Consider the following 144,179-nt stretch of genomic DNA (forward strand, 5'->3'; position numbering starts at 1 on the left):
GTGGTCCATTTAGTCCAGCACAGTGTTCTTGTTGGGGTCAACCAGATGCCTGTGCAGGATTTGAGCACAAGAGCAGCTCTCTCCTCCTGTGGTTTCCAGCAACTGGCATTGCTGCCTCCAACTGAGCATTGCCTTTGTGACTAGTAGCCACTGAGCGATCTCACTGTCAGTTTGCATTTCTTAGTGCAGAAAGAATTGATCTGATGTGCAGAGACCTTTCCTATTCTACTTAGTTCAAGAGGTTTCTGGAAGCTTCTCTGTGTGAAAGAAACAAGCAGAAGGTTCATGGTGTTTGGGTTATTCCCAGCAGCGTCGCTAGCCACTCGAGTGCCTGGTGCGGGGGAGTGTCCTGCAGCTAGGGCGGGGCAATCTGCCCATGGGGGCGGGGTGATCCACCCATGGGGGCAGGGCAAGCCTCTCTGAAGCTTGGAGCCTCTCCGACGCCTCACCCTCACTCAGCTGTAGGGCGGCTGAGGGAGAAGCAAGTCCCACCTTGCCGTTTCAGGCAGCACAGAACCTGCAGGCGCCTAAGCCACCATGTCACTCCTAAAAAGTTTCGTGAGCCCATTTTTTAATATATATATAAAAAACAACTCATTTTGTCACACACACCCCAGTGATGACACCCGGGGCTGCCCGCACCCCTCCCCATGCCCCCTTCCTCCGCCACTGATTATTCCTTCAGAGAAGCTGCGTACAGCTGGTTTAAACTGGTTCTCTTATCTCTTTCTGTGAAAGTCATGCTGACTATAAAAGTAAGGCCAGAAGGAGCCCGGGTTTCACACTTTCTCTTTCTCTCTCTCTTCCTTCTGGTGTGGTGTTCTGTATATAGTGTTAAGGTTTAGACTCATTTTAAGTTATTGTAAGTTTAAGTCTGCTGCAACTGGATTTCTTATGGACAGTGCCAATCCTGAATGTATTGGATTCGTGACCATTATGCTCATTTGCCTTCAGTAGCAGCAAAACTCTGATGGATGAAATATTAATTGCCTCTGGTCTATTTGGGGGGAATCCTGCAATGTGTTTGAGTTTTTACCCTGTTAACTGTATGCTGGAGTTCTGCTCTAGATCAATATTGAGTCGAATTGCATGGCACTCATCTCCATGAATTTGTGAGTTCAAGTATCATGAAAGCAGGAGAACAACTTTCCTCTTTCCACATTCTCCATGCCAGGCGTTATTTTATAAACTTCTATCATGTCACTACTTACTTACCTTTTCTCTAAACAAAAAAGCTCCAAACGTTGCAACCTTTATAGAGCAGTTGCTCCATCCCCTGGAACCTTTTGGTGGCTCCTTTCTACACCTTTTCCAACTCAACAATACTCAACAATACAACAACACCACAGTATAGCTGTCATTTGTGAGCCGACTAAAGCATTTTGTTGGCGATAATGTGAAATGAAAGTTCTGCCTGCGGTGTTATATCTACGTTCATTTACACATCCAAATTGTCATTTAATGTTGCAGCCATCAAATGATCAAGACACACATGAGTGAACTGGCCCTTGCCATCATGAGAAGTCAGTGCAACACTGCACAATATTGCAGTGGAAGGAGACAATGTTCTAACAACTTTTAAAGTGTTGCAGTTGTCATGAAGTGTTTTAAGAACCCCCCCCCCCAACTCCACTTTGGTGACAATACTCTGAATGGGCTCCTTACATGTGAGTCTGTTAAAATATTTTTCTACAAATATAATCATTCTTTCCCCCTCTCCCACAGCAAATCGCTGTCAGGCTTTTTTGTCTGTTACATACAGGTACTCTTGATAAATGCAAACAGAAGTAGAAAGCAGCAGAACAGAGGCAAAGCAGACAATGATATGTTAGGTACTATGATTGGCAATTCGTTTACAAAGAGCTTTAAAGTTTCACTTTGTGTAAAACTGTTTTCCCCCCCAAGGAAAAAAGAAATGGTGAAGGTTCCAACAGTAAGTGTTCTCAAAGCAAATCTGCTTTCTTTGGAATCACTTTAGCCTTTAGCAGTTCATATGCAATATATTTCCTTTAACTTCTCTTATCTAGCTTTCCTACAGATGAAGTATCTTTTCCCGAACACTGGAATATACACTATGAGAACATCTCTCCATATAAAGTACCCAAAGTGGTATTCAATTAAATGTTACTCATAGTAGACCCACTGAAACTCTTAGCTGCCAAGTATCCCGTTTTTCATGGGAAACCCCCGGATTTTAATCCATTTCCTGCTGTTCTCCCGAATGGAGAAAAATCCTGGAAATCCCCCGGATTTCCTACCTGCCAGGGAGCCTCCATTTTGGGTGCCGCTCTTCCAATGTGTGGGCACCGGAAATGGGGCAGACTGGCTCCGGAAGTTGATTCTACGCATGCCCGGTGGCCATCTTAGGGGGGGCGCATGGCGGTGGCCATCTTGGTGGTGGCCGCATGGCGGCAGCTGTCACCAAGAAGGCTGCCGCCATGCGGCCACCACCAAGATGGCCGCCAGGCATGCGTAGAAGCGACTTCTGGTGCCGCTCTGCACCACTTCTGGTGCCCACACATGGGAAGAGCGGCCCCGGAAGTTGCTTCTACACAACGTCCGGTGCTGCGCCACTGCTGATCCCGCATTTTTCAGCGGGAGACTTGGCAGGTATGCTGAAACTATTGGGCTACATTAAGTCCATTAATTTTAATGGGTGCTTTTATCTGTCTTGAAGGACAATAGAGTGTGCCTCAGGGGGCGAAATCAAACCACTGGAGAATCACTGTGCCCACTGGGGCTGCAGAGACTGACAACTTGCAACTGCTGCCTCCTGCATTGAATTGCTGCATAGGTGGAGTATTGAGCCAGGAAGGAGAAGAAGTTGGAAAGTGGGGTGTCATAAATAAGGGCTGAAGAAAGAGAGGTAGGCAGGAGAAGGGTAGGGAAAAGAATTATAGGAGGGCAGTGAACAGGAATCCTTGCCCTCATCCACCATCTAGTTAGGTGGACATAGTGTATCTTGATTTCAGTAAGGCTTTTTACAAAGTCCCTCATTATATTCTTGTGGAGAAGCTGGTAAGATGTGGGCTGGATGAGGTAACTGTTATGGGAATTTGCAACTGGTTGACCTGACTGAACTCAAAGTGTGCTCACTAATGGTTCCTCATCATCCTGGAAAAAGGGACAAGTGGAGTTCCTCGGGGTACTGTCCTGGTTCCATTGTTGTTCAACATATTTATAAACAACTTGGATGAAGGAATTGGGGGGGGGGTGCTCATCCAATCTGAAGAAGACACCAAATTGGGAGAGGTAGCTAATGCCACAGAAAGCAGAATTGGGATACAGATAACATTAACAGATTGGTGAACTAACAGAAGGACCAACTACAAATATCTAAGATGGGGGACACCTGGCTTGCCAGTAATACAAGTGAAAAGGATCCAGGGCTTTTAGTAGACCACAAGCTAAAAAATGAGTCAGTGTGATTCAGTAGCAAAAAAATTGCTAATGCTCTTCTAGACTGCATCAACAGAAGTCTAGTTTCCTGATCAAGGGAAGTAATAGTACCACTCTATTCTGCCTTGGTCAGACCACACCTGGAGTCCTGTGTCCTGTTCTGGGTTTTACAATTGAACCAGGCCTTATGAAGAATGGTTAAGGAAGTTGGGTATGTTTAGCCTGCAAAAGAGGAGACTGAGAGGAGATATGATAGCCATCTTCAAATATCTAAATTATTGCTGTCACATAGAAGATGGAGCAAGCTTATTTTCTCCTGCCCTGGGGTGGGGTTGGGGTTGGGGTAGGACTTGAACCAATGGATTCAAGTTACAATAAAAGAAATTCTGACTAAACACCTGAACTTTCTGAGAGTAAGAGCTGTTCAACAGTTGGCTGTAATTCCTCAGGAGCTTGTGGACTTTCCTTCTTTGGAGGTTTTTAAGCAGAGGTTGGATGGCCATCTGCCATGGATGCTTTCTTTGAGAGTCTTGCATTGTAGGGGGTTGGACTAGATGACCCTTGGGATCCCTTCCAACTCTATAATTCTACAGTTCTACGATTCTATGGTATTTAATCAGCCTTTAACTCTTCCATGTAATATCAACATGTCTTTGTTATGGCTGGCATGGTGTGTGAAACTGGAGGACCAGCAAAGAAACCTTGGAAAGATTTGCATCATGCAACGAGGGGTCTAGGAAGGGATCAATTTCTGTTCCACCCACATGCAACACTGTTTCTGTTCCACTGCAGTTTGCCTCCTACCAGAAAAGATACATTATTCTTCTCACTATCTGCTTTAGTCAAATTGCATAGCTTGCATAATTTACCTATTTAATAGCATACTACATTAGGCAAATTCTACCAACACTGAATTTTTGCTGCCTGTTCATGTCAGTGCAAAGGAAATGCAATGCAAATGGGGACAACTAGGGCAGTGTTTCTCAACCAGTGTGCCTCCAGACGTTTTGGGACTACAACTCCCATCATCCCTAGCTAGCAAGACCAGTGGTCAGGAATGATGGGAGTTGTAGTCCCAAAACGTCTGGGGGCACACTGGTTGAGAAACACTGAACTAGGGGACATTACCAAATATGTATCATTTGCAGATGGAAAGAAACAGCAAGAACAAATACTAATCATGTTCACTAGATGGATATCCGTTCTGGACACGGGATGAATAAGCAGACATCAGGGATTTCTGCTTCCATTTCCATTTCCATTACAATGCTCTAACATCCCTTCATGCAAAGAAGGATGATGGATCACTCACACTAAGGGATATGTGAAACAGAACCGCTCCTGAAGGATTCTGCTTCTCTTATGGAAAGACTGATCCATTATAGACAGTTGGGCTGTAGGGTTTATAAAATGCAATTAATAGTACCTTTCTTTCACAGTCACTGCACTAACCAAAGGTTTTGTTTTTCTCCATTGCTGTGATGTCACGCCTTCCAACTCCAGCAGAGAGGAGGAGGGGACTGAAGAGTACAGTCTACGGTACCAAATATTTCTCTCATTGCTGTCCTTAGCTCAGATCTGAACTAGGAAAGGGATGGACTACAAGCAATTTGCAGAGGAAATAATAGTACAAGGCTTCTTACCTCCTTAAGTGCAACTGACCTCTTCTATGCCTTCTCTACTCTTTCAGCCCCAGCCCTTAAAAGCATAATTTAGTTCTTATAAAGTCCTTATATCAGTCCTCTTTTCATTGCTGCTATCCTAGGACAGTGAGGAACAAATCTTTGGTCACCCACTCTGTTGAGTTGCTTCCTGGCACTTTTGCTATGAGCATTGCTATTTCAATGAGCAGAATAGGGGAGGTGAACATGCTTAGCGAAAGATAAACCACTTGGCAAAGTCTGTCCGGACCTGCTTTTTGCCTTCCTCTGGATTTATTTTTCTCCTCCACTTCTGGGACAGACTTGTCTGAATGTCTTCTGTGCCGGAGGGAGCTTGTCTGGAATTGTAAGTATGTTCTCTCTTAACTATGATTGCTGGAAGCTGTTTCTAGAGCGTGGGTAGGGAGAGGAATGCTTCAGTCAGATATACTGGAATACATTTTGAAGGGGGGGGGGGGGAAAGGGGCTGTTTCTCTTTGTATTGCCTCACTTCCTTGTGGGTTTTATCTCCTAGGACCTCTCCGATTCCCCAGTGATGGAGACACTGTGCATATTCTAGGTTTCTGCCTCATGGAAAAGTTAACCAGGTTCATGTTCCCTCCATGGTCACCTTTCTGTCACTGAGCCATGGCATTCAAAACAGATTCCTTTCAAGATTCAAAACAGAAATCCTTTTCTTGGGCTTGCCAATGCACTGGTGCTTGAGACAGATTCTGATAACTGCTGGTTTTTTGTATTTCCAAAGTGAAATTCGCAGAACACACTTACCTAGGAGCAAACTGTATTGAAATTAATGGAACTCACTATTGAGCTGGCCTGCAAAAGTTTTTCATCATAATTTGATCCTCTGCCCCAGCAGGCAACAGAAAGATAACAATAAGAATATTAATAATAATTTTAGACGTTTGGTACAAGAGTACCATATTGCATTATTTTATTCTGATATTATTGTTTGTTGCTGTTTTATTTAACCTGCTTTGGAAAGCTGGCAGAACAATAAGGTTTTAACTCACCTCTGACCATTGGCCATGCTGGCTGAGATCGATGGGAATTAGAGTCCAACAATGTCTGGAGAGATGCAGGTTATCCATCCCTGATTTAAATATGTAACAGGCTTCAAGAAACAAGAATCCTGGGAGTAAGTTCTGCTGAAATAAGGGGGGAGTAGCTTTCAGTAGACTTGTATCAGAAGTGCATGATATGGCACAGTTTTCAATTAAAGAGCAATCCTAAGTGTGTGTGTATGGGAGGGAGATTGTGTCAGGGGTGGAATGGGACATTTTTGTTTCTGGCAAATGTTAGTTTACTGATTTGTTGGGGCACCTGCCCTATCAGCTGTATCCACCGAGAGGCCTGGAATTTATCAACTTCTCCAGCAGCAGGCTGCTGTGGTTGATCGGCCAAATTGTAAGGCCTCTTGGGGAGATGAAGGGGTTGGGATCCAGCAGATTTGAGACTTCCCCCAGTCCAGAGCCAGCCCAAGACATTTTGGTACCTGAGGCAAACCACAAAATGGTGCCTCCCACCCCATAGGGATGAAGGAATGAGTCTACATCAGGAACAGGGGTGTGTGTGTGTGTCAATATCTACATAGGGATCTGCTGTCAAGGGGCATAGGAAGATAGGGGCAGTCGGGGTGGGCCGCCCTGAGCGGCGGGCTCCAAGGGGCGCCATTGCGGGCTCCCGTCACACCCCCAAAACATGTGCCATGCCCCTGGAATGCGTGCCACGCCTCTCCGGGAGGCACGCCTAGCCCCCGGAACACATGCTGTGGCCCTCCGGGAGGCACACCCCGCCCCCGTAATGCGCACCACAGCCCTATGGGAGGCGCGCCCCACCCTCGCCGCCCCCGGTGCCGGAGCATGAAGCTCTGCCACTGCTGTTGCCCCAGTGGATCGGAGGTGGTTGTGTCACCTTGCCCCATAGGTGAGCTGGCAATTTCTTTTTTAACACAATTACTGGTATTTCCAACATACCAATAACAAACAAATAAACTCTAGCTCTGCTGAGCTCGTGACTTCCCTCCATCCTTTCAACTGTTTTTTTTTTTTCAAGTCTTTATATCACACTTTTGATCTTCACCTTCTGACCTTTATATCCTTATAGTCCACTCTATCTCATTGGTCTAGAAAGTTTTCAAGTTTTCCGTTGCAGGATTTATTTCAATCCCGCTAGTGTCTTCACATTTTTACAATAATTATTCATATGTTCAATAAATTTACTCCAGTCTCTTTGAAATTTTTGGTCGTCTTGGTTCCGGATTCTGCCTGTCAGTTTGGCTAGTTCCACATAGCCCATCATCTTCGTCTCCCACTCCTCAATCGTTGGTAGTTCCTGTACTTTCCACCTTTGGGCTAATAATGTTCTTGCCACCGTTGTGGCGTACATAAATAGTCCTTGATCTATCTTTACAATTTCTTCTCCCATCAAACCCAGCAAAAATGCTTCTGGTTTTTTTGGGAAGGTACCCTGAAATGTCTTGTTTAGGGGGCCTACTTGACATACAGTCAGTTGTAGATGCCCATCTGTGATGCTCTCAGCAGGGAAAACAGGGTTTTCCATGGCAGATGGTCGCTCTGCCACCAGAGGGGGACTTTCTATCAGAAGAAAGACACTTCCACCTTGTCCAAAGCAATTTCAGTCAATGGATCTGTAGGTTAGGATCGCTCTATAAACTGTACAAAGCATTTCCTTCAATCAGCTTAAGATGGAAGCAGTTCTAAAGTTGTTGTTGTTAGCCTTCTCCCAGAAATGTATAATCTTACCTTCCAAGTCCCGGACTGCAGAATCCGGGACCGGCAGCCATGTGACACCGGAAGTTGCGTCGACGTAACTTCCGGTGTCACTTTGCCCTTCTATGGGCACCAAAAATGGCCGCCGCCAGCTTCGAAAGGCGCTTGTATGCATGTCAGGAAGTGCGTCGACGCAACTTCCGGTGTCGCTCCGCCCATCTATGGGCACAAAAAATGGCCGCCGCCGACACCAGAAGTCGCGTCTATGCACTTCCGGACATGCGTAGATGCCACTTTTGAAGCCGACGACGGCCATTTTTGGTGCCCATAGAAGGGCAAATCGGAAAGAAAAAAAATGGCCACCAGCAGGAGAAAATAACGGAGAAAAACAGGAGACGAAATGATACGGGGGACCACCAGGAAAAAGTAAGTAAAAACGGGGTTTCCCCGGGGAAAACAGGGTACTTGGCAGCTATGTGTATAATTTGCCCTCTTTAGAAATCAGGTGAGGGGAAGAGTCCTTATGTAACTGAAGCTCTCAGGGTGAATCGCCCAGAGATCTCTGGGTATAGGTAAAGGTAAAGATACCCCTGACCATTAGGTCCAGTCGCGGATGACTCTGGGGTTGCAGTGCTCATCTTGCTCTATCGGCCGAGGGAGCTGGCGTTTGTCCGCAGACAGCTTCTGAGTCATGTGGCCAGCATGAGCAGTGCACGGAAACGCCATTTACCTTCCCACCGGAGTGGTACCTATTTATCTACTTGCACTTGATGTGCTTTTGAACTGCTAAGTTGGCAGGAGCTGGGGACTGAGCAAACAGGAGCTCACCCTGTCGTGGGGATTTGGACTGCCCACCTTCCAATTGGCAAGCCCAAGAGGCTCAGTGATTTAGACCACAGCGCGACCAGCGACCCAGGGACTCAGTTATACAGCTGCAAATAAAACGTTTTAAGTCTGTTTTAAGTGCAACATACAATGTGACATTAGATGGTGATGGTGAGCCTTATGGAAAATTCAATGTATTTTTTTTTAAATGCTTTTAAAGAAGCATTTTCAGAGTGTTTATATGTGTGTAGATTCCACCCTATTCAATGCAGCCAATGGTTAGGGATGATAGGAGTGGTGGTACAAAATGCTGCAAAGCACCAGGTTGTGGAAGGCTGGCCTATAGAAATCTGCCCACAATTCCATTCTTTTCATGCCTCAAAAAAGAAGAAGAAGAAGAAGAAGAAGAAGAAGAAGAAGAAGAAGAAGAAGAAGAAGAAAGCACCATCTAAGAGGAAACTCGCTTTGAGCTGTGCAACCTATTCCTTGTTTTGAAAAGAACCTTGATTTGTAACCTCAGAGACTGGAATTGGGATAACGTTGATACCTTATTTTTTTTTCTGCTTGGCTGCACTTTCCATTTACATTACTCAGATGTCTTCCGTTAACAATGGCATAATGCTATCTGCTTGGGAAATTGCTAAACTGGCACTTGAGTTTCGAAATAATGAAAAGAGACTATGATCAAACACTCGCCGTAATCCTTGCAACGCTAGAGATAACTGTGTTTCTTGGGAGTGCTTGTTGATGAAGGTGTGTGCCTTAAATACAGTGCATTACACTGAAAACAGTCACCCTGCGCTGACATTAAGATGAATTTGAAGAAGGGGGCAGGGCATACACGCTATCCTCATTCCTGCATTCAGCTGAATTTCTGAATATAGCCTGCATGCAGTTGTACACAAAACTGTTTTGTGCTGACATCCAATTGACACATAGAGATTGGGAGGGGGCAAAGCACACAGGAGCCCTCAAGCTCTCTCTCCACATCTTTTCAGTAATACAGTATCTGCAAGAGGCTAGTGTAGTGCAGTGTGGCGTGTGGGTAGAGCCAGTAAACTCAAGGCTGAAATCTTGCTGCAGACACAAACTCGCTAGATGGCCTTAGGGAAATTACTGTCTCTCAAGCCCATCATGACTTAAAGAGCCTGTTCTGGGGAGAAAGGGAGGGGAGAGGGGGGGGAGAAAATTATAAGGAAAGCAAAGGATTTTCAATCCCCAAATATCCCTCATAATGAGAATGGGGAATGGATTAAAGGGAGACGTGGCAGATGTTAGAGGATCCTCAACCTATTGCTTTCCGATTCTCCATTGTTCTGGTGTGGCTGACTGGGCTAGTGCCATAGAGCCGGCCTCCCAAGAACGGCATCACTTACTGGGATGGGATAGGGCCTTGCCCCGACCCTGTTCTGACCCCCACACTGTTTTAGTAAGTGGTAGTGATGCTGCCGCAGGGAGGCCAGATCCTGTCAATTTCACCATTCCCCACATACCCCACCACCCCGGCTTGCCAAACTGTAAATTGAAAAAGTAAGCCTAGCAGGGAGGAAAATCAGCCACAAGGAACCAATGTAGAGGAGACCTGCCACATTTGAGAACATCCTGACTCTTGCCTGCAGATATTACCATGCCTCATCTCCTCCAGTGAGGTGTGACTTGCCAGGTTGTGGTGTTTCAGAACATGTGCAAAAACACACACAGCCCCACACATTGCCTGGCTGTTAACACTTGTGAATTATAGGAAAGATTCTGAATTTACAATTCATATCATTGTTGTTTTAGAAACCATTTTCTTAGGTGTGTTCTCATTTCCCATGTCATTGGGAGGTAGCTCAGGCAAATGATGATGATGATGATGATGATGATGATGATGATATTTGTACCCTGCCCATCTGACTGCCCTCCATTATGTTTTTTATATATAATACACATTAAAGAGCTTCCCTATACAGGGCTACCTTCAGGTGTCTTCTAAAGGTTACTGTATATCGTTACTCATCTCCTTGACATCTGCTGGGAGGGCATTCCACAGGGTGGGCACCACTACCAAGAAGGCCCTCTGCCTGGTTCCCTGTAACTTGACTTCTATCAGAGGGAACCACCAAAGGGCCCTCAGACCAGGACCTCCGTGTCTGGGCTGAACAATGGGGGTAGAGACGCTTGCTCAGGTAAACCTGAAGAAGGCCATTCAGGGCTTTAAAGGTCAGCACCAACACTCTGAATTGTACTCAGAAAGATGGAGAGTTTTACAAGACACTAAGGTCAATTAGTGGAAGTGAGAGCTGGACCATAAAGAAGGCTGATCGCCAAAGAATTGATGCTTTTGAATTATTGTGCTGAAGGAGACTCATGGACTGCAAGAAGTTCAAACCTATCCATTCTGAAGGAAATCAGCCCTGAGTGCTCACTGGAAGGACAGATCCTGAAGCTGAGGCTCCAATACTTTGGCCACCTCATGAGAAGAGAAGACTCCCTGGAAAAGACCCTGATGTTGGGAAAGATTGAGGGCACTAGGAGAAGGGGACAACAGAGGACAAGATGGTTGGACAGTGTTCTCGAGGCTGCGAACGTGAGTTTGACCAAACTGCGGGAGGCAGTGGAGGACAGGAGTGCCTGGCGTGCTCTGGTCCATGGGGTCACGAGGAGTCGGACACGACTAAACGACTAAACAACAACAACAAGGTCCACACTAATTCTTTTTAGCATCACTTTCCAGAACAGCAGAAGCATTGTACAGCTCCATTGTCCTGCTGTCAGTTTTTCTCATTGCTCACGCTATCTAACTGGAGGTGCAGAGTCTGCCGAATATTAAAATATATACGTGCCCTTTTAAAAAGTTGTCATAATATGCCCACAAGCCGCAAGACATCCAGGGAAGCCGATGCCCACAGTGTGTCTGGGTCAAACCCAGCCTGCAGGCAATATAAGACTTGATTTGTGCCTAGACTAAAATAAAAGGTCATTCTTTGTCCCCCGCCCCCGCCTCCACTTCAAGTCACTGATTGGCAATTTTACATGTGAACGACACTTTGGGTTGTATGGCAGGTCCTAATGATGCTTTGGAAAGCCTGCTGCCAGGGAAACACAATGGTCTGAGTTTCCACAAGTGGTGCTTAAAGATGTGTCTTGAATAGCAACAATGGAGCTCCAGGTGCATATGAACAAATGTGCAGAGGTCAGATTGTGTAGCTTGCGTGATAAGCAATAGTGAAGAGATTTACTTTTATAATAGTTTTTGGTTATGGGGAAACAACCAAGCTCATATGGTAATAATACCTGAAGATGGGAAGTGCAGCAGAATGAGGGCACATTTTGAAGGAAGGTTCGTTTTCACTCACTGTTATTTTTATACCAATGCAGCTTGAATTGGTTTCAGTGCAGTCAGCATAGTCTACATATGAATACTGCCTGGTATTATAATCCTCAGTTCACCCATGAAGAGTGTTGCAGGTTGAGGTTGGTGGGGGAGAGAGAACTTCCTATGTGTCTTAAGATGGTGAGATCAATTTTTCTCTATAGTTCCTGTTGAGATGAGGCTTACTTATTTTCTCGTGTGTGTGTGTGTGTGTGTGTGTGTGTGTGTGTACACACACACCCATTTTCAGATCACCAGCTGTATGTTTGTGTCCTCTTGCCTGCTAACAATATTCTCCAGAATAATATATTGACAAATGTCAATTGAAATGAACTTCGAAAGGAGAAAGCTGTTGAGGCGAGACGTGAAAAAGGCAACAGGATACAGAAGGGAAATTTGATTCGAAAGATATGAACCGAGGTGTCCCTGGAGCATTGCTCTCAACATCGCAGGAAGATATTTATTTCCCTGCAGTTTCTAGTGGTAAAGCATGATTGGAACAAGAAAGAAAGAAAGAAAGAAAGAAAGAAAGAAAGAAAGAAAGAAAGAAAGAAAGAAAGAAAGAAAGAAAGAAAGAAAGAAAGGAATTTTCCATTTATTGCACTTTTCTTTCCCCTTAATATCATTATTCTTATTACCACTGATTTATTCATCAACTTCTAAACCACCACCTCAAGGTGATTTACACATTCAGGTAATGAGAAACACAAAAGCAACAAATACATTCAAAACAAAATTGTAATCCATTTTGAGCTTGTACAGTTCTTGAAGCAGTTCAGCGTTCCCTTCGCGTTCCCAGCCCCCCTCCCACCACTGAAAGAAGGGTAAGTGGGGGTAGGTAGGAGAGAGCGCAGCTCATTTTCAGGCAAGGGTGGAGGGACCAGCTGACTTGTCAGGAATCCAGCTGTACTTGACCCAGATCAAAGGGCTGGTATCTGGATCCCCAGCAGGAAATGATGGTGCTTAGCATCCTCGAAAGTGAAAATTCAAGTACTGGGGCAGTTGGCAAATAAAATAATCTGCCAGCTCCCCCTGCCATTGATTACCCTCCATTTCCACAATGGAAGGCAAATGTGTGTCATCTAGTCTGTATGCCAGCTGCACAACATCTAACCTTCTCACCTGAACTGGTTCCTTGGGTCTAGATTCAGGTAGGTAGCCATGTTGGTCTAGATCAGGCATCCCCAAACTGCGGCCCTCCAGATGTTTTGGCCTACAACTCCCATGATCCTTAGCTAAGAGGACCAGTGGTCAGGGATGATGGGAATTGTAGTCCAAAACATCTGGAGGGCCAAAGTTTGGGGATGCCTGGTCTAGATTCAGGTAGGTAGCTGTGTTGGTCTGATGCAATCAAAATATATAAACATAATAATAAAAATTGTCCAGTAGCACCTTAGAGACCAACTAAGTTTGTTCTGGGTATAAGCTGTCACATACTACTTCTTCTATATTGGTTCCTTGGGGTACAGCAAGACCAGTACTGGAAAGTTTATTGTCAGTTAACATTTGGTTTTGCTTTGTATTTATGTACTTCAGTGTAGTGTTTTTTGTTTGTTTGTTTGTTTTTTGGTAATATTGAATTAATCCTGTTTTTGCTGAATTTTTTATTTTTGTTTTGAATTTATTGACATTCTCTGTATTTTGTATATTTAAATTTTCAATGTTCTCTCTTCTGGGTGTTTTGAATTTTTGCTGTAAGCTGCTTTGGGCATAACTCATTGTGGAAAAGTTGCATATGTGGTAGGCTTAATCAATTGGTAAATCAACTTGGGTAAAGCTGGAACCCCCCCCCCAAAAAAAAAATCAGTCCAATTTGGTTCAGGCTTTAGGGTTCAACTGAATTTGATTCATAGCCGAAGGAATATGCTCCTTTTTGCCCTATCCCAGGCAGCTAACTGGGCATCTGCATGTTTCAGTAGCTGCAGTTTGCAAACTGTCCAGCCTGAAGATTGTTGATGGGACAGGGTCCTGTTTGTGGAACGGCCCTGCACCATAGCGGTAGGAAGCTTAACTTCCTTTAGCCCATGAAACGAACAATCCTATCGTCACTCCAAATCTCCACATCACAAATTGCAACTGAATTATCCTTTCTTTCAAGATTAAAAAGCTCATAGGTTCACTCTCCCTCCCCAATTTTTGTCACTTGTGTTTCTCCCATTTCTCATGTTGTACTCCGTAAATATTCAGGTAGGTAGCCGTGTTGGTCTGATGCAGTCGGGGGGGGGGGGAATTGATCTTGTCTCATTACACATGCTAAAGCTATTTTTAGTCATCTGCATACTATCCCTTGCTTTTTCCTGTAGGACTACAGTGGTACCTCGGTTTATGAACACAATTGGTTCCGGAAGTCTTTTCATAAACTGAAGCGTTCATAAACTGAAGCGAACTTTCCCATTAAAAGTTATGGAAAGTGGATTAATCCGTTCCAGACGGGTCCGCGGAGTACTCAACCTGAAGCGTACTTAACCCGAAGCATGGGTGTAATTGGTTCCGGAAGTCTGTTCATAAACTGAAGCATTCATAAACTGAAGCGAACTTTACCATTGAAAGTAATGGAAAGTGAATTAATCCATTCCAGATGGGTCCGCGGTGTTCGTAAACCGAAAATTCGTAAACTGAGGTGTTCATAAACCGAGGTTCCACTGTAATTGCAGTCGTTAACAGTTAACAGTCGTCAACAAGTTTACCATACCCATTGAGTCAATCACCCATCTCCTACTACCCTTCTGGGAAAAACCTCACCCCACCCTCCCACTATATATAAGGGCCTGGTGACTTCTGTTTCAGTGTATCTGAAGAAGTGTGCATGCAAACGAAAGCTTATACCCAGAACAAACTTAGTTGGTGCTACTGGGCTTTTTTTTTTAATCCATGAATATTTGTTAGTCCTTAGGTCTCTCAAGAAAACTAGTTCTCTGATCTGAGCTTATTCAAGAGAAGCAATAATGACCCAAAAGGGCCTGGTGCATTATGTCTGTGGCACATGCAAATTGAATGCTGAAAGGACAAAATCAATGACCAGAACATTCCCCCCCTCTTTTATTTGAAATTTCGTAAAGGCGACTTTCTCACGTATTGAAATCCATATTTTTCAACTTATCACCCAAGTTTGGAGAAGGCTGGTCATAACGTGGCCAAGTACCAGAAGCAGCCACCAAGAAAGTTTTACACAGCTTACTGGATTCGTCTTAGGAATTCCAGATTGTGATACTTTTGAAAGATTTTTAGTTATGGAACTGAGCTTGAGTCACTATGGCAGAATCTTTTGCATGCTAAAATTGGCTTCAAATCCCACTTACAGGAAGCTTTGTTTCATTGGTTCCTATTCAAGACATACCCAAAGTATGTTGATAATGATGGCATTAGAGTCCATTTGCTTTCTTTGCCAATCATTAAGGATTTGTTAAAGTGTGCTAGCTGCTAATGTGCTTTTTTGTGCTGTGTTTTTATTTGTAAATGGAAAAACGCAAATGATTTTACCAGGCTTTGATTAAAAGTTGATGAGACCACATGGAAGGAAGTCATCAAGTGCCGATTTGCATGTATTTATTTACAAGGGAATTTATATCCTAACTTTCTGGTGCCTATGCCTGGTTATATGCCTAGGGAGCAGACCTGAGTGAAGCCTGCAAAACTCAGGTCTGCTCCCCTAAGCCCCCACCCCAAGGCCGCTGTGGATTCTTCACGGCAGTTGGGGAGGAACGGGACAACATGGCAAGGCTCCAAGGGCTACAGAGGTAGGCCACAACCGCTGCTCACCGTGGAAGAGGGGTAAGCAGCCATTATCAAACATTAAAATTCTCTCTCTCTCTCTCTCTGTGTGTGTGTGTGTGTGTAGCAGGGTTGTTGATGGTATTGGTATTGTTTTTCCTATCTTTATTTTTAAAACTTACGATTTATGTGGAAATTGTTTAATTTGGGTGTGCACTGTTTGATGTGTTATATTTATTGTCTATGGCTACTTTTTATGGAATTGTGTGAATTTCTCCATGCTCTAATCTTCCTTTCTTACTATGGAAAGGCAGCATACAAATAAAATGATGAATGAATAAGGACAAATACAGAAACAATGGAAAAGAACTTATCTAGCCAATAAAGCAAACTATACAGGATGGGTTTGCCATATGGCAAAATACTACAAAGACTGTGGGGATGAACAAGTCTTTCAACATCACCCACTGAAGGTTGCCACCCCCCAGTACCACCACCAGGAAGGACCAAAGCCATAATTTGTGCCAAATCCTGCAGTGCTTAAGACAAAAACTATAGTTGATAGTATCGGACACTGCTGAGAGGTCCAGCAGACCCAACAAGGACCGCTTTTTCCTGGCCAGCTTCTGGTATGGATTGTCTACCAGGGCAACCAGAACTGCCTCAGTCCTATGCCCGGGGCTAACATCAGATTAAACTGAGTCTAGATAATCTGTTTTATCCAAGAACCCCTAGAGCTGATGTGCCACGACATGTTTAAAGTCCTTGGCCAGAAAATGACCAAGCATGGTGAGATCCAGAAAGGGTTTCTTCAACAAAGGTTTCACATCATCCTCCTTACTTCTGGATAGCATTACTCCCTTCTCTAATGATGGTTGGGGGTGGTGATTATGGTGATTTTATTTATTACACACACAAACACCCCACTCTTCCTAAGGTCTCAGGGCAGGTTGCAACATTAAAACACAACATTTCAACACATTTTTAATTATTATTTTTCTATGCTTTTTAAAGCAGTTCTTATTTTTACCTGTCAAGAGAAAATATGGAGTATAAATAAATAAATACTACTACTACTACTACTACTACTACTAATAATAATAATAATAATAATGGTGTCTAAGAAATATGGAAGAGTTTCATACTTTCTGTGGCTTTTATATATATACAGTGGTACCTTGGCTTAAGGGGGGCGGGTGGCACTGTGGTCTAAACCACAGAGCCTAGGGCTTGCCAATCAGAAGGTCGGCGGTTCGGATCCCTGCAGCGGGGTGAGCCCGGTCCCTGCTCCTGCCAACCTAGCAGTTCAAAAGCAAGTCAAGGTGCAAGTGGATAAATAGGTAACGCTCCAAGCGGGAAGGTAAACGGCGTTTCCGTGCACTGCTCTGGTTTGCCAGAAGCAGCTTAGTCATGCTGGCCATGGTCCAGCAGACCCAAGAGAGCTGTATGCCGGCTCCCTCGGCCAGTAAAGCGAGATGAGAGTCACAACCCCTAATGGTTGGGGGTCCCTTTACCTTTACATTTACCTTGGTTTACGAACTTAATCCATTCCAGAAGTCCGTTCTTAAACCAAGGTGTGCTTTCCCATAGCAGCGGGGGACTCAATTTACAAATGGAACACGCTCAACAGGAAGCGGAACATGTTCTGCTTCCAAGGCAAAGTTCACAAACCAAAACATCTACTTCTGGATTTGCAGCATTCTTAATCCAAGTTGTTCATAAACTAAGCTGTTCTTAAACCAAGGTACCACTGTATATAAAAGCCAGGGCCGTCTTAAGCGCCCCTGGTGCCGTGGAGCAACGGATCCCTCCGGCGCCCCCCCCCCCCCCGTTTCCCAGCACGAACCGGCGGACCGGCCGGCCAGCGGGCGGGCGCCGTGGTGCCCTGCGCCACCGGGGGTCTACCTAGAGCCGGCCCTGATAAAAGCCAACCCAGACTATTATGCCAGGAATTTAATTTCTCTGATGGTGTGCTGCATACTTAAACCCTTGTTATACTCTTTAAGTCTGCAGTTTTTATGTCCAGAAATTGAAATGCACAGTTAAAAGAAGAAGAAGAAAACACTGTCATTTCGTTAATCTTAGGATTGATGCTCACAGTTGGCTACATTTGTTTCACTGATCTCTCTAAAAGGGTGACTGCTTTCAAAATATTTTTAATAATTTCCAAAGGGCCATAATTCTTTTGGAAGCAGTATGATAAAATAGCTAATGCGATCTATCTGACTTTTTCTTTTGGATGAACACACAGTGTAATAAAATCGGGTTTGGGCTAAGAGGAAATTTAGATGTGACACAGACTTAAGAATTTCATAAATGCCCCTGGCACTAGATATATATATATATTTGACAGAGGAAAACGCTGACAAATATCAGCATCAGTGCTGTATCGATCTGCCAAATGCACTTCATCCACACTCTAAACAATTTTCCTTAAGCATACAAATTAAATGGACTGGAATGGAGAATTAGATTCTCCAGCACAGCTAAAACCTGTAACAGACCTATTTAAAGTTTAGGCATTTTGATGAATTATTCTTTCCTAGGCTTGCTTTCTTTTCCAAATGTAAGGAGCCACTGCAGCTGGAACTGGGAGTACTATAAAGGTCTATAAAGCGTTCCTTTTTTGCCTGAGACTTTGCCTATTAGGCATTCTATTTCTTCACGTGTTGCCCTTTTTTGGAGCTCTCCGCAAGTTGAAGGACAATCCTTGGCAGCAAGGAGCCTCTTCTACTCATTTGGAAACCTGCAGAGTTAAGGTTCTGGGTTAGGCAATCTGCTGCAGAAGTTCACATCCTTCTGGGCAGCCTCCCACGATGTGAAGCAGCTAGCACTAGCAGCTGTGGAAATCCATATTTCATGAAGAAAATGAACGGTTAAATGAGACTAATGCCTGAGCAACTACATTGGTACCTTGGTACTCAAATGCTTTGGTTCCCAAATGCTGGAAACCGGGAAGTAAGTGTTCCGGTTTTCAAACGTTTTTTTCAGAAGCCAAGTGTCTGATGCAGCTGTCGGCTATTGTTTCTGGGGCGCCTGCACCAATCAGAAACTGCGTCTTGATTTTCAAACATTTCAGAAGTGAAACGGACTTCTGGAACGGATTAAGTTTGGCGCTTTTGTTTTTGCTATTATTTATTTTGCGGTTTTGTTTTTTTGAGGCTTTTTCAGTTAATTTGCTTCTGTGACTGTGTGGGACACAGTTCAGCTACTGATTGATTGATTGATTGATTGATTGATTGATTGCGTGACTGCAGAAACGGATAAAAGCCCCCCATCCAAACAATGACTATCATCAGTGCAAGTAAGAAAAGAAATTAATTTTTATTTTTATCATCTACAATACTGTCTTATTTATTTTATAGTGCAGTACATTGATTATTGCTTTCATTTTATGGATCAGTGGTCTCATTAGATAGTAAAATTCATATTAAATTTCTGTTTTAGGGGTTGTTTTTAAAAGTCTGGAATGGATTGATCCGTTTTGCATTACTTTCTATGAAAAAGCATGCCTTGGTTTTGGAACACTTTGGTTTTGGAACAGACTTCCAGAATGGATTAAGTTTGAGAACCAAGGTACCACTGTATGCTCTTTGTGGTCCACCTAACTTTAAGGCATGGCCATATAAATCTGACAGGAACATACACTAGACAACATCAGCACAGACCCTGCAGAAGTAGATTCAAGTCAGAGCAGATGCAAGTGATTTGTCCAAAGTGTCTTGCAAATTGGTGACAGAAGGATTTTGAGGGTTCATATTCATTCCTCTCTGGAAGCCAAACCATAAAGGGCTTCTCACAGTTTGGTGTGCCTCTACTGACCGACACCAAGCAGGCAGATTGATGGTAGTGTCAAAACAGGAACCTTTTGACACTGTTGTGGTCACAGATCACACCCTGAAATGGGCACTTGCTCGTGTTCAGCCAGAGTCTTCCAACACTGTTCTGATCGTCAGCCCATCTACTCCATCCTCCTCAGCTCCACAGAACCTTTTTGAGCTCCGCTAATAGAAGATCATGTTAAAGTTGCTTTAATTGAGAATCCTGAACTTTAGTGGTTGGCTAGATGACCTTTCGGCTCCCTTTACAACTCTAAGATTTCATGATTCTAAGGTGAGCATTCTAAGGGACCCAGGTGGCGCTGTGGGTTAAACCACAGAATCTAGGGCTTGCTGACCAGAAGGTCGGCAGTTTGAATCCCTGCAACGGGGTGAGCTCCCGTTGCTCGGTCCCAGCTCCTGCCCACCTAGCAGTTCGAAAGCACATCAAAGTGCAAAAGTGCAAGTAGATAAACAGGGACCGCTCCGGCGGGAAGGTAAACGGCATTTCCGTGTGCTGCTCTGGTTCGCCAGAAGCAGCTTTGTCATGCTGGCCACATGACCCGGAAGCTGTCTGCGGACAAACGCTGGCTCCCTTGGCCAATAGAGTGAGATGAGCGCCGCAACCCCAGAGTCGGACACGACTGGACCTGATGGTCAGGGGCCCCTTTACCTTTACCTTTACCTTTAAGGTGAGCATAGGAATTCAGTCCAGCTTCAAGGAAACCAGTTGCCACCTGTTGAGTGCCCAGACAAGCCAGCAGTTTCTCTTGGATTGAACAAAGCAGGCTGCCAAGAGCTACCAGGCTGCTGGCCTAACCATCACTACTGTCATTTTGCCCCGCTCTCGCTATAGTTGCACCTGCAAGAGAGAGGACGGCACAAGAGGAGGTGGAGTAGAAGGCGGCAGAGTACCATGCCTTGCCTCCTCACGTCAGAGAAATACAGAAAGCAGAGATGACACAACATACTCTTTGAAAATGAAAATCCATTCCATCTGAGAAAGATGGCTGTTCTAAATATCATAATGCTGGCATTGAAAGGCACTCTGCTCAAGACTACTCAAATGTGTGAATGCAGGCTTTTGAAGTCTATGCAAATAATCAATTTAATTCCCTCTGCCTTGCAATGTTCATTTGCTCATAAAATAGATATTTGTTCAGTGTTAATCCACAGTGATGTTTTCTAAATTTAAAAGCACTCATTCCATTAATATTATAACTGTTTAGGGAAACTAAATGCATTTCCAGTCCCAAAGGATAAGGAAGGTGCCCAGCGCCAGTTGTCAGACAAGAATCCTCCGTACTTCTCATTCTGTTCCTTTCTCTGCTGTTTTTTCCCTCCTTCCCCTTCCCGTCATTATTGTGCATTCATGATGATTTATGCTCCTGGCATTGTGGCATCTATATGCAACCCCACTTTCAATACTGTTTGTGCTTGTAAAGTTCTCGAGAGCGTATGCCACTTTGTTTCCGATCCATGCATGTCCTGTAATTACCACATTAAATCCTGTAACTTCTTACTGTAGGGAAAGGACTTGGGAAAGACCAAGTTAGTCCTGCAGTCCCACATGTGTGGGAAACTGTAAAATAAAAATGGCTGGCTGCATGAATTCAAAAAGCATGTGGGGCTTGACTCACTCCCTAGAAAACTCCATCCCCCAGAAGAGTTTAAAACAGAAATACGTGCATCACTTTGAAAGCACAGGAAATATAGGTTGTTATATTTTTCAATACCCCAGTATTAAGCACTGACAATGTGCTCCCCAGCCTCTACCCCTGTCAGAGTGAATAGACTACAACCTTAAGTAAGTTTAAATGCTTTACTTACAGTAACAAGAGGTGTCACTCATGCATTGTTCAATGTTACAGAAGAAACAACGTAAGGTATTCTTGGCTACAAAATACAGAAGTTGGTCTCAAAACATATCTGCTCAGTTACATGGTTCAAAGAGAAGAGAAGGAGAGAGAAAGCAACAGGAAACAACCCTTACTGCCTCCATCTTTGAAGGTGAGGGTGTGTAACCAAGCCGTGCCTCCTCTAGCAATTTACAGCTCTGGGTCCTTAACCCCTTCATTTACCAACTAACATAGATAAGCATTACTGTATTAGGTTTGTCCACAACATCCACACTTTTGCCACAAATTGTCCATGTTGGGGGGAGGAGTTTGTTAAAGAGGGAAAGAGGGAAGGGGGAGGAACCAGAGTGAGCAACTCCATCATGGGGAAAGGACTGAATTCTTTGTCTCCTACCGTACTGGCCGTATAAATCATAAGTAAGAGCTTTCTTGTTTTCTGCCTGATTCCAGAAATCATCAGGGGGGGGGGGGAGAATTCCCCAAGCCTGACAGGTCATTGGCCTGATTCAGCAGGCTCTTCTTTTGTTCACATCAGGCAGGCACCCAGGTCACCTGCTGGCAATCTTCCCACTCATCAAGATATATTGCATTTAAATTCCTATTTAATATAGAGCAATTATTTCCATATTTTAATCCATAAGCATTAGTTAGCCTATGTATATTTGTGTCCACGTGTGTGTGTGTGTGTGTGTGTGTGTGTGTGTGTGTGTGAGAGAGAGAGAGAGAGAGAGAGAGAGAGAGAGAGAGAGAGAGATGTATACTAGGCACCTACCGTTCAGTGGGCATTCACTAGCAAAATCATATTCAGACGTACTGCATGTGCAGAAATTCTAACTAACAGCAAGGATTTCTTCTTGGAAAGCTGCAAAGAGTTGATTACAAAGAACAGCTAGAGACATTTATGCAGCTTCAAGAATATACTTCATATTTCAAAATGCATACCAAACAGACTCTCTCTGGTGTAATGAATGTGCCGCTCTGTGAACATATTGCGGGGGTTGTGGGGGGGGGGAGATAATAAAATGGCATATGCAAACAAGTTTACTCTTAAGGGTTTTGAAATTATAGTTGTGTAGTTTCTTCTTTGATGAGCCAGCCTCGCCTTACCATGCATGAAAAGGGCTACAGAACAGCACAATTAAAGTGAAACCAAGTTTTTATATTGTCCTTTACTCAGAAAACAATCACCAACTGTCATTTTTACTGCCACATCTACAGGTTGAACATATGTACATGCTGTTATTGTAAAGGATAAAATTATCACAACACTTTTGCCCATGTAGACTGGATTCCCTTGTGCAATAAATCATTGAAATTGGATCATTTTCCTTTCCTTTTTCTAGAACATCTCCTAATAGCAGGTGTGGGTAGGGGAGACTGAAAAGAGAATGGCTTGAGTACTCTTTTTCCCTTTAATGCAACTGACAGAGTCACATTTGCAGAATAAAAGGCACCAACAACAAAACGGATGCATTAAGAGGAAATGGCTTGGCTTTTTTTGCTCCTGATTTCACTGATGTTGATAGGAAATTAGGCTGTCATCCTTTATATCATTACCTGGGAGTAAGTAAGTGAGGCTTACTTGTTTTCGGTTTCCAAACTGTTTAGTTCATTTATTACACTAGTTACTAACTTCTCACAACCAATGGGAAGTCTCAAAGCAATTTTCAGAACAAAGAAGTAAAAGTACAGAAAGCACAATGTAAGGGGAAGAGAATACAGGGATCCTCCTCCCATCATCAAGAGCAGCTCCTCCAATAGCAGCAATGCCAGTGGAGAGGGGGAGGAGTCCAGTGAGGAAGGAGGAAGCGGGATACAGGGCTCTGGCAACACAGAAGAGCCCCTGCTACACGTGAGGGAGGAAGAGAGAGAGGGGGAAAGGGGGGAGAAGGAAAACATGGAGCATAGACCCTTTTTTCCCCCGGTTCCGGAATTACGCAGGAGAAGGAGGGGAAGGAGGTTTGCCGTCCCGAGACTCTTATGCTGGAAGAAGTCGAGGGGCAGTCCATTGCCGGATTCTGCCTCAGACTAAGCAGACATGTTCTACACACCAGTTCCACTGTAAATAGACTGCACTAAATAAAACTGTCTAAAGACAAGAATGTGGAGCGTCATTACTCTAGAGTAGTCGCAACAACTTCCTCTGACACACAATGTATAATAAATACCCATTAAAAGAACAACACCATAGAAATGTATTGCAGTGTTCAACCACCAATAATAATAATAATAATAATAATAATAATAATAATAATAATATAAAATACTATTTCCTCCCCACCCCCCATTCAACACAAGAATGAACACCAGACAATTACGAAATGTCAGGCCACTAGTGCTGTTCAAATGTCCAGGAAAAGAAATGAACCATTTCTTGACACCAATAAAGATAACAACATCATCATCATCACCACCACCACCATCATCATCATATTTGTATATCACCCTTCATCTGAAGATCACAGGGCACATTAGGCATAAAAATACAAAAAAACAAAACAAAAAAATGCAAATCATCATAATAATCTTTTTTTAAAGACAATAACCTCCTCCCACAAACACATTTAAAAGACATAGACTGTTTAATCAGCCAAAGGCCTGGTCATACATGGCACCAGGTAAAATGTCCCCAAGGCGAGCATTCTCTAACCAGGGGGCTACCACAGAGAAGGCCTTTTCTCCAGTGACCCACTCCATTTCCTTGTGAGGTGAGACTATTAGGGACATACCTGTATGTTTGTAAATGTATGGGCGGAGCAGAGGTACAGCAAATATGTGTGCATACATGTTAAATTCCCAAGCAGGGGTGGGGAAAATGATAAAAAAAGGGGGCTGTTTTCAAAGGGAGCAAAAGTTTTAATGAAAACACCATTCATCTCTGCTCTAAGTTAAAACAGAGGAGTTAAATCTCTGCATAAAAAGTGGGAGAGTATTTTATTAAAGGGCAAGTTAGTGGAAGATGACACTTTTACCTATAATTTAAGGAAGTCGGAAATTCCCACAAACAGCTGCCACCATCAGTCTTCTACCCTTCTTTCATATCAGGAGTAAAAATAAAAATACATTCATGTAGGGATGCTTAGGTTTTATGAATGTTCATCCATCTATCTATTAAATTTATACCCTGTGCTACTTCCCAAAGGAGCCTAGGAAAGCAAGCCACAAGTGATAAAGCAATAAAAACTTCTTTACAACACCTTGAAACCAATTCAGATACTGATGCAGGCTGAGAAAGATCTCAAGTTAAAAGTCTTGTTGGTAGAGTAGGGTCTTCAGCGTGTGCCAAAATAAAAACAGAGACAGAGCTCTCCTGAAGGACCATCTCCACCCCCATTGTTCTGCACGGACACTGAGATCCATTTCTGAAGGCCTTCCCTTGTGAGAAGGGAGGTTACAGGGAACCAAGCAGAGGACCTTGTTGGTACTGGTGCCCGCCCTGTGGAACGCCCTCCCACCAGATGTCAAAGAGAAAAACAACTTTTAGAAGTCAACTGAAGGCAACCCTGTTTAGGGAAGCTTTTAATGTTTAACGGACCATTGTATTTTAATATTTTGTTGGAAGCTGCTCAGAGTGGCTGGGGAAATATTATTATTATTATTATTATTATTATTATTATTATTATTATTATTATTATTAAAGGGGAGGGGATTCCAAAGGACAGGTGCCACATCACTAATGCCCCAATTCCCAACTAGTGCGGAACGGACCTCCTGGCAAGATGGCTTCTGCAGGAGCCCTCGCCTTCACCTTCACTAGATCTTTGTCCCAAGCTGTATATGGTTTTTCACATCAAAACCAGCACCTTGAACTTAGTCCAGTACCTCAAGGAAAGCTACCAGATAAGGCTAAGCCATATTTATGGCCATTTTGCCCAAGGCAAGGAGCTATCAGCATTTTTTTGGAATGTGTCTGATAGCTGTTTTTGATTGATTGATTCAGTTTGTACTAGATGCTACCGGTATTTTACTTGAGCTGTGAACAAGTTTGGGTAAATGTTTTACCATCACACCATTATTTCCAGTTTGATACTATTTAGTCTTCAGAGGCTGAAATAAATGAACACATGAAATGGAAATGCAGCTCAGAGTAAACAGCAACCTAAGGTTTACACCCAAGCCGAAGTTTCATTTAATATGCTTTTGCGTAGAAGGTGTAAATTAAAAAAGAACCCATGGTAATTTAATTTGCACCTTGCCAGAGTTCCTTGAAATACAATTCCCATCCACTTCAACTGCACTGGAATAGATAAATGTAAGAGAATATAACTGGGAATTATTCCTACAGGAAGGGAGGAAGCCTTTATAAAGGTAAAGGGTAAAGGGACCCCTGACCATTAGGTCCAGTCGTGACCGACTCTGGGGTTGTGCGCTCATCTCGCATTATTGGCCGAGGGAGCCGGCGTATAGCTTCCAGGTCATGTGGCCAGCATGACAAAGCCGCTTCTGGCAAACCAGAGCAGCACACGGAAACGTCGTTTACCTTCCCACTATAGCGGTTCCTATTTATCTACTTGCATTTTGACGTGCTTTCGAACTGCTAGGTTGGCAGGAGCTGGGACCAAGCAACGGTAGCTCACCCCGTCACAGGGATTCGAACCGCCGACCTTCTGATCAGCAAGCCCTAGGCTTAGTGGTTTAACCACAGCGCCACCTGGGTCCCACCTTGCCAGAGTTCCTTGAAATACAATTTCCATCCACTTAAACTGCACTGGAATAGATAAATGTAAGAGAATATAACTGGGAATTATTCCTATAGGAAGGGAGGAAGCCTTTATATGGAGATATAATTCCCTGAGGAATTCAAAAAGTAAAATAAAAAATAGAGTTGTCCATACATTTTTTTATAATAGTTAATAGAATGTGGGCAGCCATCTTTTTTTCCCCATACAGCTTCACTGGAAACCAAACTACTCCATCCTGTAGCCCTGTTCCCAGTGCTATTATCAATAGATTCTTAAACTAACTTGAAGCCAACTACTGAGTACAGTAGCTTGTAATTTTTTAACATAATTTTTTTGGAGAAAAAAGCCCTCTGACCACTTTGTAAGTGGTGTGATTTTTACAAAAACCCTACAAAGATCACAGAAATTCTCTTCACTAGAGGACAAAGTTCTAGTGAAGGTGAGGTCATGCGCTGCCCTAGTTTCAAGAAACCAAGAATTATTATTTCAATTATCCTGATACCTCTGCTTAAAGACAAGCTCTACTAAGTATGGAACCCTCAATAAACCCCCTGAATAAAAAAATTCCTTCAGTAGCACCTTAAAGACCAACTAAGTTTATATTTTGGTATGAGCTTTCGTGTGCATGCACACTTCTTCAGATACTTCTTCAGCACACGAAGTGCAGGTGCTACTGAAGGAATTTTTTTATTTTGCTTCGACTCAGACCAACACGGCTACCTACCTGTAACTAAACCCCCTGACATATCTTGCTGGCAACTTCCTGTTTCAGAAAATGGAAGAAAAAGTACTCTCTGTGTGCACAGTCTGGTTTGTAGCAGGATTTAACTTGGTGGTATATTGGTTGCCAGTGAGGACAATGTGACACCTATTGCCATGATTTGGGGCAGAGGGAGGATTGGCCATATACAGCGGGGCAAATATTTAGAGGCGGTTCCTCTTCCAATGCTAATAGTGCTGCTACTGAATGTCACATTGGTTCTGTAAGGGGGAGGGCTTGCAGAGAACAGCCCCCCCTCATCCGAAGCAGCTCGTCTCCCAGCAGTCATGAGAGTGAAGGGTCTGATGGAGGGACTCAGGAAACGGAAAGGGAGTGCCAGGGCTCTGGCAACATCCAAGAGCCCCTGCTCCATAGGCAGGGAGAGAGGGAGGCGGAAAGAGAGGACAGGAATCAGTCAGACCGGAGACCCTTCCCCCCGACGCCGGAATTGAGGAGGAGGAGGAAAGGGAAGCGCTTCTCAGTTCCGAGGCTTTTATGTTGGTCTAGAACATGGAGGGGGGCAGTGCAGGAATCTGACTCGAGCGAGTAGACATGAAACCAGCAGTTCGTTACACTGTAAATAATGTGCACTAATAAAAGCTTCTGAAAGACAAGCATGTGGAAGGTCGTTACTCAAGAGTAGTCACAACAACCCTGACAGGTTCATAGGAAGACCTCAGTCATCCACGGCTTACTTGTGGATAAGGAGACCAACCTGGCATGTACCACCAAGACCTGGGTGGGCGAGTAATATGAGCTTAATCTCACTCTCCTCTGCCCACCCAAGTACTTGGTGCAGCACTGTGGCGGACCAAGAGACCATGTATGTGTGTGCATTGTCTCTGTGATCCATGGGACTTCTCTGCCACCAAGAAACTACATCAATTAGGATCTGGACAGGAAGGTCTGCATCTGTTGCTGGGTTAGAGAGAGAGGTTGGGGGTGTTGCAGGCATATTGCCCACTCTGCAGGTTATCACCCTCCCTGCCTGAGCTGGCTGAAGCAGTCCTGAATATGGTACCAAAGACTATTGTTCTCAGTGACTTCAACTGACTTGAGAAGGAGAAACCTCTGGCCCTCCAGATGTTGGTGAAGTACAAGTCCCAACAGACCCAGCAAGCAGGGGAGGTGTAGTTCAGCAACATCTGCAGGGCCAACCACCTCTGCTGTATTTCCTCTGCTTGGCTCCAGCTCTTCCTTCATCTGACTTTCTTAAGCATCTATATCACACATCCTCAGACAAAATCCCACTCTGACCAACGGGGGCTTGAAATCTGCCTTTTAATTTCCAAACAGGGCCTCTCTCCAGCCAATCATTCACTCTCTCTCACACACACCCTCATCAGGTCAAATCTCTGATCCAATGGGATAAGACTGACTGACCAATTAGGTCTCATAAGTTTTCAGCGCACTGTGCCTGTATATAAAAGAAAGAAACCTTGTTCCCAGAACTAACTTTGTTTTGGCACAGTGTCATATATCAGTGAAATGGATTGGTTGATACCCTCCTGCCGATTCTTTGTATCTCCACAGCTCTCAGAAGAAAGTCAAGTTTACGTACAGTTAGACCATTTATATTCAGCTACGTATGTCTGATTCCCGTTACACATGTTAAAATAGACTTTACCTCAGAAACGAAGGTGGTTTCTCCAAAGTGACGTCGCCCCCGGCGTGAACCAAGACACTGATAGAAGGCACTTGACCTCTTTCTCTCCACCATTAATGGCAAGAGGAGTTTCTGTCATATTTCTCCCATTACACGCTTGAATCGTAGGGCTAAAAGGTGAAGAAATGAAATATCTACTTAAAGGGAAAACTGTGAGTCTTGGTTATGTCCATGCCCGCCTGCCTACCTGCCAGACAGGAGGGTGGGTTAAATAGCACCTTGCACATGCCTAAATCAAAGAAAGTAGCTGAGGTAGATAAGAGCCTCTGCTGCAATTGGGGGGGGGAAGGGGGTTAAGAGAAACATTGACTGTGCCTTGGAGTGTGCAGGTGAGGTGCAGAATGAGGGGTGGCACTGCCTTAGGACAGAGATCAGATAGAAAATTCCTGTGTGCCACTTTGAATCCAAACAGTACCAGTTGTCCAGTCCTATTGTATCCAGCCATCTCTTTATAAGTGTTCCTTCTAAGTCAGGGTCCCCAGACTACGGCCCGCGGGCCAGATGCGGCCCAATTGGCCTCCCAATTCGGCCCGCAACGACCCCTGCCGCCCACTGCCGCCGCCCGCTCTTACGGTGTGCAGCCCGGCGGCGCTCTTCTAGGTCGGAAAAAAGCGCCGAAAATCGTTTGTGTGCATGCGTATGGGCCTCTCCCGACCCAGGAGAGGTCATTTCCGGTGCACTTCCGGGTTGGGGGAGGCCCATACGCATGCACATAAACGATTTCCGGCGCTTTTTCCTACCTGGAAGCGCGCCACCATGCCAGTAAGTGTGCGCGCGCATGCGCACGGGCGCGCACTCCCCCGCCCTCCAGCCCGCCACGCAATTGGCACGGCGAGCAGCGGCCCAAAGCCGGGTAAGTCTGGGGACCCCTGTTCTAAGTCCTTATTTGCTGGTTCAGCATGTCTTAGAACATCGGTCAGCAAACTTTTTCAGCAGGAGGCCAGTCCACTGTCTCTCAGACCTTGTGGGGGGGCCTTGTTGGGGGCCGGACTATATTTTGAAGGGGTAAAAATACAAATAACCCAGAGATGCATTTTAAATAACAGCACACATTCTACTCATGTAAAAACACCAGGCAGGCCCCCAAATCTCCCAGAGATGCATTTTAAATAAAAGGACACATTCTACTCATGTGAAAACACACTGATTCCTGGACTGTCCATGGGCCGGATTTAGAAGGTGATTGGGCTGGATCCGGTCCCCGGGCCTTAGTTTGCCTACCCATGTCTTAGAATCTCACTAAATTATCACTGCCTAACTCTAAATGTGATTGTGCAAACAGCAAAAAAGAAAGAAAGAAAGAAAGAAAGAAAGAAAGAAAGAAAGAAAGAAAGAAAGAAAGAAAGAAAGAAAGAAAGAAAGAAAGAAAGAAAGAAAAGGGAAAAAAGAAGAAGCGGAGACAATGTGCTTATAGATTATCAACTCAACCCCCAGCTCTGGGGTTCATTGTGGGTAGAAATATTCACTTACTGATTCAGTCAGCTATCTTGGCACATTTCATTTTCTGAGCATTTACTACTTTGTTACTCACCAGCCCTCTTTGTTTTCATAGCTGCCTCATCATTTCATCTGCCTGTAGCTGCCAAAGATGGTTCCCTTCCAGCCAAATTGCTACCTAGAAGTGGTAAAACTGATTGCTCTTATGATTGTTTTCTGGGCAGAAAACCGAAGAGACTGTGACTAATAGCTTTCCGTGGTAACTTACTCCGTTAATAATAATGTTTCGAATTGATTTCGTATGTTAATCATTTAATAATGTGCTGTGATTTGGGTCGGGTTTTCCCAAGCCATGCCCATGAGCAGCACACGAACATACATGCCGACATGTGCACACACGCAATTACACATTAATTGATCTGTTTCCAGATTATCAGTGAGCTAGTTAAACAGGGTTTTAGTGGGGCTTTTAATGAAACCAGGGCACATTGCATTACACACAGAGTGATTAATGATCTCGCTTCTAAATAGCTTCCACAGCAGCAAAATGCATTAAAAGGGCATTAAGGCTGCGATGGTGAACAAAACTGAAAACAAAACAAAAAAGCTTGAAAGGGAAAACAATGTCTTGCTGAGTTCAGGATGCATAAAGGCCTTTGCACCTCAATCCCATGGGCTTCTATGAAAATAATCAAACACACTAGGATCTGTCACAGGATCTTAAAAAGCAGAGACATCACCTTGCCGACAAAGGTCCGTATAGTTAAAGCTATGGTTTTCCCAGTAGTGATGTATGGAAGTGAGAGCTGGACCATAGAGAAGGCTGATCACCGAAGAATTGATGCTTTTGAATTATGGTGCTGGAGGAGACTCTTGAGAGTCCCATGGACTGCAAGAAGATCAAACCTATCAATTCTTAAGGAAATCAGCCCTGAGTGCTCCCTGGAAGGACAGATCGTGAAGCTGAGGCTCCAATACTTTGGCCACCTCATGAGAAGAGAAGAATCCTTGGAAAAGACCCTGATGTTGGGAAAGATTGAGGGCAGTAGGAGAAGGGGACGACAGAGGACAAGATGGTTGGACAGTGTTCTCGAAGCTACGAACATGAGTTTGACCAAACTACGGGAGGCAGTGCAAGACAGGAGTGCCTGGCGTGCTATGGTCCATGGGGTCACGAAGAGTCGGACACGACTAAACGACTAAACAACAACAACAACAACATCCATTCTGAAGGAAATCAGCCCTGAGTGCTCACTGGAAGGACAGATCGTGAAGCTGAGGCTCCAATACTTTGGTCACTTCATGAGAAGAGAAGACTCCCTGGAAAAGATCCTGATGTTAGGAAAGATGGAGGGCACAAGAGGAAGGGGATGACAGAGGACGAGATGGTTGGACAGTGTTCTTGAAGCTACCAACACGAGTTGTGCAAACAAAATTCCATCCAACCACACTGCAAAGAATGGGAGCGGGGGAATCTGCAAAGAGGTCTTCAGAGCAGTTTCCAGTGTTTGGTGGGGATATCTCTAAGCAATTGTACATAAGATTGCACTGTTAGTGTTCTTCCTTTTATGTTAATTTAGCATATGTAGTAGGGCGGTTCATTAAAAAAAACTTTTTTAAAAAAACAACAACAACAAGCCTGCTCCAAAGGTCTTATCTTACTACACTAGGGATTGTATAGCTATATCTGAAATTTCATGCATATCAGTTAATATCTTGACCCTGCTCCACTGAATTGAAATTTCAGCCTTCATGACATAGGAAAACGGCCAAGTAAACAGCTACTTTCGCGGAGGAAGGTGAATGTATTAACTGGTATGCATGAAATTTCAGATATAGCTATATAATCCCTAGTGTGGTAAGATAAGAGCTTTGGAGCAGGCATTTTTTTATATAAAAAAAGTTGTTGTTTTTATGAGCCGCCCTTATATGTAGAGATATAGTGAGGAGCATGAACATTCAGACATTGGAGTCCTCACACGAAGTCTGACATGCAACAGCCCAGATGATAATTTAGCATCTAAATGAGAACTAGACTTCTGTCGGTGTGTAAAGCTGATCTGAAGCACTGTGGTTGCTCCCTGACCTCCCCAAAATGGTGTTTCTGCATTCTAACTCTATAGAAAAAGGGAAAGGGAATAGCAAATGTAGCCAATAAACAGAAAATATGTAGGGCTCCTGTTCATACCTGCCAAGTTGCCATCAGAGAAATAAGGGACCGGGCCGGAAGTAGCAGACCGGAAGTAGCGCTGTCGCCATTTTGGAACTGGGCGGAGCATGCTCAGAAGTGACTTTTGATGCTGCTTTGCCCAGTTCCAAAATGGCCACCGCGCCAGAAGTCGCACTGCAGCCATTTTGGAACTGGGCAAAGCAGCATCAAAAGTCGCTTCTGAGCATGCTCCGCCCAGTTCCAAAATGGCCGCCGCGCCAGAATAAACCGGGGAAAAACAAAAAAATCTGTTTTTTTCAGCTAGGAACAGCTGGAAAAACGGGGATTTCCTGGGGAAAACGGGAGACTTGGCAGCTATGCTCCTGTTCTGGAGTTATAATATGTGTTTTCTTTCTTTTTCTGTTTTCTTCTTTTAAAAAAAGAGAGAATACAGCTCAAAATGGGTTGCAAAGTAGCTCTGAATGTCCTGAAATGTTGGTGGAACTTGCTTTATTGTCATATCTGGAATGCTGTTTTATGAGGCAACCCTCAGCCACCCATCAGTCATCAAGAGGGATATATAATTTTCGACTGCTTAAAGAAAGAGAGAGAAAGAGATCTACTTTTTTCCAATCTCAAGAGAATGTAAAACATCGAAACATAATTGCTAAGCATGTGACGTTTTAAAGAGATGCACTGTCTGTGTGGGAAAGTGTATGGCTGTAAAGAATTAAAAGATAATAATAAAAACAAAGCCAGCTGAAAAAGCAGCCAGGCAGTCACCTGACAACAGTTGAAATGTAGCATAATTCTGACTACATAATTAGAGGCTGGCTTTCTGAAAAGATAATTCAGAGATCTTTCAGAACCTCCGAGGGCTAGAAGCAAATATTCAAGGCAAGCTGGAACTGGGTGAAGCTAAGAGCTTTATTTCTGCAAGGCTGGAAGGCAACAGGAAGTCCTCTAAAATAAAGGTGGCCAACTTCCTGCTTTTTTGCATGCTGAATCTTGAAACAATGGTTTGCTCAATTGGACAGCGTTACTGCACACTTCCATCCAAGCCTGATCCTCAAGAATCTGAGTACAGCAATATATGGGCTACTTCAATAATACTTACCTGGCAGGGGAGACTCCTTGATTAAGAAGGCGGTTTTCCAATTGCAAGGCTCATCCCTTGCACTGTGGGTGTGCTGGCCCCTGCATAGGGCCGTCTTAAGCGCCCCTGGCGCCGTGGAGCGACGGATCCCTCCGGCGCCCCCCGCCCCGTTTCCCAGCGCGGTGGGCGGGCGCTGCACGGCACGGCAGGCGGGCAGGCACAGCACGGTTGTTGAACCGGCAGACCGGGCGGGCGCAGCTCGTGGCGCCCTCCTGGCAGGCCGGCACCGTGGTGCCCTGCGCCACTGGGGGGTCTACCTAGAGCCGGCCCTGCCCCTGCAATTTCTCCAAATGTGGGAAACTTGATTGCATAATTTGTGGTGAAAACATTCTTCTTTCACCAGACCTTTGGCGGGATTGACATCTAATGCCCTCTTACATGTGTTGTGTAAAGGGGGGGGGGTTATGGGGTTGTCTTAATTTGTTGCTTTTACTATATAAAAATTTAAAAATGTTGCAATTTCATGTTATGAACCATCCTGAGATCTATGGGTATTGGGTAGTATACAAAATTTTAATTAATAATAATACTGTAATAAAATAATAATAATAATAATAATAATAATAATAATAATAATAATAATAATAATAATGTAGTTTCTTTTCAGCTGCATCTAACTCAACTTTCTCCCCTGCAGGTATCATCCATGCTGCCTTCATGGTTGTTCCAACTGATTCAAGTACGTCTAGGTAAGTTCTACAAGGAAGTTGGAAGAATAAAGGTGTGCTGCTTCTAAGGTACCTGTATGCCATAAATAGGACTATAACTTCCACCCAGGCACATTTGGGCCATCTGGGGATGGTTTGGTTTGCCTAGGAAGTTATTGCTTTCCAGCCCCTGGGTCTTCCTTTCAGTGCCCACCTGCCCCCTTCAGCCCCCATTTCCCACTCTCGATTGAGGCTAGGGATGAATGAGAAATGTTGATGTGAACCAATCTAAGTTGCAATTTGCAACAACAACAACAAACGAAATGAAACACCACTATCCTTCGAAAGTCAAACTTCTGCAGAGTTTATGATACAGCATTCCACTCATGAAAGTGTAACAGAAATGTATATTGATGTATTAAAATGCATATAGTAGGGGAAATAGCATACAAAGTGCATTATGCTATGGAAATTTGCTTGCAAAAATGCTAACGTGTTGTTGTTTTTTTAATAAAAGAAAAAAGATGCAAACTGATGCAGAAATGTGATGTGCTCGAAAAATGAGGAACTGAGACAAATTGAAATTGACAGATTCATCCATCCCTAATTGAGAACTATATTTATGAAGACCTCCTGGGGTCTACCAAGACATTGGACAGACATTCTTCCAACAGCACAGCCATCTAAATATTTTCTAAATGTTGACAAGAAACATTTATTGGAGCATTATGTACCTCAGGGGATGGAAGAGACCCCCCATCAAGGAAAACTAAAGACAAATTTGGGTATTCTGAAATCCTTGGGTATTCTGAAAATTTGTGTGCAACATTTAAAAGCTTGACACTACTGGTTGATTCCACCTAAACAAGAATGAAGATTCCACCTAAACAATAGGAATAACTTCCTGACAGTAAGAGCTGTTCGACAGTGGAATTTACTGCCAAGGAGTTTGGTGGACTCTCCTTCTTTGGAGGTCTTTAAGCAGAGGCTTGACAGCCATCTGTCAGGAATGTTTTGATGGTGTTTCCTGCCTGGCAGGGGGTTGGACTGGATGGCCCTTGTGGTCTCTTCCAACTCTATGATTCTATGGTTCTAGTTTAGATGCACTTCTCAATCTTCTCCGCAATAGATAGATGTTTCTACATAACTCTGGTATTTATTTATGCCCACAACTCTTGCTAAACTTTTGAGAGTTAAATTACTAAGCCATCAAGCTTGTTAAGAAGGATGTCATTTCTGAAAAGGCCAGATTTATTGGGAGCTTGGAAGAATACAGCCTCCTGATTTCACTGCAGCTTCTCTCTCTCTCTCTGTTTTATGTTTTAATGATGTTAAGCTTTTGAAAGGTTGCAGAGTTAATAAAGAGCATGAGATTGAATGCCTTGAAAAGAGTCTCGCCAGAGTGGTGCATGCTCTAGTTATCTATCGCTTGGACTACTGCAATGCACTCTATGTGGGGCTACCTTTGAAGGTGACCCGGAAACTACAACTAATCCTTAATGCGGCAGATAGACTGGTGACTGGGAGCGGCCGCCGAGACCACATAACACCGGTCCTGAAAGACCTTCATCGGCTCCCAATGAAATGAATAAATTTGCAGATATTAATATTGCACAGTTTGAAGTGATTGGAAGCATAAGAACTGACTCATTGTCCAGGCCCATAAAAATATTATTCAAATTTTATTCAAACAGTATCTTGTGCTGTCCAGCAGAGGCTGAGCGACTTAGAAATAAAAGATAACTCAAAAAAAATCCAAACTGACTCTCTCCCCCACTCCAGCCTGCTTTAGCCTGCCTCTAGCCCCAGGCTATTGCAGCTCTTAGGGAGCCATTATCTCTTGCCTTTTTCTTTCTGTCATGTTCAGAGGAATTGAAACAGGCAACTCCCTTCAGAATAGAGATTTGTAACTCAATACCTTCAACACATGATCTAAGGTTACAACACTCAGGTGTTAGCTACCAGAGAACAACAATCAGATCGTTTTGCAGTCGTTTTCGGTCATCAACAGCTATCAGTCAGTCAATCACCCATTTCCACCACCCTTCTGAGTGATCCCCCCTCCCCATCCCCACCCCTCCCCACCCCTTCTCTACATAAGTGCCTGGGGACTCCCATTTCACTGTATCTGAAGAAGTGTGCATGCACACGAAAGCTCATACCAAAATAAAAACTTAGTTGGTCTTTAAGGTGCTACTAAAGGAATTTTTTTATTTAACAATCAGATACTTAACCATTAACCCATTAAGGAGCTCAGAGTCCTTTGAAAAACAAAATTGGGAAAACCCCAATGTTAGTAACTCTTCAGCAATACACATTTAGCCGTTTTCTAATTTAGACATTCATTAACATGCATGCAAGGGACACAGGTGGCACTGTGGGTTAAACCACAGAGCCTAGGGCTTGCCGATCAGAAGGTCGGCGGTTCGAATCCCCACAACGGGGTGAGCTCCTGTTGCTTGGTCCCTGCTCCTGCCAACCTAGCAGTTCGAAAGCATGTCAAAGTGCAAGTAGATAAATAGGTATCGCTACAGTGGGAAGGTAAACTGCGTTTCCGTGCACTGCTCTGGTTCGCCAGAAGCGGCTTAGTCATGCTGGTCACATGACCAGCCAATAACACGAGATGAGTGCCACAACCCCAGAGTCGGTCACAACTGGACCTAATGGTCAGGGGTCCCTTTACCTTTAATATGCATACATTTCATTTCAGTTTGAATTAAATTGATTATACTTAACATAAATAATTTCACATAGGCTAAATGCAAAGGCCTGGGGCTTGGGTGCTAATCCATCACTGGCTTTGGGAAAATGTATAGCAGTTTGCATAAGAGACTGCAGCAGCAAAAGGTGCAAAATAAGTCTATAGCACAGGCAATGACAATCCTCTAATTTTGCCTCAGATGCCATGAAAAACTAGACCCAGCTTTTGTCCTATGTATAGAAACAGATCTAGTTTTCACTGAAGTGGGAAACTTCAATCTAGTCTCTATCGCTTCAGGTGGAATGCTCTGCTTTATTCAACACAAAGTGCTTAGCAGACACAGCAGCTTCTAGGGTTGCAGCTGTATTAGAAAACAATAATATCAGTGGAAAACTAGGCTAAAGCCCTGCTACCTGGCAGGCTAGCTGTCTGTGTACAAGAACCCTTTAACAGAGGGGCATTCGGTTGTGCGAGAGGATCGTAAAGAGAGAGAGAGAGAGAGAGAGAGAGAGAGAGAGAGAGAGAGAGAGAGAGAGAGAAGTCAGCTCATCCAACTTGGCTTGTCCAAGTCATGGGACATAGCCAGAGTAGTTCTTTGGATCCTGCTCATGCCTTTGTGCTTCACCACAAAGCACATCTGGTTTTCTTCCACTGGGTATGTTTCACCACCTTTTAAAGATGAGAAAATAAGGAAGAAACTGTTTCCTTTGGGGACAGGCAAATTACCCATGGAAAATCTGATTCATCTTCATTTTCTGTCCTCCGTGGAATACAAGCTTAAGGGAACAGCCAATAATCAACTTGGGAACCATGATGCTTTGAGCTAATCAGTTCATTTTGTTTTCCCATTTAAACATAATTGTGCTCCCTCAACAACAGCTAAGGGGAGAAAATTAATCACTTGACACAGAAAACTACACGGAGTGGCATTAGTTAGAATTGTATTTGTTTCCCTGTGGATCCTGAAGAATAGATGGTGTACATTAGCTATGAAGTACTTGATCAAGGCATGCCGTTTCACGTCTAGATGAAACCTGTTGATGGGCCAAAGGGCTTATTCCTTTGGGAGCTATTGAAAATAGCAAGCAGTTGACACCTCCCTTGATTTGCCCTGCCAGAGTACATTTTTGAAAGTCGGGAATCAAGTGACACATGTATTTGTTTATTTTAAAATGAGAAGGAACACTTCACCATGACCTCAAGCAAGGGGTACTGCTACTACTAACAGGAGGAGAAAAGGTAGAAATTGCTGCTTCCTAATTCCTATTGGTGGTAATCCTGCACGGACTGTTTCTATCTGGCAGCCAACATTATTTGTGGCGGTTGCCAAATTTCTCCCCAGAACAGTGCTATATCCAAGATATTTGCTGGGAAAGAAAATGGCGGCAGCAATTTCACTGCAGCCACACCTTTGGTAGCAGGGAAAAAGCAAAACAAAAAACCCCACAAAGCAACACACACCTCAAGCATAAACATAACCTACGTGAACCTCTAATGAAATCTCGCAGACTTCCACTGACTTCAAGCTGAAAAGGGCTCTTGAACTTGAATGGCCTTGAGTTCTTCTCTGCCTTAATTTAAATCTGAGCTGAATAAAATCCCACTCTTTTCTCAACCTCCCTCATAAACATTTAGTGTGAATTTCTCCTAATATTTTTGTATGCAATTCTCCTTATATGCACATTTTGACAAAGCAATTGTCCTGATACAATACAGTTTTGTCTCATTTTCACTGATATATGCATTTGTAGGCACACTTTACCCAATATATGCATTTTTTGTACACGTTGCTTCTCTGGAGAACTGCAATGCAAAACTTGGATAAGTCTAAACGTTGAATAATGCTTGGGTTTCTAAAAGTGTGCCCTTAAATGTGAACTGAGTATCTCCCTCATCTTTACTTCCAGTTACCAACTAACAGTACCCTACAGTCCTTCTCACCTTGACATCCATAGTAGTCATTGGGAACACTACCTTTTCCAAGGCCAATCGCATTTAGTGCTTTATTACAGAGTACACCAGAAGACAGAGGGAGACCTCCCTCCTTTCTGTCCCTTCTCAGAGTCTCAGCCAGAAAAGTGGGAGGCTGGGTTATTGTTTGTAGGTAATTGGGGAAGGGACTTGTAGAGGTGTGAGAGAGAGGCATCTGAATCAGATCCCATTATGGCTGTGCTCTGTGTTCAGCTAAATCCTGAGGACAGGGCCGGCTCTAGGTATAGTCCCGGTGGCGCAGGGCGCAGGGCCGGCAGGCGGAGCGCTGCGCGGCAAAGCCGCACGGAAGTCGTGCTGCGCTCTGCGAGGGTGGGGGCGCCAGAGTGATTTGTGCGCCTCAGCGCCAGGGCGCCCGACCTGCTCGAGACTGCCCTGCCTGAGGGACTTTGGCCAAGTTGGGTGGTGACAACCCTGGATCACCCCAGGTCACGTAGCTCACAATGGTCTGTAGCTGTCAGGGGGAGGGTGCCAAATGGAAGAATTCCCAACAGAGAGTTTGTTAAGGAGGCAGATCCTAGCAGGATCGAATCCTTCACTCATGAGCTGAGCAGAGGATTCAATCCTGTGGAATGCTCTGCAGGATTTACTCCCAATTCCTTCTCCCCAAGGCCATCTTGTGGCTGGTTTCCAAGGCCCTGTTGCCACAGCAACCACCCAGGCCGACCACCAACCACAGTCAAGGAGAAGTGAGTGAGGAGCCATAGCCAACAGAGAGCCCAGGCTTGACTTTGTCACTGCTGGAGGAAGGCCTGGGTGCTGCAGCAATGGGGCTTTGGGAATGGGCTGCCTGATTGGAAGGTGTTAGTGGGCGGGGAGTTGGGATTCAATCTTGTGAGATGCTCCTTGCACCCAACAAGTCTAATACCTTCTGCTCTTGGTTGGGAGATTAGGCATTGAAAACCCATCCCGCGTTTTCCACTTTGGGGCTAATAAAGTTTTTGCCGCGGTTATGGCATACATAAATAGTCTCTGATCCCCCTTAGCAATCTCATCGCCCATTAGTCCCAATAAGAACGCTCACCCTGTTGCAGGGATTCGAACCGCCGACCTTTTGAGCAGCAAGCCCAAGGCTCAGTGGAGGTATTACCCCTCCCCTAGCACCCCATGACATAGGGAGGGTAACCACATCAAGAACAGGCAACCTCCCACACTGGCGGAGGGCTGGGGGAAGCGCACCGTCCCCGGCACCATCGGGGAGGGGGGTACTATTGCGGCCACCCCTGGACACATGCTGTGCACTCCCCCATCACACTGGGCACCACACCCCCACAAGTGGCACGTCACGCCCCTGCCTGCTCTCCACCCCTGGTGCCGGAGCATGCAGCTTCGCCACTGCCTCCCAGCCATTTGGTCAAGGGTGCCTCAGTGCCGCAGACTTAGCTGGATTGAGCTTCAGTCTATTGGCTCTCAGTCAGTTCATTACTGAGGGGAGAGAACAGTCCAGCACATCTACTGCCAGACCTGCAGATGTAAAGAATAAATAAATTGTTGTGTATTAAAGTAATAGCACAGCCAAGCATGTATTGTAATATAGAGTTTATTGTATTGTATTACAGAGTTTATTTGAATGTACAAGTTCCAGCGGGAACGCCTATCATTTGCTGGTTCAGGGTGCAGGATTTGGATCCTCTGCCGGATTGATTTCCGCGGGAGGGAATCTGTGCCATTGGTTCCTGCCAAAATGTATCTTTTCCCTGCTAGTCCTCTGTTATTATATAAGCCCCAGTTTTCCCCATTCCTGTGTTCTGGCTCTTGCCTGTTCTTTGAAGTAAAGAGATGCTGTACCAGATCCTCGCCTCCAGCTTCTTATCTGCACCGGGCTGAAATCACTGAATACCCACCACACAACATAAATATGTTATTTTAAAAAACCAAAACCAAAATCTTCCCAGATACTTGACACCGGGACCTGTGCCACTGTTCCAAAACAGCAATGTACCATGAAAACACTAATATGTATGAAAATTGCACCATGCCATTTTTGGGTGGGTGGGTGATATATGGCAATGTAAGATTTGCAATTTCTTTTAAATTATAGTAATGACCCCAAGAGTGCAGAACTGGGACCTGTGTGTTTGCTCAGTCTGCTGCCTTAGCACAACTCTTGCTTCTCATAGTTCCTTATCTTTAAAAATGAGCTGGACTAAATGGTGCTTTAGGTTCATCTCGTTTCACTTTTAATTTGTATATTGCCTTTCGATATTACTATACACAAGGCAGTTGACAGCAACAAAATATACAACAAAGAATACAACCTTATAGTACTGTAATCTGATTCCCTGTTTAGGGAAGTTTTTAATGTTTAATGCTGTATTGTGTTTTTAATATTCGATTGGGAGCCGCCCAGAGTGGCTGGGGAAACCCAGCCAGATGGGCGGGGTATAAATATATTATTATTAATATTATTATTATTATTATTATTATTATTATTATTATTATTATTGACAGATCGTGAAGCTGAGGCTCCAATACTTTGGCCACCTCATGAGAAGAGAAGAATCCTTGGAAAAGACCCTGATGTTGGGAAAGATTGAGGGCACAAGGAGAAGGGGACGACAGAGGACGAGATGGTTGGACAGTGTTCTCAAAGCTACCAACATGAGTCTGACCAAACTGAGGGAGGCAGTGGAAGACAGGAGTGCCTGGTGTGCTCTGGTCCATTGGGTCACGAAGAGTCGGACACGACTAAACGACTAAACAACAACATTATTATTATTCAATACAAAAAGTCATAATAAAACATAAGTTCAAATAAAGTAATAAAGTGGTTCCTCGAGTTATAAATGCCTCAGGTTACAAGCGCTTCAGGTTACAAACTTCGCTACCCTGTAAGAGTTACCTCTTGTTGAGAACAGAAATCGTGTGTCGGCGGCGCAGTGGCAGCAAGAGGCCCCATTAGCGAAAGCACGCCTCTAGTTAAGAACAGTTTCAGGTTAAGAACGGAGCTCTTAAGTTCGTAACTAGAGTTACCACTGTATTTCAATACTCCAGTTCTGAGTGCGTGGTCTCTTCTCCATTAGGAAATTATGTGTGTCTACAGACTGTGGGAGTGTTGACATCTGAGGACTGTCCTCTGGAAAGTAAGATGAACATTTCCCACAGTGGGGAAAATGTTCTACATTTTACCTTTGGACTTGTTTGTGTTGGCTGCCTGTCTGAACCTTACACCAACATCAAGATCTTGGTGGCAGAGGCTGAGGAGGGTGGCAGCGATCATTCCACTCAAAAAGGGAAGGGGTTCCCTCCTTGCTTTATCTTTCCTTTGAAATCTTTATGTGTCCTTTATAGCCAAAAGGCTGAGGAAGGAGCGGTGGGCAGGCTACAATTTAACTACCCCTGGAAGCAGACGCAAGCGTCCCTTTTGTTTGTTTGGGCCCGCCACCACGGGAACACCTGGCCAAAGTCTGCTGGTATTGGCCAATTAGCTGGCCCCTGGACGATCCGGCCTGCCATTTGTTGGATCACTTGGTGCAACCTGAGACCTGGTCACAACACTGCCCACCAAGGAAGTTGACCAGATATTCAGTTTTATTAATATTTTAGCTAACTTTAATCCTTAGCTATCATGGCATGTATTCATAGAATCATAGAATTGGAAGAGACCACAAGGGCCATCCAGTCCAACCCCCTGCCAAGCAGGAAACACCATCAAAGCATTCTTGACAGATGTCTGTCAAGCCTCTGCTTGAAGACCTCCAAAGAAGGGGACTCCACCACACTCCTTGGCAGCAAATTCCACTGCCAAACAGCTCTTACTGTCAGGAAGTTCTTCCTAATGTTTAGGTGGAATTCTGGTAGTTTGAATCCACTGCTCCGTGTCCGCTTCTCTGGAGCAGCAGAAAACAACCTTTCTTCCTCCTCTATATGGCATCCTTTAATATATTTCAACATGGCTATCATATCACCCCTTAACATTCTCTTCACCAGGCTAAACATGCCCAGCTCCCTAAGCCGTTCCTCATAAGGCATCGTTTCCAGGCCTTTGACCATTTTGGTTGCTCTCCTCTGGACACGTTCCAGCTTGTCAGTTGTATGACCACATCCTATATGTTTGTATTTTTCTACTTTATCATAAAAAGTTATTTTAGTTGTTGTTGTTGTTGTTTAGTCGTTTAGTCGTGTCCGACTCTTCGTGACCCCATGGACCATAGCACGCCAGGCACTCCTGTCTTCCACTGCCTCCCGCAGTTTGGTCAAACTCATGTTGGTAGCTTCGAGAACACTGTCCAACCATCTTGTCCTCTGACGTCCCCTTCTCCTAGTGCCCTCAATCTTTCCCAACATCAGGGTCTTTTCCAAGGATTCTTCTCTTCTCATGAGGTGGCCAAAGTATTGGAGCCTCAGCTTCACGATCTGTCCTTCCAGGGAGCACTCAGGGCTGATTTCCTTAAGAATGGATAGGTTTGATCTTCTAGCAGTCCATGGGACTCTCAAGAGTCTCCTCCAGCACCATAATTCAAAAGCATCAATTCTTCAGCGATCAGCCTTCTTGATGGTCCAGCTCTCACTTCCATACATCACTACTGGGAAAACCATAGCTTTAACTATACGGACCTTTGTCGGCAAGGTGATGTCTCTGCTTTTTATGATGCTGTCTAAGTTTGTCATTGCTTTTCTCCCAAGAAGCAGGCATCTTTTAATTTCGTGACTGCTGTCACCATCTGCAGTGATCAAGGAGCCCAAGAAGGTAAAATCTCTCACTGCCTCCATTTCTTCCCCTTCTATTTGCCAGGAGGTGATGGGACCAGTGGCCATGATCTTGGTTTTTTTGATGTTGAGCTTCAGACCATAATTTGCGCTCTCCTCTTTCACCCTCATTAAAAGGTTCTTTAATTCCTCCTCGCTTTCTGCCATCAAGGTTGTGTCATCTGCATATCTGAGGTTGTTGATATTTCTTCCGGCAATCTTAATTCCGGCTTGGGATTCATCTAGTCCAGCCTTTCGCATGATGAATTCTGCATATAAGTTAAATAAGCAGGGAGACAATATACAACCTTGTCGTACTCCTTTCCCAATTTTGAACCACTCAGTTGTTCCATATCCAGTTCTAACTGTAGCTTCTTGTCCCACATAGAGATTTCTCAGGAGACAGATGAGGTGATCAGGCACTCCCATTTCTTTAAGAACTTGCCATAGTTTGCTGTGGTCGACACAGTCAAAGGCTTTTGCATAGTCAATGAAGCAGAAGTAGACGTTTTTCTGGAACTCTCTAGCTTTCTCCATAATCCAGCGCATGTTTGCTATTTGGTCTCTGGTTCCTCTGCCCTTTTGAAATCCAGCTTGCACTTCTGGGAGTTCTCGGTCCACATACTGCCTAAGCCTGCCTTGTAGAATTTTAAGCATAACCTTACTAGCGTGTGAAATGAGCGCAATTGTGCGGTAGTTGGAGCATTCTTTGGCACTGCCCTTCTTTGGAATTGGGATGTAGACTGATCTTCTCCAATCCTCTGGCCATTGCTGAGTTTTCCAAACTTGCTGGCATATTGGGTGTAGCACCTTAACAGCATCATCTTTTAAAATTTTAAATAGTTCAGCTGGAATATCATCACTTCCACTGGCCTTGTTATTAGCAGTGCTTTCTAAGGCCCATTTGACTTCACTCTCCAAGATGTCTGGCTCAAGGTCAGCAACCACACTACCTGAGGTGTACGAAACCTCCATGTCTTTCTGGTATAATTCCTCTGTGTATTCTTGCCACCTCTTCTTGATGTCTTCTGCTTCTGTTAGGTCCTTACCACTTTTGTCCTTGATTATGGTAATCTTTGTACGAAATGTTCCTTTCATATCTCCAATTTTCTTGAACAGATCTCTGGTTTTCCCCATTCTATTGTTTTCCTCTATTTCTTTGCATTGCTCATTTAAGAAGACCCTCTTGTCTCTCCTTGCTGTTTTTTGGAAATCTGCATTCAGTTTCCTGTATCTTTCCCTATCTCCCTTGCATTTTGCTTGCCTCCTCTCCTCCGCTATTTGTAAGGCCTCGTTGGACAGCCATTTTGCTTTCTTGCATTTCCTTTTCCTTGGGATGGTTTTCGTTGCTGCCTCCTGTATAATGTTACGAGCCTCCATCCATAGTTCTTCAGGCACTCTGTCCACCAAATCTAAATCCTTAAACCTGTTCCTCACTTCCACTGTGTATTCATAAGGGATTTGATTCAGATTGTATCTTACTGGCCCAGTGGTTTTTCCTACTTTCTTCAGTTTAAGCTGGAATTTTGCTATAAGAAGCTGATGATCTGAGTTACAGTCAGCTCCAGGTCTTGTTTTTGCTGACTGTATAGAGCTTCTCCATCTTTGGCTGCAGAGAATATAATCAATCTGATTTCGATGCTGCCCATTTGGTGATATCCATGTGTAGAGTCGTCTCTTGTGTTGTTGGAAGAGAGTGTTTGTGATGACCAGCTTGTTCTCTTGACAGAACTCTATTAGCCTTTGCCCTGCTTCATTTTGAACTCCAAGGCCAAACTTGCCAGTTGTTCCTTTTATCTCTTGATTCCCTACTTTAGCATTCCAATCCCCTGTAATGAGAAGAACATCCTTCTTTGGTGTCATTTCTAGAAGGTGTTGTAGGTCTTCATAGAATTGGTCAATTTCACTTTCTTCAGCTCCGGTAGTTGGTGCATAAACTTGGATTACTGTGATGTTAAAAGGTCTGCCTTGGATTCGTATCGAGATCATTCTGTCATTTTTGAGATTGCATCCCATTACAGCTTTTGCCACTCTTTTGTTGACTATGAGGGCCACTCCATTTCTACTACAGGATTCTTGCCCACAGTAGTAGATACGATAGTCACCCGAACTGAATTCGCCCATTCCCTTCCATTTTAGTTCACTGATGCCCAAGATGTCTATATTTATTCTTGTCATCTCATTTTTGACCACATCCAGCTTACCTCCACGCATGGTTCTTACATTCCAGGTTCCTATGCAATATTTTTCTTTACAGCATCGGACTTTCCTTTCGCTTCCAGGCATATCCGCAACTGAGCGTCCTTTCGGCTTTGGCCCAGCCGCTTCATCAGCTCTGAATCTACTTGTACTTGTCCTCCGCTCTTCCTCAGTAGCATGTTGGACGCCTTCCGACCTGAGGGGCTCATCTTCCAGCGTCATAACTTTTATATGCCTGTTGTCTTTGTCCATGGAGTTTTCTTGGCAGGGATACTGGAGTGGCTTGCCAGTTCCTTCTCCAGGTGGATCACGTTTAGTCAAAACTCTCCACTATGACCTGTCCATCTTGGGTGGCCCTGCATGGCATAGCTCATAGCATCTCTGAGTTATTCAAGCCCCTTCGCCACGACAAGGCATTGATCCATGAAGGGGAGTTATTTTAGTACAAAAGCATAAAAAAGAAAGGGAAGACAATTGTTCTTTCTGCTTCACTACAGTTCTCTGTAATTTTTTTTTAAAGAAATAATGTTTATCTTGGCCATGGAAGGAGACAGCAGCTTCTATCCAGCAGTACAGGAAAAGTGAAAATGACTTGAATTAGCAAAGCAAATTACACAGTTTGCTAATACTGAATCTCCAGAATGTTTCATGTCTGTTGATGCTATCTTCTCTAAGGAATGAATGGAACATACTAGTACAGATGGTTGGGTGGGCTTGTTTGCAACAGCTGTGAGAGAAGTTGCCAAATCTGACTTTACGTTAAGAAAGCTCAAACACCAAATGTCCTGTTGTGCATTAGAATTCACCTTCCTTCTCTAGGGCACATGAAGTGTTCCTGCCGCTATAGAAAATGTTATGAAATATATAGAATGCAGCCTAGCTTTCTTGGTCATCTTACTGCCTGCTGTAGCAGGAACGGAATAGGCAAATGCCATCCCCTTTGTGGCTCATTGGACCTTAATGGCAGCTATATTCCATGCATAATTTCCAACTTGCCTTCCAATATTTCTGCTATAAAGCATGCAAAATCATTTGCCTGCAAATAGATTTGAAATTGAAATGAAAACACAATTGTTCCCTGAAAATGGTCCCTGAATTTTTTTAAAAAAATTACAGAGAACTGTAGTGAAGCAGAAAGAACAATTGCCTTCCCTTTCTTTTTTATGCTTCTGTACTAAAATAACTTTTTATGATAAAGTAGAAAAATACGAACATATAGGATGTGGTCATACAATACATGCCATGATAGCTAAGGATTAAAGTTAGCTAAAATATTAATAAAACTGAATGTCTGGTCAACTTCCGTGGTGGGCATAGCTGCCAAGTCTCCCGTTTTCCCCAGCCAGAGTGGTGCATGCTCTAGTTATCTCCCACTTGGACTACTGCAATGCGCTCTACGTGGGGCTACCCTTGAAGGTGACCCGGAAACTACAACTAATCCAGAATGCGGCAGCTAGACTGGTGACTGGGAGTGGCCACCGAGACCACATAACACCGGTCTTGAAAGATCTACATTGGCTCCCAGTACGTTTCCGAGCACAATTCAAAGTGTTGGTGCTTACCTTTAAAGCCCTAAATGGCCTCGGTCCAGTATACCTGAAGGAGCGTCTCCACCTCCATCATTCTGCCCAGATACCGAGGTCCAGCACCGAGGGCCTTCTGGCGGTTCCTTCGTTGCGAGAAGCCAAGTTGCAGGGAACTAGGCAGAGGGCCTTCTCGGTGGTGGCGCCTGCCCTGTGGAACGCCCTCCCAACAGATGTCAAAGAGGGAAACAACTACCAGACTTTTAGAAGACATCTGAAGGCAGCTCTGTTCAGGGAGGCTTTTAATGTTTAATAGATTATTGTGTTTTATTTTTCTGTTGGAAGCCGCCCAGAGTGGCTGGGGAAACCCAGCAAGATGGGCGGGGTTTAAATAATAAATTATTTATTATTATTATTATATTATTATTATTATTATTATTATTATTATTATTATTATTATGGAGGGCACAATCCTGTCACGCTATGCAGTGCACACACACAGCGCTGGCAGGAAGACCTGACAGCACTTCCCTTGTCAGACACCAGAACTGTTCATCAGATAGCAAAATAGCAATTAACAGCTATAGCAGCAACCTTCCTAGGATTCCTCTCAGCCAGGGCTCAGGTCCCCCAGGAACTCACGCAAAGTTAGGAGCAGCACAAAAGAAAAAGATACAATCGGCCAGCATTTCTCGGGGGAAGAGAGCCAGGTTTGGCAGGGAAGGAAATTCTACCATTCAGGTCACAAAAACAAATCACCAATTGGTAAGAAGAGGAATGCATGCAGAATCCATAGGACAAAGGCTCTGCAAGAGAAGTCCTTGAGTCCTATTGCTGCAAGTACATACCAAGATAAAACACCATTTTCAGTCCCCCTGTTCCTTTCAGAGGCAAAGGAGTAACCCCAAGGGTAATGGCGAAAGGCAGCAGAGGATGGCATATTACCTTTGCATCTTGAAAAAGAAGTTTTAAAATAACAAAAGACCACCACTGCGAGACTATTTCTTTTTTAGGAAAGGGTTTTACTTGGAGATAGTGGATGTTGTAATACACTTTTATGTGGATTTCCCCATTCAAAGCATTAGTCAGTTATTTTAAATTGCGCCAGGATGTTGCTCCGCAGTTTTCTATTTTCACCACAGACAAAAACCCAGCTAGCTATTTTGCATCTTGCCTAGGTATTTCTCATCAGGCCCCCATTTAGAAGACAGAACTGGGCACTGTGCCAGGCTATTGCTTGTCAGTTTCCCCCAATTAAAAGAAAATACATGGCTGTGTATTGTGCTTTGGTATTTCACATCACACTCATTATTGTTGTTCACTAATCCCCCATTTAAGAGCCAGACGGGCCGCTATTTTGCATTGTTCTCAGCCACTGATCATCATCATCATCATCAGCTGGTTTTTTTTAAAGGTCTGACCCAGAAAGCTATTTCACTTCATGTTAGCCTTTAGCTGGTTGGTGTTTCCCCGTCCCCTCCTGCTTGCACGCAAGTAGGAGTTGGGGTGGGGCTGCTCCAAAAGGTAGTATGAAGCCTCCCTTCCAAGCTGAGGGATCCCTGCCCCCTCCTATACAAGTAGGAATGGGATTGGGGCTGCTCCAATGGGAAGCGAGGCATCGCGCTGCCCGAGCTTCGCCGTCACCGCTCTCGGCCCTCCTTCTCCGCCTTCCATGCCTGACCCACCACCCACCGCTTCACCACCACCACCAAAGAACCAACAACTCAGGGGCTGCCCAGGCTCATGGAGAAAGGAGATAGAAGCCGTGGAGGAAGAGGAAATGTTATTGGAGAATAATATATATGATAAGAATAATATTGGAGAAAACTGGGTATTGAAACTTGCTTAACCTAAATCATATATCCCAGTTTCCAGCGGCCCTTTAAAGTATGCTTCACACAGAGTATACGCAATTAGAAGTTGACCTGGCTAAGAAAACACCACCAAGAATGTAGGGCAGGCATCCCCAAACTTCGGCCCTCCTGATGTTTTGGACTACAGTTCCCATCATCCCTGACCACTGGTCCTGTTAGCTAGGGATCATGGGAATTGTAGGCCAAAACATCTGGAGGGCCGTAGTTTGGGGATGCCTGACGTAGGGAATTATTTCCCTTATATGAAACCCCTTACTAGCTGCACACTTGTAAAAGTAGGCAGATGAAAATACAAACGGTTGGGTTTCTTTAACTCAAAAACAAACTGACTCTAAAGAGACTTTAAACTAAAGATAAATGCTTTGTCTCTTAGCAATGTTATCTACCCACTTTCCAAACCTCCCACAAAACTCCCATTAAACTACCCAAGAATTAACAGCAAACTAGCTTTATAACTAAGCAACTCTCATACTAAGATTCAACTAAGGAATCTCATAAACTGAGAACAACTGAGAGAGTGAATCTACTAAGAGATGAATCAAACTGAAAGATCTAACTTAGAGATACAGAAGGCTTTCTGGCAGAGCCTTATATACAAGAAGCAGAGCCCACGCCTGTGAGCAATTAACAGAAACACCGGCACCTGTTGCTCTTAAACAGACAGTATTTACATTAGACCGGCTCTAAAGTAACTTGACTATTCAAAAAATCCAACAAATGTGGTGGTTGAGGTCAAATTGCGGCTGCCCCTCTGCCACTGCCATCGCTGCAGCATCAATGTGCCAAACGTGTGGTATTTATTTATTTTATTCATTTAAAGTGTCCCCGGATTCATTGAAAAAAATCTGGTTACCTTAAGCTAGCATGATGCAAGCAATAGTCCAGCAACCTCTGGAGGAGCACAGACATGTTCTCCTGACCAAAAGAAATTCAAGGCAATTCTGGAGGTACTTCCTCAGGTGAAATATCTGTAAAATTGTGAGGGATGCTAATAACGTTTCTCAAGGAGACACTGCAAAGCAAACCCTCCATTTCAGCATTTAGCAACCTATTGGAAATGTTTCAGATTTGGCACTCAGGTTTTGACCATCAATGGCATTGCATCATGCAAATACTGAATATAAGGGAAACTATTAATTGCAGCCCCTTATGTCCAAATGCAGAGCAGGGAATCGGCCTCTTCACTGACAAAGTTGTGACATCTGTGGCTTTTTCCTGCGGTAGGAGTATGACATGGACAAAAAAGCCTGTGATGGTCATGGCAAGCTAGATTTGCTAAAGTGCACGGCGGTTGTATCCTCCTTACTCATAACCATTTGTTAGTTTTCAAGTGCCTGCACCAGAAAAGAATACACAAATTTCCAGTGAAATTACTTACGGTTCGCTAAAGGGCATGGCATGAAAAAGCAAACGTGTGCTCCTGTGTAACGTCATGTAAATTAAATGAGGGTAATCAGAGGTTTCTTGGATGGAACTAATTTACCCATTAATCTTGACCATAGTAACCTAGTCACGGGGAACCAGGTGGCGCTGTGGTTAAACCACTGAGCCTAGGGCTTGCTGATCAGAAGGTTGGCAGTTCGAATCCCTGTGATGGGGTGAGCTCCCGTTGCTTGGTCCCAGCTCCTGCCAACCCTACAGTTCGAAAGCATGTCAAAATGCAAATAGATAAATAGCGGGAAGGTAAACGGCGTTTCCATGTGCTGCTCTGGTTTGCCAGAAGCGGCTTTGTCATGCTAGTCACATGACCTGGAAGCTATACGCCGGCTCCCTCGGCCAATAATGCGAGATGAGCGCGCAACCCCAGAGTCGGTCACGACTGGACCTAATGGTCAGGGGTCCCTTTACCTTACCTTTAACCTAGTCACAGCTATTGAATAAAATTACACAATGGATAAGAATCAGGGAGCCTGCAGAAACACCAGAGTGGTCAAAGCTCTCTCCCCCCCCCCCATAAGCAATCTTGGGAAGAGTCAGGAGAATCAAGGAGGGGAATGAAAGAAAGAAACAACCTCTTGTGGCTAGCTGGACAGCAACAGGATAGGCAGCAAGATGACACAAGATGGTGTTGGATTGAGGAGGTGTGTGAAGGTGTGTGAAGTCAGGCTTGGGGACCTTCAGTCCTTTCCAGTCCCATGATTCTCTGGTTAGGATTTCTCATGGAATTTATGCCTCTTAAGCTAAAACAGTATTCTGTGAATGTCATTGATAAAAACAGTAATGTCATAAAAAGCTAGGGAAATGTTTTACTGATCCTGAAGGTGAATGAATGAGTCATCCTGGACCGGATACAAAGTTTCTATTCCTTTGTGGTTTAGTTACATCAAAGCCCTAATTTAAGATACTGTTCCTGTGATTGTTCTCAGGTACTAAAATCAATGGTGCATATTAGCTGTTTGGGGTGAGGGAGTAAAAAGTAAAAGATTGATGGCAAGAAGCTATAATCATTAAAATACCTTTTTAAAAAATCCCTACGAAACCTATGCAATATTATTCTTTAAAGGTGCTTTTCCTGACTTCCTCTGGTTCTTTTGTGTTTGCTAACTGGCTTGTGCATTAAACATATTTGACTTTGTGGGTCAACTGTAGGTTTACTTGTGTGTTTACACACAAGCATGATACTGACACTCTTTCCCATGAGATCAGGGAGGGTGGGTTGTCCATTTGTGATACAACCTCAAGTTCTCTCTCTCTCTCTCTCTCTCTCTCTCTCTCTCTCTCTCTCTCTCTCTCTCTCTCTCTCTCTCACACACACACACACACACACACACACACACACAATTCCCCATTATTGAGAGGTCCCGAGGAAGAAGAGGTAGCAAAAGATGTGACAATAGCTCAACCCAAGAAGCTGCCCTGGCAAAAAGGAACAGGAATGCTGGAGGGACCAACTCACAAGCTGTGAGGTGTGTCCTTGGCCAACTTCTTTTCCTATGCCCAAAATAAACCTTGCTGCTTCTCTTAGACATGGGAGATAAGGAGACCCTTGGTCATAACCTTTGAGGTGCTGCATGCTCCAAACAGCAGCCAGCAGTTCCTGGGGCATAGCTGCCAAGTACCCCATTTTCCCCGGGAACCCCCCTGTTTTTACTTACCTTTTCCCGGTGGTCCCCCGTATCACTTCGTATCCCGTTTTTCTCCGTTATTTTCTCCTGCCGGCGGCCATTTTTTTTCTTTCCGATTTGCCCTTCTATGGGCACCAAAAATGGTCACCGCCGGCTTCAAAAGTCGCATCTATGCATGTCCGGAAGTGCATAGACATGACTTCCGGTGTTGGCGGCGGCCATTTTTGGTGCCCATAGATGGGTGGAGCGACACTGGAAGTTGCGTCGACGCACTTCCGGACATGCATAGATGCGACTTTTGAAGCCAGTGGTGGCCATTTTGGGTGCCCATAGAAGGGCAAAGCGACACCGGAAGTTACGTCGACGCAACTTCCGGTGTCACACGGCTGCCGGTCCCGGATTCTGCAGTCCAGGACTTGGAAGGTAAGTCCTAGGGTGGGGCATACTGTGTGATGCATTTATATCAACCTGAGGGGAACCTCTCAGGACCCCCTCTCCATAACATTCTTTCCCTGCTATTCCTTTAAGGGGCACATTGCTTCCTGTTCCATGCCCTCTTTTCAACTTCATTAAAGTTCATCCCTTAGGGCATCCTAGGGTAATTCAGACCTATAGCTGGGCCTGGAATATATATATCGAAGAATGCTACAACATAACCTCCAACATTTCTTTGATTAAAATACAGTGGTACTTTGGTTCTCAAACTTAATCTGTTCCGGAAGTCCGTTCCAAAACCAAAGCGTTCCAAAACCAGGGTGTGCTTTCCCATAGAGAGTAATGCAAAATGGATTAATCTGTCCCAGACTTTTAAAAACAACCCCTAGAACAGCAATTTAGCATGAATTTTACTATCTAACGAGACCATTATGAAAGCAATAAACAATGTATTGCAGCCACACAATCAATCAGTAGCAGAACTGGGTTCCACACAGTCACAAAAACAAAACAAAAAATAGCTGCAAAAAACAAAAATGCAAAATAAATATCAAAAACAGGCAGACCTCAGCATAGCACTCAAAATGGAAGTGTGACACTCAAATCAGAAGCGTAACACTCAAAACGGAGCATGTTCAGCTTCTGAAAAAAGTTTGCAAACCAGAACTTTTTACTTCCAGGTTTGCAGTGTTTGGGTTCCACGTTGTTTGAGTACCAAAGCATTTGAGAACCAAGGTACCATTGTAGGGACGCCCCATTCCATCATGATAGTTATACTATTTATACTCCACAGATTATTGGGTTGCCCCAGCCACTCTGGGCAGCTCCAAACATATAAAAAATAACACTAAAACATTTTAAAAAAACCTTCCCTATACAAGATTGCCTTTAGACAGCTCAGGGGTCAGAAAACTCCATACCCTCCATCATTTCTCCAATGAAAATAGGGACATCCTAAGGAAAAGTGGGACATTCCAGGATCAAATCAGAAACTGGAATGGCTTCTCTAAATCAGGAACATCCCTGGAAAATAGGGACACTTGGAAGATCTGCTACAATCGTTCCACAACAACACTCTTGAGCACCCCCCGGGGGGGGGGGGGCATTTGGGCAGTAATTGATAAAAACCAATGGGTCCAGAACATGGTGTGTCATCGTCCCCCCACCCACAGTAGTTATATCCTTGTCTGTATTATATTTTTGTATATTTCACTCAGCTTCCAACCCTCTCCACTGACATTGCATGTTATCACTTTTACAAGCCTTTTATAGAAAAAGAAACCTTTGCTGTCACAACCAGTTTGTGAGTTTATTTTCATGAGCTGAACCACAATATGAGGAGAAAAAATGTGACAATGTATGGAGATATGTGGCATCATTTCACCAGTGACCACCAGTACCAAAACAGCATGGGTCAAAGCATGTTTTAGCATTACTATATAATTCATTACGTGAATGATGATGCAAACTATACACATTTATCTGGGAGAAAGCTCCATTGAACTTAAAGTAGCTTATTTCTGGGTAGAAATGCCTGCACTGTTACAGAGTCATTTTAGGCAAAAATTTCCTGAGAAGTAAAACTCACTCTGCATTCACTGGAGTTTGTCTTTAAATATAGGATTTCCAGCTTTATTTATTTAAAACATTTATTTGGCTCTCTTCAACTATGGCAGGCATAGCACCTTGCAAAATAAAAAATAAAGGCAGAACAAACCCAGCAATGATAAATTTCAAGAGGAAGTTAAAACTCCAGCAGAACACGAATGTGATGTGACAGCTGTGCTGTTCAAAATTTTATTTTGTGAAGTTATGTCAAAGGCATGCCAAAAATGGGAGTGGAGTGGGGCCATTTTTTTGGCAACAGTCCTTACTTCCTTGAACCCTTTCTTTGGAAAATAGTTATGTGACACACCGTGATGTGCACACGCACATTTGTGTGTGTGTTTGTATAAAAATGTAACTCTTGAATCCCTTCGTAGATATATGAAGATGGCATTCTTACTGCTGAAGATTACCACTGCAATAAAACTGTGATGCAACCGTTCTCTCATGAGTGCCAGGAGTTGCTCTAGTGGCAATATTCTCTGCATTTACAAGTTGTACAGTTCTTAATATTGACCGGTCCATGGTGTGCCTTCGGAAAGAGCAAGATAAACCAGCAACCATCACAACACCTGTATACCTTCACATTAAGGAAGAGATATTTATTCATCACCTACTGAGAGCTATTTTGGGTTGAAGAATATTAATGAGTTATGTAGCTCACTCATGCAGCTTCTCATAATAACATATCTGAACCTTATTAACTCTTTCTTATCCTCTGCAGTAACAATGATCCTTGGCTGATCCTATTATGCTTTACACCAGGGAACTACAACTGAGTCATCCACGACTGGACTTAACGGTCTAGGTACCTTTACCTTTACCTAAGGCGGTTCCCTTTAGATGTTATGTCCAATAGCCATTCATAGGCACACCGGCCTTGAATGCTGCTTCTTTTTAAATGAAAATGGAATTACAAAAATTCATTAGGAGAAACGTCTTGCAACAAAAGAAGTAGTATATATTAGAAGAAAGGTGCTGACCTATTTTTACAATGACTTTTAAACTGCATATATGGCAAACTGATCTTAAGAATGGGAAAAGTTAACTAAGCACTTTCTCAGACAGCACGGTTAAACTATGGAATTTGCTCCTTCAAGAGGTAGCGATGGTCATCAGCTTGAATGGTTTTAAAAGCAGAAGAGACCATTTATAATGGTGGAAACTATCAAAGGCCACTACCTGTGATGGCTATGCTCTACCTCAGGCATCCCCAAACTTTGGCCCTCCAGATGTTTTGGACTACAATTCCCATCATCCTTGACCACTGGTCCTCTTAGCTAGGGATCATGGGAGTTGTAGGCCAAAACATCTGGAGGGTCGCAGTTTGGGGATGCCTGGATAAAATGAAACTTCACATATCTGAGGAGGCATGTAGTTGATTCTTAGGTCAACGTCAGTGACTGGCCGCCACATCCAAGGGCATCAGACAGGCTTAGGGGTTGCAGGGCACACTTATCTCTTACCTGGTATACTTAATTCTGTTCTCCAACACATTGCCCCATCTTCCTGAATTCTGGCATCTGTTGCCTTTGGCCTGATCCAGTCTGATCCTCTTACATTCCTAGACACTGAAACAAAAAATGACATTCATCAGTCAGAAGGAGCCACCCTCAGTGTGCACTGATTTGAAGAAAAGCTAAATAAAAGCTGGAGGCACAGTTTCTGTGATAAATGGCAGCCAAGATTATGAGTCAATCATGGAATCTTAAAAGTATAATTTGGAAGCATACTGTAATAAGGCATGTATACTTCATGCTGAACCATTTTTTTAATTTTTAATTTTCATTATAGATATACAGAGAGTTAAGGGTGAGGGTAGATTATATTCCACTTCCAGATTAAAAGGGGGAAAGTAAAACTTTTTATATAGTTATTTTTTAACCTCATCTTTTTAAAAAATGAGTATTCTGGGTTTTTTGTTTTGTTTTTTTTCCTGAAAGTTGTTTCACAGGATACCAATAGATTGGGGCATAATGAGGTTCTAACTAATTGACGTTATCTTATCATTAGCCTCTAATGATTTGAGTAAGGTAATGTTGAGGGGTGAGATAAATTTAGACTAATGAGGTAACCCTTCATGGATCAATGCCTTGTCGTGGCGAAGGGGCTTGAATAACTCAGAGAAGCTATGAGCTATGCCATGCAGGGCCACCCAAGATGGACAGGTCATAGTGGAGAGTTTTGACTAAACGTGATCCACCTGGAGAAGGAACTGGCAAGCCACTCCAGTATCCCTGCCAAGAAAACTCCATGGACAAAGACAACAGGCATATAAAAGTTATGACGCTGGAAGATGAGCCCCTCAGGTCGGAAGGCGTCCAACATGCTACTGAGGAAGAGCGGAGGACAAGTACAAGTAGATTCAGAGCTGATGAAGCGGCTGGGCCAAAGCCGAAAGGACGCTCAGTTGCGGATATGCCTGGAAGCGAAAGGAAAGTCCGATGCTGTAAAGAAAAATATTGCATAGGAACCTGGAATGTAAGAACCATGAATAGAGGTAAGCTGGATGTGGTCAAAAATGAGATGACAAGAATAAATATCGACATCCTGGGCATCAGTGAACTAAAATGGAAGGGAATGGGTGAATTCAGTTCGGGTGACTATCATATCTACTACTGTGGGCAAGAATCCTGTAGAAGAAATGGAGTGGCCCTCATAGTCAACAAAAGAGTGGCAAAAGCTGTGATGGGATGCAATCTCAAAAATGACAGAATGATCTCGATACGAATCCAAGGCAGACCTTTTAACATCACAGTAATCCAAGTTTATGCACCAACTACCGGTGCTGAAGAAAGTGAAATTGACCAATTCTATGAAGACCTACAACACCTTCTAGAAATGACACCAAAGAAGGATGTTCTTCTCATTACAGGGGATTGGAATGCTAAAGTAGGGAATCAAGAGATAAAAGGAACAACTGGCAAGTTTGGCCTTGGAGTTCAAAATGAAGCAGGGCAAAGGCTAATAGAGTTCTGTCAAGAGAACAAGCTGGTCATCACAAACACTCTCTTCCAACAACACAAGAGACGACTCTACACATGGATATCACCAAATGGGCAGCATCGAAATCAGATTGATTATATTCTCTGCAGCCAAAGATGGAGAAGCTCTATACAGTCAGCAAAAACAAGACCTGGAGCTGACTGTAACTCAGATCATCAGCTTCTTATAGCAAAATTCCAGCTTAAACTGAAGAAAGTAGGAAAAACCACTGGGCCAGTAAGATACAATCTGAATCAAATCCCTTATGAATACACAGTGGAAGTGAGGAACAGGTTTAAGGATTTAGATTTGGTGGACAGAGTGCCTGAAGAACTATGGATGGAGGCTCGTAACATTATACAGGAGGCAGCAACGAAAACCATCCCAAGGAAAAGGAAATGCAAGAAAGCAAAATGGCTGTCCAACGAGGCCTTACAAATAGCGGAGGAGAGGAGGCAAGCAAAATGCAAGGGAGATAGGGAAAGATACAGGAAACTGAATGCAGATTTCCAAAAAACAGCAAGGAGAGACAAGAGGGTCTTCTTAAATGAGCAATGCAAAGAAATAGAGGAAAACAATAGAATGGGGAAAACCAGAGATCTGTTCAAGAAAATTGGAGATATGAAAGGAACATTTCGTACAAAGATTACCATAATCAAGGACAAAAGTGGTAAGGACCTAACAGAAGCAGAAGACATCAAGAAGAGGTGGCAAGAATACACAGAGGAATTATACCAGAAAGACATGGAGGTTTCGTACACCTCAGGTAGTGTGGTTGCTGACCTTGAGCCAGACATCTTGGAGAGTGAAGTCAAATGGGCCTTAGAAAGCACTGCTAATAACAAGGCCAGTGGAAGTGATGATATTCCAGCTGAACTATTTAAAATTTTAAAAGATGATGCTGTTAAGGTGCTACACCCAATATGCCAGCAAGTTTGGAAAACTCAGCAATGGCCAGAGGATTGGAGAAGATCAGTCTACATCCCAATTCCAAAGAAGGGCAGTGCCAAAGAATGCTCCAACTACCGCACAATTGCGCTCATTTCACACGCTAGCAAGGTTATGCTTAAAATTCTACAAGGCAGGCTTAGGCAGTATGTGGACCGAGAACTCCCAGAAGTGCAAGCTGGATTTCGAAAGGGCAGAGGAACCAGAGACCAAATAGCAAACATGCGCTGGATTATGGAGAAAGCTAGAGAGTTCCAGAAAAACGTCTACTTCTGCTTCATTGACTATGCAAAAGCCTTTGACTGTGTCGACCACAGCAAACTATGGCAAGTTCTTAAAGAAATGGGAGTGCCTGATCACCTCATCTGTCTCCTGAGAAATCTCTATGTGGGACAAGAAGCTACAGTTAGAACTGGATATGGAACAACGGATTGGTTCAAAATTGGGAAAGGAGTACGACAAGGTTGTATATTGTCTCCCTGCTTATTTAACTTATATGCAGAATTCATCATGCGAAAGGCTGGACTAGATGAATCCCAAGCAGGAATTAAGATTGCCGGAAGAAATATCAACAACCTCAGATATGCAGATGACACAACCTTGATGGCAGAAAGTGAGGAGGAATTAAAGAACCTTTTAATGAGGGTGAAAGAGGAGAGCGCAAAATATGGTCTGAAGCTCAACATCAAAAAAACCAAGATCATGGCCACTGGTCCCATCACCTCCTGGCAAATAGAAGGGGAAGAAATGGAGGCAGTGAGAGATTTTACTTTCTTGGGCTCCTTGATCACTGCAGATGGTGACAGCAGTCACGAAATTAAAAGACGCCTGCTTCTTGGGAGAAAAGCAATGACAAACCTAGACAGCATCTTAAAAAGCAGAGACATCACCTTGCCGACAAAGGTCCGTATAGTTAAAGCTATGGTTTTCCCAGTAGTGATGTATGGAAGTGAGAGCTGGACCATCAAGAAGGCTGATCGCCGAAGAATTGATGCTTTTGAATTATGGTGCTGGAGGAGACTCTTGAGAGTCCCATGGACTGCTAGAAGATCAAACCTATCCATTCTTAAGGAAATCAGCCCTGAGTGCTCCCTGGAAGGACAGATCGTGAAGCTGAGGCTCCAATACTTTGGCCACCTCATGAGAAGAGAAGACTCCTTGGAAAAGACCCTGATGTTGGGAAAGATTGAGGGCAGTAGGAGAAGGGGACGACAGAGGACAAGATGGTTGGACAGTGTTCTCGAAGCTACGAACATGAGTTTGACCAAACTACGGGAGGCAGTGGAAGACAGGAGTGCCTGGCGTGCTATGGTCCATGGGGTCACGAAGAGTCGGACACGACTAAACGACTAAACAACAACAATGAGGTAACCAATTACAACAACATCCAGGGCAGGTATTTTACTGTCTCTGATTCCTCCTCCTTCGTCTTCTATTAATCCCTGCTGGTGCAATCAGCTGTAGAAGGTGAAGCATCCTGAAGTGTCCATTATTAGTATATTTTGATTCCTGATAGAACAGGAAAGAAAGAAAGAAAGAAAGAAAGAAAGAAAGAAAGAAAGAAAGAAAGAAAGAAAGAAAGAAAGAGAAAGAAAGGCACCAGTACTGGAAATAATCAGTATCAGAAACCTCAAGGGTACACAGGAATCAGAAATAGAACATGAGGAAGTAATTGTAAACAAGAGTTGTTTCTTCTTCTCTCTCTGTGCTTGGTTTGACACATGTTTTATGTTTTAAAGTTAATCCTTAGCTTCATGACAGGGGTAGGGAATCTATGGCATAGCGACTGACTGTAGCCCTTCCACATTCTGTAGCTGGCCCTCATAATTCTCCCCAGACCACACTCTTCACCAGCTTTGCTCCAAAATTTCTTAAATTTTTTTTGGGGGGGAGGGGCTAGCTGGGATATGTCAGTGAACTCAAATAAGAACTGCATGGAGGAGAGAGACAGATATGAGAATATGTAGAAACCATCTCACTTTGCAAAGGTAAAATTTTAATTCATTGTTCTGCACACTTTTGCCCCTAGTTCTGGCACAAATGGCATGTGGCCCTCAGAAGGGAATGCGGCCCTTGCACTGAAAAATGTTTCTCACCTATGCTTTATGACAATAACCACAAATGTGTGAATCCCTCGGATATTTGAAGACTACATTCACATTACTAAAGGTTGTTATTACAATAAATCTATTATATAATAATAATAATAATAATAATAATAATAATAATAATAATAATAATAATTTATTATTTATACCCCGCCCATCTGGCTGGGTTTCCCCAGCCACTCTGGGCGGCTTCCAACAGAAAAATAAAATACAATAACGGATTAAACATTAAAAGCCTCCCTAAACAGGGCTGCCTTCAGATGTCTTCTAAAAGTCTGGTAGTTGTTTTTCTACATAAAGTTGTTTTTCTATATAAAGTTGTTTTTCTATATAAAGTTGTTTTTCTATATAAAGCTTACTCTTGGGGAAATTAGCAGCCAAATCCAGCAATACATATTCTTGCCAGTTAGCATGTGAAGGGGGAAGAAGCCTATAGTATACCCTGTTCCTTTTTTCTTCAACCAGTGATGGGAGCAGACATATATCCAACTGCTCCAGCTCAGGCACATCTCTGAGGCTGTTTATACTGTAAATGTAAGTATTTTGCTTGTATTTATTTTGCTGCTGCTACTGTGAACCAATACAAGACTATGAGTAAGTAAATCACATTTTAAACTTACTTCTCAGTCTGTTGTCTGATTCTTTGTTAAGCAGGGTAGGAAAGGAGGAGCTTGCTTTGCAGTTGAACTTAATTAATTAAAGGGTCTCACATGCTAATCCTTATACTTTCAATTAAACTGCTTAAAGATGGGATTTAAACTCTGCTCAGCTGATTTCTTATTATGTTCAACCCACACATGTGGCTGCCTAGAGCAGGGGTAGGCAACCTAAGGCCCGGGGGCCGGATGCAGCCCCATCACCTTCTCAATCCGACCCGCGGACAGTCTGGGAAACAGCGTGTTTTTACAAGAGTAGAATGTGTTCTTTTATTTAAAATGCATCTCTGGGTTATTTGTGGGGCATAGGAATTCGTTCATATTTTCCCCCCAAAATATAGTCCAGCCCACCACATGGTTTGAGGGATGGTGGACCGGCTCACAGCTGAAAAAGGTTCCTGACCCCTTGGCCTAGAGGGATAAATTGCAATTAATCTTACCTATTAAATTGCAATTAATCTTACCTATTAAAACCATCCCACAACTCTCGTATGAGTCAGAAGGTGCTTTTCTATTGACAATCTTCTTTGTACTTTTCAGGACATGCACAAACATGATCACTGGACAACCCTTAGATGTACCATCAGAAATATAAGCCACGACAGAAAAGGTAGAACTTCACATGAAATTGCTAAAAATGTTTTCATTAAGCAAGCCTACCCAGACATGTAATTTTGATGTAAATTTTGACATTTAATTCTACTTTAATGCAGATACTTTAAAAAATATATATATATTATTTTATACTTTTATTTTTTGAACATTTTCAGGTCAGCTTGCTTTTAATATTTGATTTCATGTGTATGTTTTATACTTTTTTGCAAACCACTTAGAGGTTTGGGTGATTAAATGGTATATAAATCCTGCTAAATAAAATGGAGAATTATTATTTTTTAAAGCCCATGCCTTCCAAGGCACCAAGTGAAAAAATACTTGGTGTAGGTAAACCCAAAGGGCAGAAATTCCTTCCTGCATCACTAGTGTGACATCAACAACATGTCGCTGAGAATTGTGTGCAAGGCAAACAGTCTTTGAAGACACTGACCCTATTTTCAAATGCATTTCTCAGCAGTTTTAAGTTAAAATATTTAAAAGAAAATCCATGGGGTAACTATTTTTGAAATGGAGGACATTGCCATTAATATTACAATCTTCATTTCTAACAAGAGTGCACTATTTGTTCATGTAATATAATTTTTCACACTGTTGATGTAAGTACTAGAGATGGGATTTGAAAACTTAAGGTGTTCATACCAGAAGGGTTTGCAGAAAACTTATTTCTTCCTTATTAACACCAACATGAACATAATACTGGTCTAGCACACAGTTTTCTTACCCTCACCCTCTTTTTGCATAATAATCTCTTCTTCAGTACACACCCTAAGGCCTTTCTCAGTTGAAATAGCGATCATTAGTCATGGCAGATAGACATGGTTAGACATAAAGCTGCCTTCAATGACATACTAAAATATGACTTCTGAAACAGCCTGACATTAGGGATTTAACTTCCAAATTACTTAGTTCCTCTTCAAATTATTTAATTGCGTTGGACTGGAGCTTTTCTCTTCTGGATTGGTGTGTGTGTGTAAGGTCGAGCAATGGCATTTCCACTGACTCGTTATGTACATCATACAAGCAAACTGTTGATTTAATTTTAATGAGAGAGGTAAATGAATTCTTAATATTATTTTTCGCAAAAGCAAAGCACTTGGATTTCACTTGGAGAAGCTTGTGAGTTGGAATCGGGTTGCAGTGGGCTTGGCAGATTTGATTTCTGAGGTGGTTTTTGTTGTAGCTCAGCTAATTATTATCCTGAGTCACTTTCTGTTCAATTTGCTTTCCATAAGAGCAGGGGTGTCAAACTCAAATTCATCGGGGGCCGCATCAGCAGTTTGGTCACCCTCAAAGGGCCGGTTGTATCTGTAGGACTATGTGTCCACTCTTTATTATCATAAATTATTGTCACTGCATTCAATTATTACTGTTTTTTGTAATAATGTAAGTAATAACTAGCTCTGAAAGCAGAAACATTGTCAGAATAATGGCAAGTAGATATTCAAATGTACAATTATTGTACAATTTATTGAAAAATGATTTTTGGTAACTGCACTGGGTGGTGGAGGCTCGCTAGGGTTTCATGCAGGACCTTTGCAGAGCTACTAGTACCTGGAGATGCTGGGGTCCTTCTGCATGCAGGACAGATGTTCTGCCAGTGAGCCACCACCCTTCACCAAAGGGACTGGCTGAGGTTGACTCACTGGAGCTGCTCTCCTGGTTCCAGGGTTTAAGGCCCAGAAGTATAAAGCAGCATCCTATGTTTCTGAGGAGAGGGAGAGGGAGAGGGAGGGGAGGGGAGGGAGGGAGGGAGGGAGGAAGGAAGAAAAGAGGGAGTGGGAGGGAGAGAGGAAGGAAGGAAAGAGGGGAGAGAAAGAAGAGTAGGAAATAAGGAAGGGAATAAAGAAGGAAAGAAAAAGAAAGAGGGAGAGAAGAGGGAAAGGGAGAAAGAAGGAAGGAAGTAGAGGGAAAGAAAGAATAAGAATGAGGGAGAGGAAGAAAGATGGGAAGGACGGAAGGAAGAAAGGAAGGAAGGAAGGAAGGAAGGAAGGAAGAAAAGAGGGAGCAGGAGGGAGAGAGGAAGGAAAGAGGTGAGAGAAAGAAGAGTAGGAAAGAAGGAATAAAGAAGGAAAGAAAAAGAAAGAGGGAGAGAAGACAGATAAAGAAGGAAGGAAGGAGAGGGAAAGAAAGAATAAGAACGAGAGAGAGGAAGAAAGAAAGGGAGGGGGGGTCGCCGCCTTGATTCAGCGCCAGAAAAGAGCGTGAAGGGACCCCCCCCGGCCCCAGCTGTTTGTCGGCGCTTTGTCGGTGCGGCGCTTCAGCAGCAAGGTCCCGCTGCTGGGTCCCGCTGGCTGGGGCGCTCGGCGGGCCACATGACAAGGTCTGGCGGGCCGGATTTGGCCCCCGGGCCTTGTGTTTGACACCCATGCATAAGAGTGTGTGTGTGTGTGTGTGTGTGTGTGTGTGTGTGTGTGTTAGGGGCAGAAAACCTCAAGCGATGGATGTAAAAAAAATCTTGAAAAAGCTTGTGAATGGTTTAAGAATAGGGTTGTGTGACTCAACGCACATCTGAATGTACTTTCTGCTCAATGCAAATGAGTATCCAGATGTATAATCAATTTAGGGCCATTGTTTCTAGAAACAAGGCCGGACCACCCATGAGACGAGGTGAGGTGACCACCTTTGGTGGCAGGATCCACAGGGGCAGCAGATACCAATGTAGATCATGATTTTTCCCGCTTGTGTAATGATTTAGTTCCCCACTCACTCCTTCTTCCCCAGTGGAAGAGGGATGCTGTTTTGTTTGCCTCAGGTGCAAGAATATATTGGGCCTGCCCTACCTAAAAGCCATGGTATTCAATATATTCCATGGACATCCTGTAGTGATCATGGAGCTGAAAGGTAGCCAACTGCATAGAAGGAAGAGAGCCAATTCAACACATCCATAGCTGGCCTTTGGTCTGTGCAGGTAACCCGACTCACTCAGGAGCACATCACTCAGGAGGACATGCAGCCTGATTTTTGACATGAAGAAGTCGGCAGGTGTAGTGTACATTGCACCACTCATCTCCACACTTACCTTCCAAGTCCCGGACTGCAGAATCCGGGACCGGCAGCCGTGTGACACCGGAAGTTGCGTCGACGTTAACTTCCAGTGTCGCTTTGCCCTTCTATGGGCACCCAAAATGGCCACCGCCGGCTTCAAAAGTAGCTTCTACGCATGACCGGAAGTGCGTCGACGCAACTTCCGGTGTCGCCCCACCCATCTATGGGCACCAAAATGTCCGCCGCCAACACCGGACGTCGTATCTACGCACTTCCGGTCATGCGCAGATGCGACTTTTGAAGCCGGCAGTGCAGGGGCATAGCCAAAATTAGGGGGGGCAGGGGGCGGGGCAAGGGGTGGGAGGGGAGGGGAGGGGCCACAGCGGAAATGTGGGCGGGGCCACATGGCCTGCGCCTCCCAGGTCTTCCGAGGAGGCGGCCCCAGGCTCCCACTCCCAGCGCGAAGCTCCAGAGTCGCGCAGGGAACGCGAGCCTGTGGCTGCCTCCTCCGCGCCTCCCAGGTCTTCGAGCCTGGGGCCGCCTCCTCCGAAAATCAGAAAGGAAAAAAAATGGTCGCCGGCAGGAGAAAATAACAGAGAAAAACGGGAGACGAAGTGATATGGGGGACCACCAGGAAAAGGTAAGTAAAAACGGGGGTTTCCTGAGGGAAATGGGAGACTTGGCAGCTATGTCTCCACAACCTCTTCTCTTTCTGGGAAGTCTTACATTGTTAAGCTCCTTCAGTAAAAAAAAAAAGGTAAAGGGCCACTGAAAGTTAAGTCCATTTGCGAACAATTCTGGGGTTGCAGCGCTCATCTTGCTTTACAGGCCGAGGGAACTGGCATTTGTCCACAGACAGCTTCTGGGTCATGGGACCAGCATGACAAAGCCGCTTCTGGCGAACCAGAGCAGCACACGGAAATGCCGTTTACCTTCCCACCGGAGCCTTACCTATTTATCTACAGTACTTGCACTTTGACGTGCTTTCAAACTGCTAGGTGGGCAGGAGCTGGGACCGAGCAATGGGACCTCACCCCGTTGCGGGGATTCGAACCGCCAACCTTCCAATCGGCAAGCCCTAGGTTCAGTGGTTTAGACCACTGCGCCACCCGCGTCCCTAAGCTCCTTCAGCCGTACACCATAACTGACCTACCAACTACTAAGCTCAGGGGCAAAAGGAAAGAAAAGGGGAAAAGAAAAAGAAAGAAACGGGATCACAATGCTAGAGCAACAATGCAGAAATTCAGGTGATGAAGCTGAGAGATCATTATGGTTGGGACCTACTCTGCAATCATGGAGGCAACAATAGTTTTAAACAGAAAATAGATTTTTACCAATCTCACCTAAAGAATACTTGAAGATTATTCACAGAGCAGTGTTGTTGTTGTTGTTGTTTTAAAAAAAGAACTATAGGGCGAGTGATTTATTTGTTCTCTATTTCATAGCATAGCACAACAATGATTCAATAGCTTTGAACCTGCATTGATGCCTACGTCTTTTGCTCCCCAGTGCAAAACATTTACTTTTCTGTGTTTCAAAGATAAGCTTGGGGGGGGGGGTATTGGAGACAATATCTTGCTCTCAGTGATGACTTCAGAAAGCTACATAATGGGATTGGGTATCTGATGGAAAATAAACAATTAGCCTAAAAATCGAAAGTTTGTGATAGGGATTTCTCCAAAATTTAGTTTTTTCAGCAGTTACCATTCAAGCATCATTTTTATGAACATGTGAAGTTACTTGAAAATCTTTATTCCTGTCAAGAGACTGAAAATGTCACCCCCCTGCCCAAGAAACCAAATTGGCTGACAGTATTTTATAGTTAACTTTCCCCACCTACTGCTATAAAAGTGCATTTCATAGAATCATAGAATCATAGAGTTGGAAGAGACCACAAGGGCCATCCAGTCCAACCCAGTGCCAAGCAGGAAACACCATCAAAGCATTCTTGACAGATGCCTGTCAAGCCTCTGCTTAAAGACCTCCAAAGAAGGAGACTCCACCACACTCCTTGGCAGGAAATTCCACTGCCGAACAGCTCTTACTGTCAGGAAGTTCTTCCTGATGTTTAGGTGGAATCTTCTTTCTTGAAGTTTGAATCCATTGCTCCGTGTCCGCTTCTCTGGAGCAGCAGAAAACAATCTTTCTCGTCCTCCATATGACATCCTTTCATATATTTGAACATGGCTGTCATATCACCCCTTAACCTTCTCTTCTCCAGGCTAAACATACCCAGCTCCCTAAGCCGTTCCTCATAAGGCATTGTTTCCAGGCCTTTGACCATTTTGGTTGCCCTCTTCTGGACACGTTCCAGCTTGTCAGTATATCCTTCTTGAACTGTGGTGCCCAGAACTGGACACAGTACTCCAGGTGAGGTTTGACCAGAGCAGAATACAGTGGTACTATTACTTCCCTAGATCTAGATGCTATACTCCTATTGATGCAGCATCATTTCAAAACTGGGCTGTCACTTTCACCTGAAAGCATACAAAGTCAAGGTGCATCTCCTGAGCAACCTGGTATCATGTTTTCATAGGTCACAGAAATGCTGCATTGACATAGCAACTTTTGGAAGCTGCCCCGAGTGGCTAGGGCAACCCAGTCTGATGGGCACCATAAAAATAATAAATAATAATTAATAAAAAGAAGCAGAAGTCCAAATCTCTAGTGGACACAGGGAATGGTTCTTGTTGCATAGTTCTTGGGAGTTTGGTCACCTTTGTCAGAATATTCAAGGTGACCTATGATATGTGTCAATCAAAATCAACGATTTATACATCCAGAATAATATAAAACAATAACCTCAGCAATAAAACACAGCATCAAAGTCATCAAGAAATTGAACAGCACAGTGAATACAGCTTTATTCTTCGCAAAGAAATGATGGGACAATTAAAGATGACATTGTGTTTAAAAATGCTGGCTGCACTCTGAGATGGAACACTAATTTCTGAACGTTTCAACAGAAATTCAAGGGGAAGATGACATCTGGAATAGCAAGGTTTGAGCTCAGCAGAAGAAGAGGTCAATGAGAAGGGTAGGTAGACCGTTCCAGATGTGCTGTTCCATATAACTGCTTTGAGGGCATTTTTTTTCCAATAAAGCAAGTGTATAAATTTTATGAAATAAATAAAGTGGGCACTGCTCCATAACCTGGCAAATAAAATAGTAGAAAAGCAGATTTAGGGTGGTGGGGTGGGGGTGGAGAGACACATGGTGCTAGCAACCACTGGCCAATTTGTAAGGGATCAAGAGTCCCCTACAATAGATCTTAACAAGTGCAGGGCTTATCCAGTTTATCCAGGTTTATCCAAGTTTATCCAGTTTATCCATATAATAATCATCAGAACCTTCAGTTAGCTCCAGCAGCAAACAGCCCGTCTTAAGAGGAGTTGTTGACCAGAGCGTTTATAATACTTGTAAAGAGAAACCTGCTGGTGAAAAGGCAATTTATTTCCCCTAATGGAATTAATAAATAAATAAATAAGGCTGATCGCTGAAGAATTGATGCTTTTGAATTATGGTGCTGGAAGAGACTCTTGAGAGTCCCATGGACTGCAAGAAGATCAAACCTATCCATTCTGAAGGAAATCAGCCCTGGGTGCTCACTGGAAGGACAGATCCTGAAGCTGAGACTACAATACTTGGGCCACCTCATGAGAAGAGAAGACTCTCTGGAAAAGACCCTGATGTTGGGAAAGATGGAGGGCACTAGGAGAAGGGGACAGCAAAGGACGAAATGGTTGGACAGTGTTCTCGAAGCTACCAACATGAGTTTGACCAAACTGCAGGAGGCAGTGGAAGACAGGAGTGCCTGGCGTGCTCTGGTCCATGGCGTCATGAAGAGTCGGACACGGCTAAACGACAGCAACAACAACAATGGAATTAAGACTTAGATGATGTTTCAGATGCTTCAGCTCAATGTAGGACATTTGTTAAGCTGCTGATGGCATTGTTCCCGTTGTCCCCATTCTCAAAGGAAATAGACATTTTGATTTTCCAAGCTGCCAAACTTTGGAGAGCAGGGCATTCATTTCTTAATATAACATGTCTCCTCCTCTTTGAAGTCTTTCAAACTGAAGTGCAGAATGCTTCCAAGTGCAAAAACTGCCCATGCCTTCCTACTGACAACACGTTTAATGTTACTTAGGCAATCAAATCCTCATCACTAGCTCTCCTCCCATGCTTTGGAAAGAAACAATAATTAAAAAGCTCTTGCTGAAATGTTTGATTCATGCAACAAAGCAATTTACAGCACAGTAAAAATCCAGCATGCATTAATGCTGTGTTTCAGCTGGCACTGCCTTCCTCTTAGCATAGAAATGACGGGACATACACATTTTGCAATTAAAGAAGACATCTTACAATGTGTTCCAAAGAGTCTCTAAAATGAATACTAATTTCTGCATGCTTCAATTTCCTTTCCCATTTTTTAAAAACTTGTCTTTGCATAATTATAAGTTATGCACTTCATCATTTGAAACTGTTGAATGAACTGGTGATGGATTACAGATGGATGTGTGTAACATTCCCATTTTCTTTTTCTGAAGCAAACCTTTTTTTGGGGGGGGGGGAAGACCCACAAAGCTTTTCCAAACACCAGCATCACATGTTCTGGATATGTTTGTTGCTACTGTTGCTGTTCCTCCTTTTTATAATTTCTTGGTGGTTGGTTCCATCATTATGGCAGATGACATGCAAAGTGAACTTGGTTTTGCATTCAGAGCTCAGTCTGTTTACTATTGAGTAGAGTTCTAATATACTGCTCATTATTGCTTTCCATTAAAAACGAAAGTTGATTTTCTGTTTCACAGGGTGCTAGGATATTGAACACCCTCCTCCATCCTACTCAGTTGACTTAGCTGTACAACATCTTCCACAAAAATGTGCCACTTTTCTTTCTTTCTCGGGGAGCTGAAGTAACAAAGCTCATTAACCCCAATGAGTGTTGCGGCCGGACCCAGCAGAAAAGCCTGTGTGTGTGTGTTAAGGGGTGGGTCTAAGCTCAAAGAAAGAAGATGATTGGAGGGCTGAGTGTTGCTGGGGTAAATTGCATGTATCCATTCCTTGATTGACAGGGCGAGAGCTTAAGTACTCAGCGTTTTCGTATCCAGCTCACTCCTGGCTAGTGATTTGAATCTCCCTCCCGCCCACCTCCTTTTCTTTGCAGGTTTAGAGTGACCTTGCTATGGCGCTGCCTGTATTCAGGGGCCAGTAGGAATTTTTTCCATTTGGCTGATTGGCTGTTGCCATTTGGTTTTTCGCCTACTGCTTAGCAATAGTCACAACTTGTTAGGTTGGCAGGTTAGGCTTTGGTTGATGAGTTTGGGAGGGGCATGGCATGGAGGTGCATGCCCCTCAGTGTTGCTCTTATAGAAGTATTCCGTTAAAGGAATCCTGGGGCTCCGGGGCTCTAGTCCTTACACCCCCACAATGGTGCGGGGCTGGGGCCAATACAGAGCACGAGCCTTGGGGAACATTTCTGGTGGGGGAGATGGCCTGGTCTCAGCCATCTCCTCCACCATGGGGTGTTTACTTGACTTTCCTACCGTAGGAAGTCAGAGCTGGTCCTGTCCCACCGTGGGGCAGAAGATTAACCAAAGCCAAAGGCCAACACTCAAATTAATTTGTAATTTTGTATAAAGTTGTGGCCAAAATTATGTCAAAAACAAACCCTAAAATGAAGTGCCTGTCTGAGTTATTGGGGGAAATTTTCTGGGGGTCTCGGCACGCAATGAGGAAACCTGTTGCTTTGTTTGGAACATGTCTGCATTTTGAGAAGTGCAAAGGTACATAATTAGGGTTTTGCCATCTCCAAGGTGATATGAAGGTACTCTGAATCAAAGCTACACTATACCAAAGAATTAACTCAAGACCTTTTGGAGCTGACAATCCAGATGTCAGATTTCAGCCTGACCGGTAAGGTTTCAGATGCAGAAGAATTTCAGATGCCACTCTTCAAAGGTTAAGTCTCACTTGGCAGGCACAGGCACAAATAGGGCCCTCACACATTCCACCTGATTCAATCTACCATCCAACTTTGTGCACGCCAGGCCCCTCTTTAAAACGAACTCTTAGCACCCTGCTATAATATGCTCTTGCCCCCAGCCCCCATCCTCCCTGGCTGAAAGGTTGAAGCAGTGATAATTGGTGTCACAAAGTGATGGGCAGACTCCGTACAACTCTCCTTGAAAAACTTTTGTTCTTTCTCAAACTTTTCTTCCTCTCTCCTCAGCCTTTACCCCACTTCCTTAAAAACAACTTATTGCCTTCCTCATTTCTATTTAATAATAATAATAATAATAATAATAATAATAATAATAATAATAATAATAATATATTATTTATACCCCACCCATCTGGCTGGGTTTCCCCAGCCACTCTGGGCGGCTTCCAACAGAAACATTAAAATACACTAATTTCTTAAAGATTAAAAGCTTCCCTAAACAGGGCTGCCTTCCCAGTTCTCAAAATTCAGATTTTTGGGTGTCTGTAGATTTTTATTTTGCTTGGAAAGAGTGGAGGAGGAGAACTGGCCGTGGAGAATCTGTAAGCCATGGGGAAGGAATTCATATTTTGAACTCACCCACCCAAGGGGGGGGGAATGGCTAAAAACACAATCTAGCAATTCAGCAATTCATTGTTGAATGTATGACTTTGTCTCTCTCATTTTTATTTATTCATTGCATTTCTATCCTACCCTTCATCCAAGGAGCTCAGGGTGCCACGCAAGATTCTCCCCCTCCCCCATTAATCCCCTGTGAGGTAGGTTAGGATGAGAGGCAATGACTGGCTCAAAGTCACCCATCACTGAGTACGCATTTGGACCCCGGTGTCCCAGGTCCTAGTATGACACGCTAATCACTACACCACACTGGGTCTCAATAATAATAATAAAGAAGTGGTTGAAAACAAACAAATAGGTGCCTCTGTAATAATATGCAGAAATAGAACGATTTACCACCATCCTGGTGAACAAAAGAAGTTTTTTGTTTGTTTGTTTTTTGCCAAAACACCCAGTTCTATTAATTTTTTAATTTTTTTTTTTACACAGCCTAATTTGAATGAGAGATTAGTCCACATAGCTTCTTTCTCGGTGAGGAAGAATAGTCTCCTGTCAAACTGGCAGGGTTGGTTCTCATTGCTTTGTCATTACAAAAGTGGGTAGGTTATCAACTTGTCATTGCTTTTTTTTCTTTTAGATCTCACATAAGTAATGACAGTGTGAGTAGGCAAGTAAAATGGAGAAGATTAGTAACTTGTAGTCTTATTTGCAAGACCAATATTCTTGCAATGTATGGCATTCAAAAAAAAAAGGAAACAACTAGCTAAGACATCCACTCAAGAACCAAACCATTGCATGCTTGTTGTACCTTCTCTAAATTAACAGGCAGACACGAGATGATAACATGCCAACTCTGTTTTGGCTGTTCCTTGTCAGGCAAAGCTCTGAAGCGTATTTTTGCACACCTTCCTTCTACATGAGGAAGCCTCTCAAACTCTCTTAGAAAGGTCTTTACATGCTGTCTAGGCCAGTACACTTTCACATATAGACACAAAAATTGATTCTGGATTCCATCCAGTCTCATTTTCCAATGAGTGGCAAACACTGTGTGGCTTTTAGTTCAATGAAAAGGATCTCAGCGTGAAGTAATGCAAGGCACAACTAATATGAAGCAGCACCAATGGACTTTGGAATCTTTAAGTGTTAAGTTATTTTGAGAATGAGTTTTCTGATTTGTTATTCTCAACTTTTATAGTGAAATATAATTCTCAGTGTGGTTTTGTTTTAGAATTGTGCTCTCCCCACATGGTGGGGAAATTGTTTTTTTTTTCATAGTCATTGTCCATTTCCCTGCTAGTCCGAACTTTAGCTTGAACGACAACTGCATATTACAAAGAATGTGGGATGATTATAAAAGAAATGGTTATGAGAAAAAGGTCAAGGGCATGGCATGCTTTTCCCAGAGAAGAGAAGACTTAGAAGGGGTGCAGGAATGATAGCACTCTCCAAATACCTGGAGGGTTGTCATGAAGAAAAGGACAAAGACTCCTCTGCTGCCCCAGAACAAAAGTCAAGATCTAATAGGTATAGCTGCCAAGTCTCCCGTATTCCCCGGGAAACCCCCTGTTTTTCCAGCTGTTCCCAGCTGAAAAAATGGATTTCTTTGTTTTTCCCTGGTTTATTCTGGCGCGGCAGCCATTTTGGAACTGGGCGGAGCATGCTCAGAAGCGACTTTTGATGCAGCTCTGCCCAGTTCCAAAATGGCTGCAGTGCGACTTCCGGTCTGCTACTTCCGGTCCAATCCCTTATTTCTCCCAGAGGAACTTGGCAGGTATGCTAATAGGTAGATTCTGGAAGAAGAAGAAGAAGAAGAAGAAGAAGAAGAAGAAGAAGAAGAAGAAGAAGAAGAGGAGGAGGAGGAGGAGTTTGGATTTGATATCCTGCTTTATCATTACCCTAAAGAGTCTCAAAAGGCTAACAATCTCCTTTCCCTCCCCCCCCCCAACAAACACTCTGTGAGGTGAGTGAGGCTGAGAGACTTCAGAGAAGTGTGACTAGCCCAAGGTCGCCCAGCAGCTGCATGTGGAGGAGCGGGGAAGCGAACCCAGTTCACCAGATTACACCACAGTGCCGGATAGCTGGTTTGGCAGTAGTACATGTCAAAGGGATCTTATGATTGCAATTGATGACAAGCTAAACATGAGTCAATGCCATGCAGCTGCAACAGAAGCTAATGAGATTCTAGGCTTTTAGGCAGAACCACAGTGTTCAAGTAACAATTACCACTCACCCCTCTCGTACAAGAAGTACCATATATTTCTACAACAGTGGGACAGCAAAACTCATAACATTATGACATCACAGGAATCCTACACATTATTAGTTAGAGAAGATGTAAACAGAAGGGTGCAGTTTTTGAGAGCATCCCTGCGTCATGCCTAACATGTCATTTCAACCTGAGCTCTGCATTGTGCTTCATAAATGAGAAACGGTTGTTCAAGTTATGTTGATCTGTATGTACCACAGTCACTATAGGTGTTGACCTACAAAGGCCTACACAGCTCATGACTTCTAAGAACTGCCTCTCCCCATATGAACTAACCTGGACCCTGGGCTTGTCATCTGAGACCTTCTCCGTGTCCCTCCTTCCAGAGGGTGGCAACACAAGAACGGGCCTTTTATCAGGTGGCTCCCCATTTGTGGAATGCTTTCTCCAGAGAAATTCACCTAGGGCCACCATTATATGCCTTTAGGCACCAGGCAAAAACATTCCTCTTTGCTATAGCCTTTGGTTATTAAATAATTTATGGTCTGTTAAAGCTGGGCGATGACTGTTATTATGATTATTTAATTATTTAACTATTACAGTTGTACCTCCACTTAGGTCTCCCTCCGCTTACGTAAACTTCGGGATACGTAAGCAACAAACCTGGAAGTATATTTCCGGGTTTTTGCTTTGGAAGTAAAAGGAGGTTGTAGAAGAGAGTTAGATAAGTGCATTATGTATTAAGATTTATTTAAGTGGTATTATGGTATTGTATTTTTAAGATTTAATTAGAATAGAATTATATTTTAAGATAAGTATAAGAGATTCATTGTTTGATAAGGTATTAAGAGTATTAACAGGTTTAGATAATTATTAAAAAGATTGGAATCAAGATTTGGAAAGTACTAAGGAAGTGATATATAGAAACGTAGTTGGGAGGGAATGGAGGAAGTCGACAAAGATACGGGATATAAGATTGATTGAAAATATTGTTGTTTTTGTTGTAATGTTGATATTTTGTTATGTTGTGTTTTTATTATGTTTCTTGTTCTGTTCTATTATGTTTCTGGTTTTGTTCTATTATGTTGTTTGCTGTTTTTTATGTTGTGTTGTTGTAAAAAAAAATCAATTATATATATATGGTTTTTGCCATGTGTGCATGCGCAGAAGCGGTCAGAAGCGGTCTACCACTTCTCCGCATGCACAGAAGCACTCTACTGCTGTGTGTGCGCGCGCAGAAGCGGTTCCTCTGGTTGCGGAAACCTTGGGATCCCACCGGAGCTAAGGAACGGATCCTGTCCACAACCGGAGGTACCACTGTATTCTATTACATTTTTATTCTTATGTTCTGTAAAATGCATTCTTAATGTTGTACACCACCATGGGATCTTCAGATGAAGATATATATAACCTGAATAAATAAACACAAATAAATAACTAAAAAGACACAGGCACTTGCAAAGGAGGTCATCCAAATAAATGAGGCAAATTTACTGTATAATATAAGGATTCTGGGTCAATTATCCCAGGCTAGTTTCATTTAAACCCTTTTCTTAATCTTCCTGCAAATATACTAGTGTCGGAATGCATCTCCATCCTCTGGACATTAAATGAACACACTGCAACACACAGCTTCGGTAGTTGAGAAGCAAATCTTATAAAGTGTGAAGCCAAGCCAACTCTGGCCTCCCCAGTTATTAGGGGGATGTACAATATAGCTGACCTTGCCATTCAGAAACAGATGAAAGAGAAACCCTTATGAAATGTACCAGAACATCTGGTCTTCCTTCACTGACCTCTACACATAGACCATCAATAGGAAATCCCTGATGGTCCAATAAACTTACTATAAGACATTAAGCGCAGAAATTAGAAGCTATAGAATGACCTGAGGGCAAGTACAGAATGCTGTATCAGAGTCTTCCCTCCTGCCTTTCTCTTCTGGAGATGCTAGGGTGACTTTCTGTTTTCTTTTACTCTGATAAAATACCTGCTTTTCATTTTTTTCCAACTTTGTCGAGGCCTCATTTTGTTAGTATTTCATACACACACACACACACACACACACACACACACACACACACCATAGGGTTGGGAATATAGATGGAGAAATTTGATTCAGTTTGCATTTAAAGCCGATTCGATCAAATCCACACTTTCTGAAGCAATATGCAAACTGACACATGAATGAAATTACCAGTATCTGAATGTTGTGATTCAGTTCAACCAAACAATGTTAAGAAAAATGCATAATAATACTGGAAAGTGTGCAAAATTTTCTTCTTCTTCTTCTTCTTCTTCTTCTTCTTCTTCTTCTTCTTCTTCTTCTTCTAACATAGCATACAAAAATATTGAGAAGAACTGCTTACAAGAATTGCATACAAAGATGTGTTCATGTGAAGAAATTTGCCATGGATGGCAAGAAGATCAAACCTATCCATTCTGAAGGAAATCAGCCCTGAGTGCTCACTGGAAGGACAGATCCTGAAGCTGAGGCTCCAATACTTTGGCCACCTCATGAGAAGAGAAGACTCCCTGGAAAAGACCCTGATGTTGCAAAAGATTGAGGGCACTAGGAGAAGGGGACGACAAAGGATGAGATGGTTGGACAGTGTTCTCAAAGCTACGAACATGAGTTTGACCAAACTGCAGGAGGCAGTGGAAGACAGGAGTGCCTGGCGTGCTCTGGTCCATGGGGTCACAAAGAGTCGGACACGTCTAAAGAACAACAACTGATGAATTTTCGTGATGGTTTTTAAAATTATTATTAATCTCTGATTGCTGCAAAATGTGGCAAGCTGCATTTAAATTTGCAAAAATGAGAAATTGAGGAAATTGAAGCTGACAGGTCCATCCTCAGCTTGAAGGGATGTAGAAGATTTTGCACTCCAAATCTCTGCTCAATGAATGTTCCACATTTGGTGATAGATGGTTATAACAACATTCGCATTTAAATGTTTAAAATCGTGGTGGATCATAATGAATCTGTACTACCCCAAAACACCCACAAATGCTTTGAATCACACTTAGATCATTGTGTTCACCAGCATCTCTCTCTTCCTAGAATATTCATGAAGTTCACCAAATTTGTCTGAGGTAGTCTCCTGTGAATGTTAACATTCACAAGGTATAATATGTTCACTGTAATTTACAGGTTCACTGTATGTTCAGGTTCACTGAACATTTGGGGGCACAGTCTTAGCAGAGTTAAGTTATTGTAATGACCTGTTGATTTCTGTCACTTAATCAATTGGATTTTAAAGTGTTAATGTTGGTTATTATAGTAGGGATGAGAGTATTTAGGTTGCTCCATAACTTTTAGCTACTTTTAGCTTGGTTTACAAACACAATTGGTTCCGGAAGTCTGTACTTAACCTGAAGCGTACTTAACCTGAAGTGAACTTTCCCATTGAAAGTAATGGAAAGTGGATTAATCTGTTCCAGACTGGTCCACAGAGTACTCAACCTGAAGTGTACTTAACCTGAGGTATGAGTGTAATTGGTTCCGGAAGTCTGTACTTAACCTGAAGCGTACTTAACCTGAAGCGAACTTTCCCATTGAAAGTAATGGAAAGTGGATTAATCCATTCCAGACGGGTCCACGGAGTGCTTAAACTGAAAATACTCAAACCAAGGCGTACTTAAACCGAGGTATGACTGTACTTTGATTGATCCTGCCTCCTGTGTAACTTGGAGAATTAAATACTAATAATTTGACAACTGGAGAATGCATAGTTTGCCCCTTTTTCTTCAACTCATCTCCCATTCTGTGTTATTCGTAAAATTTAAGGAGAATTTGGGTGCAGGTGAAACACCCATAAAAGTTTTGAGGAATGTTCAAAGAATTCCAGCCGGATTAGCAAAACGACTCAGGGAGGTTCCCCAAACTTCTACTCTTTTCAATTTCTTGGTTGTTAAAATACTAGACATAATAGGCAGCACAATTCTCATGTACCATAAAGTAGAGCTACCAGACGTACCCCGTTCCCGGGGACAGCCCCCGGATTTGCAAATCTTTCCCCAGACAAATTCCATTCCCAGAATGCCCCCAGATTTGCAAATTTGTTCCTGGTAAATGTGGCAGTGGCAGTCTCAGCAACCCGGAGCCAGCCTGGTAGCGCAGTTGGCTCTGGCTGGCTCCAGGAGCTGCTCGCTGCTGCCGCCACTGCCAAAGGAGAACCGGGGACGTCCGGCAGTACAGATCTCCTACCCCCTTTCCCCTTTGTTTTGACAGATCGGGGGAGGCTCAGGAGTCACGGGAGGCCGGCCGTTGCCCAGGAGGGGCGCAAGGCACGCGGTTTCTCTGCCAGGCAAGGTGCAAAGCCCTTCTTTCACACCCTGTGAAACATGAACGCACAGAGTTTGTTTAAAAAAACTGGACAATGCCCACCTGACCGCGACTCCTGAGCCTCTCCTGATCAGTCAAAACAAAAGGGGGAGGGGGAGGAGATCGGGGAAGACTTGGGAGTCACGGGCGAGTGGCTCGCCATTGCCCAGTTTTTAAAAAATTCTGCACATTTATGTTTCACAGGGTGCGAAAGAAGAACTTTGCACCTTTATACAATATGCATGTGTGCTTGGGCCCAGGGTCTTTTGCCTCACCATCCCCACTACTGACTCCCTGTGGCTACTCAGCTTCAAAAAAAAAAAAAAAAAAGGTGTCCCCAGATTCATTGAAAAAAAAATCTGGTAGTAACTATACCTTAAAGTCCCTTAAGGAAATCTCTTTGCTTCCTAGTGTAATGTGAGCTAGGACACCGAGTGCCCTGATTAAGAATTAGCTTTCCCTTGATGAGTGATTGGAGGTGGGGCAGGCAAGCAGCTTCCCATCCTCCTGCCCTTATTTCCAACCCTAAGGTAGCAAGGTACAGTGGTACCTTGGGTTAAGAACTTAATTCATTCTGGAGGTCCATTCTTAACCTGAAATTGTTCTTAACCTGAGGTACCACTTTAGATAATGGGGCCTCCCGCTGCCGCCATGCTGCTGCCATGCAATTTCTGTTCTCATCCTGAAGCAAAGTTCTTAAGCCAAGGTATACTATTTGCATGCCAAGACCCCCAGAAAATTCCCCCCAATAACTCAGACAGACACATTATTTTAGGTTTTGTTTTTGGCATAATTTTGGCCACAACTTTATTCAAAATTACAAATTAATTTGAGTGTTGGCCTTTGGCTTTGGTTAATCTTCTGCCCCACGGTGGGACAGGACCAGCTCTGACTTCCTACGGTAGGAAAGTCAAGCAAACACCCCATGGTGGAGGAGATAGCTGAGACCAGACCATCTCCCCCACCAGAAATGTTCCCCAAGGCTCGTGCTCTGTATTGGCCCCAGCCCCGCACCATTGCGGGGGTGTAAGGACTAGAGCCCCAGAGCCCCAGGATTCCTTTAACGGAATACTTCTATAAGAGCAACACTGAGGGGCATGCACCTCCATGCGATGCCCCTCCCAAACTCATCAACCAAAGCCTAACCTGCCAACCTAACAAGTTGTGACTATTGCTAAGCAGTAGGCGAAAAACCAAATGGCAGCAGCCAATCAGCCAAATGGGAAAAAAATTCCTACTGGCCCCTGAATACAGGCGGCGCCATAGCAAGGTCACTCTAAACCTGCAAAGAAAAAGAGGTGGGCGGGAGGGAGATTCAAATCACTAGCCAGAAATGAGCTTAACACGAAAAAGCTGAGTACTTAAGCACTCGCCCTGTCAATCAAAAAATGGATACATGCAATTTACCCCAGCAACACTCAGCTCTCCAATCATCTTCTCTCTTAGAGCTTAGACCCACCCCTTAACACATACACAGTCTTTTCTGCTGGGTCCGGCCGCTACACTCATTATTCCCTATGGGGTTAATGAGCTTTCTGGCTTAGCGGAGTCTGTAACCTGAAGTGTCTGTAACCTGAAGTGTTTGTAACCCGAGGTACCACTGTAGAACTCTCCATGGAGCAGATTTGGTCCAGGGACTGCCAGTTGCTGATCCTACTGACCGATTAGGAAAAAAGAAAACAGCTACTCCAATCTCTTTCCCCCCTCGCCATGTTTACATTATCCTAACCTCTTGTGTTAGCTCTGCACTTAAGGGATTGTTTTTGCCACTGAATTAATTTTAAGAATATAAGGATGTTCCGAGCGGGTTGCTGTTTAAATTTGTATAAGGTCTAAAGCACTGGAGTGAAACTTTCTGCAGAGTTTTAATTAGGACATTTTGCACCCAGCCCGGATGATCAATTTTAGATACTAGGCAACGGACCAAAATGTGTTGAAGTTCTCAGCCTGGTGCCCTTGCCTGAAGGGATACTTACCTTTTCTCAGAGAAGTACACATGCATTCTTAAGGAATGAGAAAACAGAGGGTAGGAGAGCAAACACGCAGCCAGGAGATGGAACAGTATAGAGGAAAATGTTTCTAAAATTGCTTGCCCAGATGCACTAAACCACACACACATATCCTGCCTCATTCTTTTCCAGCTTCTTAATAATAAAAACTGGGATAATGTAGATATTGAGATGGAAGTGTCAAAGACAAGATGTATGCTAGCCAAGGGGAGACCTAATGAAAGGGTCAGCAAAGCTCTTTACCTCTGCCTCTGACCCATACAGGTGCCCTAAGGGTAACATACTAGTCCAGGCATCCCCAAACTTCGGCCCTCCAGATGTTTTGGACTACAATTCCAATCTTCCCTGACCACTGGTCCTGTTAGCTAGGGATCGTGGGAGTTGTAGGCCAAAACATCTGGAGGGCCATGGATCGGGGATGCCTGTACTAGTCCCTATTGGAATTGCTGAGTTGCAGCCTCAGGCAGCCTGTCACGCCACCCTTATTTCCCAGTATGTGTATGACCTTCATTTCTCTAATTCTCCCTCCTCAGCTTCCCATGTTTTTCTTGCTTGCTTGAACAGTTCCACCTAATCTCCATTGCTGCTCTTTCCTCCTGGAGCTCCATCCCAGGGTTCCTGCATCCCGCCCAAACCCACATTTTCCAAGATACTTCTGGCCTAACCCATACCCAGGGCCGTCTTAAGCATATCTGGCACCGTGGCACCATGGTGTGAAGATCCCTCCGGCGCCCCCCACCGTTTCCCAGTGCGGCTTTCTGGCAGTTGAAGCATGGCTGCCGCAGGCACTGCAGCACGGCGCCCCCTGGCAGCCCGGCACCCTGGCGCATTGCACCACCCAGCCTTCCCTTAGAGCCGGCCCTGCCCATACATAACCTAAGCCCATATCCCCTGCTCATATAACAAGGTCGCCAGTCACAAAAGTTGAAAATGTTGAGGGTTTTTTTGGAAAATTGCACAAAGAATTACGTTTTTTGAGCTATTGGAGCTATCTGGAAAATTCTGGATGCATATACCCCGCCTAGGTTTTTACTCCCTTACAACATGGGAGTAGGCAGTGAGACTTTTCTAGAAAAAGAGGTGCCAGAACTCACCATGAACATTCACACACACACACACACACACACACACACACACTCAAGACAATATTTGCTTTGCTTAGGTAAATGGGGTAGCATGCTCAGAGGTACTCCAACTGGGGCACCGCAATATTTTTTTAAGGTAAACAATGTTTGTGTTTTTACCCATGAGTGGTTTGAAAAATAAGAAGCAGGCAGCAGTTAAAAGCAAGAAACTAGTCGCAAATAAGACAGCCAGAGCCAAAACTCCCCTTACATATAACACCATTAATCCACCAACAATTACCGTGTTTCTCATATTATAAGACATGTCTTATATTTATTTTTTCCTCAAAAAAACACACTATGGCTTATTTTCAAGGGATGTCTTATTTTTTTCCTCCTCCTCCTACCGTGGCCGGCATTGCTGCTGCGCCTATCACTATGTCTTATTTTCGGGGTATGGCTTATATTCCTTGAATGCTTAAAAATCCTGCTATGGCTTATTTTATGGGTATGTCTTAAAATATGAGAAACAGGGTATATAGCTGCATGTTATTAGAGCTGGAGCTTCAAGAATGTTTTTGAAGACATTTCCTTGAGGATGAATGCATAAAATCTTCAAGGTCTGCAATATGTGCTTAGGGGGGGGAAAACATTCAGTTGCAAACCAAATACGTAGTTGACAGCAGCGTAGTCTTAAACAAAGAAGATGTGATTTTTGATGCATCTTAATTTCAAACAGCTACAAGTAAGAACAAGCTTGCTGTTACCTCGGATCCTATTTTTCTGACTGGAAAAAAAAACTCATTATCCAACAGCTCTTTTAAAAACGAAACTCACAACCCTTGAAGTTACTAAATTGTTAGCATGACCCCCATCACAGACCGAGCCAATTCATGAATTAATTAAGATGGACAGAGATTGTTGTTAAATCTGGCCAAACTCGCCAAAATGTGTACGAATAGATCTGAAACTTGTTGGAGATGTAAAAAGGGGAGAGGTTCATATATGCTGTATGTGGTGGGGATGTGAAAAAAATCAGAGAGTTCTGGAACATTGTATATAATGAATTAAAAATATATACTCAAATTCCCATTCACAAAAAGACCAGAGGCCTTCTTATTAGGGATAATGTCAACTGAAATCAAGGAAGAAGTAAGACCACTCTTTATGTACGCAACATCTGCAGCCAGGATTCTGGTCGCAATGAATTGGAAGAGTGAAATTACACCTACAAAGTCAGAATGGTAGGTAAAAATGACAGAATACACCCAAATGGCAATAATGATGGGGAGAGTTAAAGGGTACTCAATGCAGAGGGTGAATAAAGAATGGATAGTATTTAAAGAATATTTGAAAAACTACTATGATTCTTGTAATGTATAGATAATAAACTAAAGAATCTGTCTCTGAAGGAAATTAAGGAAACAAAGTACAATAACATGATACTGTGTAAAAAATAACACATGAGATTGTTTTTTTCTGAGAAGAATCAGAAGATTATTTTATCCTTCTTGTCTTTATTCTTTTTCTTTCTTTCTTTCTTCTCTATTTTTCTTTTTTCCATGTAGTGTTCATGCATAAATTGTAACATGGTAAATTGTTGTGTAAATATGTGTTGAATGTTTAATAAATATTTATTAAAAAGAGGAAGAGGTTGCCACCCATGGCATTGCCATGATTTCTGGCCCCTCACAAAAGTTATTACCCACAACGACTGATTGCATTCTCCATGTTTAGGGACAGTATGAGATAGAGTTCTGGTCTAGGTGGACCCCTGGTGTGATCTAGAAGGCAGTAGTTATAAACAGACACCAGATATAAAGATATTCTGCAAATTATCTTGTTGTATGAGGGAATTCCAAAAGGTTATATGGAAATTAGAATGCCTTCCACTTAAATGCCACCACGAATATTTATTGCCACGGTTGAGTTTCCTTCCCATAAACTTTCCTTGAGATCAACATCTTAGGTTGTTATGAAAGTCAGAGTTTGGTGCTAGTATATCTTGCTGTGACTTTTAATTTCTCCCTGTGAATTTCCCTTTTCATATGTATCTATAAAATCTGTCCTGTTTATATTACTCTAGGCGTAGCCTTTTTAAAGAATGCCTCCGCTTATTGTTAGCTAGGGAACGTTATAGCGCTGATAATGATGGGATAATAACTTGGATTTCGAACCTCTACTACTTAAAATTTAGCAGTGTTCCCCGAGCAGGATACACACTGGGGCTTGTTAGCCAAATGTAATTGCAATCCTTACCTTCAAGGCAATTTTGAAGGCCCGCCATCCAAAGGGGGAGTCTGGGGAACTGAAGCCTGACGAAGCAGCAGGATTAGATAAGTTGATTATTCTCAGAGTGTTGGCATTTGCTAAAAGGCTCCTTGCAAGAAAGCTTTCACGAGGGCTTTCCAAAAGGCCTGTTAATCCCTTATTTCCATTCCCTGCCAACACACTCACAGTAAGGCACCAGGGCACTTGGGTCACAAAGCCCAAGCAAGTTTCTGTTTGCAGGCAGAAAGTATTGCTGGTCTGGCCCACGCTGCATTGCAGTACTGAACCACCACTGCAAATGACCAGAAGGTCATGCTACACCCTCTAACATTTCTCCGATGAAAACAGGGACGTCCCTTTCCATAATGATAATTTTACTATTTATACCTCACACATCTTACTGGGTTGCCCCAGCCACTCTGGGCGGCTTCCAACATATATAAAAACACAATAAAACATTTTTTGAAAAAACTTTCCCTATACAGGGCTGCCTTCAGATATCTTCTAAAGGTTGTCTAGTTACTTATCTCCTTGGCTTAAAGGTAAAGGTAAAGGTACCCCTGACCATTAGGTCCAGTCACGGATGACTCTGGGGTTGCGTGCTCATCTATAGGCTGAGGGAGCCGGCGTTTGTCCGCAGTCAGTTTTTCTGGGTCATGTGGCCAGCATGACTAAGCCACTTCTGGCGCAATGGAACACTGACACCAGAGCAGTGTACGGAAACTCTGTTTACCTTCCTGCCAGAGTGGTACCTATTTATCTACTTGCACTTTGACGTGCTTTTGAACTGCTATTCAAAAGGGACTGAACAATGGGAGCTCACCCTGTCGTGGGGATTCAAACCACCGACCTTCTGATCGGCAAGCCCTAGGCTCAGTGGTTTTGGACCACAGCGCCACCAGTATCCTATCTCCTTGGCTTAGGGTTGCATAATTCCATACCCTCCAACATTTCTCCGATGAAAATAGGGACGTCCTATGTAAAAGCATGACATTCTGCGATCAAATCAAAAAGAAGGAATGGCTTCTGTAAATCTGGGACTGTCCCTGGAAAAAAAGGATTCTTGGAGGGTCTGTGATGCTACAGCTAGGGAATCCATGTGGCCTACTTTACAAAGGACATTTCTGTACAGTGGTACCTCAGGTTACAGACGCTTCAGGTTACAGACTCCACTAACCCAGAAATAATACCTCGGGTTAAGAACTTTGCTTCAGGATGAGAACAGAAATTGTGTGGTGGCAGCGCGGCAGCAGAGGGAGGCCCCATTAGCTAAAGTGGTGCTTCAGGTTAAGAACAGTTTCAGGTTAAGAACGGACCTCCAGAACGAATTAAGTTCTTAACCAGAGGTACCACTGTATCTGAAGAGCTGGAAAAAGAGACTCCAACCTTTTGGGGGTGTAACAAGTTGTGTGTTTATCCAATTTGAATTAAAAACAAAAACAAATGGACATGTCTTTCAGTTGTCAGGAGCTGGATGAATGCTGATCAAGTGTAGCACCATAGACCAATTTGTATCTCTTACAATGCTGTTCAAATGTATGTGCATTAGTGCAGATTGACATAGATTTACAAAATGTTGGTAAACGGAATGAGCCTACTCAGTGCACTATTGCTATACTGAGCAATTTATTTGTACTGACTGTATCTGTATCTTCTTCTAGCTAAGTGACATCAACTGCTTTTTGTGCCCCAATGCTCTTGTATTTTTCATTTTTGTTTAAGAACAGGCATGCTTTGAATAAAAGGATCTCAAATTAGACTCATCGTTGATAAATTTAATGTTCATGACACTATGGCACATGGCTGGTTTTTTGGTTTTGTTTTTATTAGGTTTATCTTACTGAGTTTTGAAAAATATTTTATTCCAAGCTGCTGCCGTATTCTATCTAAAGCAAAATGTGAGTCCAGCTTGGGACTCCCTCCCTGCTGAGGCAAAACACGCAATGAATTTCAAAGGAAGTTAAAAAGTGTTTCTGTGAAGTTAAGAAATTGTCCCATAAGTGGATTTCTCACATTGACCAACACAGAAATAAAAAGCAACTAACTGAAAGGTTGAAAGAAAGCTTGGCTGAAATGTTCAGCACAGCTCCAGTTGAAAAGCGGATTTCCCACATATTTGTAGATGCCAGATTGGTACTAGGTGACTTCGCGTGAATGTGTGGAGCTGGCAAATAGGCCCTGTGGGCTAGCCCTCCTGCCACGCACAACTGCTGTGCAACCCTGATGTGTGTTGGAAGGACTTTGCACTGTGTTGGAAAGTGATCTTATGCATGCATGCATCCATGAATGCATGTAGAGCTCTTCCAAGCAAGGAGAAACCCTCACCCAATCTCAGTGTGCACTCAGTATGCACACAGATGCCCATCTATGTATCCAATGCATATGGATGCAGGAAGAGTTATTTAAATGAACATTCAACCTAGATGGTTCTTGAAGACTTTTCACTCCTCTGTATGTTGTTTATGCTGATAAGTGTTGCTGTTCCTCTGTCATTCCATTAGTATACTGTTTGCAGTCTGGCCGTCTTATTTTGATGGGTCTCTTTGATAGCTGTTATTCATGAAATGTTTTGTTTTTAATGGGTTGTTAGATCCCTTGAGAGTCCCATGGACTGCAAGAAGATCCAATCTATCCATTCTTAAGGAAATCGGCCCTGAGTGCTCACTGGAAGGACAGATCCTGAAGCTGAGGCTCCAATACTTTGGCCACCTCATGAGAAGAGAAGACTCCCTGGAAAAGACCCTGATGTTGGGAAAGAAGGAGAAGGGGACAACAGAGGACGAGATGGTTGGACAGTGTTCTCGAAGCTACTAACATGAGTTTGACCAAACTGCGGGAGGCAGTGGAAGACAGAAGTGCCTGGCGTGCTCTGGTCCATGGGGTCACGAAGAGTCAGACACAACTAAACGACTAAACAACAACCACAACAGATCCCTTGAACCATTTAGGGGTGGAAAGATGGGATATAAATGTTTTAACATATGCAATGATTTGACTGTTTCTCAGTCCTCCACAATCTGCGCAATTGGTTTAAATTAATGACATGCTGTGTTGTGAAACATGTAGCTATTTTGTTCTGTTCTTTTGCAGATACTGTTGTTGTTTTTTAATAGGGTTAATCCTCCAACCTCAGCTCACCTTGCAATCAGCTACACTTTCCCAGAGAAGTCCCAAGAAAAGTCTGGACCATTTTCAGAGTTCTTCAAGAAAGCACAGAAAGACAAGCCCTGGAGAAGTTTGCTAATTGAACTAGGATGCACTGAAAATTACAATTCCCTTGCTAAAAGGTGTTCCTATGCATCTAGACCCTAATACTGAAGCCTCAAAGACCTCTGCTGTTACCTGCCATCCAGCTGCACCATCGGTTCTGTCCTGCCATTGTATTTTTATTGTGTCATCCATCGGCACAGGAAAGGCTTATGCAATTTTCACTTTGGGAATGCGAAACCCTGGGTATTAGTTGCATCCCTTGTGTTATGGAACTTTTAGTGGCATGCAGCACTCTTGTGAATGCCTGACATATTGCACATATGAGATGATACAGCTGTTATTGCCAAACACTCTCACATTATTCTTTCAGATCAGGGAAGAGCAGTTTGCTTAAATACTGTAACTGCTAGTAATTTGCTCACTTGGAGTTTGACACCCCTGTGTTTTACTTGTAAAATGCTGATAAGTACCATCTTGGAGGCAATTATTCAAAGAATCTGCAATTACTTTTAATATTTCCGCATCTCCCATTTTCCAAGATAGTGTTCTGATACATTGCCTGCCTTTTGTACTTTCCCGGAGAACAAATCACCGAGTTTAATAACACAGCAAGCATGGAGATGTGTAGTGCATTAGAGTCACCTCCACTTTTCATAATGAATACATCACTATCTGTCATCTTCGTAACAGCCTGCAAAGACAAAAACAAACAAATGAAAGCAACTTTTCGGTTGTAAATGGTATGGAAAGTGCTGGCAGAGTGTTTGCCTTTGTTGCTGCAAATAAGTCACATGGCAGTAGGAATTAATCTGAAACTTTCCCAGGGTCATGTCCGCGCAAATAGCTAGTTCGACAAATCTCTAATGGGCTTGATTTCCTGCCCTGCTCTTACTATGAGTGGCGTTAATGTAAGATGGGATCAAGAATATGGATGATTCTGTTAAAAGCAATATGTATACCTCTCAACTTGCATTTGACTGTAATGTTTACAAGATGCCATGGCGCTGTCAGGCAAGGAAGGTCCAGAGGAAGAAATTAACTCATCATTGTCAATAGTAAACTTACAATTAAGAAAAGGCATGTCTCTCAGCTACTCTGAGGTTGTGCATCAGATGAGGGAGTTGCCACAACAGAGAGATCCCATGCCTGATTTCAGTTTATGGATCTCCCCTATCCAAGCTGTGCGCAAGCAGTCTAGGATTTCTCCTGTGTGTAACCTGCTTCTACTCCTCCTGCTTCAATGTTCTTCTAGTCCTGGGGACAGGAGAGGAGGGGCAGGAGGAGGAGGAGTGGAAGCCCTTGATTCTCCCCCAACCTGACCTCTCTCCCAGTCCTTTTGCACCTCTTCTTCACTCTCCAACACTGCAGCTTCTCCTGCCTCTGACTCTCATCTTTTGGCTGTTACGGGCTCCCCCAGGACACGGGTGGTGCTGTGGTCTAAACCACTGAGCCGCTTGGGCTTGTCAATCAGACACTGGCAGAAGAAGAGGAATGTGGGGGGGAGCGCACCGCCCCCGGCAGCGTGATCCCGGCAGGGTGCCATCGCAGCTGCCCCCCGTCCGCGCTGGGCACCCCACCCCCGCAAGTGGCACGCCCCACTCCCAGGACACACGCCCGGCCCCGCAAGTGGCACGCCCCAATCCCAGGACACACGCCCGGCCCCTGCGGGCAGTGCCCCCTGCCCCCAGGACGTGCGCCAGCCCCGCCCCATCTGCTCTCCACCCCTCGGTGCCGGAGCATGAAGCTCCGCCACTGCGATCAGAAGGTCAGCAGTTCGAATCCCATTGGGAAGCGAACTTTCCCATTGAAAGAAATGGAAAGTGGATTAATCTGTTCCAGACGGTCCACGGAGTACTTAACCTGAAGCGTTCATAAACTGAAGCGAACTTTCCCATTGAAAGTAATGGAAAGTGGATTAATCTGTTCCAGACGGTCCGCGGAGTACTCAACCTGAAGCGTACTTAACCCGAAGCATGGGTGTAATTGGTTCCGGAAGTCTGTTCATAAACTGAAGCGTTCATAAACTGAAGCAAACTTTCCCATTGAAAGTAATGGAAAGTGAATTAATCCGTTCCAGTTGGGTCCGTGGCATTTGTAAACCGAAAATTAGTAAACCAAGGTGTTCATAAACCGAGGTTCCACTGTAATCTGATGAGCATTTCTTTAATCAGGAAATATTTGGATAATGGGGGCAGGCAGATCTGTGCAAGACTTGCAGCGAATGACTCCCAAACTCTATTTCCCCTCTATTCCCCATAAGGCAGGGCTTCTGGAGAGATTGGTGGGACATTGCCCTTCTTGCCCATAATAGCAGCCACCAATGAATCAAATGTCACCCTGTTGCATAATAGAAGAGAAAGGCAGATATAAATATTTAAGACTTTGCCATGAAGTTATGCTAATTGTGATGCTGCCTCCTGGGGAATCTTTTACAGATGAGAACATTTAATTGTTAAAGGCTAATGTGCATGTAGATAAACACTTGTGGAGCCAGATTTCTAAGCTAAAGAAAGAAAAGATGAAAATAATTTCTGTTTGTTCTAACAGAGGGCCCCACCAAAATCCATTTCTCTGTTGCTTCTTGACCTGGAAACTGGAACTGATGGCGTCAGCTGTACAGATATTTCCCTACCCAAACATTGTCCTCTCTCCTAGCCAGGTGGAGATTACTTGATGACAGACTTCCAAAAATTACCAAACTAGCATGGAAATATGCCATACGAAGTCACTGCAGCAATGCCTTAAGTGGCCAAAACTCTTGAAAAACATGGTTGTGGTCAGTTCAAACACAGCATACTTTCCTAAGGAAGCCAAAGCTGTTGGGCATTTACAGTATGCAAAATTTCAAGATGGGGAGACATGCACAGCCTGCTTCAATAAGGCTAACAATATGTTATTTCTGTGTTTCCATACATATCCCTAGCGTGGGGGGGGGTAGCCCAACAGCTAAAAGCTCATTAACCCCATAGGGAATAATGGGGGTTGTGGACGGACCCGGCAGAAAAGTCTGTGTGTGTGTGTTAAGGGGTGGGTCTAAACTCTAAAAGAGAAGATGATTGGAGGGCTGAGTGTTGCTGGGGTAAATTGCATGTATCCATTCCTTGATTGACAGGGTGAGTGCTTAAATACTTAGCGTTTTGTGTTAAGCTCATTCCTGCTAGTGATTTGAATCTCCCTCCCACCCACCTCTTTTTTCTTGCAGGTTTAGAGTGACCTTGCTATGGAGCTGCCTGTATTCAGGGGCCAGTAGGAATTTTTTCCATTTGGCTGATTGGCTGTTGCCATCTGGTTTTTCGCCTTCTGCTTAGCAATAGTCACAACTTGTTAGGTTGGCAGGTTAGGCTTTGGTTGATGAGTTTGGGAGGGGCATGGCATGGAGGTGCATGCCCCTCAGTGTTGCTCTTATAGAAGTATTCCGTTAAAGGAATCCTGGGGCTCCGGGGCGCTAGTCCTTACACCCCCACAATGGTGCGGGGCTGGGGCCAATACAGAGCACGAGCCTTGGGGAACATTTCTGGTGGGGGAGATTGCCTGGTCGCAGCTATCTCCTCTACCAAGGTGGTGTTTACTTGACTTTCCTATTGTAGGAAGTCAGAGCTGGTCCTGTCCCACCGTGGGGCAGAAGATTAACCAAAGCCTAAGGCCAACACTCAAATTAATTTGTAATTTTGAATAAAGTTGTAGCCAAAATTATGCCAAAAAACAAAACCTAAAATGAAGTGTCTGTCTGAGTTATTAGGGGGAATTTTCTGGGGGTCTTGGGACGCAAACAGAGAAGCAGACAACCCATTTGATGTGCCAGTTGCTGAACTCTACCATGTCAGACAGGAGGTGCTTGAATCAAAAGTTGGAATGCTCTTCCAAATAAAGAATGACATAGTTGAGAGAAACATTTCAGAACCTTCTACCTGACATGCAATTTTAGTAGGGAATATAAAGACTCAAAGGCTGGTGGCACATGGAATATCCGAAACATCTTTCTTCTTCAGCATTCACTTGTAGCCAGTGCCGGATTTACATATACAGTAAGCTAAACAAGCTATAGCTTAGGGCCCCACTCTCTTGCCCCCTCCCCATTTCACCATTAATATACTTCTTCTTAATTGTATTTTAGTTCAACAATTACTTTGATAAAATACTTATTTTGTTATGTGCAAATGGCTTTAGATACCTATTAGGTCCATAAATTACCATATAGCATATACAGTCATACCTCGGGTTGCGAACGTGATCCGTGCGGAAGGCGCATTTGCAGCCCGCAGTGTTTGCAACCTGCAGCGCTGCATCTGCGCACACGTGTGATGCTATTCGGCACTTCTGCACATGTGCATGATGTCATTTTTGTGTTTCTGCACATGCGCAAGTGCCGAAACCCAGAAGTAACCTGTTCCGGTACTTCCAGGTTCGGCATGGTCCGTAACCCGAAAACGTGCAACCCGCAGTGTTCGCAACCCGAGGTATGACTGTATTCAACAGAAAAAAACAGTGACAATGTGTTGTTGACAAAGGACAGCTGGACACATTCTATTCAGTAGCTTAGAGCCTCATTAAACCGTAAATCCGGCCCTGCGCGTAGTCAGTAAGATTGCCTTCCATAAACACTGTTTTAACAGTGAATCCATAGGTGACTGTGGAGAGGCACATGAGCACATCCACAACATGTCACAGAACAACACTCTTGATGTAGCATGCTATCACACTGACTGCTCTTTCTGCAGTGTTTTACATCTACATTGCTAATACAGGATGGGTTCTGGGAAATACATGAACAATCTGAAAGCTGCAACCAACAATCCATACCCCCATTTCTGGAATTCATTTTAGAAAATCAGTTAAGCTGGAGATTATATATGTGTGTGTGTGTGTGTGTGTGTGTGTGTGTGTGTGTGTGTGTGTGTGTGATTTTTATTAATTCCTTTTTTAACACAATATTTCAGCATACCAATAACAAAACAAATAAATTATTTGCTCTGCCGAGCTCATGACTTCCCTCCATCCCTTCAACAGGTTTTTAATTTTCAAATCTTTGTGCCGCACTTTATATCCTCTACTTCAGACCTTTATATCCTTATGATCAACTCTATCTCAATGGTCTATAAAGTTTTGAGATATACAGTTTTTTCGCTGCAGAATTTTTATCAACCCCGCTAGTGTCTTCACATTTTTACAAAAAAATTATTCATATACCCAATATGAAGCTGGAATTTTGGGGGGCTGTGACACAGGTTAGAGTGAGGAACATTCCCTTGTCTCTAAGGCAGAGAGCCCAGTCACGTCCAGTCCTAAAGCTAGCCACTCTCCAATGCCTTTGGACAAAGTTCCTGGGGATTGAATCTGGGGCTCCTGCATGTAAGATATGTGCATGTAAGAGATGGGTCTTTTGACCCATCTCCCTTTGAGAAGGGGGCAGCAGGAACAGATTCCTTAATAGAAAGAGGAACTGGTTAATAAGAGGAACTGGTTTTTTCGGGTGTTGAGGAAATCGGGTGTTGAGGAAATTCTTGACTCTGTGGTTTCCCCCAGAAATGAACAAACCCAATTACAATTGGTTATTAGGACGCTAAATTGTATTTTCAAAAAAATTAGACATGATAGCTTCTTCAGTTTCCACACTTATGCAGAAAGTTGACAATACTGAATCCAAGTTCTTACTTAGCCCAACTACCCAGAGAGAAGTTTCAATTGAGCAAGCCCCCCCCCAAAAAAAAGGGGGGGAAACGGAAGTGCAAATACTGTGGAGCAAGTATAGCTAAGGTACTAGCACCCTGGCCACGCTCCTGAAGATGTCTGAGCTGACTTGCTCACCTTTGCTGCTGCTACTTGATCCTGGTGCCCTTCAGCCTCCCTTGGGTGCTTTCTTGTGATGCTGAACAGGCAGCATGCGGCGCATGGAAGATACAAAATCCTTTTTACAGATCTTACTGATCACCAGTGGCCCAACATTATCGTGGCTTCTCACATCTTGATTTCACTTTATCATTTAAATGGACTGATTCATGTTGCATAGGAATGACTGTCACATAATTTGACTGATGGGAATAGTGTTCATTTTCTCCCCTGTATTTAATCTATTGAGTGAGGGTAGCAGCTTTGGGAAAGGAATGTGACTCATACTAATGAGTGCTGAACACTTGTGGGCAATTTCATTTGATTTTCTGCCATTGCTATTAATGTTCTGATTATTATTGAAATCGTTGTTTATTTTTTTTCGTTAGACCAGAAGATTAAAGTCGAAGCAGAATAAATCCACAGAGAATAAGACCATCTGAGTTGTGGAAGCATTTCCATTTCCATCCTTGTCTCTTGTCGTTCTTTCAGAATAGTGCTTGATAAGCACTAGGGTGTAACATCAGCCACAGTGCTGTGAAAAACACACACAACTGGGGTTGGATCTAAAGGTGGCCGTCTGCAAACAGAGGGAAACTTCTGCTTGGGGGCTCTTTTACACTTTATGCAAGAGTATTGTGCAAGCCAAGAAAAATGAAATGCAGTGTTTTACAACAGATTGCATGAAATGCTTAAAAGCCATTTTGGCAAATAAGCCAAACAAACCTGTTGTTGTTGTTTAGTCGTGTCCGACTCTTCGTGACCCCATGAAACAAACCTAGACAACATCTTAAAAAGCAGAGACATCACCTTGCCAACAAAGGTCCGTATAGTTAAAGCTATGGTTTTCCCAGTAGTGATGTATGGAAGTGAGAGCTGGACCATAAAGAAGGCTGATCGCCGAAGAATTGATGCTTTTGAATTTTGGTGCTGGAGGAGACTCTTGAGAGTCCCATGGACTGCAAGAAGATCAAACCTATCCATTCTGAAGGAAATCAGCCCTGAGTGCTCACTGGAAGGACATATCCTGAAGCTGAAGCTACAATACTTTGGCCACCTCACGAGAAGAGAAGACTCCCTAGAAAAGACCCTGATGTTGGGAAAGATGGAGGGCACAAGGAGAAGGGGACGACAGAGGACGAGATGGCTGTACAGTGTTCTTGAAGCTACAAACATGAGTTTGACCAAACTGCGGGAGGCAGTGGAAGACAGGAGTGCCTGACGTGCTCTGGTCCATGGGGTCACAAAGAGTCGGACACGACTAAACGACTAAACAACAACAACAAAAACTTAATTAATTAATTTTTAAGGGGAACACAAACATTTGCAGAGCAGGACTGACAACTCATAGCTCTGGAGTAGCAAAAAACATGGTATTACTTTATTCCACTGTATTTCCATCTCAAGCCTGCTTGAATATGATACTGTACATGTAAGGGAGCGTGGGAAGTAAGAATGTGGGGGGAGGGGGATATATTTGCGAGACCAGAGCTTGACGATACTGTACTGGCAAATTGACCTCACTCAACTTGTACTGGACAGACTTCAAATATCGACTGCCAGAAAGAATATTCCTTTTGACAGAATTCTACTTACTGGGGCCTTTGCAATGGCATTCAATCAAAGGGAAGGCAGTATAATACAGGACCTGTCATCTGCTATGGATCACTTGAAAACCACCATGCCTTAGGGAGATTCGGTTGAACAACAACAACAAGCAGCATTGTTGTGGGAATGCTTTTTGTGGGGTAGAATTACTTCGGAATATATTGGGACTTGACAGGGATATGATATCAAAGGCAAGGTTTACAAAGAAAAAGAAGGAAGAGAAGAAAAGCGGAGCGCTGGTAATTTTTGTAGGGAACAGGTTATTCAGTGTTCGCATTGTGCAATTCAGCATCATAGACAAAAGCCACAATGCAACAGAAAGCCAGATGTACTGAAACCTGTGAGAAATAGAGGTCCTAAATTCAAAGGTACAGCACACCTACCCCATGCCCCCCAAGTGTCCCATAGCTTAGCAACTTAAAAAAAGCTAAGCACTGTTAAGTTAATACACATCTCTCTGTGTCCTCACCTATCACTCTGTTCAATTTATTAAAATACACATGAAATACACACAATGTCCATTGTTCAGCTAGCTCAGTCAGCTAGCTCAGTGAGATGCTGTGCCGGATAGGCTCCTTGGTTAGTGGGTTATCGTCAATACAGTGGGGGTCCGGGGTCTACCGCCAGTGAATGTTGACTTCAGTTAGCTGCCCAGGCACCATCGGTGAGGAAATCACCAACATCCTTCTTGATAATCAGAGGTCCTTTCCCACTTGAGGAAGCTGGAGGATGTCTGCTCTTCCTGCTTTTTTATTTTTAGGTGGGTAGAGGGAGGGACTATCCAGGGCCGGCGCCTCCATTTAGGCAAACTAGGCCATGGCCTAGGGCGCCAAAATGGAGGGGGTGCTGTTGAGCCTGCCCGCCGCCCGCCACCCACCGCCTACTGCCTGTCCGCCGACTGCCGGCGCCTCCACGCGCGTCGCTGGAGCCTGGCGGGCGGCTCCTTGGCTCTGCCCCTGAAATGGAGGGGGCGCTGGCGAGCCTGCCGGCCGGCCGGCCACACTGCCGCCCGCGCCGGGAGCAATGAGCGAGTGCTGGCGGCGGCGGCAGCACCCGTAGCTGAAGCCTTCAGCTATGGGCGCTGTTGCTGTCGCCGCCGCCACTAAAGAGCTCACAGCGTCCCCTCCATAGGCGGGAGGCACGCGAGCCAAAATGAGAGCCCAGCGCCCTCCCGCCTATGGAGGGGACGCAGCGGCGTCAGTGGCGTTGTGCACGCGTCGTGACACATGTGTCATGACACATGTGCCGGGGGGAGGCGCCAGAAGGTGATTTAGCCTAGGGCGCAAACATAGCTGCCAAGTTATCCCTTTTTTAAAGGGATTTTCCCTCATGCTGAATAGGCTTCCTCGCGAGAAAAGGGAAAACTTGGCAGCTATGGGCGCAAAAAGCCCTAGCACCGGCGCTGGGACTATCTATTCCACCAAAGCTTATACCATAATAAAAATTCAAGGCATCACAAGCTCCTTCGTGTGAATTAAATGTTGGCCCTAGTCTTCTGCAATGCAAGTGTCTCTCTTCTTTTTACGCTGGGTGTGAGTACAATCACCGCTTTGAAACCTTACGGTGTTTTCCTGCAATGTTCTTCAGATGAAAACTTTTGACATCAGTATAACAGCACCGAAAGAAAGATGGTTCAGGCAATCAGGGGAGTTTTTGTTCTTAACTTTGAAGGTGAGAATTCTCTGCAGTAATGAGAGCTGTCATGGAACATGGTGTTAAAGCAGACCCCCAATTATCTGTGCTTCATTTCAAACTGTGTAAGGTGCTACTTTAGACTTGACGGAAGAAACAATACTGATAGTTCCCATGTACTCAGTCCAGTTTGGTAACTGATAGCCTGATTGTAGAACGGGTGGCGGCAGGGAGAGAGAGAAGCTGCAATCATTTCAAGATTCAGATTCTCACCTATCACCTGTATAGTCTGATGTAAATAATGATTGCCTTAAGGGTTACAGTTTCATCAGGCAGGTGAAATTCAAAGATGCACTTGCTACTACCTTTATCCCATTTTCCTTGGGATACGTGCAGCTCCATCTCCCACAATGATTAGCTCCCAGAGTGAAGCTGGGCATCTTGTAGCAAAGGTTAAATGAATGACCAGAGAGCAATGATTACAGAAGCGGGAAAAGTTGCTGGGTGATGCTAACCAGTAGCCTGTATATGTCCCTCTTCCCTCACCCCTCTCAGGCTAACTTTAAACAACAAGATCGTCCTAACCAACCTGACACATAGAGGTTCATGTGTCAAAATGCACTGAAGGAAAGTATTAAAAAATGAGCTGGCACGGGAAAACTTGCAGAACTGGCCCTACCATTAGGCAAAGTGGATTAGCAACCTCAGGCAACAGATGCCAGAATTCAGGAAGATGGGGCAATGTGTTGGAGAACAGAATTAAGTATACCAGGTAAGAGATAAGTGTGCCCTGCAACCCCTAAGCTAGTCTGATGCCCTTGGATGTGGTGGCCAGTCACTGACGTTGACCTAAGAATCAACTACATGTCTCCTCAGATATGTGAAGTTTTATCTTATCCTTTATCTCAATCAGAAAAATTTCTTAGGCCGACCCTTGTGTGGTGTTGATTTAGTACACTGTTAATCCCACCTCCAATATTAAAAACCACAGCTCTTTCTAGTGTGCATTTTTACACTGGGTGAAACTCAACGTCATTCTGAAATGATTGTCCCATCGGTGCAAGCATTTCTGCTTGCCAAACAGAATGATCTCCTCTCTCTTCCTCTTCTGGAGATTTTCCTGGTGCTCCAGAGTGGATTTTTGGGAAGCACAAGGGGCATGTGTAAGGAGGAGATGGGGGGGGGGAGAAAGAGCCCCTTTGCACTATGGGAGTCCTTGCACTGGCTTTTGCTAGCGCACCAGCCCATTGTTATCAATCTATTTGCTATATTCGTACCTGACCTTTCAGCCCACATTGTCTCCCAAATTGGTGGAAATCCATGCAGGAATAGAGTGTAATTAGAGATGCCTTGTGTGTGGCAGCCAGTTTTTCCAGCCCTCTGACAGTTGGTGAAGTCCAGACTCTTCCCTCTAGCGAGAGAGGGAAGACAGAAGGAGTTGCCATTGGACTAAGGAACTCATTGATGGTAAAGAACTCTGCGTGGTGCCTGCTTTGAATGGAAGAAGATGAACAATAGCTCAGGATACAGGTAGGTAGCCGTGTTGGTCTGAGTCGAAGCAAAATAAAAAAATTCCTTCAGTAGCACCTTAAAGACCAACTAAGTTTTTATTTGACGAAGTATGCATGCACATGAAAGCTCATACCAAAATAAAAACTTAGTTGTTCTTTAAGGTGCTACTGAAGGAATAGCTCAGGAGTAAGAGCCAGGTGTATGCTTTGAATAACAATTCCCAAGAACAAAGCACAATAGACTCACCTGTGGCTTGAACAGAGGCTCCATGAGCAATTTCATCTACTTTCACCTGACATGAGTACTAGTGATGTGAATCAGCCTCTCGGAGAATTGTAAGAAATACATATCTGTGAATCTACAATATGTGTCCCACACATGCAGATGTCAGTGTTCAGGTAAGCAGGCATTATCTTCCAATAAACAATTGGAACACACTTCCCACTTTTATTGCTTGCACGGGCTTCTGCACCATGCATTTAAAGCACTATCATACCACTTTAGCCATCATGGTTTCCCCTAAATAATCCTGGGAACTGTATTTTGTAAAGGCTGTTTAGAGATTTTAGGGTACCCTATTTCGGGCATGTCAAACCTGCGGCCCTCCAGATGTTTTGGCCTACAACTCCCATGATCCCTAGCTAGCAGGACCAGCGGTTGGGGAAGATGGGAATTGTAGTCCAAAACATCTGGAGGGCCGCAGGTTTGACATGCCTGCCCTATTTCCTTACAGATACACAGTTCTCTGGGAATAAGGATTGATTGTTTAAACCACTCTGGGAATTGGGGGAAAAAGATCCCATTCTATTCCCATACTATTACAGATAACTTTTGTTTTAACCCCCCCCCCCCAATGGTGGAAATGTGTAGCTTGTCACTAGCCAGCAATATGCTTAACATATTGGTAAATGCAGACCTTCTCTCTCTCTCTCTCTCTCTCTCTCTCTCTCTCTCTCTCTCTCTCTCTCTCTCTCTCTCTCTCTCTCTGTCTCTCTCTCTCTCTCGTATAATGTATAATGCAACCAGTGTTCCCCATGAAAGCTGCAGCGGCATGAAAACAACGTCTTCTTGAATATGAAGAACGCCTACTGTTCTGTATTCCACGAAGGAGAGGATCTGCAGGTTTATTGCTGCTGACAGCATTAAATGGCAGGGAAATTCAGCAACCACAATTCCAAAAAGCTCATTTGACTTTGACAAGTGGAGAAAAATTACCAGCACAGTAAGAGACATATATAGACAATCCAGTACTGGAATGTATTAAGATAAACCTGACGTGATTAACTCACGATTTATGGAACAAGGAAGAAAAAAAACCAACAGGCCCTCTAACTTGCTCTCCCCCTCTCCTTGAATTAAATAGCTCTCCCCCACCCACAAGAATTGTTATATTATATTAAAGGAGACATTATCTTTGTGACTTCGGTGGTTTGGGCAAGAAAAGGGTATAGGAAGCCAGTACAACTAGGAAGCAAGTACAAGAAAGGGTAGGAAGCCAGTACAACTACTTAAATATACAATATTGTCCAGAAGCCAAACCTGCTGCACACACCTTTTTTTAGTGAAAAATGAGAGCATACTCCAAGCCGCATAAAAGCATGTAGGCCAAAGTAGCTCATTAGTCCAGGCAAAGCACATCTAACAACCATCATGCAGACTGTGGTGACAAGTGACAACTGGACCTGAAAGGGCAGCCAAGTAGCATTGGGGCCAAGTAGGCTATTAGAAGCAGGTCACCAGAAACTCACAGAGATATAGATATTGAAGGCCGAAGAAAGGATTGTGTTTCAGCCTCCTGCTTGCAAAATTGAGGGAACAGTCAGCAATACCTCAGAAAGGAACAATAGCCACAGCATCTGATTGGTTGGGGAAGCCGTTTATAATTCTGCCCCAGTCCTCCTGAAGTTTCATTGTATCCCCATTGTATCATGACTATCAAGTGTCTAATCAAAGGGATAAATGGAAGATCAAAGGAGGTTGTGCCCACTTAAGCTACCCGTGCTGGAAGAGTTTTCAATTTATTATTGAAAGTCTCCCCTCTTTTTTTAATTCATGGAGACGGGTGAGACTTAGTTATTCTTGTAATTGACTGTGATTGGCCAGCACAGAAGATGGACAATGTTCTGTATGTGAGTGAGGGGTACAGAGGAGAGACTGAGCTACAGTTTGGGGTGAGGGGAGGCACTCAGAAAGATGGAGTGGGCAATGCAAGCTCTGCCTTATGTGAGAAGCTCTCTTGGAGTGCCTTTCCTTGCCTCCTAAATACACTCACCAGACTTTTGACTATGCCTCCAGTTTCTGGCCTTTCCACCCTTGCTGATTGTAACGGATCTCTTATGCACTCTACCTTGATGTGGTGCCGGACCTGATACTACCTCTCTGGGACAGCTGATGTTAGACAATGGAACTCCTGTTTTAGGAATTTCAAACTGCCTCCATCTATGCTCAATATTTGAAAATAAATGCCAATTTTACAGAAACACCTTGTCTCTAGTCAGCTCTTCCTACTAGAGGAACCAAACCTAGGTAAGCATTTGCTCTTAAATGTCTCACCTTCCTGGGAAGTGGGACTAGGGATGCAAAGAAAGGGATGGGTTTCTGCCCTGCTCTGCATTTGTCACATGCAACACTGTTTCTGTTCTGCTACAGTTCAGCTTCTGCCCAAACCTATGGTGCTCATATTGATGTCCACTGACGCAAATTATGTAACTTGCATAATTTATGTAATTAATTAGATTGTCATTACATTATCACCATTTAACTTCCAGTTCAAAAGAAACACAATGCAGGTGCCAGGAGCATGCCAGCAGTAAATCACAGGAAGTAAGTGGAATTAACTCTTTATTAGAAGGGAAAAAAGAAACAGAATCTGCCCAGGAGTGTCAGGCCTAATGAGCACAGCAACTCTTCTTCAGTAGGTCTTGACCCCATGAAGCAGTCGCAGAGACTGAAAGTCTCTTCCTTCTTACAGCTGCTTATGTCCCCTCCTCTCCAGGATTTCCCCCAAGCAACCTGAGAGTGTAGCTGCATAACACTAACATCTCCCCTACCCTCTTTATGCTTCTCCTGGTTCTCGGAGACCAGGGAAGAGGGGAGCTTGTCACAGTAGGAGGGGGAGACACCCTGCCTCTTCACCAGTCTGACTCATCTCTGCTGCTTGGCCTCCCTCATCCCACTCTCCTGCTTCAGCTTCTGATTCTGGACTTCTCTCTGCCACCGACTCTACCTGCTCACTAAGTTCTGTTGCCTCTTCAGCTTCCAACACCTCCTCCTCCCAGTCTTCTCCCCCTTCTCCCTCTGACCACTCATTGTCTTCCCACCATCAATCCCTGGGTTCTGAGCCTTCTTCCCTTGGAGGATCTCCAGCTGGTTCCTCCCAGCATTCCTCTGTGTCCAACAAGCCCCTGACATCAGATGGGGCCAGAGCCCATTATTGATTATATATTGTTTAAAAATTGAAAGCAGCATCAACAGTGAACACCCACTGGATTAATTTCTGTTCTGGACACAGGACATATAAGTGGGCATTGGCAATTTCCACTCTCATTTCTGTCAGAATTCTCAGACACATGTTAAGTGGGGCATGGACAAAAAAACATAATTCTGTGACCATACCATGCATACCAGCAGCTCAGCCAGCCAAGTTCTTCTGAACAGTGAGAGGAGGGTGGCCAGGTTTGTGAAAATGTACAAAACTGCAGGATAAAGAGATGCACACTTTTGTGCCACAGGTCCACCTCTCACACAACCAGGCCCTGCATTTCAGAACCCATTCATTATTTCCACTTTTGGGGTTCTCTGTGATGAATCTTCTCCTGAAACCTGTTTGGCACCACCACTTTCTGCAAGGGGACAGCCTATTTATATAGATATCTACCTTTAGAAGCTGGCCTTGAAGATAAATTAGGCACACCGTGAAGCTTTCTATGCACTGCTACAGGTAAACTCCACTGGGCAGTTTTATGCAAGCCTTGTTGAAATGGACAGGAGCTGTGCAAGAACATACGAGTTTCTGTAACTTGCCCTCCTCAGCACTGATAGCGAGAAAACAGGAAGCCCAACAGGATGCACCTCATTAAATGAAGCAAATAAAATACTTCATTAAATGAAGGACTGTGCCGTATGAATTAAATGAGGAATTTAATGAGGAAGTACTTCATTAAATAGGTCTAGAAGGTTCAAAACAGAAGATGGGACTATCACAGTACAAAGCTCTGCATCACATCATCATCTATTGCAGCAATTCAGAGCTGATTTTGTAGTTTTGTCACAATCATGGCTCTGCCTTCCATGCTAGTCCTGTTAGACCATGTAGATCAGCAACACTTGGGACAGAAACCACAGGTTAAACATGTGGCTTGCAGATGATCTACAGCAGACATCCCCAGACTTTGGCCCTCCAGATGTTTTGGACTACAATTCCCATCTTCCCCGACCACTGGTCCTGTTAGCTAGGGATCATGGGAGTTGTAGGCCAAAACATCTGGAGGGCCACAGTTTGGGAATGCCTGATCTACAGCATCAATCACCCACAAAAGTCTTTATGAAGATGTCTTTGGCTAGTATCATCTTCTTCTTCTTCTTCTTCTTCTTCTTCTTCTTCTTCTCATTGCTATTTTTAAGAACAAAATTTCAAAGCGGTTTACAACTTATGTTAAAACAACAAATAGAACATTCTGGAATAAAGCATCACAGAAGAAAGTCGAATATAATGTGTACATTCAAAGCAACATAATTAACAGGAAACTAAAATATTATCTGAGAGATTTCAGAATAAAACATTACAAAGGAGGTCACTGCTGAATGCAGATTTAACACAACAAAGTAAACAAAGAAAGAATCATCTTAAACATTTCAAAAGAAAAAAAATACTAAAGGAAATCAAATACACATTTAAAACAGCATAAATTGCAAGAGAATAAAATATTATCCTAAGCATAAAATATACTGGCTGCTGTTGCTGCCAATCTTGCCCATACTGGTTCATGGTGGGCAGTGACTATGGATGTTCAAGCTTGATGACTTGAGTCTGCACTGAGAGACAGCCAAAGTGGTCTCTAGACTCTTCAACAGCCTCAGCTTTTGTAGCTGGAGTCAGTCAGAGTGGTGGGAAAAGCCATGGGGGAAAAGAGAGCACGTTTTCCAGGTCTCACAGCCAAGAAGTTCTCACAGCCATCAAATATTTTCACTTCTAATTATAAATTGTTGAGATTCAATAATTCCATTTAGCTCTTCTGAGCTTTGTCACCCTGAAAAATGTTACTGCACTGTTATTCATTATTGTATTTATGAATCTCCATTTTCATTGCAAGCTGGGAATGTTGTAGGTGCACAACACATATTTCTGGAACAAAGAGCAAAAACTTTAAAATGTTTCCTATACTTCAGTATTGTTCATACTGTCCCCTGAAGTAACTGAACTGAACAATTTGGGGTGCTTCTGAAATGTCTCATTTTGAGTGGTTATCAATCATTTCCAGTCCAAAGTCCAAACTGAAGAAATGGCTATTCCATGGATTTCAAAACAACCCCTCTCCATCCCCTTCTGCCTGCCAAACTATCAAAGATTGGGGTGAAGGGGGCATAAGGAGTGGACTTTAGGGCCCCAAACTCCTCTGACCTTTTCTTTTTGGCAAGGAGGAAAGAATTGGTGCCCAGTCTGGCATGTTAAAAGAATATAGATAGTTTAATTTAATTTAATTTAATTTAATCTATCTATTTATTAAATGGCTCTACTTCACCCGAAAATCACAGGGTTTTACAACATAAAACCACAACATGAAACCACAAAATACATAACGTAACAACAAACAACAACAACAAAAATAAAAAAATAAAAAATAACCCAATAGAATAGAAAAGAACATGACCAGATAAAATGCAGAAAATAAATCATTCACAAAATAGATATGAGAATAAGGAAAAGGAAGATGACACTGTAGACAACACCCCCCCCCCCAATTTCATTTTCCTCATAGCATCCTTGATGAAGTATGTGGAAACTCAGGTCATTCAGAAGCCTTGGACAAAATAACAGGGGAACAGCTTGAGGACAGAGCAAGCCAGGAAAGAGTTGGCAAGGAAGAGATTTTGTGATGAGACCAAAAGTCTTAACTGCTCTTGTAGCTCTCAAAAAGTAATAGAATCCCAGGAGGTGCTGCATCCAGGTTGGAACTAAGTGAATTGGAGCAACTGGACCCAAGCTAAGGATGTCAGAAGGCATTGATTTCCATTAAGACAAATGTCTATCACATGCAGCACGGTTTCTGTTCTGCTGCAGTTCAACTTCCGACAGATGTACACTATTGGCCTTGCTTTCTGCTGTGGCTGAATGTTACATAATTAATTATTACTTTTTAAACAACCTCAGCAATTCCTACTCCCATTGGAATTCTTCAACAGTCCTACCCCAACTCAACTCAACTCAGCTCAACTCATCCCAACCAGAACCTGGCTATAATGACCAAACTTCCTGGGAAGAATATAGCTCTGCAATTTGCTTCAGGTTATATAGTGCAATGGCACTTAATGGCTTTATTTACTGGGAAATATCCACATCACTAGAGGTTCACCTTTGTGAGCAGTATGCAGGTCTTTGAGTATGAGTAAATATTTTGCGAAATTGAAATGTTCTAGCATGCAAGTGTTGCCTAGCAATGTTTCTTCTAATCAGCAACAATGCCTTCTGAATTATTGATATACAGGTATGTGAACTTAGAAACTACAAAGTTGGCAGATTTATTGGGGTGGGGGTTGTTCCAAATTATAGCTTTAAAAATGCAATTCATTTTTTTTCAGTTGAATATTGTTTGGCGTTCTCTCAGTGGCCCTGATCAAATGGAGCTACCTCATGCCAACCTGCACCTTTGGTTCATTCAGCCCCAATATTTGTCTAATTCCATAGGGTTTCAGGAATACTGTAGACTCATGACTGTTTTTTTCAGATATGTTTAAAATTCATCCATTTTCTTCTTCTTTTCCTATGGAGCATTTGCTTTGGCTTTGACTGTTTCAACCATGATTTCTGATTCCTGTGGATATTCCATGGAATTCCTTGGAGGTCTTGTTTTTTTGGAAACTGTGGGTGCAAATCAAGGGAAGCCAACATAATGTCTTCCGGATGCTTTGGACTACAGTTGTCATCAGACCCATCCAGCATGGTTCATGGTCAGCGCTGATGGGAGTTGTAGTCCAGCAACATCTGGAGGGCATACAATGGGATGCCCATCCAAAAGTGGATGCTGTCCTTTGCTTTCATCCCAGTTCTTAATCAGTTGCAAGGATCTGAGCATCCAGCCACCAATCATCTTTTTTCCAATAGAAAATAAATCCAACAGAATCAGGCACAAGGTGAGTAGGGGATGAAGAACAACAATGTCACGGTCCGGTCGGCGGGTGGTTGAAGCCCTAGCTGAGGATGTCAGGACCAGAGGCGTCAGCAAGGCAGAGGTCCAAGGGTCAAGGATCAAGGCGTCGGCAAGGCAAGGGTCCAAGGAGCAAGGCGTCGGCAAGGCAAGGGTCCAAGGAGCAAGGCGTCAGCAAGGCAAGGGTCCAAGGAGCAAGAGGCCAGATGCAACCAGGCAGGGATAGCGTTGCTGTGGCATAGAGCTGAGCTTTTATCCCTCCCAGCTCCTGCCACCAGGTGCAGTGAGGTATCAAGTGGCCTCACCTGAGTGGTCACTCCTTGCTTCTCCAGCACAAGCTGAGGCAGGCCCCAGTCCTGCAAAGCACTACAGGCCCCAGAGCCTGACTCCTGCCCATACTCCTGACAAACAATATCCACACTAGAAATTGAAATTGTGTATGGAGATGTCAGGCACTGAACCTGCTGAGACTGAACCTAGTGCAAAACGTGCTATGCTACTGAACTATGCGTTTTCCAGCACGTTGTTCTGCCAAGGGCAGGATTCTTTCTAGATCTGGGGCCAATAAGCACACCAGTAGATGAAGAATAAGTAAGGCTTTATTTGCATAAAGTTAACAGATAGCAGCAGGCATACAAAACACAAATTATAGCATACCAGACAGAAGTCACACACAATCTCCCCTTCAGCTGCCCGGAGCTCCAGGTAGAGCAGTGAGAGAGACCCCGGGCAAAAGTCTCACATCATCTGGTACCTCAATCTGTGAAAAAGCTCTCTGAGCCCCTTCAACCTACAACTCTTATAGCCAACTTTGATTGACTTGATTGACTGCACCTGGTTAGCAGGCATCACTCATGATCAGCCCGGGACAAAGGGTGTGACTCAACAGGAATGCGGAGCAGCTGAGAGTCTCCAACCCAATTCACTGCAACTGAGTATCCTCCCCACTAGCCAACCAGCACTTAGAACACAGGAGACCCAGGAAACTCCTGACACTGATGGGTGAAAGACAAGTTATATCAGGCATCCCCAAACTGTGGCCCTCCAGATGTTTTGGCCTACAACTCCCATGATCCCTAGCTAACAGGACCAGTGGTCAGGGATGATGGGAATTGTAGGCCAAAACATCTGGAGGGCTAAAGTTTGGGGGTGCCTGAGTTATACCATCATGAATCGGCAAACCTTAAAATGGGGATGTAAAGGGAAAGAGACATGTCATCCGACTCCTTGAAATGTCAATGGTCTTCTGCATTTCCCCTACACATGTCTTGAGTAAAACATTTATTTCTCACCTAAGTTTGTATGAAGAGCAATGCTCCCTTGACTGAGAGGCAAGGAAGTTGTGATTAATGGGATAAAATCTGGAAGGTAGGCAAATGTTGTGATAGGTGGCTTGTGTGTGGAGAACAATAACACCCTTGGTTGAACGATAATAAGGACTGGTCTATTCATTTAATAGAACAGAGATACAGCTGTGTCTGTGAAGCTTGGTTGCAAATCTGTCCAGCAACACCTGGAAAAAATACCCCACGAGTCTGATAAATTGCTTTCCTTTCCATTTCAGTGAAGTCTCTCCCTTTTTCATATCAGGATCAGTCTGAACCAGGGATAGAGAGCTAGTGGGCCTTCAGGTGTTGTTGAACTTTAACTCCCACCAAACCCAATCATTGTAGCCAATGCTCAGGGAAGATGGGAAGTCTGTTTCAGTGTGTTTGATTGCACACTGAAATGGATGACCCAGAGGATGAATCTTCCTGCACTACTTCCCCAACCTCACAAAAATCTAAAACTTCAGAATGAGGCAAGGGCCTACCACACTCCAGGATTTGTAAAACGTAGGGCTTATCCACGCCTACCCTTCTTCTGCTCTTTCCAGGCATGGTTCATGATTTAAAGCTCCTTATCTGAGCTATTATTATTATTATTATTATTATTATTATTATTATTATTATTAATTACAACTATTTGCTCTGGAGCTTGCCCTTCGAAAACTTGCTCTTTGAAGCTCCATTGGCACAAACATCAATCTGCAGAAAACCCAAATTGATGTTTGCTCTGATTCAGCTTTAAAAAGCAGGTTTTCATGGGGAAAGCTCAGGGCAACACCCAACACCAGAGCTAGCCGCTCGGGCACCCGGAGCAGTGCACATGCTGTGCACCCGGGGGCGGGGTGAGCCCATTGGGGCCAAAAGGCGTGACGATCGGTACCCATTGGGGGTGGTCGGCATGACAATCGGCGCCCATGGGGTGATTGGCACAATGATCGGCACAATGATCGGCGTCAAGGGGCGGTGGTGGTGATTGGTGCAATGATTTTTGCCCAGGGGGGTGGGGCAGCGATCTGCCCAGGGGGATTTTGTCACACACACCCCGGGATTACACCCAGGGCGGACCTCCCCCACCCACCCTCCTTCCTATGTCCCTGGCAACACCCCACCCCCAATAATGCTCAGATACAGAAAGAGCAGGGCAAAAAGTAAGTGTGGATAAACCCCTATTACATATTCCGGGTCAACTATCTCAGGTAGTTTAACATGGCTGTGTCAGGGTCCTGTATGCTTTTCTGCCTTTGGCTGGACATAGCCTTCTTCCCTTGCAAGCTCCTTGCAGAAATTAACAGAGGGCTGTGCATGGTACAAGTGTGTCTAAAACCCCTGAGAAATGTTCGCTCATTTCATCAAAAAAACCCTGTCTTGCCTCAAGATCCTCACAATGTGGCAAGAACCACAACTTTCTCTGTATTTTGCTTTAGGTGACAGTGCCAAATTAAGGTTGTGTGGGATGCTGCTGCTGCTGCCTGAGAAATGTCTGTACTCTTGTCAAAATATTTCTGGCTTGGGGTGTGGCTAGCCACCAAGGCTAATGGCAGGTTGAGAAGGAATATTAATCCACCTGACAACAAGACATACTCAAAAGAATAACCGGGGGGGGGCTCAAAACAGCCAAGTACGTCACAGAGAACCAGGCAGGCGAAAGAAGAACTATTTTTGGATGCATCAGATGATTGAAAGTAAGGAAGGATACAGTGAAAGCAAAGCTATGAAGAAGCCTACCTTACAAGCAACACTCTGCTACAAATATTAGGGCCCCAAACCATTCAGTACCTTAAATCTGTGACCCTTCAGAGGTTGCTGAATTAGAACTCCCATCATCCATAACCTTAGCCATGCTGGCTAGGGCTGGTGAAAGTTGGGAACCCCCAGTCATCTGGAGGGCCCCCATCATAGACCAAGTCTGCAAAATATGTGATCCACAACAGTGCAATCCTATACACTTTCAGTGAAGCTTACGCCTGGGGTTAAGTATGTGTGGGTTTGCAGCCCAAGCTTGCAAGCATTGGATAAGCCTATTGCTGTTGCCCATCTGGAACTTCAAAAAGAGTGTATGAGTGTGTGTGTGTGTGTGTGTGTGTGTGTGTGTGTGTGTGTGTGTGTGTGTTATTTGGCTGTTGGGCTGCATTGGGCCTCGAGGTCAGAAGCTATTCAAGCTTTCCCTGGGAAGAGGAGAAAAGTGGATATACAGGATGTGATAAAAACTTAAAAGTGGGTCCCATGTTGGGTTAAAGGTTACAGGATCTGAAAAACACCGAAGACCAGTAACCTTTTATTCTAAGACAGACCATCAAGTTTCCAACCAGTTATTGAACATACTCATGATCCTGTGAACTTTGACATTCAGCTTGTGTGCAGAAAATGCTAAATGTACCTGAAGTATACCTGAAGGAGCGTCTCCACCCCCATCATTCAACCCGGACAGTGAGGTCCAGCGCCGAGGGACTTCTGGCGGTTCTCTCACTGCGAGAAGCGAAGTTACAGGGAACTAGGCAGAGGGCCTTCTCAGTAGTGTAGTGGTGCCTGCCCTGTGGAATGCCCTCCCATCAGATGTCAAGGAAATAAGCAACTATCCTACTTTTAAACGACATCTGAAGGCAGCCCTGTTTAGACAAGTTTTTAATGTTTGGTGTTTTGTCGTGTTTTTAATATTCTGTTGGGAGCTGCCCAGAATACCTGGGGAAACCCAGCCAGATGGGCAGGGTATAAATAATAAAATTATTATTGTTGTTGTTGTTGTTGTTGTTGTTGTTGTTAAGTTTAGGGCATGTAAGAGCAGAGATTCTCCACTTTCTTCCATGGATTTCTAGAGGAGTTGCTGAACTGGGTGTGCCTTGTCACTGGAAAGAAGAAAAGTGTAGGCTAATGACTCACCCAGTGATGCAAGAGGTAGCCTCCTATGAAGGGGAAGATGGAGTTCCTCTGCATCAGGGGTGATGGAATGATCCAGTCACTTCTGATGAGGAAACGTAGCAATGATGGATGGGAAGCAAGGCCAGAACAATAAATCATGCAAAGGTGTGGGGCAGGGGGAGCCTCTTCTGCTTTGGGTTGATAAGTATTGACCTGTCTTTATTAGAAGGCGATGGAGCAATTTATTTGCTGTTGCTGCAGGACATTTGAGGGGTGGGGAGGAAAACTATGCCCTTACTGGCAACAGTTGGGAAGAAACTGTAGAGACAGGAGGCGACATAGTCATTACAGTGCAAAAACCAATGATGTCAGCTGCCCACTATCACATTAGGGGCTGTTAGCCAGACAGCAACTGAGTTTGCAATCCTAAATGAGACTCCCCCCCCCACACACACACTTCAGAGCTGCCTTCAGATAAAGGCTTGTTTTCCCCCACCCACCTACCATACCTGCCAAGTTCCTCTCTGAAAAATAAGGGACTGGACCGAAAGTAGCGCGGTGGCCATTTTGGAACTGGGCGGAGCATGCTCAGAAGTGACTTTTGATGCTGCTGTGCCCAGTTCCAAAATGGCCGTCGCGCCAGAAGAAACCGGGGAAAAACAAAAAAATCCGTTTTTTCCGGCTGGGGACAGCTGGAAAAATGGGGGCTTCCTGGGGAAAACGGGAGACTTGGCAGCTATGCCACCTACCCATGGCCTTGCAGTGGCAAGAATGACCACTCCCCACATCAAATCCCAGTGTGGCTCCTGGTAGTACGGAATGGCTTCGCCCTTCCCAGGCTGGATACCCGGAGGTCTCCGCCTACCTCAGCCAATCGCCCAATCTCGCCTGGGGAAGCGTTGCCAGGGGATTGGCCAGGTAGGTGGAGGGACTGTCCTGCCTACATAGCAGAAGGTGAATCTTACCTGTGAAGCGTCAGTTGGCTCCATAGCTTCTCCCACCCTGCCCTCCCTCATTTAAGCCTTCTTTTGTAGGTTAACCTCTTCTCCACAGGTATGCAGGCGCTGCTACGTCATGGTCACGGTTGAAGGCCCAGAAAGGAATTTTCCTGCATTGCCAGGTTTTGCCTTGCCTGTCGCAAAACGTCACAACTCTGGCGGTTTCAGGCCTTGGGCAGAATCTTTTAGTCTATCTTCCCTAAATGGGTGTGTGTGTGAAGCGGTGACCCACTCCCCCCTTGCAGCGGTGATCCCAGGGTTCCCCGTTAAAAGGGTCTTGAGGGGAGGCATTGGCCGTACGCCGAGAGGTTGTCATTGCTCTCCCCTCCAATGGCGGCGAAATGGGAGTGGGCTCTCTGCTTGAACATATGTTCTCCAGAGACAGCCCAATCCCCACACATTCTGGATAACCCCGATGTCCCCCAGATCCCCGGCTGGGGACTGGGAAGGATAAACGCCCAATGCCTGAGTCAAGGTCTCCCTACATCTGAAACTTAATAAAGCTGTGGCCAATTTTAATCCCATAGCAAGTTGTCTTGAGTCATTATTCCGCTTGGGGGTTGCCTGGGGTTGGAGGGACTCCGCCTGTCCACGCAAAATACAGTCAGCGGCAAACCACCTCCCTATCTGCCAATGTAAGCCTTCCTAAGAATGACTGAGATGATGCTTACGGTGTTTTGAACCTGCCAGTGAAGCACCACACAGCAAATGTAACACAGCTTGCCTGTGACTTTAGCTCCAATTAAAATGTAATATTTGAAGGCTTCACCTAATTATACTGGTTTATAGTTTTAAAATAATCTGGTCCCCACCTTATTATCCCCCCACCAACACTTATTTTCCCAATGAAACCGTGATCAGACTTGGGAGTCGAGGGTGGAGTGAAGGATTGAAATTTGCTTGTTTGGTTCATTTCTGCACTTTTACAGGTTTAAGTTTTCATGATCATTATGTAGCATCTTCCCTTCCAAGCTTAAAGGCCTGGAAGTATAATTAAAATACATCACAGGAGATGAGAAACAGACAAATTAATTGGCTTGGAAGCCTAATTTATATTCTTTAAACATTTATGAGGATGCTAAACTGAACAAAGGCATATCACTCCAAATGAATTATTATCACCTTCAATGTAACTTTTTATGTTACATTTGAAAAATCTCTTGGTATCTAATCACATGCTGTAAATAATGCAAACCTAATTATAAGTTGCCACAAGGTAATGTCCCAAATTTTTAAAAGGCTTCTTTTTCTTAGCACATTCTCCATGTGTTTGGGACAACCTGCTTGAGCGGCATGTCATATTTTCCACATTTTTCGAAAACATACTGGCAGCATCAAACCAAAGTTAAATCCCATCGGTGAGGATGTGCTTGAATCTCCCCTGCTGAAATTAAAAGTACATGGATAATGTCACGGTGGCCGGAGTGGACTACTTCAGAGTAACGACGCCACGCAGCTCTGCATTTTATTCTTTTATTGGTGCTGCGTATTTACAGTGCTCAAGTCATTGCTATTTACACGGAGTGATGTGGTCAGTCGGTTTCAGAACCTCCTAATGGCTTTTGGCGCGTCTTTCTCCAACACAAAAGCTTTGGCAGACCCATCCTCTTGCCCCTCCTCTTCCTGCGTAATTCTGGAGTTGGGGGGATGGGTCTTCCCCCCTTGCTTGCCCCTTCCTGTCCCACCTGGGACCCTGGCTCCTCTACCTTGCCTGAGCCTCGGACACGACTTCCTGCTTCCCCACTGGAATCGGAACTCTCCCTGCTTTCCCCTTTGCTCGGGGACGGGCTTGAACTCAGGAGGGGAGGGACTTCGCGATATCCCCTGTCCCTCACATCCACCCCCCTCCCAAGCTCTCCTTCACCCCTCCCCAGGCCCCCCCCATGTGTCGGTGACGACTGGAAGCCTAAGAACTCAGTGCTCTCCGAGCCCGTTGGTGTGAATACCTCCCCCCCAGTCCTGCGAGCCCCCCCCTTCCGCCTGGGCGGACGGGAATCCCAAAAAGTCCGTGGCGTCAGAGCTGGTGGGGGTAAAAACGTTCTGCCAATCTGCTCCTTCCTCTGACTGGGTGGATCTCGGTGACACCCATACCTCATCCTCTGGTTCCTCAAACTCCGCTTCCCAGCGCCATGGTGAGCTGCTCTCCCGTGCCTCCTCCTCCTCCCCCTCCCTTTCCATGTGCCAGGGCTTGGGTCTGTGGGGAAAGAGGGCGTGAAATTCTTCCACCAAGAATTCCTCCTGTATCTGAGTGGCTGGGACCCATTCATTCTGGGACGGTGGAGCATCCTCCCATGCCATGAGGTACTCCAGTCCCCCCACCCCCCACCTTGAATCCAGGATGGCCGTGGCCTCATTGAGTTGCTCCCTGCCTTCCCTCTCCCCCCCTCCCTCGGGGGTTTGTTCGCTGTCTCGGAGCCTGCTGCTTTCCCTGTACGGCGACAGCAGCGATCTATGAAACACTGGATGCACCCTCATGTCCTCTGGCAGTGCCAGCCTGTATGCCACCGGGTTTACCTGTTGCGTGACCGTGAAGGGGCCCAGCCTTTTGGGTGCCAGCTTTTTGCACCTCCCTCTGGTGGGAAGGCCCTCCGAGGACAACCACACCTTGTCCCCCACCCTGATGACCTCCCCTAGTCGCCTGTGGCGATCTGCCCCCTTTTTGTACGCTTCCTTGGCCCTCTCCAAGTGTTCTCTGAGCTGCTGGTGCACCGTCTCCAGTTCCTCTGCCCAATCCTCAGCCTGTGGGCCCTCCTCCTCCTCCTCCCCCTCCCTCTCTGGGAAAGATCTGAGGTCGCGCCCGTAATTGGCCTTAAAGGGCGACACCCCTGTGGAGACGTGCACTGCATTGTTGTAGGCAAATTCTGCTAGTGGCAGGCGATCCACCCAGTCCGTTTGCCTCTGGCTGACGTAGCATCTCAGGTACTGCTGCAGAATGGCGTTGACCCTCTCCGCTTGTCCGTTGGTCTGCGGGTGTCTAGCCGTCGACAAGCTGACCTCCACCTGCAGGAGGTTCATGAGCCGCCGCCAGAACCTGGAAACAAATTGGCGGCCACGATCCGAAATAACCCTTAAAGGTAATCCATGCAGTCTGAAAACGTGATCAACAAACAGTTTGGCTGTCTCTTCTGCAGAGACTGCCCTGGCACACGGTATAAAGTGGCACATTTTGGACATGAGGTCCACCACCACCAACACTGCGGTCTTACCCCGGGAAGAAGGCAGATCTGTGATGAAGTCCATGGACAGCACTTCCCACGGCCTGTGTGGCGTGGCTAAGGGCTCCAGCAACCCTGGTGGCGCTGCTCTGACCACCTTTGCCCGCTGGCAGGTGTCACAGCCCCGTACATAGTCTCGAACATCTTCCCTCACCCCTGGCCACCAGAAGTGTCTCATGACTAGGTGAGTGGTCTTGTCCCTTCCAAAATGCCCCGCCGTTGGGTTGTCGTGCATCTGTTTGAGGACCGTACGTCTGAGCTGGGTGGTGGGCAGGTACAGTGCCCCCTTGTAGAAAAGCAGCCCTCTGCGTTCTGCAAAGTCTTTTGCCTGCTCCCCCCCCCTCTCAGTTCTCTGAAGATGCGGTTGGCAAAGTCATCCGCTGCCGTCAGTGCTGTGAGTTCTGCCTCGCTCACCACTGCTGCTCCGCAGGACCATGCCGACGGGGGGAAAATGTGCCTTGGGGCTGGTGGCTCCTCCTCCTCCATGTACTCTGGCTTGCGGGAGAGGGCATCCGCCCTGACGTTCTGCTCTCCCGGGATGTAGTGTATGGAGAAGTTGAAGTTCGAGAAGAACTCTGCCCACCGTATCTGCCGCTGGTTGAGCACCCTGGCAGTTCTCCAGAACTCCAGGTTCTTGTGGTCTGTGCACACCTGGATGGGGTGCTTGGCGCCCACCAGGAAGTGTCTCCAATGTTTGAACGCAGCGTGGATCGCAAGAAGTTCTTTGTCAAACACGGTGTAGTTGCGCTCGGGCTGTGTCAACTTCCTGGAGAAGAAGGCACAGGGTCTCCACTCCCTGTTGGTGTCCAGTTGCAACAAAATGGCGCCCACAGCTTTCTCAGAAGCATCTGTCTCAATGCGTAGGGGCGCGTCCTGGACCACGTGGAACAGGTTCTGGTCCGAGGCGAACACCCTCTTGAGGCTTTCGAACGCTGCTTGCGCCTCTGGTGTCCACCTGAACTTCTGCTTGCCTCTCAGGCAGTCAGTGATGGGAGCCGTAACGCGAGAGAAGTTCTTGATGAACTTCCTGTAGAAGTTGGCGAAGCCTAGTAGGCGTTGGGCATCTTTGCGCGTCCTGGGGCTGTGCCAGTCCAGGATGGCCTGCACCTTGTCCTTGTCCATCGCCAGCCCCTTGTCTGACAGCTTGTAGCCCAGGAAGTCCACCTCCTTGGTGTGAAACTTGCACTTCTCCAGCTTCACATACAGGTGGTTCTCCTTCAGGCGCTGCAACACTTCCCTGACATCTTTCACATGCTGCACTGGGTCATTGGAATAGATAAGGATGTCATCCAGAAAGACCAGGCAGTTCTTGAAGAGGAGGGACCCCAGGACGTGGTGCATGAAGGCCTGGAAGCATGCTGAGCCCCCTTGCAAACCGAAGGGCATCACCAGATATTCAAAAGAGCCGAGAGGCGTGAACATCGTGGTCTTCCACTCATCGCCTTCCCGGATCCTGATCAAGTTGTACGCCCCCCTCAGGTCTAGCTTGGTGAAAATCTTGCCCCTGCGTGCTGCTGTCAGGAGATCATCCACTCTGGGCATGGGGAAAGCCACTGGCTCTGTCACCGAATTCAGCCGTCTAAAATCCACCACCAGGCGGCGCTGTTGCGTGTCTGTCTTGTCCACCCAGAAGACCGGGCTGCCCCCTGCTGCCTTGCTTTCTCTGATGAACCCCCGCTTGAGGTTCTTGTCGATGAAAGCGCGCAGATCCTCCAGTTCCTGGTCTGACATGGCGTACAGCTTGGCTGGGGGTATAGTTGCCCCTGGCACCAGGTTGATCTGGCAGTCAAAAGGCCTGTGTGGGGGTAGGTGGTCGGACTCCGCTTCGCTGAAGACCTCCTGCAGGTCCCAGTACGGCTTGGGTATCGCCTCACCCCCTTTGACGTGCATGGTGGCCACCGTGGCTATCGGAGGCCCCTCCCCTGGTTGGTGCTGCATGCAATGTTCCAGGCAAAAGTCCGATCCAAAAGTGATGCATCTCTGGTGCCAACTGATGGAGGGGTCGTGGCGCGCCAGCCAGCTCATGCCCAAGACGATGGGGGGGTCTGAGATGGTGGTGACGTTGAATGCCAGTGTCTCTGAGTGCCTTCCCACCGTCATTCTCATGGGGGGGGTTTGATGAGTGATGGCCCCCCCCAGCAGCTCTCTGCCGTCAATGGTTGCCACGTGAAGGGGAAAATCCAGCTGCAGAAGCTGGATCTGGTGCTCTTCTGCAAAGTTTCTCGAGAAGAAGTTCGCTGAGGCACCACTGTCAATTAAGGCAAGGACTGTCAGGGGATAGCCATTAGGGAGCGTTAGCGTGACTTCTAGAACCACTCCTGCTCTGGGAGGGGTGGGCTGGCTCTGCTCCTCTCTGTGCGGGTGGGTGGGCTGGGGCTGTTGTCTGCTGACTGTGCCTGGCTGCTGCCCCTTGTCTCCTGCAGCCAGGCTTTCCCGTTTCCCTGCTGTGGTGCTGCGTCAGTGGGGGAGGGCACCACCGTTCCCGCCCTTCCTTGCCACTCCCTGCGATGTGGGCAGTCTCTGACGAGATGCTGGGGGGAGTTGCAGAGAAAGCAATTCCCGCCCTTTCCCTCCTTGCGTCTTGGCGCCGCTGGGGTTTGAAAAGCCCGCGCGCGCTCGCTATCAATCTGCATGGGTTCCTGGTCCTGGCTGGCCCCAGGCGTGGCTTGAAAGGGTTGTTGGGGGAGTGGTTTCTCCTGCGACCGTGGGAACCAAGCCCGCTTTGCGCGCGTTGCTTGTTTGTCGCTCCACCGGGATTCCTGTCTCACCCCCACCGCCAGAGCCGCTTTGCTCAGCTGATCCATATCACTGGGCTTTGGACCTCTCGAGAGCTCATCCTTCACCTCCTCATGCAACCCCAAGTAGAACGCCGCTTGCATTGGGGGGGACCCCAGTTCCCACCCCAATCTGTGCACCAGCATGGTGAATTTCGCCCAATACGCGCGAACTGTCATATTTCCTTGGCGTAAATTATGAAGTTCCTCCTTAGTCTGGTCCATATGACTATCGGACGAATACATCGTTTTCAAACCTTCTAGAAATAGTTTGACATTCTTCATGCAAGGATTCCTTGTTGCAATTAACGGTCTTAGCCACTCCCTGGCTGCCCCGGTAAGGTGCTCCACAATAAACGCTACTCTGTGCTCATCATCAGGGAACTCATCGTGGTGCAGCTCAAGAGCATACACAATCTCAGTCTCAAAGCCTTGAAATTCCTTCGGGTCTCCATTGAACTTGCTAACTAGGGTCCCAGCTCTCCTTCCTGGCAGCACTTGGACTTGGGGTGCCCCTCCCGCCTTGTTTTTCTCTGCATCCAGCTTGTTTTGGAGGTCTACCGCCACCGCCCTTAATTGCTGCTCTTTTTCCTGAAGCTCTCTCACCTGTTCCGCAAGTTGTAGCCGGTCGTCCTGGACCTTCTTAGTCTCCTCTTTAGCTGCCTTCAATTCTCCCTGCGCCTGCAGCGACAGCTGCTGCAGTTCTAGCTGGGCTTGCTCCGCGATCTGCCGCCACTTCTCCGCCTCTGACACGCTCATCCCGGCAACTCCAAAGTAGCCCAAAAATGATTAGGAGGTTGCTGTCACGGTGGCCGGAGTGGACTACTTCAGAGTAACGACGCCACGCAGCTCTGCATTTTATTCTTTTATTGGTGCTGCGTATTTACAGTGCTCAAGTCATTGCTATTTACACGGAGTGATGTGGTCAGTCGGTTTCAGAACCTCCTAATGGCTTTTGGCGCGTCTTTCTCCAACACAAAAGCTTTGGCAGACCCATCCTCTTGCCCCTCCTCTTCCTGCGTAATTCTGGAGTTGGGGGGATGGGTCTTCCCCCCTTGCTTGCCCCTTCCTGTCCCACCTGGGACCCTGGCTCCTCTACCTTGCCTGAGCCTCGGACACGACTTCCTGCTTCCCCACTGGAATCGGAACTCTCCCTGCTTTCCCCTTTGCTCGGGGACGGGCTTGAACTCAGGAGGGGAGGGACTTCGCGATATCCCCTGTCCCTCACAGATAATATCCATATATGTGTGAAATGTGGAAGGGTCCTTTGGCACCTAAAAAATGAGCAACTTCGTTGTCACAGGGGGCTTTTATTCCTAGTGATGTTGAGTTATTGGGTGTGGATCTGAACAGACTAGGAGACCTGCACAGAAGGCCGTAATGAACAAATAGGCTGTCAGAGGTATTGCAAGGAAGGGCAAAGGGACAACTTAAAGCATGGGTAGGCAAACTAAGGCTCGGGGGCTGGATCTGGCCCAATCGCCTTCTAAATCCGGCCCATGGACAGTTCCAGGAATCAGCGTGTTTTTACATGAGTAGAATGTGTCCTTTTATTTAAAATGCATCTCTGGGCTTTTTGTGGGGCATTATAATAATAATGTTCAGTATTATTATTATTATTATTATTATTATTATTATTATTATTATTATTATTAAGATATAGTCCGGTCCCCCACAAGGTTTGAGGGACAGTGGACTGGCCCCCTGCTGAAAAAGTTTGCTGACCCCTGGCTTAAAGCAATAAGCTGACCAGACGTGAGAGAGTGCAGTGGACTTTATAGCTTCCAGGGAGATACGTCAGAGAATTCCAGTGGAAACAGAAGTTGAAATTGTGAATGTTTGCTTATTAATCCCATGAAAATCACCCAGTGAATAAATTCAGTATTTGCTGCTGCTGCTGTTGCTGCTGTTTTCAGTCTGTAAACAATATGAAATTGATTTATGTCCCTCCAATCTGCATTGTGTTTCCTTTGCATTGAAGTGAACAGAGTGGAATAACATAATGACAAAGAAAATTAGGTAAGAGATGCAATTTTGCCATAGCGGACAGCAAGATGAATAACACAGCTTTGGGCAGAAGACAACCTGCAGGAGAACAGAAACAGTACTGTGTGTAATGAATGCAGAGCAGAACAGGAAAAGCTACCTTCTTAAAACCAGGTTCATGGGGGAGGGGGTGGGGGTATGCTAGCTTGAAATGCCTGAAGCAGTTCAACCAGCAGTGGAAGCTGTTAACAAATAGACTTCTGGTTCAAGCATGCAGTGCCCTGATGAGGAAAAAAATCAAGTGTCCTTCAACAAATGGCATATCCACAAATACATTAATGACAAATATTCCTGAGACCAATTTCCTCATTCTGATCCAGAAGTGTGCAAAACTTTAGAAACAGAACATCAGCATTCTAGATCGTCAGTAATTTCCAAACAGTGTGCTGTGATGCACTAATGTGCCATGAGAGAGCTGCCAGTGTGCCGTGCAAGACATTCATTCATTAAATTGTGAAAGGCTCCTGTCAGCCCAAAGCACACACTTACAGAAGAAGCTGCCCCCTGCATCTTTGCATGATTTATTGCTCTGGCCTTGCTTCCCATCAATCACTGCCGTATCTCTGCATCAGATCATTCAATCACTCCCAATGCAGAGGAATTCCAACCTCCCCTTCATAGGAAGCTGCCTCTTGCATCTCTGGGTGAGCCATTCACAGGGGGTTGCTTCTTTCCAGTGATGAGGCACACTCACCCAGTTCAATGACTCTTTTGGAAACACATGGAAGGAGGGAGAGGATCCCTACCTTTACACACACTAACATCCCTAACATCCCAAAAGAGTTAAGTGTGATGGCAAATTTAATGCAGAAGAATATGCCCCATGATGAATCAGCAAGTTGGGAAGCCTTAAACTAGTGGATGATTGGCAAATGAAGATGATGGAGTACATGGAACTGGTTGAGATGACCGGGAGGATTCACGACCGGGGAGAGGAAGCGATAGAAGAAGAATGGGAAGAATTTAAAAATTATTTTAAAAAATATGGTAAAATTGTATATTGAGATTAGATTTAGAAGTGTATAGAAACTGTGGATTGGGGAATTAGGTGAAGTAAATAGATGTATGAGAGATTTGAAATTGTATGAAATTTCTAATAATGAGTTGGAAATTGCTAAAGATAAAGAAGAAATGAACCACAGTTGGAGGGAACTCGAGGAAGTCCCTTTATACAATGTAAAAAGAAAAGGATTGTGTATTTGGATTTTTGTGTTTTTCTTTTTATTGTTATGCTTTTGTGTTTATTATGTCTTATTGTGCTGTTTGTTTTGGTTGTCTTTTGTTGTAAAACCAATAAAAATATTTCTTAAAAAATAAAAATAAACTAGAGCTGGAGTAGACACTCCGGAAGATGATGGACGACAATCTTTAACCATTGGCAAAGCTGGTTGGGGGAAATTGGAGTCTAATGACATCTAGAGCGGGCTCCAAGATCCACCTTAATTTTGAACTATGCTTTTCTCTGTCCATTGCTTACCATTTATTAGATATTTTTTTTAAAAAAAATATTTCTTTAGAGACATATATGGCATCTAATGACAATGATGGCTTTGGTTTGTTAGTGATTTCTTCTCATTCATCTCTCTCATAAATTACCTGTAGGAGAGTTTCAGCTTTCTCTTTTTCTGCTGAGCCTTTAAGACCAACCCTTCATTTATATTACATGCAGCAAACGTATCTCAGGGTGTTCTTGTTTTCCTCTGTACAAGCCATCTGTGGTCCAGACACTGAGATTCTTCTTGTTAGGGGCCTCTGCCAAGCGTCAGGCTGCCTTTGGTGAATATAAAATGAACCCTGCTAAGATATCACACACAGGACTTGAGCAATCATTCTTGATGTGTCTAGATATGCCCTGGAAAATGTACATCTCTCAGGTATTTTCTGAGTGTCTTTGCAATTACTTTTTTGGGACCCAGCCTTTCAGGGATATGACAAAACTGAACATCATGTTCAGTAAGTACTTTTTATTTAAGCTCATACCAAAATGGTATCTGAAGAAGTGTGCATGCACACGAAAGCTCATACCAAAATAAAAACTTAGTTGGTCTTTCAGGTGCTACTGAAGGAATTCTTTTTATTACTTTTATCCTGAAACCCAAGTGTTAAGATTAAGCCAATGTGAACACAGTGAACATATGGCATGGACATAGGTTAAAGTCTGAATATAGTAATAGCATACATAATAGGAAGTAAGTTGTACTGAATTCATATTTGCCAGTGGAGCATTGGGGAGGGGGGAGTAGAATCATAGCTGCCAAGTTATCCCTTTTTTACAGGGATTTTCCCTTATGCTGAATAGGCTTCCTCGCGAGAAAAGGGAAAACTTGGCAGCTATGAGTAGAATAGAGAGGACCAGGCAGAGGACAGTTGTGAAGACAGTAGCACCCCTGCTGTGGATGAAGACAGCGTTCTCCCCCCACCATCAGATGTGCAAGAGGATTGTGCTTTAGATGTAAGAACACAGCAGTTTCATTCTGACCCATCGCAGTGCTGTGATGGCTGCCAGCAAATACACTATTCACCCTGCTGTCTGCTATTTAATGTAAATTATATTAGTTACCTTCTACTCTCAATAGCCCTTCAAGGAAAGCCTCCTTTACTGAAGATGGGAAAGTCTGAGCAACAGTGCTTTGCCTTAGGACATCTTGTGAGTTTGCGGTGAGATGAGATTTGAACCTGGGTCTGCCAGGTTCGTAGCTCAGAATCTCAGCCCCTACATCAACAGGAGATCTCCTACAATACAAGGGCGAGCAATCCCCGCATCCTCTTCCTAATGCTCCCAGGGTGTTGACAGAAGCTCAGCATTTGGCAGTCTGCTCAGGTAGCAAGAATCCGTCTGATCAATTAGCTTAGTTTTCTGATTGGAACAACTCACTAAATAGTCATTTTCTGTTTTCAGTCTCCTGACCTCCTCTCTTTTGTTTGGCACTGCTAATAAAAGACCTAATGGTTGTTTTAAATCTGTGTAATATACTTCTCCGGGTAACAAGTCAGCTCAATAAAGTTGTAATTCTTTCAGCATCCCATCAATATGTAATTTCTCAATTATACGGAGCCCTTTGAGAAACTGCTGGTGGATTCAGGGCTTCTTGTCAGCTTCTTGGCCTCATTGTCCTTGAATTCTATAGGAGCGCAAAACAAATCCTCGGGGTTCAGGGTCAATTTTAATTGATATCTCTTTGAATATCTCTGTCCAAGAAACACACCATGGGGATTTAATCTTATTTCAGCGACAGGATTTAGAAGGGGGGTGGGAAGTCAATAATGGCCATGAAAGATATGTTTGTAGTGATACTCAATGCATAGGATAAACCCCAGGGAACCCTTCCCTCAAAAAACAAAATTGCAGAAGGACTAGTGCTGGAGATTTTGGCTACAATCCAAGGAAGGAAGGAAAGAGCCTGTTGCAGATGCACAATGGTGTTTCTTCCTTAAATTCAAGAAGTCTGTAGGCAGAGTGTCCAGGGCAGCTGTGTATCAGCTCCATCTGGTATGCAGGCTGAGACCCTACCTCCCCGCGGACTGTCTCACCAGAGTGGTGCATGCTCTAGTTATCTCTCGCTTGGACTACTGCAATGCGCTCTACGTGGGGCTACCTTTGAAGGTGACCCAGAAACTACAGCTAACCCAGAATGCGGCAGCTAGACTGGTGACTGGGAGCGGCCGCCGAGACCACATAACACCGGTCCTGAAAGACCTACATTGGCTCCCAGTACGTTTCCGAGCACAATTCAAAGTGTTGGTGCTGACCTTTAAAGCCCTAAACGGCCTCGGTCCAGTATACCTGAAGGAGCGTCTCCTCCCCCATTGTTCTGCCCGGACACTGAGGTCCAGTGCTGAGGGCCTTCTGGCAGTTCCCTCACTATGAGAAGCCAAGTTACAGGGAACCAGGCAGAGGGCCTTCTCGGTAGTGGCAACCACCCTGTGGAATGCCCTCCCACCAGAGGTCAAAGAGAACAACAATTACCAGACCTTTAGAAGGCATCTCAAGGCAGCCCTGTTTAGGGAAGCTTTTAATGTTTGATAGATTTCTGTATTTTAATGTTTTGTTGGAAGCCGCCCAGAGTGGCTGGGGGAAATTATATTATTATTATTATTATTATTATTATTATTATTATTATTATTATTATTACAGGAGGCAGTTTATTATGTGCTTCCCACACACCCTACACAATTTATGCCCTTGCACGTTCGTTTCTCTGTTCTTTTCGGCAGTAGCCAAGGATATCCCATAATATTTAATTCCAAGATGTCTAGGGCAGGGGTGGTGAGCATCTGACCAGCAGGCCGGACTCTGATCTCCCCCACCCACTGCGAGCCACTTGATGTCACAATGATGTTAGCTGACCCATTTTCCTTTTCCATCAGTTTGAATTTTCACTGTTTTAACTCTGAAAGCACCACTGATTAGCCAACCAGCTATGCCTGCAAACCACCTTTCAGCCCAGCCACCCCTTTCCCTGCCCCATACCTGAAGAGGCCTGGTGAGTCTAATTTGGTCCATCGGCTGCAGGTTTTCCACCACTGGTCTAGAGATTATATATGTTAGGAATGTGCAGATTTTTCAACTGCCATGGGAAAATGCAGAAGTCAAGCTGTGATCCACATAGCTTACTAACAGCACTATACATGTCTAATTTGAAGTAGTTCCTACACAGCTCTTTGGGATTTACTCCCAGGTATGGAATTGCGGCTTTAAACTTTTATTACGACCACACATCAAAAATGCTGCTTTTTAAGCACACTTTTACTGACCTTTTATGGTACATTATCTCATTTAGCCGTAGTTTATGTTATTTCTGTAATGAGGCAAATTGCCTTGCCCTTGGATGACATCATGCAGTACTAAAAGCTTGAAGAGAGAAAACTCCAACTTATAATTAGGTTCAAAAGTCTCCATTCATGTTAGAAAAAGTCAGAGACAGTAACTTGCAATGGGGACATGGTTAGGTTTGTAAATGTCTCATTTGTTTTCAGGCTGTTTGGAAATCTCTCATTCATGGCTGCTAATGTGATGGGTGCAATCAAGGGCACACATCTAAAAATGTAGGCTAAAAACATGGTGCACAGAGTTTTCTGCTATTTTGAATTCATTATAGGCATTTGTGTATTTGCAGACTGGGCCAATGCAATATGTGTGTTTCTATAACTATATCTATCATCTATCTATCTCAGTGATTTTTTTTAAAAAAAATATGCTGGTTTAAGTTCAGAGTTAATTCTATTTCATTTTGCCTCAAGCTCCACAAAGCCAGGAAATTGGAAGCTAAGGTTGATGCAGTAATAGGCATGCCCCATGAACACCAATAATGTCATGCAATATTACAAATTACAACATCTCCCAAGCACCACTTTCTGAAATCAACAATCTAAGTTAAACTGATTGGCTTTAGCAAATCAGTTTCACCCAAGAGAGCCTAGATCTAGCCCATGGCCACCCACTCAAGAACCTTACCCAGTAAGGGAAGATTAACGACCAGCTGGTAATTAGTTTGATTTTCTGAATCGAGTGGAAGATTTTGAAGGAGTGGCCTTACCACTGCATCCTATAATCAATATTATTTACTGGGACCTTGTATATGCAAAGCTATGCACCCTCCTCATGAGTACAGAACATTATTACACATCGCCATCATTTTTTTTTGGGGGGGTAGGTAAGATTTAGCTTAATTAACTATACTAAACCACCTTGCCATAGGGAGCAGCCTAAGGTCAGCTGCATTTTCAAGTGTCTATGGGCGTATGAAGCAAGTCTTCAGCTAGCAGGATTCTACACCACACCTCCTTGAGTAATTATATTAGAAGTGTCTTCTTTCTTAGATAAACCAACCAGTGAAGATGCTGTCAGGAAAGAGGTTAGGTCAGCTCTTCAGCAATGTATCATTAGTTAACTTTGACAACACCATTTCAGACAAAGGACAGTCTTGGTTGGGTTTAGGACTAAGGCAACAATGATTCATCACTAACAATCAAGGCTCTGGGGAGAGAAGGGAGGCAGGTATTTTTCACTTCAAAAAGGGGAAGGATATTCTCAAATGTCTTTCAACCTGAAATTTGTCAAAAGCTGTCCATTTTTACGTTATGTTTCTACATCCTAAAATGTGCTATATCCTGTGTGACTTTCAAACTTTCCAAATGGAGTAAGGTACACAAATTCATATTCATCAGATAAAGCAATATTCTTGGGTGTGTGGACTGGCTGTTCCTTAATTGTAAAGAAACATAAGGGAGGAAAACTATGAAGGTTGAACTGACTCGTGCTGACATCAAAGGACCGAGGAAGCAGCTCTGTCTACCCTGACAGCTCAGATTAATCTGAATGAACCAAGTCTTCTTGAATGATGCTTGGGAGAGCAATAGACACTCTTTATCTCTGCCAGATTCTGGATAGGACAATTCAAGAGTACCAAAGAAGAAAACTATTGCACAAGTGCTGGTCTTATTTTTAAGAGAGGGTCATAGAAGGGCCATCAACTGTCCTCCAAGTTCAATTTTCAACTCACAAAAGGTAAGTTTAGGGAGGGTAAATAGTTAACGTGGTAAATCAGGGTGATTTTACAACCCCATGATCCTGTGCAAGTACCACCCAGCCTGACGCTCCTGTTTATTCATGGCTGTTCACAACTCTTAACAACTATTCATATCTCGCTGTTATCTTGCCTTGCTGCTGTTTCAGTGACATCCTGACCCTATTCCTTTCCTCCTTACATTGTCCCAATACAGAGTCAAAGACCATGCATTTGATGCAATGACATAAGAACACTGTGTAGCCAAATTTAGCTGACAACAATAAGGACAAAGTGCTCATCTCAGTTGTTGTTGTTGAGTCATTTTGTTGTATCCATGGACCAGAGCACACCAGGCACTCCTGTCTTCCACTGCCTCCCGCAATTTGGTCAAACTCATATTCGAGAACACTGTCCAACCATCTCATCCTCTGTCATTGCCTTCTCCTTGTGCCCTCCATCTTTCCCAACATCAGGGTCTTTTCCAGGGAGTCTTCTCTTCTCATGAGGTGGCCAAAGTATTGGAGCCTCAGCTTCAGGATCTGTCCTTCCAGTGAGCACTCAGGGCTTATTTCCTTCAGAATGGATAGGTTTGATGTTCTTGCAGTCCATGGGACTCTCAAGAGTCTCCTCCAGCACCATAATTCAAAAGCATCAATTCTTCGGTGATCAGCCTTCTTTATGGTCCAGCTCTCAGTAGAAGAGTATAATGCCAACTCCTAGGGGTCAAGGTCCCTTCGGCCCCACAATAAAATATTTGTGGGGGCCAGCCCCTCCCCCAAGTTGATGAGCATTTCCATTCAAATGGAGTGTGTGCCGTGCCTTGTGATCAGTTCTGTGGGGTGCGGCTTATTTTATTCAAGCTGGCACCCTGCACATGGGTGATTCTATCCAATCAGAGATTGCTCTAGTAAATGCAGCTTCTCAGCCTTCTTGCAATGAGGCTCGCCTAAACAATGACTATCTGATGAAGCTTTTCATAAAGCACAGGAGGAGGGGGGGAATGGACCCAGCTCTCTCTTTTGCTCATCAGCGCTACACAAAACATATTTCTCAGCACTCAAATTTGCTTTCATGAAACAGCTGTCATAGTTAAGGCGATAATTTTCCAAAGCTAATTTGAAGGATTGTGGTTTTAACTCTGCATAAGGGATACTTCATCCACTGGAATCCAATATGCAGAGTTAAAGCCACAATCCTTCAAATTCACTTTGAATTTCTTTTGAGGAAGAAACCACTAGCAACATAGGGGCAACAGAACTTTGCTGAGAAACCTCAGTTATTCGGTTTATCCCCTTGGTTGCCCTCAAAACTGCTGCACTATTTCATTAGAAATTCCCTTTTTAAGTTGGTTTAGTTGAAAGTTTAATATTCTTAATAATAATCCCCCTTTCAGGAAGCTTTCTGTAACATAGATTTAAGATCATTTCTTAAATGATCTTCACACAATCTGTGAAACTAAAGTTTCAAGAGCTCCAAGCAAAGAGCAAATAAAGTCAATTTACCAACATATTGATGATATATAGTAATGGCTTTCTGGTCCCCTTTGTCAATAAAGCAGGCAGCTGAGAGTCAACGATCCATTAGTTAAGGAAAGCCCAAGCTGGCAATAAAGTCATAGGCTATCAAGTTCTGAAAGAACTCTTTGTGTTGATCTTGTCAGGAGTCCATTAATTTATCTGCCCATTTTCCAATTTTAAAACATTTGGGAAGTATTACACACATCCACTAGATCCTAATAATCATGGGAAAAAATTACATCTGCAATGCCTCTGAACTCCAATAAAAGCAGATGAAACCACATGGAAACATGAGAGAAGAAGCACCAAGCAATTTCCCTATGGGTTGCAAAGGGCGAGTCTGGATGGCTTCATCTTATCCATCGTCTCGAAAGTCTGTATTTTTAAATCCCTCAATCCTTTAACTGTGGACAGCACAGTTAACCCTCTGCCTACATATTTACTATATATTTTATTGCTTTCTCAAAAGACACACATATATTTGAAACTAGAGCCCTAAAGGCATCGTTGGAGTGCATCTGCAGACTATCGCCCTGAGAGAGGGTGTCTAGTCAAGGCCTGGGTTGTTGCTCAACTCACACAACTCCCTCAGTGACTGATAGGCCAAAGGCATATATGATATTGTGGAATGAAAAGAGACAGACTGAGAGGAGAGATCATAGAGTGTGGTGCCACTATCACATTTTTGTGTGCATCATTGCAAGAGCCTGCTCTTAACAACTCAAGGACGGCTTCCGTGGTTAATCCAAGCCATTTCTGCCATTCCGAGTGGCATTGAAGGAAGAAGGTCACCCGCTTTGCAGCGATGTCCCTAGGAATCAGAAAGAAGGGTACGTTAATATACGTACCCTGTTCTGGCATCTCTTAGCAAAGCAGTTGATACTATCTCGTACGTTGAACATCTTCTACCCTGTTTCTCATATTTTAAGACATACCCATAAAATAAGCCATAGCAGGATTTTTAAGCATTCAAGGAATATAAGCCATACCCCAAAAATAAGACATAGTGATAGGCACAGCAGCAATGCTGGCCGCAGCAGGAGGAGGAGGGAAAAAATAAGACATCCCTTGAAAATAAGCCATAGTGTGTTTTTTTGAGGAAAAAATAAATATAAGACATGTCTTATAATATGAGAAACACGGTAGTCTACAAGCTTGAAAACATTCTGTAAACAGCAGTGCCTTGTCAGACCCATCACACTGACAAGCAGGAGAGAAATACCACTGAATTAATCCTCACTACATCTTGTCATAGTTCTGTTACTGTTGCAGCTGACAACTGTCTTTGGGGATCAGTCTTTCAATTAAGCAAATGCCATCTAAATGTCTCCTGGAGACACCGAGGCATTTATGGAACTTGATCGTCTGCTGAACATTAGAGAGTGGCATTCTTAATGTATTATTAACATGACCTGCAACTCCTCCCAACTGCTGCTTTGGCCCCATGGTCTGATAGCAAACTTCCCCACTTCTTCTTTCAAAGCAGCCATCCTAAGAAATTAGATGCATGTTGTTTCCTTAAGGTCATACATGCATTGATTACTGTCAGTAGCTGTCAAGATGATGACCTGACCTTACATCAGTCACATCACTACTAATGTCCTGGGAGGTAGAGGTGGAGGTACCGAGGAGTGGGGTGCAGAGCAAACACGCCAGCAGGAACACCAAGTTGGTTCTGCTAGTGAGTTTGCATTGCACTGATCTCACCATCACCTTGTCCCCCCACCTTTACCTCCCAGTAAGCAGCAACGGCATGCTTGACCAGAGATGCACTGCCCATCCATGCCATCTGCTACTGATTTCTGTACACCTGATGACTAGCATGTGAGTTTGTGAGGTGACTCCATTGCACAAATGCATTGCACTCCAAATGATATTGAATTTTTTTTTATATGTGGTATTTTTTTGATGACCCATTCACATGTGGGAGTCATTGCTTGAGGCAGCTGTTAGCAGCTGGTGAGTGGCTATGATATTCTTAGAAGCAGAGCACTTTTCAATGGTGCTCACTTGACCCCCTGGATGGGGTGGTTTCCCCCATCCCCTTTGAGGCTGAAGGCATGGGGCCAGCATGTCAACATCCCAAAATGTATTCTATACAATTGACTTTTATTTATTTTTTCTTTGTATATTGTATTGTTGTTTAATTGCTATGGCCCATGGCTGACGCTGTGACAAATTGAAGCACTTTTGAAATGTTTATTTCTGTCCGGCTGGCAAAGAGTTAACCCACCTTCAGCCTGACTGGCATAGAACTCTGATGGGGGCGGGACTGTGCCCGGTTTTAAAAAAAGGAGGGAGAGTCGGTTTGGTCAGTGAGGAGGGAGAGGGAGGAAGGTGTGGTGTGGTGTTATGTGGTGGCTTGTATGAAGACAGTTAAGAGGCTGGGAAAACTTAAAGTTAAATGTTTGACTGAGTTTATTTTGTACAACTGGAACAAAGCTAATTAATAAATGACACGTTAAAGAATCACTTATGTTTTTAACACAATAAAACTTCATCTCTGTTTTTGCCAACAAGAGGTCCGTCTGTATTTTTCCAGCGAGGTACCAGGACTCACAGCCGTGGTGACTCAAGAGAGGGCAAAACTCACCTCAGGCAGGGAGGTAGTGGTTTGTGTCCTGTAGTTACACGGAGGAGGCTTAGAAGGGTAACCTGAGGTGCCAAGAAGTTGCCAGAGTGCATAGGGCAAACTTCTACAGTGGGGAAATCCAACTGAGGGAGACCCTTTACTGGAGGCAAGAGGTTATTCCTGGGGGACAGCCTAGAGTTTCTTAAGGTACCAGGCCACGCAAGCTGGAAGGCTCTCCTTACTAAGAAACTCATTAGTAAAAGGGGGTTTATTTTTGAGGCGGCAGGACCAGAGGGTGGGTGTTTTCCCCTCTGGATTCCTGTGTCGCAGTGATAGTAAGGCAGAGTGGGACCAGGGTCGTCACATTTTTGGTGGCAGCGTCGTGATCGAAATTCAAAGCTCACGCGCCTAGTTTGGTTTGAGTCTGTCAGGATTTTCCTGTGAGGAAAATGACTCACGTAAGAAAACCCAGAGAGGCAAAAGGAGATGAAAGAACGGAAGGGGCTGAGGGAAGCCCAGGTTCTGAGGTAGAACTGATGAAACTACGAATTGAGATGGCCCGAATTGAAGCTGAGAGGGAAAAGATAGCAGCTGAAAGTGAGAGGGAAAAAGCCAGAATTGAAAGTGAGAGAGAGAGAGCTAGGATTGAAGCTGAAAGTGAGAGGGAAAAAGCCAGAATTGAAAGTGAGAGAGAAAAAGCCAGAATTGAAAGTGAGAGAGAAAAAGCCAGAATTGAAGCTGAGAGGGAAAAGATAGCATCTGAAAGTGAGAGGGAAAAAGCTAGAATTGAAGCTGAGGAGAGAATGCAGTCAGAGAGGATAAGGGCACAATTAGAACAGGACAGAATGAAGCTTGAAGAGATACGTTTGCGATCAGAATTAACTCAGAGTCCAGTTAATAATGATAGTATCACAATTAATTTAAAAAGGTTCCCCAAATTTGGAAAAGACGATAATGTCGAATCGTTTCTATTTACCTTCGAACGCGTTTGTGTGGAATTTCAAATACCTGAGGAGAACTGGATGCTTTATTTAAGACCTCAAATTTGTGGGATACTAAGTGAAATTTATGCTGACCTGAGGGAAGAAGAGCTGTCAAGTTACCAAGTATTTAAGCAAAGGGTCAGGGTTCGATGTGGGCTCACGGCTGAACAAAGCAGAAAGGCTTTTCGTGAGGCAAAAAAGGAACATAAAGAGACTTATGCCCAACTAGCTAGCCGCTTAGATAAATTACTTGACAGATGGATTCAAGGGAGTGGAGTGAAGGACTTTGATGAGTTAAAACAATTAATTTGTTTAGAACAATTTTTTAAGCAAATCCCTAGCAATTTACGTTGGTTCTTGAGGGATAAAAAACTGAAAACTGTGGCACAGGTTGCCGAGGTCTTAGACGAACTACAAGGTGATTTCAATGAAATAGCATTCCCAAAACACTCACAGAAGGGTAATCCATGGAGAAACAGAGAAATTAAAGACAGGCAAGAAAATTTTCCTGTCAGGGAATCAGTTTCTGACAAGACAGGGTCTAAGAAAATCACTTGTTTTTTCTGTAATCGTGAGGGCCATGTACGTGCCAGGTGCCCCCTGCTGGTTAAGTCGCAAACTACACCTACTGCAGCTAAACAAGTAAAACTGGTAATGCAGTCACAGGAAAATAGCTCGCCTCAGACAGAAGGCTCAGAGAAAACAGACAGTCCAACTGAGACTACTTCTAAGGTCTTGCAGGTCTGGAGGGCTGAGCAGGAGTGCAACCAAGATTACATGGAGCCAATTGAATTAAATGGTCAGTTTTGTTTAGGTTTGAGGGACACAGGAGCAGAAGTCTCACTTGTTAAATCACAATTTGTTCCAAAGGAGCAGTACCTCAAGGGTCAGTCCTATAGTTTAAAAGGCATATGGGGCCCACATTTTGAAGTACCATTAGCTGAAGTTGATATTACCTACAAAGGATTTTGTGGCAAATGGAGAGTAGGAATCCTAAATGAATTGGAGGTACCCTTTTTAATAGGGAATGACCTAGCTAGTCAGAAGCACCGTATTCAAGTGATAACTAGGTCACAGTCTCAAGTCACTGAGAGTAATCCTCCTGCAGTTATAGAGTCACCCATAGAGCCTGGTGAGGATGAAGGGCTGATTAGCGTGCCAGTGGTCCAGGAGCACGGTGCCCAATTCTTGAGTGATCAAAAAGAGGATGAAATTATAAAAGAGCTGTGGGGTAAAGCACAAAGTCCTACTGCAGAAGTAACTGTAGAGAACCCCTGCTTATTTACCACCATTGAGGGAAGACTGTATAGAATTTCTAGGAGGAGGAAAACTGCTGCGGTTTGGGAAAGGAAGAAACAGTTAGTGTTGCCAAGAGCTTACCGGTTGCAAGTGCTACAAATGGCACACGACGCACCCTCAGCAGCGCATCTAGGCATTAGAAAGACTAGTGATAGAATCCAAGCAAGATTTTACTGGCCTGGGATGGGCAAGGACATCAAAGAGTATTGCAAGTCCTGTGTGATCTGCCAAAAAGCAGGCAAAAGAGCGGACAAAACGCGAGGCTTGTTACAGTCTATTCCTGTAATTACTGAGCCCTTTTCCAGAGTAGGAGTGGACATCCTCGGGCCTATCTCCAGAGTTACTAAAAGGGGGAATAAGTTTATTTTATGCCTAGTGGATTATGCTACGCGCTATCCAGAAGCAATACCTCTAAAGGACATTGACTCAAAGACTGTAGCAAAAGCCCTCATGTCGGTGTTCTTAAGGCTGGGATTCCCCAAAGAAATTATAACAGATTTAGGGACATCCTTCACGTCCAAGACCATGGAAGAGCTTTTAACCCTTTGTGGGATTAAGCATGTTAAAACTACGGCTTACCATCCGCAGTCGAATGGCTTGACGGAGAAATTTAATTCGACCCTGAGCCGGATGCTAAAGACCTATTCCATCAATCATCCTAATGACTGGGATGAGAGGCTGCAACACTTCCTATTCGGTTATCGCGAAGTGCCGCAGGAGAGCACAGGGTTCAGTCCTTTTGAACTCCTATTTGGACGACAGCCACGAGGACCCCTAGACTTGATGAAAGCAGCGTGGTCAGGGGAGGAGCAGATCGACAGCCCTGATGTTGTGACGTATCTACAGGAGCTGCAGAGCGACCTTCAAGAGCTACGGGAGCAAGCTGCTCACAACTTGCAGCAGGCACAGCGTCGACAGAAGCAGTGGTATGATGCACACGCAAGAGACAGATCTTTTCAGCCTGGTGACAGTGTGCTCGTGTTAAGAACAAGACGTCGAAAGAAGTTGGAGATGTCGTGGGACGGTCCCTTCAAAGTGGTCGAGAGGATATCAGCGGTGAACTATTTGGTAGAGTTAGATGGGGAAGGGAACCGATGTAAAAAATTTCATGTAAATTTACTTAAGCCTTATTTTGACAGAAATAAGTTGGTGTTACAAGTAAAGGGGAAGATGACCCAAGGAATTCATTTAACTGGGTGGGGAGAGCTGAGGAATGGCACAACTCTAGCAGAGGTGTCATTCGATGAAAGTCTGACCCCAGAGAAAAAGGAGCAGTTAAAAATAGTCCTTGCTCAGTTTGCCCAGATCTTCTCAAACATCCCAGGGAGGACCAGCCTAGCAACTCATGTAATAGACACAGGGTAAGCACATAAGTGGGAAGGAAAACATCATAGCGGACGCCTTATCCAGGTATTTTTGAGAGGTATAGGATGGTGCAAATTATTATATGAAACGGTGGTAACCCTAGCAAAACAGTTGTGCTTAGGCGTTATAATCTAACACATGTCAAACATGGTTTATTTGTGTACAAGTTTATGAGATGTTAATTTAGTTGACTTTGTAATATGAGTGTTATAGAATGCATTGAAGGATTTATAACCCCAAGCCCATTGCTTTGGCATTGCTCTAGTTAGTTAAGAGCAAGCCGACGCAATGTCTTTGTGGTGGGGGAGATATGTGACAAATTGAAGCACTTTTGAAATGTTTATTTCTGTCCGGCTGGCAAAGAGTTAACCCACCTTCAGCCTGACTGGCATAGAACTCTGATGGGGGCGGGACTGTGCCCGGTTTTAAAAAAAGGAGGGAGAGTCGGTTTGGTCAGTGAGGAGGGAGAGGGAGGAAGGTGTGGTGTGGTGTTATGTGGTGGCTTGTATGAAGACAGTTAAGAGGCTGGGAAAACTTAAAGTTAAATGTTTGACTGAGTTTATTTTGTACAACTGGAACAAAGCTAATTAATAAATGACACGTTAAAGAATCACTTATGTTTTTAACACAATAAAACTTCATCTCTGTTTTTGCCAACAAGAGGTCCGTCTGTATTTTTCCAGCGAGGTACCAGGACTCACAGCCGTGGTGACTCAAGAGAGGGCAAAACTCACCTCAGGCAGGGAGGTAGTGGTTTGTGTCCTGTAGTTACACGGAGGAGGCTTAGAAGGGTAACCTGAGGTGCCAAGAAGTTGCCAGAGTGCATAGGGCAAACTTCTACAGTGGGGAAATCCAACTGAGGGAGACCCTTTACTGGAGGCAAGAGGTTATTCCTGGGGGACAGCCTAGAGTTTCTTAAGGTACCAGGCCACGCAAGCTGGAAGGCTCTCCTTACTAAGAAACTCATTAGTAAAAGGGGGTTTATTTTTGAGGCGGCAGGACCAGAGGGTGGGTGTTTTCCCCTCTGGATTCCTGTGTCGCAGTGATAGTAAGGCAGAGTGGGACCAGGGTCGTCACATTTTTGGTGGCAGCGTCGTGATCGAAATTCAAAGCTCACGCGCCTAGTTTGGTTTGAGTCTGTCAGGATTTTCCTGTGAGGAAAATGACTCACGTAAGAAAACCCAGAGAGGCAAAAGGAGATGAAAGAACGGAAGGGGCTGAGGGAAGCCCAGGTTCTGAGGTAGAACTGATGAAACTACGAATTGAGATGGCCCGAATTGAAGCTGAGAGGGAAAAGATAGCAGCTGAAAGTGAGAGGGAAAAAGCCAGAATTGAAAGTGAGAGAGAGAGAGCTAGGATTGAAGCTGAAAGTGAGAGGGAAAAAGCCAGAATTGAAAGTGAGAGAGAAAAAGCCAGAATTGAAAGTGAGAGAGAAAAAGCCAGAATTGAAGCTGAGAGGGAAAAGATAGCATCTGAAAGTGAGAGGGAAAAAGCTAGAATTGAAGCTGAGGAGAGAATGCAGTCAGAGAGGATAAGGGCACAATTAGAACAGGACAGAATGAAGCTTGAAGAGATACGTTTGCGATCAGAATTAACTCAGAGTCCAGTTAATAATGATAGTATCACAATTAATTTAAAAAGGTTCCCCAAATTTGGAAAAGACGATAATGTCGAATCGTTTCTATTTACCTTCGAACGCGTTTGTGTGGAATTTCAAATACCTGAGGAGAACTGGATGCTTTATTTAAGACCTCAAATTTGTGGGATACTAAGTGAAATTTATGCTGACCTGAGGGAAGAAGAGCTGTCAAGTTACCAAGTATTTAAGCAAAGGGTCAGGGTTCGATGTGGGCTCACGGCTGAACAAAGCAGAAAGGCTTTTCGTGAGGCAAAAAAGGAACATAAAGAGACTTATGCCCAACTAGCTAGCCGCTTAGATAAATTACTTGACAGATGGATTCAAGGGAGTGGAGTGAAGGACTTTGATGAGTTAAAACAATTAATTTGTTTAGAACAATTTTTTAAGCAAATCCCTAGCAATTTACGTTGGTTCTTGAGGGATAAAAAACTGAAAACTGTGGCACAGGTTGCCGAGGTCTTAGACGAACTACAAGGTGATTTCAATGAAATAGCATTCCCAAAACACTCACAGAAGGGTAATCCATGGAGAAACAGAGAAATTAAAGACAGGCAAGAAAATTTTCCTGTCAGGGAATCAGTTTCTGACAAGACAGGGTCTAAGAAAATCACTTGTTTTTTCTGTAATCGTGAGGGCCATGTACGTGCCAGGTGCCCCCTGCTGGTTAAGTCGCAAACTACACCTACTGCAGCTAAACAAGTAAAACTGGTAATGCAGTCACAGGAAAATAGCTCGCCTCAGACAGAAGGCTCAGAGAAAACAGACAGTCCAACTGAGACTACTTCTAAGGTCTTGCAGGTCTGGAGGGCTGAGCAGGAGTGCAACCAAGATTACATGGAGCCAATTGAATTAAATGGTCAGTTTTGTTTAGGTTTGAGGGACACAGGAGCAGAAGTCTCACTTGTTAAATCACAATTTGTTCCAAAGGAGCAGTACCTCAAGGGTCAGTCCTATAGTTTAAAAGGCATATGGGGCCCACATTTTGAAGTACCATTAGCTGAAGTTGATATTACCTACAAAGGATTTTGTGGCAAATGGAGAGTAGGAATCCTAAATGAATTGGAGGTACCCTTTTTAATAGGGAATGACCTAGCTAGTCAGAAGCACCGTATTCAAGTGATAACTAGGTCACAGTCTCAAGTCACTGAGAGTAATCCTCCTGCAGTTATAGAGTCACCCATAGAGCCTGGTGAGGATGAAGGGCTGATTAGCGTGCCAGTGGTCCAGGAGCACGGTGCCCAATTCTTGAGTGATCAAAAAGAGGATGAAACTATAAAAGAGCTGTAAATGTAAATAAATGACACGTTAAAGAATCACTTATGTTTTTAACACAATAAAACTTCATCTCTGTTTTTGCCAACAAGAGGTCCGTCTGTATTTTTCCAGCGAGGTACCAGGACTCACAGCCGTGGTGACTCAAGAGAGGGCAAAACTCACCTCAGGCAGGGAGGTAGTGGTTTGTGTCCTGTAGTTACACGGAGGAGGCTTAGAAGGGTAACCTGAGGTGCCAAGAAGTTGCCAGAGTGCATAGGGCAAACTTCTACAGTGGGGAAATCCAACTGAGGGAGACCCTTTACTGGAGGCAAGAGGTTATTCCTGGGGGACAGCCTAGAGTTTCTTAAGGTACCAGGCCACGCAAGCTGATTTCTGTACACCTGATGACTAGCATGTGAGTTTGTGAGGTGACTCCATTGCACAAATGCATTGCACTCCAAATGATATTGAATTTTTTTTTATATGTGGTATTTTTTTGATGACCCATTCACATGTGGGAGTCATTGCTTGAGGCAGCTGTTAGCAGCTGGTGAGTGGCTATGATATTCTTAGAAGCAGAGCACTTTTCAATGGTGCTCACTTGACCCCCTGGATGGGGTGGTTTCCCCCATCCCCTTTGAGGCTGAAGGCATGGGGCCAGCATGTCAACATCCCAAAATGTATTCTATACAATTGACTTTTATTTATTTTTTCTTTGTATATTGTATTGTTGTTTAATTGCTATGGCCCATGGCTGACGCTGTGACAAATTGAAGCACTTTTGAAATGTTTATTTCTGTCCGGCTGGCAAAGAGTTAACCCACCTTCAGCCTGACTGGCATAGAACTCTGATGGGGGCGGGACTGTGCCCGGTTTTAAAAAAAGGAGGGAGAGTCGGTTTGGTCAGTGAGGAGGGAGAGGGAGGAAGGTGTGGTGTGGTGTTATGTGGTGGCTTGTATGAAGACAGTTAAGAGGCTGGGAAAACTTAAAGTTAAATGTTTGACTGAGTTTATTTTGTACAACTGGAACAAAGCTAATTAATAAATGACACGTTAAAGAATCACTTATGTTTTTAACACAATAAAACTTCATCTCTGTTTTTGCCAACAAGAGGTCCGTCTGTATTTTTCCAGCGAGGTACCAGGACTCACAGCCGTGGTGACTCAAGAGAGGGCAAAACTCACCTCAGGCAGGGAGGTAGTGGTTTGTGTCCTGTAGTTACACGGAGGAGGCTTAGAAGGGTAACCTGAGGTGCCAAGAAGTTGCCAGAGTGCATAGGGCAAACTTCTACAGTGGGGAAATCCAACTGAGGGAGACCCTTTACTGGAGGCAAGAGGTTATTCCTGGGGGACAGCCTAGAGTTTCTTAAGGTACCAGGCCACGCAAGCTGGAAGGCTCTCCTTACTAAGAAACTCATTAGTAAAAGGGGGTTTATTTTTGAGGCGGCAGGACCAGAGGGTGGGTGTTTTCCCCTCTGGATTCCTGTGTCGCAGTGATAGTAAGGCAGAGTGGGACCAGGGTCGTCACAGACGCAAATAAAGATTCATTCATTCATTCCCAACATATTGGGTGCTTGGTCAATGGGGCAGGGTGGGACACACACCTTTATAACCTGGTCTACCAGAGAGCCTTGGGCAGAACATCATAGGATCTCACCTCACTTACCCGGTGCAACAATATGGAGTCAACAAAGTGCCCTTTAGGGGTCAAGTAGAAATTTAAGTAGGAGGGACGCGGGTGGCGCTGTGGGTTAAACCACAGAGCCTAGGGCTTGCCAATCAGAAGGTCGGCGGTTCGAATCCCCGTGACGGGGTGAGCTCCCGTTGCTTGGTCCCAGCTCCTGCCAACCTAGCAGTTTGAAAGCACATCAAAGTGCAAGTAGATAAATAGATACTGCTAAAGCTAATAAAGGTCCTTAAGTTGCGCCCAGGCAGGGACAAGGACAGTCAATAACGACACCGAGGGTTGAATTCAGAGAAAGGATTTAATTCTTAAATTCTTAAATTTAAGAGACTCTTGGTGATCACCTTCACGACAAGAGTAAAGAAAGACAAATTTGCAAAGATTCTTATACACTCCTTGGGCTGCTCCCCCCCCCCCAGGAATCCACTCTGCAAGTGTGCACACGCAAGAGGGTCATAGATTACATATGGATCTTCCTGTGTCCGGTCCTTCTCGTAAACACATGCTGACTCAACAAAGCCTTCAGTAAGGCTAGTTTATGCGTCAAGCTAGCATAAGCCTCTCTCTCTGCCTCTCGTACTGTGTTCCAGACAATGCCAGCTTATTCGACCTTGATAGCAAGCTGTCTCACTGTTCCTTTTGTTTACATTACACTTTGACACACAGAGAGGCAAAGAGGAAAGCATTTTAAAAAGCATTTTAGTAGGAAAGCATCCCAGGGATATGGGGGGTTGGGCTAAGCCATACAATCAGAATTATACAATGCAAACTATATGATCAGATTTAGCTCAATAACACAATTGGCAAATCTCTCCCTTCAATATCACCTGGAAGCTGTACACCGGCTCCCTCGGCCAATAACGTGAGATGAGCGCCGCAACCCCAGAGTCGGTCACGACTGGACCTAATGATCAGGGGTACCTTTACCTTCAGTAATTTTAGGGAGGGGTTTTATGGAGCTTTTTTTGCTTACCCATTACTATCCCAGCATCTGAGATGTGGTATGCAGGTTGATTTCACTTATTCGGTCACAACTAGCAGGTAGAGGGGCAGCTGAGGTCAGTTAGGATACTTTGGTGAGCCCCCTGAGGCAGCTAGAGCAGGCATCCCCAAACTTTGGCCCTCCAGATGTTTTGGACTACAATTCCCATCTTCCCTGGCCACTGGTCCTGTTAGCTAGGAATCATGGGAGTTGTAGGCCGAAACATCTGGAGGGCCGCAGTTTGGGGATGCCTGAGTTAGAGGGTGAAAGGTAACTTGCTGCTCCACATTGCAAGCTGATTTGAGGGAAGGTGGAAAGTGGTGGCCGTTGACCCCTGGAGGGATCAAACACTGGCCAGCAGGTATGAGGTGGAACAGATAGGAACCCTCTAGGTTTACCTTTATGGTGGGTGTGCCAGGAAAGGTGCAGATCAACAAGTCAGTTGCTGCACTGTATAGAGACAGGGTGTTAGGCACTGTATAGAGACAGGGTGCTTGTTGCAGATTCCCGTTGGTTATGGTTAATAAAGTTGTAGCTCTTAACCCACTTGCTGTTTTCTGTCTTCATTTGGGTGGGTATGTGCTTTGCTGAATAAAAAATAAATAAATCACATCTTGAAATCAAGATAAATGACATGCACCGTATTCCCACATTCTAATAAACCTGTAGCCCAATGAGCAAAAGAGAGAAGATTAGTACTGTAAGATTTATTCTTGACAAATCCCCGCTGCCTCCCCATAATCATTGCAGTTATTAAGTTGCTTACAGTCTGATGGCTTTATTATCTGTTCTACTATCTTCCCTGGAATTGAAGCCTGGCTGATCCATCTGTGGTTTCTTGGATTCTTCTTTCCCGCATTTTTGGAGATTTTGAAATAGGTCTCTTCCAGTCTTGTGGCACATCAACTGATCTCTTTCCAGGATTTATCTGGGTTTGAGGGATTCGATCTTTGCAAACTCCAACATGAACTGACTGATCCACAACTCCTGGACTAATGTGCAGATCGGAGCTCAGTTATCTGCTAGCCTTTTCACTCCCTGAATGTCCTGGCATCCTTTTTCACTTAAAAAAAAAGTTTAGAAATGCATTATTTCAAGATAAAATGACTCAAATGTATGTATTTAAGTGTTTATTTTCCTGTGGAAGGCAGATGTGGAAATGGAAGAGCATGGACAAACTGTATGGGTAAGGACATGGGAAAGTGATGGACCTGAAATAGACTGTTTCCTCCATCTTTAACATGAAATTCAACCACGGCTCCCTTCCAAATCCTTCCTCACCTGTAATCAGGACAGGAGCTCCAGTAGAATAGCTGGTATGGTTGTGGTGGAAATCTGGATACTATTGACAGTAGCAGACACACCTGGCTTGTTGAAGCATCATGTTGTTGCATGCATGAAAGCTTCTGCACCCTGCCCTTCACGGATACAAACCCAAGTGGATAACGGGCTACATTATTGAGTTTCTGTTTAGCACATGCATTCATAAGTAGCAATTCACATGCCTTTTATTTACGAGCATAAAATCAGAAACAGCGGAGAACACAGCAGAACCATTTTGTTGATATTGCATCATAAAAAGAGGCTTGATGGAGGATGTGTGCGTGTGCATGAGAGAGAAAGAGACAGAGAGAGAGATGATACATGTGGAAGTGTTGCCAGTTTTATTGCAACTAACTTTTGGTAATTCATCTTTGTCAATAATTAGTCAACTTTAGTGTGGCAGACAAAATTTGCTAAAATGATGGATCTGCTTAGGGAGTGACATAACTGCTGATCGACTTGGATGCATTGGTTAGAAAGTCACAATGAGAATAATAATATAGAGCATTGCAGAAGTGAATTTCAGGTTTATTTTAACATGATAATCAATGGTTCTTAATGATGTAGAAGGGATTGAATGCACTAGGACAGGGGTTCTTAGACTTGGGTCACCTGCTCTTTTTGGACTACAACTTCCATCATCCCTAGCTAGCAGGACCAGTAGTCAGGGATGATGGGAATTGTAGTCCAAAACCCGCTAGAGACCCAATTTTGGGAAACCTGCACTAGGGAAACTAATGACTGGGGATTTGATTGGTGAACCATGTGAGATGTAGCTGGGGCATAATCTAGTGAATTACTTGGAAGTATTTTATGCTTGCCTCAGAGCCACTTTTTTTAAGGAAAAGACAAGTTTTGTCTCAGGCCCTGTGACCAGCTGGCATTGGGGTTTCTAGGCTGACCTAGCTTGGTGTAAGTGCTTGGCGCCTGACCTTCTGCCCTTACGTGGTCAACAGAGCCGTACCACTTTCCAAAACAATACGAGGACTGAAGCACAGCCATCTTTCTAAAGTCATACCTCTCTAAACTTTGCAATGCAGTTCCCCAGCCAAGTATTTTGTGCGAAAAGTCACATGCTGAGGCAAAGTGTGTATTAAAATGCACATATTACATATGCTTCGGCTATTCCTCCCCCCCCCAACATTGGGACATCCTGTTTTGTGAGACCGTGGTCTCGCATGGGAGCAGACCTGTCCAATATATGCAAGATTGTGTGAAAGCACAGCGCCAAAAAAGAAAGACGTGTTTGAGGGCTCCATGCTCTTGCATGGGCCATGTGACTTGTACAGGAGTGCAGCCTGGAAGACATGCAGCCCGGTTTTGGCCTGTGACATGCTAGAGGATATGATGAAAATAACCTGCAAAAATGGATTTTCAGATAAAGGGGTTTGCAAAGGAACAGCAGGGAGTGTGGGGTTGAGGTCTGTTACCTCATGTTTCAGTCTGTCCCCAAATACTGCCTCCAGCATCACAGAAAACATTATATGCAGCTGAATGGATATACATGGGTTTTTTATTTATTTCCCAAGCCTGGGCAGCCCTTATCCAGTAAACATCAACCTGATTTGCAGATTGTGGGGGTGGGGGTGTACTTTTCCATCTCATTGTTTCTAGGATTTCATTTTAACATATATAATCTGTCAGACGTAAACAGGGAAGAAGCCATCTTGCCAGAAATGCCACTCTTATTGTCCTCAGAGGACTATCAAACACTTCCCTGTTCTTTGTACTCCCTCTGAAAATTTCATTTGGTTCTGCCCTTGACCCAGGATTAAGGTGCTTCAAGCAGAATCAGGAAGCAGATGAGTGTCATTTTGCATTACACCCTTATCTCAATTTCCATGCTGTCCAATCAAAGCGTTTTCTTCTTATGAGCGTATTTACTGCTACAAATATGTGTTGTGTGTGGTTTTTTTTTCATTTCACAAAGAAAAAAGGCAATGAGAAAGGCAGGCTGACATCTCATCTTCGTAACAGATTTGACAAAAAATTATCTGGAAATGTTGAGCGTACCAAGAGTATTTTACTGGGACAGCTCTGCCATACTCAAGGATAAGTGTTCATCTGAACTTCCTTGAAAGAGTGCAGGTGATTATGGTGTGAGGCTAGAGTGTATAAAGGAGAGTGCTGCTTTTGATTAAAAGGTTGCTATTAAAAAAATAGGTTACATTCCCACCTCCTTCACAGGAAGCTGGAAGCATCATTGGAGGGTAACATACTTGCTTATACATTCCACCATGTATACTATCAATTTATATGTGATTGGCATGTTTTAATGCTCGCCAGCTTTATAATGCATTTAAAAAGGTTAGTATTCTCAAAACTGAGTTGAACATTTGGCTTACATTTTGAAATAAATTAATATTAGACTGCTTCTTGTAACAGTCTATAAGGATTTGTTTGCTATTGTGAGCCACTTTGGCACAATTTGCAAACAGCTCAGTGCCTATAGATTCCTCTGGTAGAAAGAGTGGTAGACTAAGGGTTAACTATTATCTTTCTTCTCTACTATGAGTGGCCATCAATGTTGCATTTTCAGTTCCATACTGTCCTGATACTCAAAACAGGGAGACAAGGGAGGTAGCATATTTATATCCCATCCTTCACCAGTAGAATTGTCTCCCGTACATAGGAGGGACAACACTGGGATGGGTGAGGGGTGTTAAGACATCATCCACCCACCAGGTGGCCCTCTCTTCTCAACCATTTCAGCGCAACAAAGAAACACCATGACATAGGCTTGGCAGCTACAGTGGTACCTCTGCTTACGAATAACTCTACTTACGAATGTTTCTACTTACGAACGGAGCTCCGCCCGCCATCTTGGGTGTGGTTTAGATAGGATTTTTTCTACTTATCAATGTTTAGATAGGGTTGTTTCGACTTACGAATTTTTCTCCCAATGCATTCCTATGGGATTCGACTTACAAATTTTTTCGACTTACGAATGTGTGTTTGGAACGCATTAAATTCGTAAGTAGAGGTATCACTGTATCTCTTTATCACATACATATTTAATCTGTAACATAAACCATGTTCAATCACTTTGTGCAGAACTGCATACAAAAGAATAAAGCCATAAGTACAAAACAAACTTTAAAATTAAAATTAAAAAAAATGCCTCTCTTATAAAATGGCCCGTGAATTGTGGGCTGAGGGTATGTAAGTGTGTCTAATCCTCTAGCAAGGGAAAGACACAGGGCAGGTGAGTTATGCCTTCCTGGTCAAGCATTTCCTTTGCATGAAAAAGGTTCCAGGTTCAATCCCCGGAACCTCTAGTTAAAATACCCACCAGCAGGAGAGGTGCTACTTGAAATCTCAAAGAATGAAATGAAAATGAAAATGGGCAACACTGGGCTAAGGACTGTGACTTGGGATAAGTTTACTCCTCACCAATGGGAGTGTGTTTGGAGTGGGGTTGAAGAAACACTGAATGTCTGAGGTATGCTGGCCACAATCTTTACAGGGTACAGCTTCTCAGAGGCAAATGCCATTTTTACACAAACTCCCCCCCTCCAGTCAATGCATTTTTGCAAACATTCTTAGGTTGAAGAACTGCATCGCAAAATTCGGAGAAGTGCAAATTGCAAATTTCAAAGGATGGTTGTGTTTCTGTTCTCAGGAGGGAAAGCCTATTTGATAGTTTCGTCTTTACATGTGAATTGAATTGAATTTCTCCCCCTCATCCCAAGAAGAGCTCAGAACCCTGGTCATAACAGGGGTGGGTGCAGGGTGCGGACCATAGCACTGGTAAGATGATTTGTAGAATGCAGGTCAGGATCAGTGCCTGATTACCGAATAGGCAAAGTAAGCCCTATGCCTTTTAGGGTCCCTGCAACAATGAAAATTACCATCAACTGTTCTTACCTCAATGTTATCCCACTACAACACGCACATGAGAAACCTCCAGATATAAAGCTTTCTGTGAGTTAACGTGCTCTGAGTTCCTGCTGCCTCCAGATAATTTGTGAGGGACACCCCCCCCAATATTTTTACTGCCTAGGGGCCTCCACAGGGTTTAATACAGCACTGGTCAGGATGCTGAGAAGCACTCAATCATTCACTCACTCAGAAAACAACAGAAACCACGCACCCTACTCATGAGAACCTCACCCCCCAAATCCCCCCTTTGATAATTTTTGAACACAATTTCTTTTCTCATTAGTTGATAAAGAGTGATGGGGAAATGTGGGGAATGTTTTCAGCACAGCAGGAAATTCTTTTTAACTGAGAGGTTTTTTTTTTTTCCAAGCAGCTCTACCACAAAATGTTCTGTCTAGAAAAACTAGTGGGGGTGTGTATTTCTCTCAACAACACAGACAATTCTCCAAGGGTCAGTGCTGTTTCCCCCCCCCCCCCCCAGCATTAAGTAGCTAGTAAACCAGTCAAGAGTGTGTCAATCGGAGGTCATGGTTGAATGAAAAACTTGAATATAAATATTTTTCAAGCAGTGCTGCCGGAACAGCAGTGGTTGCATTTTAAGGCAAAAGTGGAAGGCACATGTGGAGGAAGGGATCTTTGAAAGGACAAAAAGAAAAGAATGGGAAATAAGGCGATAAAATTAACCATGGTGTGTGGTGACCACAAGGGTTGAGGGAAGATCTCCATTGTGAACAGGGGGTGGGGCAGGGGAATAAAACCAAACTTACTGATGGTTGAAGTGGGTATCAAAGGAGTAAAAAAAAGGGGGGGTCTGCTCTGAATCATGCTAGATGGGTGCAGAACCTGGGAAACCACACAGAGCAGCAAATCCAGGCTCTAAGGCAGTGGTTCCCAACAGGTGGTCCGGGGACCCCCAGGGGTCTGCGAGCAATGCCAGAGGGGTCCGCAAGATGCTATTAGAAGAAAAAATATATTAAATATATTTCGTATGATAACAGATTTTTTGTTTTGGCCACTTCCTGCATGAGCAGAGTCTAGTGCAAAACTAGAATTAGATAGGCAGTAATTCTGCTGTATGTCGTTAGGTGGCGCTTTACAAACACTACTGTTTTGCAAAGAGGCAGCGCGCGCATTCTACTAACGCTCACCTCCCCAAGATGCTTTGTGTGTGTCGGCTTCATTTGTGCGCTACTGCGCAGGTACCCTGTCTTCTCCATTCCCCTCCCTCCTCGCTGCCTCTTTGCAAAACAGTAGTGTTTGTAAACAAAGCGTTGTTTTTCGCGTAGTTAAAAATGGACCGTTGGTTAAAAAGTGGTTCGTTAAAACGACAAAGGCCTACAGATGAAGAGGAAGATAATGCATTTGATGTTCAAGCAAGTAAGTCAGTGACTCTCGAACCGATCTTGTCAGTGTCCATTGAACCTAAATCGCCGGCGTCCCTTGAACCTAACCCTTCCAAGATCAGTGTTAAGCTTACTGGAAAAATTAGATTAGGAATTAGGAATTAGATTTAGGATTAGGAATTAATGGGGGTCCTTGTCACAATAGCGGCTTGATGAGGGGTCCTTGAGAAAATTTTGTTGGGAACCCCTGCTCTAAGGAGTACACCACAGCTGTTGCTGCTACCATGCCTTGGAGACTGGATCTGCTGCCCCTGTGGATCCTGTTGTCCAAGGAGGTCACCTCACCTTGCCCCATGGATGGGCCGACTCTGGACTTGAGACAGGATAGAATGACATGTTCTCTGCTTTCCCATTTGGTGAGCCATGGGAGGGCTGTATGTTAGAACTTTCTCTGATGCCCATTGTAACGGATTAGCTCCAGGATGGAAGATGTATTACATCCTGGATCAGAAAGAGTTAATCCACTTCCAGCTTAATTGACAGTGCATCTTTAGGAGGTGGGACAGTGCCCGGTTTAAAAAGGAGGGAATAACCATTTTGGCAGTTGGAAGATAGGGAGTGTGTTGACGAAGAGGGAAGAGGAAGGTTGTGGGGCCAGGATAGTGGTGGTTTAGGTTAGGCTTAGGATAACTTGAAGTTAAAGTCTGACAGAGTTAATATATAACTGTAACTAAGCTTGTAAACTTATGCATCGTTAAGAAAAGAAAAACCTATGTTCTCAAG

General features: G+C 44.2%; 1 protein-coding gene across 1 annotated transcript; it reads left to right on the forward strand.

Annotated features, from left to right (window-relative positions):
* Nucleotides 1-56,023: 56,023 nt before the first annotated feature.
* LOC132593138 (uncharacterized) lies at nucleotides 56,024-58,236 on the forward strand (the record flags this gene model as incomplete). The annotated part of the gene is made up of 1 exon (XM_060282226.1): nucleotides 56,024-58,236. A coding segment is annotated over exon 1 (2,046 nt), but the record flags the coding sequence as incomplete, so codon positions are not given.
* Nucleotides 58,237-144,179: the final 85,943 nt, after the last annotated feature.

This window comes from Zootoca vivipara, chromosome 13, assembly GCF_963506605.1.
Source record: "Zootoca vivipara chromosome 13, rZooViv1.1, whole genome shotgun sequence".
NCBI classification, from domain to species: Eukaryota; Metazoa; Chordata; class Lepidosauria; order Squamata; family Lacertidae; genus Zootoca; species Zootoca vivipara.